The following is a 143370-nucleotide window of genomic DNA, read 5'->3' on the forward strand; positions in this document are numbered from 1 at the left end:
GTCTCATAAGTGGGGCAATAGAAAAATGCCAAAGAAAACCTTTCAACTTGTTGGGGGGCAAGCACCCGATGCTTGATGCTTTTGTAAACATCATTGCTCAATGCCTGAATTTTAATAAAAACAAACATGAATTGAAGGGGAATACCAGGGGGGTATAAAGGAGAAATTAATTACTTTAATACCCAAGGCTAATTATAGTATATTTTCTTGATATATTATGTGCAAGTCTGCTCCATTCTTCGATTTACTAGGTTTTAATTTTAAAATTATAGTCAACAAGATCATGCACCCTTGATTTTTATTTTTTATTTCACTTGGGAATTATTGATTTCGCCCTTCAAATTAATCTCAAGCTTATTTATATACAGCTAGCTCGTAGGTGCAAGTTTATACAGAACATACCTGGAATAAGTCACCAATATTAATCACTAGAGCTTCTGGATTAGGTTTAACGTTAATCCATCTTCCATTTTTCAATAGTTGCAATCCTCCAATCTGATCTTGATTTAATACAGTGAGGAAACTACTATCGGTATGAGGTATCAAGCCAAAGACCTCAGAAGAGAATGGACATGGAGGATATCTGTTCATTCGAAGATAACTAGTTTCTTCTGGACAATTCTCTTCAAAGAAAGTGGATGAAACTCCAAGATTCTCAGCCAGAATTTCTGCCACGCCTTTAGCTAATGCGTTAGCTGTTGTTGTGAAAGCTTCAATGCTTGCACTGGAAAGATGGAGTGGTGTTAAAAAGATTAGATACCAGTTCATAATGCATATGTATAACCAAGTATATGTGCATAATCAAGTTAAAGGACGATATACACTAGGAGGCTCTGCCCTCCATATCAATATACTTAAGTTTGCCTTGAAATGGAGAAATGAAAATTGACTTGAAATGGAGAAATGAAAATTGAAACACCTTTTGGTCATCAATTATTGGGCTATGTTTGCAAGATGTGTAATGGTGATTTCTGTCTCAAAAACCGCAGTATAGCCAGAGAAGAAAGGTAAAATTCTATATCTCGAGTGCTTTTCTTACAAAATATTATTTTCCAATATTCACATGGGACTCGTAATAACTAATGTGGAACCTCTAATTAATAGATATTCGATCATACGAGCTTACTAGCAAAAATAAATATAATTTTTAATTTGATAATTTTAGAGTTTGTAAGTTTCTTTCTTTCAACCATACACTATAAAAAATTATTTTTAAAAAATAAGTTTCTATTTCAGTTAACATTATGTTTTTTTTAATACACAAACACTCAATATACAAAATCTTAATTCAAATTCAAAGATAAATTAACTTGAAAATATTGAATGATAAAATTAAAAAAATATATATATCAATTAAAAAAATAGACAAAAAAAACTTGAATCAACTGCATTAATCATTCAAACTTGCAACATAGATCATGAAACTGAGATAACCATAAAAGAAGTAAATCACAATAAATTATGAAGTCCAGTCTCCAATAAACCAAGTGTTGAAAGATGAAATCAGGAGAAAAAACATAGATTTTATTTAAAAAAAACAAAAAAACACAATTCACATGACAAAATAAACAGAATAAAACTAAAATTTGGCTGAAATTTGGTTGAAAAATTCATAATAAAGTAAGATTTAGAACGAGATAAAATTTATTCTAAATTATTTTGTTTTTTAAAATGATATAAGATATCGGTTATTCTCGGCATAACATAATGGAATTAACATCCTTGCATACAACAAAAATGATTAAGATTTGAGATTTCCATCAAAGATACAATTTCGAGCCCAAAAAGAAAGTGAGATATTGAGATTTAGAGATAAGATATATAGGACTACCCTCTTTTTAGTAGCAAAACTAGAGAGAAATAACTTGGGAGAGGGACAAGGCGAAAAACCTGAAAGGTCAAAATGAAAATAAAGAAAGGAGATAAGTTCACAATTATAATAAGTGAACTTTTTATAGGGACTTAATTGGGAAAATAATAAACACAAGGATGAGATCAAATAAATAAAACACCACGAAAACATATAAAGGGATACAGAGAAAAGAAGACAAACGTGTATAGAAGCTGCATTTAAGCTGAAAAATTAACACAGCAACAAATCAAAATTGAGGAAGAAAAATAACACAGGCCAAGTAAAAAGCACAGCTTGTCCACAATAGAAAACAGCAGGAGCATACAAGAAATGATTGAACAAATGGGGCAAGCAAATGTTTGGCAGTTAGGTGGTAAGGAAACATCGACCATGCATGGATAAAAACATACGAGCTTGACATGACCTAGATAAGCTTTGGAAAGGAAATCTATGGTTAGTTATGTCTCTATTTGTCTTAATTATGTAGAATCTCCAACATATGAGACCCTTGTGGACAATCTCTTTTTGTAACATTCGAAGGCCTTGTAAGATTGACACCAAGCTGCCGGGACCCCTGATTTTCTTATGTTAAACCAGTTCTTTCAGAACTATATAAGTACTAGATGTACATGGTCATTATAGTAGGCAATTGGATAGTTCATTTTCACTTAATCACACTAGCTGAGGTAATTAGCAAACTATTGGATGAACCTTGAATTTGTGAGTGCATTCAAAAAACCTCAAGATTGAAGAATTAATTGATTTTAATTAGGTCAGGCCTCCTTAATTAACTATATTTTAGCTGTATATAGCTTGTTGTTCCCTTCCACACACACACAGAGACGCATATATTTTGATAAGTCAATAGACTAAAAAAACACCAATTTTGGAGACCAAATTGGAGGAAATAGAGAAACAAGAGTAAAGCTGCCAAAAATTAATGGCAGCGAGTGAAAAAAGAGCAAACAACAAAACAGACTAACCGAAGAGAACTAACCTTGGAACAAAACATGAGGTTCATGACAGAGCTCATGAGGGGTGCAGAAGCAATGATTAATAAGAGCTCTATATATTTATTTCTTTAATTTCATAAAGCAACATGCATGTACTTTGCAAATCTCTAGCTAGAACATTAACTTGTAGACACATGAGATTCATTTGATAAACTGAACTTCTTTAAATTGCATATAGGATTTCATAGTTGAGAATTTGATGTAAAAAGAAAAGTGTTCTACTGTCCTATCCCAGAAGCATTTGATCATTGTTTATTTCACAGAATGTTCATAATTAGTTTTTAATTAGCCTACATATATCATTTAGCTACAATAGGAAATTTGACAGTTACCTGAGACTCTTGTATGCATCACCGATTCTTGAAATATCAGTGAGAGGTACGTGGAAGGCTTCTGACCATGCGAGCTGCCTCAAACAAGTGGCTCTAGGGTTTCCCCATCTGTAACTATTTGCAGACAAATTCAGAATGTTGTCTTCAGCCTTTTTTCTGAACGGATGTTCGAAAGCCTTCCTTTGCTCGTATTGAAGGCTCTTCAACATCTCTTGTGGAATCCCATGATTGACAACTTGAAGGAATCCCCATTCACTTGCAGCCTGCTTTATCTCCTTTACACATTGCTCTCTCTCCGAGTATTCAAGTGTCAAACGATGAAGATCTATGAGAGGCAGCTCACACTCATCATTAGCATTCATTAGACTATCATCCTTGTCTTTTGATACTATGGTATAATCGTTGAAGAGGGATCTGTATTTCTCTTGAAATGGAGGATCCATTTTTATGAAGGGAGAGATGGGACGGATGAGGTAAAGGATAGAATGTGATCCTTGTCAAAATTGAAGATATAAGATGTGTAATCCATCAGTATAAATAGAGCAAGAAAACTTGGGAGTGCAGTATATATAGTACAAACTTGGTAATGGCATGCAACCGCATATGGCAACCTGCGGTGTTTGCACACATTGGCTGTACCCTGTTGTGCAACCAGACCTATTCATAGTCTAGAATCGATGCCCTTTGATATTTAGACCGATCAATTAAGATGTTTTAGGAAATAATACATCTGTTTTTTGGGAAGAAATATAAATCATTTCGAAAAGAAAGGAAACTGTTTCGGATATGGAAGGTGCATTGTAGAAAAATCTTTTCATCCAGCAATATATATTTGTGAATATATACCACAATCCAATCTGGATTCAAGTCTCAGTATTTATTTTGAATTCAACTGTGTAAAATAGATAAAAGAAAAAAAAATAAAGTGTTTATATCTTTGTGTTTTTCTCATGTGTTAAATAAAACAATCATTTCCATTTATTTTGAATTTTATAGTTTAATTTTAATAAATATAATAAAAAATATTATGAGAGAATCTCAATCATATCTCTTTGAATGTTCTTCACCTCTCTTTCCTTGTTACTTATTGATGAGAATTATACATATGGATCATGGATCAGATTCACTTTTCTACACCCACTACATACCTGTATATGTACAAGACCGTAAGATCATTCATCTGTTTCTATTTTAAAAGAAAGAAAATCCATCTAAAAGGAGAAATTAATACAATTCATTTTGTCATCCAGTTCTGAAATTTATTCCACCCTTATCCCGAAATAGCGAGAGACCTAATCACTTGGTCAATTGTTATTAAATTCATATTAAATATTTTGATTTAATTAAAAATCATTAATTAGCAGTGTTAGAGATTAAATATTTAAAAATATTTTGATTAAATATTTTGATTTAATTAAAAATCATTAATCATTAATTATACAATATTTTTTTGTATAATTATAACCTTTAAACTATTAGGTTAATTAAATATAATTAAATTATTTCATTGTACTTTCACATTAATTAGCCATTACTTGTTGCTGGAAAACCTTTTCGACAATTTTAGCAATGAAATACTATCTTCTTTTTTTTTTATCTCCCTTGGTTTAATTTGCTATAGCTCTTCATTTCGTGACTGTTGTTATAATTTGGTATGGATTTCTTTTCTTCTTTTCTTTTTTTTTTTTTTGGGCAGTAATGTGGAAGACTATTTTCAATATATATTATTTTATACAGTGTCATAGAAATGAACAGATAGTTAAAATAATGTGAGAGATTTTGTATACTAATCTTTATTTGTTGGCATCCACTATTTTGTGCCTTTTAAATTTTTTTTATGATTGTGATTAAATTTATAAAATGTAGAATGTTTCATTTATTATTTATATAGAAAATATATATTGTTTTAAGTTTATCACATTTTTTTTCAAATCTTATCATAATCCATTTTTTCCCTTTTTCCCTCGCTAACAATTTTTTTTAATTATCAATTTTCTTTCTTGCACTACCACGATTTTAAGATTTATCGATAAAATTTTTTGTTGATATTTATACTCACAGTTAATTGGCAAGAAATTTGCCGACATAATCACGGACTAAAATAATCCGTCAGAAAAACTTTGTCGGTGATTTGTGGTCTGTTGATGAGTCCGTCAGCAATAATTTTACAGATGGATATACTGACGGACAAAGCACGCCAAAAAAAATCTTTACTCTCTTCATTCTGTCGGTACTTCCATCGTTGAATATAACATATCACCGATAGAAAAATCATATGTCATTCCATCAGAGATTTTTTTTTGTCCTTTGATATGTCCAACGGTGAATTTGAAATGTAACCGTCAAATAGAACGTTTGTTATTCCGTCGATGAGTAAACAGTGATAATGACATTTGCAATAATTGTTTTCCAACTCTCTAGAATATATCGACGGACTATCTTCATCGGTAACACCATCAGTAATAATTTAAAAATCTATTTTAAAAAAAAATCTATTAAACATAAACAGAAAATAATTTTAAAAATAAATTAATATAAAATTTAAATATTTATTGCAAATTTAAACATTTATAAGTTTAAATACAATTAATCTATAATATAGGCGCTGAAGAAGGAGGAGGAGGAGGGTCTTTGCCTGGACCGTGGAGCGAATATGAGGGAGCACAACACCACTCATTTGTGATGTCATCTCCAATACCAATCGGCGGAGTTTGGTCGTCTCAGCACTAAGTCATTCATAATCAGCAGCAAGATGAGTCATCTGATCTTTAACTCGTTGGTCTAAAATCGCCTCAAACTCTAGAGTTTCAGTACTTGGAATTGATTGCAAGCATTCAATTGTAGAAGCATTATTGGTCGTTTGCAAGTTCTCGATCGTAGTGTTAGAGAGTTCGTACACCTGATTTCTATTAGGCCCAATTAAACGATCATGCCTTCAACTACAAATCCGGATCGATATCTAAATAGGTTAAAGGATCATTCTCGTATCTCTCCTTCAATCGGCTATTTCTCTGTCAGCGGTATCATACCAATAGCATTTGAATAAAAAGATTATATTCTGCTCGCTATGATATTGCAATTCAATAACCTCTTTTAACTTCTCATAGTAGTCAACTTCAAACTCATTAGAAGTCAATCTCTTAATACAAACCTCACTATTATATGTCTTTCTACTCTGACCATACTTTTCAGTGTGAAACACATGTTCATTGATAAAAATACTTGTTATAGTACTTCACCTTTCTTTCAGGACTCGGACTTAGTAAATTCAATGTAACACTAGCATTCCTACTCAATTGAGAAACCTGGTATGTGAATTACATCTCTATCATAATTAATGAGAAATGTATAATGAAATTAAGTATGCTAAAAGATAAGAATAATTAAAGAATCCTTACATGTGTTTTAAATCATGTGGAAAATTATTCAACTTGTAATCGAAAGATTTGAGATTCAGTCAGTTGTGAATTTTAAGACAATAAAAATTAACAATCTTGCCTATGAGGAATTCAACAATCTATCAATTTATGATAGTATAAAAGATAAATTGTTTGAAAGTAACAACATATGGAGTATTATACTTACTGAATAAAAGGTCTCAGTTCATCGCAGTTAAATAGCATATAATTATATGCTTATCTAAATTCTATTTCTGTCAAATATCTTCTCCTCACAATATTTTTTGGTACGGGTCGTCAGGATGGGAGAATAGTGGAAGGTTCTCACTTGAAGGCACTTCTTCACCGTTGTCATGCCCTTTCACATCCATAATCATTTTAAAAATATTTTTTAAACACGTTCTTTTCAATATGCATGACATAAAGATTAAAGCGGGGGATATTGGTCTTCCAACAAGAAAGCTCCTAGAAAATACTTTGTTTTACCCAATTATGGGTCAAACCAAAACCAGAAAACTTCTACTTACCAGATTAAAAATAAAACACAATGTCATCGTAATCTAACACCACGTCCTACAATTGTTCACCCGACAGTAATAGTGGTGCAACATTCCTTTCAACTCTACCAACAAAGAAGTCATTTCTATTCTTATTGCACTTGTGATCTATTGACAAGAACTACATATGAAAATAAATAAAAAAGAATAAGGAACGTCATTTGTTAATGTGAAGGCCTTGTTATTTTATATACAATATGGGCATGCTAGTTTTTCATGTGTGCTCCAACCAGAAACCATTTCATATGTAGGATAATCATTGATTGTCCACATCAAAATTGTCTTCATCAAGAAATTTTGTTTCCTCAATACATCATATGTTAAAGTCCCGGATGACCACAACTGCTTCAACTTATCAATCAACGGACAAAGACAAACATCTATATTCTGTCTAGGACTATTAGGATCGAGTATGACTGTAAATAAAAATATGAACTTCGACCTCATACACATCTATTGTGGCAAGTTGTAAACCGAAAGTATCACCGGCCAATAAGAATAAGAAACATCAAATGACTTGAATGAATTGAATTTGTTTTTACATAACCTAAGATGCATGCTCCTAAATTCCACTGAGGATGCACCATATTAAAATATTTTTCCCTTCAGGTAAAATGTTTTTCGCTCATTCAATAATTTTGTGGTAACTGACCTCAATTAACCCATTATCTGACTTAATGGTGAACACCTGTGCAACGGCTGATAATTTAATGTGATTTATGCACTCATCCCATAATGATTCGTCAAAATCTTTCAAAATATTAAAAAAAACATGGTCGTGTCTGTATTAGGTTCTTCATCTATTATTGAACATTGATCGGCATAACCCTGATCATTCTCATTGCATCCATAATCATATTCATATTGTCATCTACAACTTCATGCATATTGCTAGAACTAGAAGTTGACTCAATCATCATTTCTGCTATAGTCTCATGAGTGACATGTGGTTCTCCGTGTCACATTGTATTTTTTTGTTTTATTTGAGACTTAATATTATCGGTTAATATTCAAGTTCGCTACAAACAAGGCTATTTTAACATGTCATAATTAACCGTATCTCTTTCTTTCTTTTTTTTGAAATGCAACAATTTTACTATTGCATATTAATTGATTGATTTGTCTTTGTGTGAAATGCAAGAATTTTGTTATTGTGAATTGATTGATAAATAAGAATAGGTTCAAATTAGCTCCAGACACCTAGCCTACTGGGGAGCTATTAATGTATCTAAAGTTTTGTTCTCATCGAATCCATTATTACACATTATATACAGAGATACACACATAGAAAAACTATATATAAACAATTTCGCACATGCTTTTGTACAGTATTAACCATTTCTTCTATAATAATAATTTATCTTTGTCTTTATAAATCGTATATCAATATTGTTACATTTTTTAGCATTTGGTAAGATTAATTAACCGGGTAAAGAAAGAAAATGGCATCATTTAAAGAAAGAAAAAGGTAAAAAAAATGTAATGAATCTATTTTTTTTTTATTAACATGGGTGTTCGGGTCAGCTTGTGCATATCTCGACTAATCTTACGGGCCCTAAAGTTAACAACTATGTAAGCCTCCAGTGGCCCCGAGGTTTGTGGGATTTGAACTAGTGACCTCTAGGAAGCAAATCTAGAGTCTGACCAGTTGAATTACACCCCTTAGTATTGTAATGAATCTAATTGTAGTTACACTAGTAATAAATTCATTTATAGTGCAGATGATATTAAGATATAAATAAATACACATCACTAATTTGATTGCTCTATTCTATCATGTTTTTTTATGTTTTCTCTTATTTTATTTATAAGATAATTATTTTATTTTAAACAATCTTTTAACTTTTAACTTTTCAGGTGTTATTTCTAAATAATTATCTTTTGTTTAATACACTTAATTATTATTATTATTATTATTATTATTATTATTATTATATAGACACACATGCACACACTATGTGTTTTCCTAATGAATTTTCTCAAGCTAATGAACTTATAAGTTAACAAGAGTGTTTCGGTCAACCAGTGTCAATCCTTTGGTACAAGCTAGATAGATCTTAATTTGTAGTGTTGGTTATCTTTACACTTAATATGGTTAGTGTCTTGCCATTGCGCTTCGTATATGTATTATTAAATTATATATTTAATATTAAAAATATAAAAATCATGTATATTTCTTATAATAATTTTTAAAAAATAATCATTGAAAAGATTTATATAATTTTAAAACAATATCCCTCATATCATGTTGTTATAAGAAGTTTTTAATGTCATTTTCTTTTAAAAAATAAAATATATATATATATATATATATAAAAAAAAAAGAGAGATCTTCAACTTTTCTTGCAACTCACTTAAATAATTGTTTCAATTGGAAAAAAAAATTCTATCATGTCCTTTTTATTTAAAAGTGAAGTTAGTTTGATTTTATCATCATATAATCAAATATAAAAGTTAAAATATGGTAAATCATAACCTAAAATCTTCATTTTTAATATTTTTATTTTGATTTCTCTTATATTATGTAATGTTTATAATTAAAAACTCTCAAAGAATCGAAAGAAAATATAAAATTTTTTATTTAAAATCCAATAACTTTTAACACTACAATGTTAGCATTATAACCTTTACATATCCTTTTATTTTTTTTAAAAAAAAATCAATTGATTTTTTATTACCTCTGTCATCTCATATGCATTGAAAGTCTATTCATGTCTCCTGGGACTCTGGAAGACTACAGATGGTTCCAGGATAGGTGTCAAGAAATTAATTGTTGATGTATTTAGGAGGGTATATGTCAAATTATGGCATGGAGTTCTTGATGTTCGTTAATTTTAAGTGACGATAGATTTTAATTTCGTACGATTGTTTTCTGTTGCTCTTTTGGCTGCAGCAACGACTAGAGTAGGTGCATTATCTTTGTCAAGCCTAATCCTCGATTGGTAGGAGGTAGAGACGTCGGAGTACCATACACGTGTTTGCCCACCTGACATTCAAGTGGGGTTGTCTGCCGCCGGCATGGCTAGCAGCTGGTGGCTATGGAGGACAAAAATATGAACCAACTTCAAGGGTCACCACTGTCTCTAGGCCATCACCTAAACGTGTACCTCTTCCTATCCTAAACGTGCACCTCCTCCTATCCTAAACAAGCTTTTGATTTGATACCACGTAGGAAAATGATACCATGAGTTACGTAGAGTAGTCTCCCTCTGATTCTTCCAGACCTGGTTTAATTGATCCCTTTCAAATCCAATCGTAGAGTACTGGTTGGTCATGGCTGTATGCACGCATTTGGTTTTCATTGTGAATTTGAAATTTTATTAGAGATTATTTTTTAAATTGTTTTTTTTATTGGAAATATATTAAATTAATATTTATTTTATTTATTAATATTTATTTTTAATATTATTACATTAAAACTATCCAAAAATATAAAAAAAATATTGATTTAAAGCTAAGTAAATTTAAAAATTCTCAAAAAAAGCATTCTAATTTCTAACATACCGCAAAACATAAACACTTCCTAAGTTCCAAACTCCTGCAGTTTCAAGGGTCATGGTGTCCACGCACTACTATTTGTTAATTTCTTACTGATTTAAAGTATTTTCCTTTCAAGTTATTTTTATTAGGGGAAGAACAAATTGAGTAAAGTAAAAAAGGATGTGAAGTGAAGTGGTGGATATTGATTTATCATCCATTTAGGGAAAAAGATTGAAGATTAAAAAGATGGAAGGATAAGAGTCCATCTAAGTATATATATATATATATATATATACGTATAGCCGTAAGAAGAAAAAATTATTGTGAGTTAAAAAACAAATTCCTGAGTAAAAAACATTATAAAGGGATGGAAAAAAAAACCCAGCTAATGTTATAAAAAAATTAATGTTACAAAATTTCATAAAAAAATATCAAAAAGTATTTAATTAAACACCGGAGAAAAAAAACATAATGATCCAATAAAATTTAAAAACAATAATCATGAAAGGTTGTATAAAAAAAGCATTCACTACTATATTAAAAAAGCTAAGATTTCATAAGAAAAGAAATTGGTATTCAATAAAAAAAATTCAAATCATTTTGCTGTTAATCTACTTGAATGAACCAAAGTGTTAATTAAAAAAATAAAATAAACAGGAAAATAAAACAGGTCAAATACATGTTTGGGCTTGTGTGTCTAGCCAACACATGCGTCTTTTTATTTTTTTTATATATATTAAAGGATGGACAACATGTTATCCACCATTTAAAAAAACATTAACAACGCGTTATTTATTGCCTCCAGAATTTGATAACCGGAGGTCGTCGAAAAATTATGGGAGGGGTATATCTTATGATCAAAGTTTTATTTTTCACTCTATTTTTTCCCAAAATATCTAGAAAAAAAATCTAAAGATCTTGATAAACCTATTTATAGCCTCAAATAACCCTAAAATCCATTCGAAAATAAAAAATCAACTTGAATAAAAAAAAAATTAAGGCTTGATATGTCATATTATACGATGAGAATGCTCAAGAACACTACAGTAGAATTCTCATCATTAAATGGAACTCTTTAACACCAGATCAACCTATATTATAACTAAGACTGATCTCTCTTTTCAATCCAATGACTCTCTCTCCTCTCTCTCAACTAGAAAAAAAAAAATTTGAACCAAAGTTAACTTTATAAAATATGGAAGAGTAGAAATTTTATCATTTAAAAAGTAGTAGGATCAAAGTAAACTTTGCACACCAGATTTGAAACTATCATCTATTTTTTTTTTGTCTTTTTTCACCATAGTCTTCGGTTTTTAAATCTTGACTTTCGTAATAAAATTACTTAAATTACCATCAATTTAGTACTACAAGGATGAAATTAAAAAGGTTTAGAAAAAAATAAAAAAAGAAGCATAGCATTGTTGCAATCCACAACTCTCTATACCTGGTATTACAAAGCGTTATACTATACTAAAAAAGCACCATCCCTTTTAATTTTTGTTAACTGGGACGTCTGCTGAGGCTCTGAATTACATAAAAATTCAAGCCATTTATTGGGACCAAGTGAGAGCGATATTGTACTCGTGTGTATTTATATAAAACAAAACCACACACGAACAGAAGTAGGTGCACCTTCTAGCGACGTTGCCACCGGGATTAATACACAACATGTGGATGAACAGCAACATGTTCCCTTTTTAACCTGAGGAGACCACCAATATTAACCTGTCTTCAAGATACCTGTACTTGAAATGTTTTAATCCTGGACTTAATAACCAGCATGGAAACATGGTTGTACATTTTTCACAAGAGAAACCTGGACAGCCCAATTTTGTCTCCAGTAGCTCGAACATCCTTCTGGATTTGCTGCCTATACTCTCTGAAACTGAACTTTCTATACCTACCTGGCTTGATTCTGCTCTCTATTACAGCATCATAAGAGGGACAGTAGAAATATGCAATGAAAATCTTTCAACCTCTTGAGGAGCCGCCGCTCTGTGTTCAATGCTTCTGGAAATATCATTGCTAAATGCATGCATTTCATTGTCTCATGAACATGAGAATTAACAATATATATTTTGATTTTTCTTAGATATTTAATTTCCATTTACACTATTTAGATTAAGCATCATCGTCTGGAACAAGTCACCACTGCTGATTGGATAGCTTGATGTATACTGGTATATATGGATTTAATGCGATGTTCGGATGAGAAAAAAAAAATTGGTCTAATCCCTTATGTGTTAGGCTTGCTGGCAGCCGGGTGAAGCCTTGGACAGGTTCTCTAAAATTGATCCTCTTTGGGGAAACCTGGTCGGGCAGTTATTGGAGGGGTTTTGAGAGATTCCAACGAGCTCTTCAAGTGTGTTTTCTCTTACCCAATTGGTATTGTGGAAGGAAAGCTTTGGAAGTAAGTGCCTCCTCTCCGGCGACTCAGGTGGATCGGATTACGTGACTGAACCTAATTTGCGCTATTTCATTAAACTGTCCCCGCATTCTTCATGGCTTAGCAGTGTCCAAACCCATCCAAGGAACTACATTTTCTTAACTCAGGTTCGCTCACATTACAATCAGCAAAAGACAAGGGAAGGCAATGTCGTTGCTGATTCATTAGCAAAAGACAGCCTGAAAAGATCAGATGACTTAGTTGCTTAGTTCCGATGCAAGTTAGGTTTTAATCTTTGTTGTTTTTAGGCTTTCTTTGTCCTAACTTTTGTGTAATTTGCCACTCTTTTGATGGCTTTCTTGTTTCCATAATGCAATGTAATCGATTTTTATCAAAAATAAAATAAAATATATTATTCATGAAGCAAACATCGAAACATCAGTAGGGTTTCGATGTAGGGCTGTATTGACAAGACAGAAATTGATGGTGCTATTAAATCATCAGGATAACGCCAAAGATCTCTAATTATGTTCATTGCAATGACTTTAAAGTTCATGGTTCAAGGCTAGCAGCTAGAGATTTCAAAGATATATAGGAAGTACCTGAGATTCTTGTATTATCTCATCTTAGAAACATCAGTTTGAGATATGTGAAAGGCTTCTGACCAGCACAACTGACTCAAACAAGTAGCTTTAGGGTTCCTCCACCGGTAACTATTATTGGAAATTTAAAAAAAAAATGGTTAATAGGTATAATTGAGTTTAATTTAAAAGTAGAGTAAATTAAGATTTTGCTGAAAATTATTCTCTAATAAAAATATTATAACATAAAAAATTAACTTGTATAAAATAAATTGTAGATAAATAAAAAATTAATTTCAAAAAACTATTAGTTAAAATATTTTGCAAACCTAAAAAACCTCAATCGCATGTTAAAAGACTATAAAAGTTTATTATAATTTATATAGGTAAAAGTTGAAGAGTTAGCACCAAAGTTTTTATAAAAAAATACCCTAGGTTAAGTGTATTTTGAACTTAAGCTATATGGGCACGCGCACTCTACTCGATATAATATCACTGTTATTAAACCCGGCCTGGCCCGGCGGGTCGACCCGGGACCCGGTCGACCTGGTGGCTGGACAGGTCCGGGTTTAATAAAAGACCGGTTGTGTAAACAGCACGGCCAAACCCGGGCGACCCAGGCAAACCCGAACGAGACCCAGTTTTTTTTTTTTTCAAATGTGGGATTTGAAATCCATTAGTATATATACTATATGTTCCCAAGAAAAAAGTCATGTTTTTTCAATGTGGGATAAAAAAACCTTTTGGTTTAAATACTTCAACTTAAAATGATAACATAATATCTTTTCAATGTGGGATTTGAAGCCCTTTCATATATATACTATATGTTCCCATGAAAAAAACCATGTTTTTTCAATGTGGGATTTAAAACCCATTAGTATATATACTCTATGTTCCCAAAAAAAACATCATGTTTTGTCAATGTGGGATAAAAAAACCTTTTTATTTAAATATTTCAACTTAAAAAGATAACATATTATCTTTTCAATATGGGATTTGAAACCCTTTCATATATATACTCTATGTTCTCATGAAAAAAGTTATGTTTTCTCAATGTGGGATTTGAAACCCATTAGTATATATACTATATGTTTCCAAGGAAAAAGTTATGTTTTTTCAATGTGGGATAAAAAACTTTTTTAGTTTAAATACTTTAACTTAAAGGCTTAACATAATATCTTTTTAATGTGGGATAAAAAAAATTTTAAAATATTCTTTTAAACTTCATAATATGTATAATCTATATTTACATGGATTTTTTCATATGAATTATTAAAATTTTAATTTTTTTTAATTTTTCCGGGTTAATTCGGGTTGACCCATGAAACCCGGGACCCGGCCCCTTGGCCGGGTCAACCCCCGGGCTGGGTTTAATAACTATGCATAATATCTTCCCTCCTGCTCTTTTTTTTTTTTTTAGTTTCCTTTACCTCTTGTTTTGCTTAGTTTTTGCTCTATTGTTTTTTATGTTCTGCAGCTTAGGTTGTAGTACTTTGTAGAGAGATGTTAAGTATAATTTTTTATCAGGTTGTGGACATTGATTAAGAGTGGAATTAATTAAGGTAATATTATTGGAATCCTAGAAGGTTATTACATTAGTTCTATTTGCACCAAGAGATGAATATTAAATTTATAAAAATAAATGATATAATTATTCACAACAACATGATCTGCATCTTTTATACAATTTAAGTGCTAACATGTTTAAGAAATTTTATATGCATTCCCTTGTCCATGCTTTATCTATAATGCTCTAGTTTTAATTTTTAAATTTATAAAGTTATTACGTCACTTTATGTTTATGCTAAAATATATTTAGGTAACTTGGTCAAACCGCTTTATATTGAACTAATCTTTATAAACTTAAATCAACTATTAGTAATTTATCTATAATGTGTTGAGTATTATGCTAAGTTTACATAACTAATTAATACAATCAAAGTTATTTAATTTTTATATTCATGCAAAATTACATCTAGTTAAACTAAACATTAATATACAAAAATAACAACTATTTTCCAATACATTCAAGAAATTATGGTCAACCATCTTGTTAATGGGCTTATGAAACACCTCCATTTGCTCAAATTTCAAGCTCTCCAAAACCTCACTTGGAACCCCATGATTCAACAACTTGAAAAAAACCCTATTGGGATGCAACTTCAGCCACATATTTTATGAAATTATCTCTCTTAAAATATCCAAAATTTAAGTGATTGATATTGATAAGAGGCAACTCATATTTTTCCTCCACATTGAAAAGTTGCTTCTAATCTCTTACTTCTACTCAAGTGTGTTTAAAAACGATTTTGTAAGTCTTTTGAAATGGTGTTGGGAAATTTGTTTAAAACATGATTAATAGACACATTTAAGGTCAAATTAAAAATAGAATCCATCTATTTTTTGGGTTAAAACTTTATTAGAATTTAATATCTAACATAAACATTTTAACATGGAACATTAACATGATTTAAAAAAATAATGAGTTAATAAGAAATTGATCTCAAAAAAACCTTGGTTATCATGTTTTGAACAAACCCTTAACCCTCTAAAAGCTTAATCCCACAAAGAAAATAAACAATCTTTTCCATGTGGTTTATTTAGTGGGAATGTGAAAAGTTAAAATTAGATCCAAAAAGAACCCAAGTTTTTAGAGGGGAGAGGACCTAAGCAAAGTAGATTTTAGGCTTAAACCCCCGTGCACGGCCTGGCCCCACTCATGCTCGAGCTTCGGGTCGGGCCTAGGCCTGGGTTTACTGTAAAATAATTTTTTAGGTTACAAAAGATTAGTTTTTGCCAACTTAACTTTGGGCTTGGGTCTGGTGCAAGAGAAATTATTTTCTTCAACTCATTATCTTATCTAACCCATGGATTAAGTTTGATCAGCTTCTTCATTTTTTTTCAAAATTGACTATGCATAACCTAGACATTTTTTACAGATTCTTAAAACAAAAAATTGATAGGTTTAATTCTAATTTTATAGAGGGTAATCAAAGCTGATAATAGAGGGATTTCTATTAGGTTTGGTTATTAAAATTTTCTATAAAAGGGGTGGAAGAAGAGTATTTCTGGTTCATTTTCTACACAAATTATACATATTGTTTTACACTCTCTTTCACTTAAGTTTTCATTTAGCTCCTTTCTTTTTAACCTATAACTTTTCTCTTTATTTACCTCTCAATCTAAAGAATAGATTCAGTTCTTGTAAAGCGATTTCTAAGTTTTATTTTCTTGGTTTGTTAAACCTTGTTTAGGTGTGCAACTAAATAAGAAGTTATTGGTATTTTGTGATATTTATTGAAGTTAGTTCTTTTACACTTAGTAAAAAGCAATAAAATCTTAAGGATAAAGGATTGATCCTTAACAACAAGAAGACTTTAGCTTGATCAAATTCTAAAAGCTTCATCAAGTGCCTTACATGCCTTTACTTTAAGTATATGTTTTAGTATGCATGCTAGGAATTAGTTTCAATCTTTTATGCATGATTTAATATTTTACTAGTCTTATGTGATAATTTCAAGTTACAATAATTCTATATTTTATCATGCTTATAAACTAACAATTTTATACTCGCTAATAATTTTGGATAATAAATGGAACACAATTATGTCCATTGTTAATTAGTCAAACTGATTCACATTGTAGCTACATTGAGGCGCAAGAAAACCGACTATGATCTACACTTAACCAATATTAATTTGTGACCCCAGACTCACAAGTAAGTACTCATATATAGTTCATGCTTAGAACCTACAACTTTTATTGGAGTTTTTTTAATTTCTTTATGCACTGAAATCTCCTTCATGGTCAGGTAATCTTCCAATCGCAACTGATCTCTTTCTAATTAATTGATATAAAACTAATGAAATTAGTCTTCAACTAGTTTACTTCTTGTGATATGTTACAAAAAATCTTTGAATGTAAAAAAAAAAAAGAATATTCAATCATTTTCTCTTTTTCGCCATTTTCTAGCAACTTTATCTTTCCTCTCTCTAACTCGGGAACTAAAAAATAAACTTTTTGACTAAAATAAAAATTTTCACAAATTTAGAGTGAGTCATGTATTTTTTTTTTCGTGTAAATAGAATGAATGACCTATTTAACTTCTTCTTTCTAAATCTCAGGTATCTATCTTTTAACCTCTTTTTTTTCTTGGACTCAAAATCCATATGCACAAACATAAAAGTGGATCCTTTGCAGTTTGGTTTATTTCCTTAACTAGGAGTCTAGTTGAAGTTAAAACACATTAAATTAAGGCTAGGGTTTAAGAAATTAGTAAATTTATTTAGCATTTTTTCATTTCAATTTAAATTATCATATTTTAACTTAAGAGAGACTTCAAGAATTTATTATACAGAGTTGAAAAGGTAACCATGAAAATTTAGGGTCATATTGCAAAAGGTTTAAAAATGGTGTTGAGAAAATGATAGAGTTGATGGAGTCCAATATATTAGAATGAGTTACAATCCACTATGTCCTAGATTAGATAAGACTATTTGGCTCCACTAATATAAAATTAGAAAAAGCAATGAAAACACCGACACAAAATATTACGTCGCAGTTTACCGATGGAAAATTTCCAACGGGGATTTTAAGAGGAATTAAAACTCGACAGTTTTCTCTTTTCTCCATTTCATCTTTTTCTTTCAATTCAAATTACAGCAACCCTATCTCTCCTTTAAAAATTCTAATAGCCCCCTTTCTACAAATTCAGTCACCATATACAACCTATTAGCGCCAACACAACATCTCTTCAAAAGCCTAAGTTTCCCTCTCTTAGTTCTATTTTTTGTCAAGTTTCACTTTACTAAGTAAGAAAACCCACTCATTTATGTTTTAAGTTTATTTATTAAAATTTGTTTGTAGTATTTGTGATTTACTTGTATATTTAAGTGTTTTACTTATTTTATAATGATAGTTTTATAGTATTAATGTATGATTTGTAGTTTAAGATTTGTTTGGGATTTGAGGGAAAATTATTTGATTTGCCACTTGATGAAACTGGGTATGATTTTGTAATTTAGATGTGTTAAAATTGAAGAAATGATGGGTGATTTAATGGGTATTAATTATTTTGTGTCAATTTTATGGTTTAGTTGAAAATTTAGGAAAAATTGAATTTGTGTGGAATTGATATCAATTAGGGTTGAAGTATGTTTCAACTTGTGAGGTATATGATAGTTATTGGATTATGAATTATATTTTTCTAAATAGGAGGAATTGAGTTAATTTGGAATTAAAGAAATAATGGGTTATTAAGTTATTAGTTGGTTAATTGTGTAGCTTAATTGTGATTCAAATTTAATAAATAATTGAATTTGTGTTTAATTGTATGTTTAAATTTTAAAATTGTGTTTATTGTTTGATAATATGTTTCAATTTGAAGCAAATGGATAGAAAAATGAAAGAAAAGGAAGCTTCCTATTTTGTAAAGTCGTGTATAATAAGAAAGAGTGCAAGGTATTTTAAATCTCTATAAATTTATGTTTTCTTTAAATGTGTACCCTGGTTGTAATCAGAGAAGTCATACATGTCTAATTTAGTTTTTACATCTTTCAAGATTAGACTAGATATCTACTCTAAAATCTTGATCGATCTTATTTGCCTGGATTATGTCAGTTGCTTCATTTAAATACTCAGAAATTTGAATTTTATTTCTATGATGTCCCTATGTGTTTGTCTAATAAGAAACTAATACAAATATATCTAATGTTGAATTTTGGAAGCTTGACAACACAAAGTTAAAGAATCAACAAAAAGAAAAGGAAAATGATGATTGTGGTTTATACTTAACTACTACCATCTATGAATGAGGATAAGATGGAGACAAAAAATATATAAGCTAGTGGTGGTGAGATCATATGATTAATAAGGTGAAGAAAATGAATTGCATAGATTTATTGTTTGTGGGAGCAAATAAATTTTCTCATGTGGAGCTCTGTTGAGGATGTTTTATTTATCATGTAATGTGGTTATTATTGTAAATAAGACATTTTGATTCATTAGAAGGAGTTTCTTTAATAACTTGTGAGTTATTGTTAGATTATTACTTTCGTTAACCATTATAATCATATTCCATATGCTAAGTTTTATTATTACAAAACATTTTTTGCTTGAGCATAATATGAAGTTTAATTGGAGAATTGTTGTAGGAAATTATATTGGATGTCCAAAGAATATTAGTGACGATCAAATTAGATGTACAAAGAATTTTTATTGGTTTTTTAATTTTAAAAGTTTTTTTTTTTGTGATTATAAGTTTAATGCGAGTAATTATTGGCTTAAACAACAACAAAAAAAAATTGAAAACAATGATGGAAATGTCAGCGGAATATTCTTTCCAATGCAAACAAAATATTTTATCAATCATTCTATCAGTATTAAAAATTATCCGCAGAATAAAAACTTCAATGAGCAAGTTTTCAACAACAATATTCCGTAGTAATTTCTAATTCCAACATAATTTTCCCCAAATACTGACAGCATATTCCGTCAACAATGTTGAATTTTCTAGTGTAAAGTCCCATTATGATGCTAATGCCTTGACAAATCTCTTATAGCCCAATGATACTGAAGGATTAGAAACTATAAAAGAAGGTAAATGGATTCATTGCAAAGGAACTTTACTTTCTTTCTTTTTTTTCTTTTCTCAGTATAGTACAGTCTACAAGATTTTTAATAAAGGGTTTCTAACTTCTACACCTGCAATCTTTATTCTTATAAAAAAAAAAATCATTTTTCATTTTTTATGTATAATGAAAATAGAATTTTAATAAAAACTCACAAGGATGTATACAACATTTTTGAAAGTGATGAATGCATACCTTAAAATTCAATTAAGAGCCAGGCAAAATATTTCCATGAGTGCCTATGGCGGTCCTTCCATCATATTCTTCTGCCTTGGCAATTCACATCAGTCTCAAAATATTTCAAGGATATTTGGCGCGACTAGCCCACTGTTATATATAAACTGAAGGTGATAACTGAAGCTATGGTTCCATCAAGGCTGGTTGTCTGATATATATACTCACTCCCAAAACATAAACAAAATCAACCAAACACAACAACCAATCAAGTATTCCGGTGGTTACGTCTAATCGTACTCGCTGAAAGAATACAAATACTAAAATAAGTGCATTTAACGTTCATGTAAATGAGTATTAGTAGAAGACAATATGTTGAAAAATCTATGTTCTTCATAAGATAAAGACGAGAAATAAAGAGCATAAACTGTATAAAGAGCACACCAAAAGCCCAATTATGTTACTCATCATCCTTGTATGGGTACTCTTCTGGAACTTGCTTTAGAAGTTTCACCTGCAACTCGAATGCATCATCACCTCGAAGCATATCACGAACCCATGTCACTTCAGTCTTCATTGACACCTGAAATTAAAGATGAGACAGATCAGTTCAACGACAAATAAGAAAAGCTTGATCCAGGCTCAGCTTTCATGCCCTCAAAATACAGGCTTGATGTTTAAAGAAATTTCAGAGCAACAGGCACATTATCTAGCATTTCTTTTCACCTGATAAGATCACTAAAACATACAGTCTGCGGAATATAAAAGGCTGCAAGGAAGCTCATGACAATCATTTATATGAAGACCGGTGATGATGCTCATAGGTAAAAAATAAAGGGAAACTACCGTCATCTCTGCCATACCACTGGGGAAATTATGTTTTTCAATGATTGAACTTCCTAAGAGCTGGTCCTCTCAGCCTTAAGTGTTGCTATCAAAACTTTAACTTTAAATGGGAAGTGATTACTGTACTAACTAAATGTCACCTTCATAATTTACTTGGCAAAAAATCAACGAATGCAAGGGAGCACAAAACTAAGTTTCCACTATTCTATAGCCATTTTTTTGTAACAAGGACAAAAACCAAAATTAGGAAAAACCCACATGCATTTGAGTAAAAGGACAATGATAATTATGTGTAATAGAAGAGGACAGCACTCACCATCTCTAGTGCCCCTCTTACGACTCCACTTAAGATGTTGCAATAGTATAGACCTTGACATGTGTCTGGAAGTTCAACAAAGTCTACCAGGGGATTGTCTTCCAAAACAATGCTGCAACATGTCCCATCAGCATCCCAGTTGGTAACAGAGGCACCTACCCCTAGGAACATTTTGAATCCAACCTGTATAAGAGCTCTGTTAGTCTATTAATATGATCTATTATTTACTTGCTTATGACAAAATTGAGATGTTATTTGGAATTGCAGCTACACGAACATGTCATGAAAAATGATATACCAAAGAGTGACACAACTTAAAGAAAGCCAAAAAATATGAGTGCATTCCAGAACAATCTCAGCTTAAACTAAGACTGCCAAATAGCCGACGAAAACTGAAACAATCACCACTTCACCAGGCAGTGGGGAATAGTTTGAAAGCTCCTTTCCCAACCAAAGACATTGTACATGCTTTTGGAAGCGAATTCAACTACAGATATTAGATTGGATTAGTCAAGATAGGTTGGACAGATTGCCTTTTCTTCAAGGCTATGACTAGGCACACAGTGACAGTGTATCATACATGCTGGAAACAAGGTTTAATTAGTGATCAAATTCAACGTTGATCATCATTTTTGGCTCAATGCTAGAGACGAGATCAGCTTAACTATCTTCATCTACAGATTCAACTCTTTATTATCATTCACATTATCAACTTGCTCAATATACACAAGAAAACAGTGGAAAGATAACAGAGACAGTAGCACATTGACTGGCTGGAGAAATAAGCAATAGATTATTTTGGTTCACACTTCATGCATCATAAACAAGAAGCCAAAATAACCGTGTCTAACAACTCGCCTCAAAACAATCATGAGGAAAATTTGGGCCAACTAATTTTTTGTGTGATGAATCAAATAATGTAAGCAGACCTTTGCGATTACATCAGCTGTCTCCTTGAAGTCCACACATCTGGAAACATTGGATTTTGCTAGAAACTCATCAATCAGTCGAACTCCAATATTATAACCCCTGCAACAATAATCAACTAATCATATGATCGATTCAGAGTTTGACACAGACGATCATATCACCAAGTTAAATCAACAAACAAGATGTAAAGTTGCTTCTCAAATTCCAAACATTTTTTTTTATTGGTAAATATCTAATTTTAGTACCATCGTTATTTCACTAGTTTTCCACATTGAATCCATATATCTTCATACTTAAAGGTAAAAAAAGCCACACACACACACACAATAAAAATCAATACTTTAATTTTTAAATCATAATTAAGCAATTAAAATGACTACTACAGCATAATTAAAATTTGAACAGAGAGGTTACACATAACACATACATCTGATCAAGCTGTTTATTAACTTCCTCAACTTCTTCAAGATCCGTAAGCAACTGACGCACAATTGCTCCATAAGTCAACGTAAATAACTCCGCATTCTACATCAAAATTCACTAACAAACATAAATTACGCATCTAAAAACCACTATCATCACAAGAATTTCCTGATTTTCTAGTAAAATTGGAGGAAACTAAAATTAAATCGGATTGAATTCTAGGTTTTCACGAGTTCGTGTTTGGTTAATGAGAAAATGAAGAGAAAGTTTAGGGCATACCACGTGCTCAACGCTAGCGAAGATTGCGTCGCCGGATCGAGGAGCAACAGGAGCCATTGTGTTAACCGATAGGAGAAAGAGATCTGAAGTGTGTGATTTTTATGGTGATGTCTTTCTTTGCTTCTTTCAGTAGGAAGACGAAGAACTCATTAACTGCGCTATTTTTATTTGTTTTTTTTTTTTTTTTGTTGTTGTCGAATTGAGAATGGCATGGGCTGAGATGTGGAGCTTTGGGTTTTTTTTTTTAATTGCAATTGGTATTGGGCTTCAAATTAAGGCCCTAAATTTTAGCTCCTTGAATTTTTTTTAATTTTTTTTTTTTTTTTAATGAGAAACATAAAAATACAAATACTCTTGCCATGTCCATACTCTCTCATACAAGAAGTCAAGATTATTTTTTTATTATTTAAATTATATATGAGATGAATATTCAAATATATGTTTATATTGTTTAGCTAATATCTCCATTTGATGTATTTTATAATATTCAACAAAATATCGAGGCATGTTTATTATATCTATTAACATTATTCTTTTTTATTTTTATTGTTGTTTCAATTAAAGTTATTCTTGTATAATAATAATATCATGTCTTATTTTATATTTTTGTCTTTTCATAATTGGCCTTTCCTTTTTCTTCCTCTAAAGCATATGATTTTAAAAAAAAAATCCATTTTCTTATATTTTATTTTCATTTTATGTTCTTTGTAATCCTCTAAGATTGATTCAACATGAGAACTTGTGCTAGCTTTGTTTTTTCAGCTTGTTTTTTTTGTTATCTTTTTACTTATCAATCTCTCTATATTGTTGTTGTCGCCAAGTACAACATTATCTTCTTCTAGGTTGATTGAACTTTGAATAAGAGGAGAATAAGTTGTGGGAATTGTATTTCTAATATTCTTAGAGTTGTTCTTTGAATTTGCAATCATTCGTTTAAGTTAGTTATTTAATTTCTCCGAGCAATGTTGAAATAAGAAGGTTATCTTAAAAATTTCTTGATATGTGTTATTCGCTTTTTTGACCTAATAGTAAAGCAATTTGGAATGCATTAATTAAAAAGTTGATAATTTAAATGAATTTAAATATATGAGTTTTATATAAACAATATCTTATATTTGTAGGTGAAACCACTCTCGTTCTATTTTTGTTTTGAGCATGGTACAAACAAAACTTATTAACTGCTAGTTTAATGGTTAACTAATGATGCATTAGAGAACTTGATGTACGCTCAAATATAAACTTCTTGTTTTCATTGTAATTTTTGTGATTTTTTTTCCAATACGCCTTACTTTTTTTCATTTTCCGGATTCATGCTACTGTTAATCCATGCCTCTACAAGGAAAATATATTCTTCATCCCTAAAGTTGCTTGTTCACTCTATCTTTTTAGTCGTAGGTGGGTTTTTATATGGATCTTGACTTTCACATAGATCTTGAGATGGCGCAATGGATTGATTAGATGATGAAAGATAAAATCACATCAGAATTTCATCAAAAGGTATAAGAATATTTTTACCTAAGCTCATGAATATTTTTTAGAGTAATCTAAAATTTCTTTAAAAAATAAATCTAAAGATTTTTTTAAAAAAAATAAAAACTAAAAAAAAACATAGTTATGAGAATCTAAGTTTTTTATAAACAAATAAAAAATCCTAAAATCACATGAAATTATCAATTTATAAACTTATCTTTTTAATACAAAAATGTAAAAGATAAAATAAAAAAGGACAATAGATGGGTTGAAGAGAGAGAGAGAGAAAGGAAAATGATTTTGGTTAAATGGAGAAAAAAGAAGAATTGTTTCTCTCTCTCTCTCTCTCTCTCTCTATATATATATATATATATATATATATAGCGTTTCATTAATGCTTCAAGAAATCTTCATTAATTAATGCTTTATTAATGTTTAATGGAAGTTTATGTGCACACTTTGAACCTTTATATATGATATATTTCTCGTCATGTTTTACTAACTTAAGCATAAAAGGATCCCTTATACACAAAAGGACTTATTTTGTAGAAAAGTGTGCATCAAATCCAGGGCCTAAATTATATTTTCAAGCCCATTCATCACTTAGGGAAAGCCCAAATCTAACTAAGGTTTTTTCCTAACCTTTCAGTGGTGTTGTCAGTAGGAACCTGGAAAAAAAAATTGGTTAATTTTCAATTTTGTTCTTATCAAAATACTTTTCATGACTGATGAAACTCTAATATAGGAGAGAGTAATCAATATTCCTACCACAATAACTCCCGCCCTACTAAATCTCCAACAACTCACTCACCACATGCAAGTGTTTGATAATGTTGTTTTAGCCTTATATAAAAAGCTTTGCACCATATGTATATAGATATCTAGCTTCATTACATGTACCATATGTATATAGATAACCTCAATTCCATGAAGGAATTAGACAAAACAAGTAAAGGTGGTGTAACTAGATAAGGCCTCCCTCGTTTTCATATAACAATCTTCTACTAGGGTAACTAAAAGGAACACTAAAGGGCATATTCATGATCATATGATATTTCTAGAGTTCTTAACCATACATCTCACCACCACACTAACAGAATAATAAAAGAGAATTTCTGAAATGTTTTGCTGAGTTTTTTCACTAAGAGAATTACAATACATATACATCAAGAATGATCAAATCCCTTAATTCTAGGGTCTAATAAAGTAAACATAATCAGATCCCTTAATCTTAGGCCTATTATAGGAAGGATTACAACAAGAATATATAGAATAATAATGAAAATCTTAGAGAGATAATTAAGGGATATACAGTTATGAAAGAAACTAAATAAGAAAAGAAGAATATATTGACATCCCCCCTCAAATTGATGCGAGTAAGTCTAGCAGCATCAATTTGCTACTGAGAAACTTGTGTTGTTGGCGTGTCAAAGCTTTCATAAAGACATCAGTTATTTGAAGATCAGTAATAAGATGAGGAAGAGTGATAACACCTCGAGTAAAGGCCTCTTTAATGTAATGACAGTCCACCTCAATGTGCTTTGTGCGTTCATGATATACTGAATTCGCAGCTATTTGAATGACACTAGTATTATCACCATGAAGTGGAGTAGGATCAGTTGGAGGAAATCCAAGTTCAGAAATAAGACTACGTAACCATACAATTTTAGAACAAGTTGCAGACATAGCTTTATACTCAACCTCCATAGAAGATCTAGAGACACAGTCCTACTTCTTACACTTTCAAGAAATCAACCTATACAAAGAGCGTCTCAGCTTGCAAACTTTGTCAGAAGCCGTTATGGACATACCAAGTGGAGGTTTCATATAAATCTCTTCTTTAAGATCCCCATTCAAGAAGGCATTTTTTACATCTATTTGATGTAAAGGCCAAGCTTTAGAGGTTGTAATAGCAAGAATTGTTCTCACCGTGGTTATCTTAGCAACTGGTACAAATGTTTCTTTATAGTCGAGGCTATATTCTTGTTTATTGCCAAGATCCAATCAAACTTTGTATCTATTTAAAGAGCCATCAGACATGAGTTTCACAGTATAGACCCACTTACTACCAATGGGCTTAACATGTGGAGGATAAGAAACAATGTGCCAAGTATGATTTGCCTCAAGTGGTTGAAGTTCTGCTTCCATTGCTTGTTGCCAACACTCATGTTCTATAGCCTGATTATAACAAGTAGGAATGGAAATAGAAGACAAAGTAATAGACATAACCACAGGGGTTGAAAGACCATACCTTTTAGGAGGTTTGTGAGGTCTAGAGCTTCTATGAAGAGGAGGTGGATCATATGAAATGGGTAGAACAAGATCAGATGTCGCAGGAAGATGTGGAGGAACCTTAGTGAGACCTGTAGAAGGATCATATGCAGAAGGAGTGCGTCTACAATAACATAACCAGGTGTAAACCTTTGTACTGGTGTTGGCGACTCAGGAAAATGTGGTAAAATAGATAGAGAAGGAAATTTTAAAGTCTGTTATGTGAAAAAAAGGGCTGATTTAAAAAAAATAACATTCCTAGAGACACGAGTTCAACGGGCATATGGATCATAGCAAAGAAATCCTTTTTGGGTTCCAGCATATCCTAAGAAAGCACACTTGACAGATTGGATAGTAAGTTTATTTCTCTCATGTGCAAAAAGGTGAACAAAACAAACATATCCAAAAATATGAAGATTGGAAAATTTGGTGCATGTTCAAACAAATAAAAGTAGAGAGAATCATTGTTCAAGTTGGGAGATGGTAATCTATTAATCAAATAAATAATAGTAGACAAAGCTTCACACCAAAAATAAGAAAGAACACATGACTCAATTAGAAGAGTTTGAACAACATCAAGAAGATGACGATTCTTTCTTTCATCCATACTGTTTTGTTGTGTGGTGAAAGGACAAGAACATTGTGATATAATCCCATGACTTTGAAGAAAAAATTGAAATTCATTTGACATATATTCACCATCTGAATCAGATTGAAAAATTATGATTTTGGCAGAAAATTGTGTTTCAACTAAGCTAAGAAGAGCTTTAAACACAGAGAAGACCTCACTTTTAGACCGAAAAAAATATACCTAAGTAAAGCGAGTGAAATCATCAATAAATATAACAAAGTATTTGTAATGTTCATGAGAAATTACAGGTGCAATACCTCATACATCAGTATGGACGACTTCAAAAGGTTTGGTGGTGCGGGTTTTATGCAATGGAAAATGAAGCATTTTGCTTTTACCAAGTTTGCAAGATGCACAATCAACAATATCATTATTAAAAGAAGTCAAATTTTTATTTCCAAGTAAACCAAATTTAAGCAAGACTTGAAGTGCATAAGAATTAGGGTGTCCTAAACGTCTATGCCACACCTGATTATCACATTGAACAACATTACAAGCAATATAATTTGAAATAGGAGAAGGATATAGAAGCAAAGGAAATAGACGTCCCACTTTAGGTCCCTTCGCGATCATCTTCCCGAACACTTGCTCCTGCACAAGACAACCAAAATTTGAAAACTGATCATAATTGTTGTTGTCAAGCCAACAGATATAAGATTAGTGGACAGCTTAGGAGACACAAAAACAGTATTCAAAAGGGCTGAAATATCACCAACAGCTGTGATAGGCAAGGGATTACCATCGACAGTACGAATATGAAGATCTCTTTTATATTTTTGAATATTATTTAAAGGTAAGGCAGTGTTGGTCATGTGATTGGAAGCAGCAGAATTAAAATACCAAGGCTTAGGAATAGAATTTATGTTACTTGAAAGGCCTAAAGTAGAAAGGGCAGAAATTATCATTTGTTGGACCATTTCAGGAGTAATAAAAGACTGACCAGGATTAGGAGCATTTGAGGGACCAACCGAGACACTATAAGCAGTTTCAGATTTCTTTGAAGGCCGGCTAGAACAACCTTTGATGATATGCCCTGTTTTCTTACAATAATTGCAGAATTGTTTTAGTACAATTAGTGGCAATATGCCCAAATCCTTTGAAACTATATCACTGAACATTAGTCATATCTTTGCCTCCTTTAGACCTCCCTTGAACAGCGTAGGCAACATGAATTGGAGTAGAATTTTGAGCTTTCTGCTCAAAGACAACCTGTTTAACGATCTGTTGTTCTTCCCTGAGAAGCACTCTTACACAAATATCCAATAAAGGATCTGGTTCTCTATTCATCAGGTTGGACCTGATTGCTTCAAAATCCCCCCTTAACTTCATTAAAAACTGGTCACGCTTGCTAGTCTCATGCACACTTTGGATAGCAATGAGTCCTTTAGGAGGTACACTTGCAAACATAATATCGGTGTACTTAACCTAAAGATTTGCAAAAGAAGAATAAAACTCTTGTATTGACATACTGCCTTGACTGAGTTGACCCAACTCGAGTTCCAATTGGAACCTTCATGTTGTATTGCTTTGGTTGTAAATGTTCTTCAAGTAATCCCACATTTCTCTAGAGGAATTATAAGGCTTGAGATTGAGAAGCATGGAGGGTTCCATACTTCCAAGGACCCAAGACATAATATGAGCATCCTTCACCTCCCATTTCACATATTTCTCCTTCTCCTTCTCACTGTTAGGTGCAGGATCTGTCCCAACAATATGACCCCATAATTCCTTTCTCTTAACAAAAATATGAAATTGGAATACCTAGGCAGAATAGTTCTTGCCATTAAATCGAACAAGAAAATGTTTAGATCGTTCCAGGGACATGATTTAACCAGAAACAAGAACTAAGAGATCATGTCCAAGAAAACTGAATAGAAGAACACGAGAGAAAAAAAAGGAACAAAACATTAAGATCTTGGAGCTAGATAAGGAACCAGAAACAAGACGAAATGATTTCAAAGTTTTGGCTCTAATACCATGACAGAATAATAAAAGAGAATTTCTGAAATGTTTTACTGAGTTCTTTCACTAAAAGTGTGTGTGTGTGTGTATTCATCAAGAATGATCAAATCCCTTAATTTTAGGGTCTAATATAGTAAACATAACCAGATCCCTTAATCCTAAGCCTATTATAGGAAGGATTACAGCAAGAATATATAAAACAATAATGAAAATCTTATAGAGATAATCAAGGGATATATAGTTATGAAAGAAACTAAATAAAGAAAGAAGAATATATTGACACGCACATGTTGAGGTATTGACCATCATAAAAAAAAATAGACTACATGTAATACTCACCTCCAATAAAAAATGGTTCAAACACAAAGAACCCTAATAAGTTATGTTTATTTCACTATAATCATAGGCACGACACTAAAAAATGACATGCCCTACAAAATGAGATAGAAACATTGATTACTAAAGGGTACCTCCAAAAATTTATGAAGAAGAAGAAGATGCAACCTCAAAAAAAAAAAAAGGAACAATCCCTATGATGCATAACTTGAGATTAGATAATATTTATGAATTGTATCTCCATATCTTGAACTTTTCAATAAAGTAGTGTTTCTCTAGGTCTTTATGACCATTTGTTTTCAAAAGGATCATAAATCCTTTGCTAGGTCTCTGTTATCGTTTATCTACAAAAGAATCATAAATCCTTCAACAGGTTTTCATGATCACACATCTCCAGCAGTATCCAAAACATTTATCCATCAAAATACATTCTTAAATGCATACACATACCATATTACTTTCCTTTACATTTATCTTATTTTATTATTCTTTGACTGAATCTCCATGTCAAATAAACAATAAAATAATTTTGTTAAACAAGTCATAACGAATACTTTGATTGCCCTAACCAAGGAGGTAAACATCCTAAAGAGGACATCAACATCATTTTTAATGTTCATCCCTAGATTGTGGTCCTTTCTCAACTTGGTAAGAAAAAATATTTTTAAAAAAACTGAATGCAATTTTAAAAACCAGGGGCAAATGATGATACAAAAAAAAACACAATTAAGTGCATTTAGTGCTCCATTAAAGCTTGATGAAAGCTCCATTAATGCTTGATGAAAGCTCCATCAATTAATGCTCCATTTGTTTAATAAAAGTTTATGTGCATATTGCTTATAAATAGGTAATTTGTAGAGTAACAAAGGAAAAAAAAAGACATATTACAGCATTTATTCTCTTCATTTACTCTTACCTTTACCTTTTTTTAGTGTCCTTACAATATTTTATACAACTTTTTTCATATATATATATATATATATATAATAATAATAATAATAATAATAATAATAATAATTTTATCTTTTTATGCACACATTAATAGATGATGACACTTGTCCTCTTCGTTCACTCCTCTTTTCTAGGTGATATTTTTACAAACTATATATCACATACACATGTAATACCTAAACATCAGAGGGCCTCCTATAACAAGGGGACTTGTTTTGCAGGAGAGCGTGATAAAGTCCAAGGCCAAAATTATATTTCTAAGCCCACTTGTCAGTCAAGAAAAGCCCAAATCCAAATGAGGTTTTTTCCTGACCTTGTCGTTGTTCTAGGATTAAGAAAATTATAACATTTAAAGGGGGTTAATTAAGTGTTTTACTAATATTAATAAACAATACAAATCAATTCAAATAAACACAATAACTAACAATATAAATAAAGTACTTAAAATATATAGATAAGGGAGAGAATTTGCAAACTCATTTTAATACATCCACACCTTAAGTACCAAACTATACTTGAATATTGTATTCATTCACTAGTCCAAGTTTATGAGTATAATAGCCACTTGATGAATCCACACCAAAATTTTTACACCACTTGAAGATATTTTATTTTTAAGATTTTTCACCAATTGATAAATCCACATTAAGATTTTTCCCACTTGAAGATATGTCATCTTCAAGATTTTTTCTTGGTGAAGTTACCTCATTAATACCAAGAGTTTATACCTAACTTTTAGTGATTGTTGTTATCACAAATGTGAAAACCCGATAAATTATAATCTAAATAAAATAAATAAAATACCGAATAGATTAAATAAAAGGATTTCAGGTATTGTAAATGGATACAATAGAATAAAAGATAAGGTATTATACAAGGTTGTTAAAATCATGATTTTGACACGGCATGGAAAATGTAAAACAAACTCAGATCGTAAAATCATAAAATCGTAAGGAATTTTAAAATAAATTAAAAAAATTCATGCTTCAAATAAAAACTCAAGAATCAATTCAAATTAGCCCTGTAATCAATCCAAACATTTATGATTGTAATTAAATTTTTGTTAAAAAAGAAATAACATAATACATAACAGCCCATCTTCTATATTATTATCCAATCAGAAAATAATAGACAGAATCCATTCATCCAAATTACAAATAATAGACAGAATCCATTCATCATAAGTTACAACCCAGATGACTTGCAGCACTCTAAATTACAAATAATAGACCGTAAAGATTACAATTTACAAACATGGTAAGAAACGGACAGGGTAAGAAACTAAGAATCTTACCTCTGTTCTGAGCAGTGAGCACTGAGCAGATCAATATTGCAGTCAAACTTGGAGCCTCGGAATCCAATCAAAGTAATATTAGCATTAGAGTAAGAAACGGACAGGGAAACATGATACAACATGTTCCCTCACTGCCCCCTTTTTTTTTTTCTCATTTACGATCTGCTGGCCCTCTTAGCAACTTTACTATCCCTAACTAATCTCAAAACAAATACGGTCAAATGAAAAGGGAAAAATCATCCAGTCCAATCTGTCAGTTATCTTTTCTGCATGATCAGAATTCTCATATATTGACGACCTGACATTTCATTTCAATATCCTCATTTCAGCACCCTTAATTCCCTCAATTGACTTCCAACAATCTCATTGTCAGCTATAATTGACGATGGTTGGCCTTATAACTATACTACAAAATACTCTGCTCTACTTCAGCAAGTTCCACAAACTGGAAAAGTTATTCTTAACTTTATCAAGCCCCTCCAATCCCATCGACAATCTCCTCTTCACATACTATCTGACAACACCACCCAGCACTACCAGGGAAAGGAAAGCCACTTTTATGCGTCTTTTTTCCTTGACATCCCATTATTCTCCTGTTCCAATGAAGTCACGATGTCTTCTCCATTCTACTCCTCTCCTGATTATTCAAAAACTTACAGAACCCTTAAACCAGACCTATAAGTTCGGATTTACAAGACATGCATATAGGAAAAACCTTAAAAGCCACCATCAAACCACAATACCTTAAATTCCCAGAGCTATAATAAACAAAAGCCTCAAAATTAAAAACCCATATACACAAAGCTATAAACATGTAAAACAAAGAAAGAAAAGAAAAATCAAGAAAGAAACCTGAAGGCGTATAACAAAGTCTTCTTCTTTATCAACATAGAAATCATTGAACTTGTCAAGCTGAGAGAAAGATGAGGGTTGTTGTGGAGTACCGGTGGACGGTGGTCGATTGTTGGACCGTGGAATCGTGGACGGCTGAGAGAAAGAGATTGAGAGACTGAGGAATCCAAAGTGAGGATTTAGAATTTAGAGATTTCAATTTAGGGATTTTTTCTGTTCTGAACATGAATGGTGAAATCAGAAATGTGAAGAGAAGACTGCATAGTGCATCCTCGGTGAATTTGCAATTGTCAATTTGTCACTTTTGCTCGGTTAAAGCCAATAGGCGGTTGACACCTGTCTTCAACATTGCTTTTTTATCTCCTACAGGCAAACTCGTTGAATCGGCAGTGAAATCGTGATTTTAAGTGATTTCACCCGATTTTAACGATTTTGACCTGATTTTACCCATTTCCGAGTTCTGTGAACGATTTAGCACGTAAAGCCTATATTGACTCGTAAAAACATATGATTTTACGAGTTGAATCGCGATTTTAACAACCTTGGTATTATGGTGTAAATTAAATAAAAAGAAGAATTGAGTGACAAAATAGAAATAAGAAGTAATTAGGGCCAACGTGTAAATATATAAAAGCTAGACTATAAATGCTCCATCTTTTTCTCTCTTAGCCGAGAGTTTGAAACAAAGAGAAATGGAGAAATTGTGTGATTTTTCTACTTAAGTTTTTGTTGATTTCACCAATTAAAGTGAGTAATTAGAGTAATTAACTTAATTAAACCTCAAGAAAGGGTGATTTTAAGGTGGTGAGTGCTTTGGAAGAAGAAGTTCAAGCTAGGGTTTGAAGATGGAGGAGAAGAAAACTTGATTTTTCTTGCATTCTTCTCTTAAATCCTTATCAAAGTGAGGTAAATAACATGCTTCAAATGATTAATTCCTCTAATTTTATGTTTGATAAAGGATTATGTAAAATTATGATTATGTGAAATTGTGGGTTTATGTTATAAAGTATAAGAATACTGCAAATTATGATTGAACCATGTTAGAAAGCATGAATTATGATTGGGTAAGTGTTTAATTTTAAATAAAAGAAACAAAATTATTTTCCCTCTTTTTGATTGAACTTTCGGCTAAAAGAAAAAAAATTAAGGGATTTAAGATTTTAATATAATTGTTTGGAAAATATGGGAAGATATAGGTTTATAAGTTTTATTATATGAAAGGAGTAAGAATTTTTCAAAAAGAAAAGAAAAATCTTCACTTTCTTCCTTAGGTTAATTTCAACTAAAAGAAGAAGAAAATTAAGTTTTGATAATATTATTGAGAAATCTTGCCAAATTGAAGATAATTGATGTTGATAGGTTAAATTGAATAATGACTTTTGTAAAAAAAAAAATCAAAAAGGGGATTTTATCCTCCTCGAATTAAAAGTTTATTTAAGCTTAATTAAGGGTATTGGATTTATCAATAAATATGTAATTAGTATTAGAATTTTACCGGCTCAAATGAATGAACAACGTCGTAGTAAATTATGTTAGTACAGAGGAGGCCGCGGGACCTAATCAGCAACAAGGGACCTCTTCACGCACACAGACACGAGGTAAGTGTTCGACACCTTAAAGTAATTAAATAGCTTATTTTAAATGATTGTAGAAGAAATTTTCATAGATTATAATTTTAGTATAAAGTTAAAAAAAAAAAAAAGACAAAATAATACCCTATTGAATGGGCGAGTCGAGAAGATTATTTTCTGGTTACTAAAAATAATGCCCTGTTGAATGGGCAGGTCAAGAGGAATATTTCCTGGTTATTGAAAATAATGCCTTGTTAAATGGGCAAGTAGAGAGGATTATTTCTTGGTTATTGGAAATAATGTCATGTTGAATGTGTGAGTCGAGAAGATTATTTCATAGTTATTGGAAATAATGTTCTGATGAATGGACATATTAAAAGAATTAACTTTTAGGTTAATGGGATAATTATTCAGTGTAATAGATAAATTGTAAAATTTAATCGATTTATATTGAAGATAAATATGTGGGTTTGTTGGAGACACTCTTGGTATTTGTTTTTGTAAACTTTATCTTTTTATCTGAAAAAGAATTTATGAAATTATTAAATTACTAAGGATAAGATAATTCATGCAATGATGCGAGAATTACTTCAATGTACATGAATAGTTATTCATTAATAAATTATTTATCAAAATGTGCAATTTTAATCATGTTTAATGTGATCATGTTTTTAGGTATTTCGCACCCTCAAACCGGAAAGTAGATGCATGGATAAATAATTTTGTTAAGTGATTGATGTAATTGAAAGAACTAATATTTTGTTGTAATATACTTATATGTTTAAGAATTGTAATGTTTAACTTATTAACTTATGTATGTTGTAATTTATGATGTTATTATTAGGTTGAATTATGGTTGGTTGTTTACATATTTTGAGCACAATTATTTTTAAAAAAACAAACGATGCATGCTATGAATTAATTAGCTTTAAATAATTGTTCTATAGAAAATAAAAATGAGATATTGATGTATGCTTGAGCTTTGAAAGTCCAAATGATAGGACAAAAATTGTGATTGATATTACAAGTTGAGAAATAATTGAGTCGATAACTTGGTATCAAAATAATACAGAGAAAACTCTATCAAAATTATATATATATATATATATATATATATATATATATATATATATATATATATAAATTGGTAACTACGAATATATATCATATAATTTGAGTTTATATAATTGGGGTTGTTACAACAAATAACTCTCTCTATATAGTGGATAGTACAATTGAAAGTTCTAATATCTCTATATCTTTTAAGATAATACTTGAAGGATTTGAAAGTATTTAGATGTAATAGGAATGAAATTAAATATTTTTGTACTAGAATTTGAAGGTTTAATAGCACCAATTAGAGTATAATCAAGAATTGATGAATCTGTAGTGTTTTTGCACTTAGAATAGCTTGTATATCATATAGGTTTAGACTTTCTTTTTAATTTTACAATTAGGCAAGCTATATATATGTTTTTAGCAAAAAAAGTTTATAGCTGTTATAGCCATATTAACGGATGAAGCCGTCAACCACTTCAAATTGGTCAAGTCGATCAATCGATTGATTCCCGTAGAATTATCAGGTGTTCATAACAAATAAACAAATGGTCGACCGATTCATTCAATTAAGCTAAATGATCGATCGGTTCATACATAATTCCATATTCATTAATTTTAATTAACCTAGGTGAATTCTTAGAATCGTCTATCAAGTTTTTATCAATCTTTTATATGTATGTTTAGTGTGCATTCATTTTAATTTGTGCTATCAAGATGAGATATACATATTTATATATAAACACTAAAATGAACATTTAGTTCTAAGTCTTTAATATGCTTCATTCTTGGACTTCTTCTTGATTTCTTCATGAAATCCTCTATGCTTATTTATATAATGTTTATATAAACCTGTTTAAAATTTATTCTTAACCAACTATATTATTAGTCCAAATTTCTTATTATTTTTATCATCAAAATACATATAAAAACATAAATGTGTTATCTAAAGGTCAATACTTGTAAAGATTTTAAATAATTTTCAGTAGCAAGAAGGTGATTTCAAGTTGCAACCAGCAAAACTTCAAAACTACAATTAAGTCAATGAAATATGAGAAATGCAATAGCCTTGCGTATAGACTTTGCCTTACATGAAATCAATCAATGTTGAAGAAGGTGATAGTTTCATGGAATTTGGGCATCGGGTAGATTAGTCTAAATGGCCTTGTAATGAGCATTTAATGCATTTGCTGTTTTTTCTTTCTTTTTTTTCTTAACTTAGAAAATTTTCATGAAGAAAATGGTAAAATATTGCATGTGAAAGCATACAGAAAAAAAATGAAGCTTCAAAGAACTATTTGGAGAAATTTCACCTATTTTTCTCTTTGTGTAATCAATGTAATCGTTGTGGGCATATGGTAGGGATATAATTACATTTCTCAGAAAGAATAAGGACGATCTTAAAACTTGGTATTGCGTCCCCGCATTATCTTCTTACAATTATTTTATTTGTTTTTTTAGCTTTTTATCAACAAGTCCACTACACCCTAACACCGTTTGCAACTTGTGATCTATTCTATTGGCGAAAGCAACGGCTACCTACCGTTTACTCATTCCAACACGGCAAGACGCCGGAAAAGAAAGATCTAAACTAATAATCGTTCATACTGCGTGCACGACACTCCCTCAATTATTTAATTCTTGTTTTTTTTCATAGTTTTTAAATTCAGCCCGGTAATTAACCCGGTTTAATATCTGAGTTTCAAGTTTTGACCGGGTTAATTCTGATTTTTTGAAAAAATTAAAACATCATCGTTTTAATAAAAAATAAAAGTCAATGGGTTACAACTGAATTTTTGATCGAGTTTTGCTGGGTCCACCGGGTCAACCCTCCGGGTCAGCCGGGTCACCCTGACATTGACTTCCTCTATATTTTATAAAACCCGGCGTTGTTTCAGCCCCTGGTTGACCCAGAAAAAACCATGCTTTATATTAAAAAAATATAAACAAATAGTAAGTTTCTTTCACATAAAATTTTAGATAAATAGTTTGTACTTAATAAAAAATATTATGAAAGTATTGTTTTTCATATTTAATTAAAACTCAGAATTATATAAATAAATAATTTTTTTTGTTTTTTTTATTCAAGTGTTTAATTTAATAATTGTAAATCAAGTAATAAACTGGTAAGAAAAATAGAAAATCAGAATAAAATGGAGAGCTAAATAGAAAATGTGAGCAAAAAAAATAGATAAATGCAGGAGTTCTTACTTCAATAACTTGTCGGATACAGAAGGAATTGATTTTAGCAATGAATAAATTGGCCATAAAATAATTTGTTTTTAAAAAAGTTCATTACTTGTGATTCTCCACTTTACATATATGATAGTAGCGCGTAAGCACGCGTGCTGGAAGAGCGTGGTACTTTCACCTCGGCTTCCTTAACAATATCCGGCTCCACTAGAACCACCTAGAAATGAGAATTGATGAAAAAAAGGAAAAACATAAACCTGAGTCTTCGGCAAAAATTATCCAAATACGTGGCGTGTTTCAATTGGGTATTCTGATAGGGCATTCCGGTAATTTCATCACCGAGTTTCTAGTATATATGAAGACGGTCTGCTAGCCTTCTTCACCTCACATTTGTGATAATATCTTTCTTCCCTAACAAAGCATTCAACTCTTTCAAGGTATGCCTCTTCGTCTCCATTTCTTGTTTTTCATATGTTTGTGTGTCTATATATGTATATATATTAATTTATTGATGCTTAATTCTTAAGATCTGTTAGTTTTTTATGGATTAATCCTGAAAAGTTGATTGATTAATAACTAGAGATCTGTTTGATGTTTTGATGTTTTATTGATTTTGTTGTTCAGATCTTGATTGGTCCTCGTTTGCTAGGGCCTTATAAGATTTGATTAATTAATATAAATCATGTTTTTTTTCGTTTAATTTTGATGTTAATTTGTTTAAAGGAAAGGAATTTTCTTATGATTTTTTCAGCTTTGATCCATTGACTTTTAATTTCTTAGCTTATTTTTAGATGATTTGTAGATATAATATTGTAAAATCTTTTTTTTTATACTACCGATCAGGCAAAATTTTTTTTTTTTCATATTGAATTGGTTGGTTGAAACTTTTTTCATATATTTTGTTGAATTTCTGTCTGATTTGTGGGTTACAAACATAAATCATACGATGTATCTGATCTGGTTTTTTTTTTTTTTTTTTGTGTTCAGATGCAAATCTTCGTCAAGACTCTCACTGGCAAGACCATCACCCTTGAGGTGGAAAGCTCTGACACTATTGATAATGTAAAGGCCAAGATCCAGGACAAGGAGGGGATCCCACCAGACCAGCAGAGGCTTATTTTTGCTGGCAAGCAGCTTGAGGATGGCCGTACCCTTGCCGACTACAACATTCAGAAGGAGTCTACCCTTCATTTGGTGCTCCGATTGAGAGGTGGCATGCAGATCTTTGTTAAGACCCTTACTGGCAAGACAATCACCTTGGAGGTGGAGAGTTCTGACACCATCGACAATGTGAAGGCCAAGATCCAGGACAAGGAGGGCATTCCCCCGGACCAGCAGAGGCTGATATTTGCCGGCAAGCAGCTTGAGGATGGACGCACCCTTGCTGACTACAACATCCAGAAGGAATCCACACTCCACTTGGTGCTCCGTTTGAGGGGAGGCATGCAGATCTTTGTGAAGACCCTCACTGGCAAGACCATTACCCTTGAGGTTGAGAGTTCTGACACCATTGATAATGTGAAAGCTAAGATCCAAGACAAGGAGGGTATCCCACCAGACCAGCAGAGACTCATCTTTGCCGGCAAGCAGCTTGAGGATGGCCGTACCCTTGCAGATTACAACATCCAGAAGGAGTCCACCCTCCATTTGGTCCTTCGTCTTCGTGGTGGTATGCAGATCTTTGTGAAGACCCTCACAGGAAAGACCATCACCTTGGAGGTGGAGAGCTCTGATACCATTGACAATGTGAAAGCCAAGATCCAAGACAAGGAAGGCATCCCCCCAGACCAGCAGAGGTTGATTTTTGCTGGGAAGCAGCTTGAAGATGGGAGGACTCTTGCTGACTACAACATTCAGAAGGAGTCAACCCTTCACTTGGTGCTGCGTCTCCGTGGAGGAATGCAGATTTTTGTCAAGACTTTGACCGGAAAGACCATCACTCTGGAGGTCGAGAGCTCAGACACCATTGACAACGTGAAGGCCAAGATCCAGGACAAGGAAGGTATCCCCCCAGACCAACAAAGGTTGATCTTTGCTGGAAAGCAGTTGGAAGATGGGCGCACCCTGGCAGACTACAATATCCAGAAGGAGTCCACACTTCACCTTGTCCTTCGTCTCCGTGGTGGTTTTTAAGATGTGCTGTTCATGTTGTCCAAGATAATGTCTTGGTTTATATGCTATTACTTTGGATTATGGTTCTTGTGTGTGTTCAGTAGCAGTCTTTGAATGGTTGCTTTTAATAATTTGTTGAACTCGTTTAAATTATCTGTTCTTGTTCACCTAGTACTGTTTGGAGTGGCTGTTAAGGGCCATTCCATTGCAAGCCTTAATATCTATGCAAATAAGATTTTTTATGCAATATATGCTCCTTTTGTTGTGCATGATTTCTGTAGTTTCAGCAGTGGATTTTTTGCTGTGTTGTGTTTTGACATGGGTTTGGTGACCTGGTTGATACTTGCACGCGATATTAGCATATGCATATTCTGCCAAGAAATATGCTTCGTCGTTTGGTTTTGGACTTGGTCTGATCCACAGGGCTGTTCGTTTGTAGAGGGTGTTTGGGAGTGTGGTAGTGGTTGCTTTTCAAATAGCTTTTCGTGCCGAAATACATGTCAATGATGTTTTTTTATTTTTTAAAAATTATTTTTGATATCAGCACATCAAAACGATCCAAAAGGTACAAACCGCACTTAATTTTAGCAAAAAAAAAAAAAAAAAAATTTGAAATTCGCCGAAAAGCAGGTTGAACAGCATTGTAACCTTGGATGTCTAGCCGCAGCGTTTGTGCTTCCCCATAAAAAAAGCAGATGCATCGACGGTTGGTTGTGCCTTGATGTGTATTTTATTGGATATCTTTTCCTCTCTTGTTTAGAGAATCGAGAACTAATTTTTTTTTGATTAAATTATCAAAACTATATTACATGATTAAGATTAAAGCTAACCTAATAATTTCTTTAGAGAAATAGAGAAGCAGAGGATGAGTTCAGGAACTGTTAAGTGTTGCTTTCTGGATGTTCTTTGCAAGCTTATTGCCACTCTACACTGGAGTTTCTTGGCTACAAGTTATGTGCATTTGGGGTGAGACAATAAGTGCCATTCTCAGATATATAGAAATCCTGAATCTGTAATGATCCTCTGATATATGCTACTCATGTAGTGGCTAAAGATTTGCGGTCTTAATTTCACAGTTTCTACCGCTTCCTTGCAAGCAGCATGTAATGGTTGGAGGATTAGTTTGGAATGATTTGTCTGCAGACTATACAACAAGTACATGTTTACTACATGTGATGTGTGTTTTGTTTGGTGATGGGATACTCTTCGACTGTGATTAAATTCAATTATCATGTAATTGCTCACTTTTTAGATGTTCTGTCTTCTTTAAAGGCATGCATCTACGGATCTTAATTTTCAGACCAAGAAATTCAACTTCTACATTTGTGATGATTAAAATGTTGGAAATTTTGGTTAAGAATATGGTTAATGGGGGATGTTTGAGAGGCTCCATTTATTTTCAGGGGGGAGACTTTGCTGGAGTTTAATATTTGACATAAGCTTTTAGCATAGACTATTAACGTGTTTTAAATAAAATACGGGCGAATAAAAAATTAATTTTAAAAACTCTTGATTTGTATATTTTGATGGAACTCAAAACTCTATAAAAAAACTCTATCTTACATAAAAAAAAAATAAGATTTTCTTGATATTTATAAAGTGTAAAGTTGAGAAGTTAAAATTATACACAAAAGAGACCCAAGCCTTTAAAGGATAGGGGTCTTTAAACAGAGTGAATTGTGGGCTTAAACCAAAGCTCTAGGATATCTGATGGATTAGTATTGAAAAAATACTTGATAAAATTTTTAAAGGTGACAATAAAAAACAAGGGAAAAAACCAATTGAAATATTCTCCAATAATTGAGAGCTTCATGTATATTATAACTTATTTGATTAGCAAACTGAATAGATTTACCAATAGTTCAAGGGTGGATAATTGAAAAGCAATACGAATAAGTAATCAAATATTTGAGGTACACCGTAGACTATATTATATTGGTTACCCAACAATACTTGAAGAGTATAATGATGTCAATTGAATATTTGACACTAAGGAATTGAAATCCACTAGTGAATATGTCTTCACACTTGGTGGAGCCGTTATGTCATGGAAATTCTCTAAACAAACATGTGTTGCAAGATCCATGATAGAATCAAAGTTTATTGATCTTGGTAAAGCTTGAGGGAAAGCTGAATGACTTTAGAATTTGTTAGAGGACATTCAATGTTAGCTAAATCAATGCTAGATATTTGTGTCCATTGCGATAGTTTGTCACACAATAAAAAAGGAATGGTAAATTTAGACATATACATCTTAGATATAATATCATTAAACACTTTGCTTTTGAATGAAATTATTTTAATTGATTGTAAAATCAAAAAGAAAATATTGCAGATCCACTACCAAAGTTTTATTGAGAGAACTCGTGTATAATTCCTTTAGGGGAATGAGTTTAAAATCTTTAAAAATAAAATAATATAATAATAATAACTATACCTAGTTGGTTGAAGATACTAAGGTTCAAATAAAAAACTAAATCATATAATTTTCTTGAAATGACTATTATTTTCTTCACAATGTTTTTTTTAATATAATCATATTGATGGAAGGGCAACTTAGTAATTTTAAAAATATAATATTATTTAAAAATAAAGTTGTTGACACATATTGTGCACATGTCAACGCGTCGGCTGCTCTTACGCCTTTAAGGTAGCTCATGAAGAGCCTTCATGAGGCTAAACGGTGGCTTCCAAGGCCACGTTGGAATCATCTTGGCACCTTCCATCCCTAGTTGACGTGTGAGGAAGACGGAGCCCTGATTTGAAGTTGATTAACTTTTTTTTTCCTTTTTGAATTTCATGTTTGTCTTTGTAAATTTTCAAAATAGTTCTTCAATTTATTTTTTCTTCAGATTTGGTCCATGTTTTTATAATTACTATCTGTTTTAATTGAAGTAGTTTTTCTTCAGATTTGTATATTAGATTTGGTTCCTATTTTTTTAATTTGAATTAATTTTTATAATTGGGTTTTTTTTTTAATGATTTCATTCTATTTTTATTTTTTTCTTTATCAAATTTGATCTTTATTATTTTAATTTTTTTACTTTAATAATCTTTTAAAATTAATATTTTTTTTAATTTTATCATTTAATATTAAATCAATTACTCCATCAAATGATGAATTGTTTAACTATGGGCTTTCCATGATTTGCAGGAGACTAGGCTTGTGCTAGGAATCCAAAAACATGTGACTTTTAATAATCTATATACACACAGGGTTAAAATCCGTCAGGGTGTAGGCTGACGAAAAGCATTGCTGGATAGTAGCTACGGGGTGGTAGCTCGTGTGACAGTAGCGAAAATTAGCAGAGTGTGTGCGCGACAACACACAACAGCTAGCGCAACAGTATGCTGACGAGAGTTGAGACTTGGGGCGAGGATTGTCCAAGGCTTGACGAAATAGTGCTAGGATGACACAATGGGACAGTGGGGAATTCGGCAGCACTGATGAGATCGACAGTGTCGATGGAATTCGGCAGTTGGGGCTGACGATAACTTGGACAGCGGATGGTCCAAGGCATGTGAGGCAGTTACGCTGGCAGCATGTGTGCTGGCAGTGGGCAGTTGGCTTGTGGGAGAACATGCCAATGAAGTTGCAGCAGTTTTGGGAACAATTATCGGGAGTTGCAGCAGTTTCTTTTATGGGGAAGAAAGTGGCCAGAACATGGGATAATGGGTGCTCCAGCTGTGCAGGAAGTTAGGGCTAGTTTCTACTTGTAATTTCCATTATCTTGTAAATAGATAAGCTGTAAAATGTGTAGCATGCAGAACGGAAATGGGCATAGCACACAAGATGGACTTTGTGTAATCCTTTAGTTGAGTTAATGAAAAGGTTGGGACTTGTTCCTGTAATCTGCTGTGTTGTTTATTCTGTTCCCATTCATTAGTGTTATTCCTCTTGCTTGTGACATTGAAAGAGTGTGGGGATCTCTTGGGTTTGTGGGACAAATGAGTCGTAGGTAAAACACGAGTGAATCGGTGAGGGAAAGGCTAAGTCTAACGGGACTAGACTGCCGCACGAGGTCTGTTTTTGTGTTACAAAATTGACACCGTGCCAAGTGGTATCAGAGCGCGGTTACGTTTTTGACTGGACGACAAGACTATTTTGTGGCCAAATCGGCAGAAAAATTTGGGAGGGCTACCTTTTCTGCCAATGGATAGGCAGACTTCAGCGCAATGATCAGCAACGAGAATGCTGATGCTTCTCTGGACGAATCGAAGGACTAATTTAAGAGAACCATCGATGCTGCCGATGGACTGGCAGACTTTACAGCAGAGCGCGGTTAACGTTCGTAACGAAACGATGGACAGTTTCGTAACACAGACGATGGATAGTTCTGTGGGGCAGATCGAAGGACAGGTATGTTCGAAGCCATTTTGGGAAAAACTTGCCAGCGTTCTTGGACAGAGTTGGTGTTCAAAGGCTACGAGTTTGGTGGCTTAACTACTCTAAGGGCGACGCAAAGTAATGATGAAAGGATCAGATCAAAAGATGGGTGCTAATTCAGCCATCGAAACTGTCGATGAAAGGGCAGAGAAGGGAGTAGATGCCAGTGTTGGGATGTTGGTGACTTGTCCATGTCTTTTGCAGAAGAAGGGACGAGAAAGAAAAATCTTGGTGGGGTTAAATCCAAGTATGTTGCTGACGAAGGATGGTCAGACAAGAAGGCAGAAGGTGAGGGATTCAAGGCTAAGTTTGGATTGCTACTCTTGCGATGGGAATTACTTTGGGAGGGATTGTTGCTGAAAGAGGGAAATCTTGACGCTGTAAGTGTGGAAGATGGTGTTGGGGTAATCTGCATGAGTAGACTTCATGCGTGTGCACAACAACTAAGTCGGGTTCTTGGTTGTGTAGCTAGACGAATCGAGGAGGATGTTGCTTGGCTAGACTGCCTAGTATAAGATAGAATTGATGTCTTCGGTGGAAACCTTGACAAGAGACAGTGCAGGGAAAAGAAGACAGAATAGTGGCTAAGATGGAGTTTAGTCACGTTGGAACCAGCCTTGGGTGGAAGAGGTGGCTGAGCCAAACTGCTTTAGGTGGGGTAGATTGGGGGCTGTTTTGTGCACTTCAGCAATTGACAGTGCAAGTGACGGGAGCAAAACAGTATGCTGGATGTCTTGGCTGGTGGACAAACTAGGGGACAACGTGGTTTGAGAGTCTGGATGTCTTGACGATGGGCTGATCAGGATGACAGATTCGGCAGCCAATATAGTGAGTTTGGTTGAGGAGCCAAAATCATCGACGAGGATGGTTTGGTGTATTGCTTTGGTGGGGAGGCAGTAGGGGCATTTCTGTGCATCTTGACAATGGACAAATCAGGGTGACGAAGACAGATTGCTTAGCCGTTGTTGGAAAAACATTGTTTTGATTTTTGGTGGATGAAACATGTGACATGGGCTGAAACAGTGTGGTGCTGTTGCGTCAATGAAATTTTATGGGGCTGATGAAGTGTCTTGGGTATGACAGTAGCCTATGGAAAGCAGGTCAGACGAGATTTTGATGCTGGTTGCTACGTGTTGCATGCTTGAGCAGGTTCAGTTGGGAACTTGACGAAAGAACTTCGATGCAAAACTTTGTTGATCACCGAATGTGTTGTCTTATTTAATTCTTGCAGGTTTTGCATATTGAACAGTTGAAGGATTGTATGTTCGTATGGGAGTTCATATGATGCTTTGAAGTGGTTTCGTATGGTGATGTTAGTCAGGAGGAAAGGGATAGAAGCCTTGGATGCTAGAGGAAGCGTCTAAACTTCATGAAAACAAGCTTGCGGGTGGACGAATTGGCATGTGGAATTGCTAACGAATGAGGACAGCTTGTGTGTGACTTGGGGAAGTTGCATATGAATTCTGGAGGAGCATGGCAGAATGTGACATTGGGGTGTTACAGCTTTGTTGGTGTCCAGACGAGATTAAGGACATTGATCTCGTAAGCTTTGGGTAGGACTCGAAGTTTGGTTTAACCTATGGGATACAAACTGGAACCGAGAGAAGACTTGATCACAACTTGGGTTTTGGCAGGAGTTGGCGAAGAGAATGTCAGCTTGGCATCACAGAATCGGTGGACGGCATTCTGGATGAAAATATGGGCAAAGCCGAGAGGTTGTGTGTGGACAATCTTGAACTGTGAAAATTGGTGTAGACTTGGGGCAGAGGTGCTTTAGACTTGGTTCGACGAGGACGTCGACTTCTTTTTGGTGGGGGAGGTTTGTCACAGGGTTAAAGTCTGTCAGGGTGTAGGCTGACGGAAAGCATTGCTGGATAGTAGCTACAGGGTGGCAGCTCGCGTGACAATAGCGAAAATCGGCAGAGTGTGTGTGCGGCAGCACACAACAGCTAGCGCAGCAGTATGCTGACGAGAGTTGAGACTTGGGCGAGGATTGTCCAAGGCTTGAGGAAACAGTGCTAGGATGACACAATAGGATAGTGGGGAATTCGGCAGCATTGATGAGATCGGCAGTGTCGATGGAATTCAGCAGCGTCGACAAAATCGGCAGCTGGGGTTGACGATAACTTGGACAGCGGATGGTCCAAGGCATGCGAGGCAGTTACGCTGGCAGCATGTGTGCTGGTAGTGGGCAGTTGGCTTGTGGGAGAACATGCCAATGCAGTTGCAGCAGTTTTGGGAACAGTTATCGGGAGTTGCGACAATTTCTTATGTGGGGAAGAAAGTGGCCAGAACATGGGATAATGGGTGCTCCAGCTGTGCAGGAAGTTAGGGCTAGTTTCTACTTGTAATTTCCATTATCTTGTAAATAGATAGGCTGTAAAATGTGTAGCATGCAAAACAGAAATGGGCATAACACACAAGATGGACTTTGTGCAATCCTTTAGTTGAGTTAATGAAAAGGTTAGGACTTGTTCCTGTAATTTGCTGTGTTGTTTATTCTGTTCCCATTCATTAGTGTTATTTCGCTTGCTTGTGACATTGAAAGAGTGTGGGGATCTCTTGGGTTTGTGGGACAAATGAGTCGTAGGCAAAACACGAGTGAATCGGTGAGGGAAAGGCTGAGTCTAGCAAGACTAGATTGCACCGCGAGGTCTTTTTTTGTGTCGAAAAATTGACCCCGTGTCATACGGGATGATGAATGATTTGCAAGAAATTTGATTTCATTTGCCTTTGACTGATTTATGGATGGAAATAGAATAACAAAATTCACTATAACCGTACAACTTGCTAATTTTAGGACATGTTTTTTTTTTTTTAATTGAAACTATGATAATTTTTATTTTTTAAAAAATCTTGATTGTAGTAAAAAAGAAATGTTTTTGTGAAATATATGAATATAAAAAGAATTTTTTTACTGAAAAATACATTTTTCATTTGAGATATAAATTAATAAAATTATTATTAATATTTTTCTTGGTTATTATAAAATTAAATAGAAATAGTTTTAAAACATATTGACACTTCAAAAAAATAAATTAATGAGTGTTTAGTAATGCAATAAAAAATGTTTTTATAAATTATTAAAATAATAATTTTTTATTTTTAAGGTATTAAAACTTAAAATAATACTTAAAAAAATTAATTTAATATTTTTAATAGTAAAAGCCAATGGAACAAATAAGTGCTACTAAACTTTTAGGGCCTGTTTGAGTATAGTTGCGGTTGTTTTTTAAAGTGTTTTTTATTTAAAAATATATCAAAATAATATTTATTTTATTTTTTTAAAATTATTTTTGATATAGCACATCAAAATAATCTAAAAATATAAAAAAATATTAATTTAAAATAAAAAATTTAAAAAAATTTAAAAATTTTCAAAACGATAAAACAAACTTGACTAATTCATCAACGGTGTCGGTAAGAACAAACGCTTTTCTATCAAATTTCTTCACTCACGCCCTCCAACTACCAAATCTTCTTTACTCGCGTGATCCACCCGCCATGTGTTCATTCTATTAAAATCATACGATGGAAAATACCAATCACAACGCGTGTCCAGGCACTCACCACTCTTGAGAGTAGAACTTATATTAACCGACCCAACCCTAAAAATGTAAATTCGAAAACCAACACCCTCTCGCTTGTTCTCGCTATATAGTTTCTAGAGCTCTGCTTTCTTTGCAACCAAACAGCCTGTTATCTTGACATCGCTTCGCTTCGCTTCGCTTCGCTTCAAATCAATCAACCAATCTCTCACATCGAAACCCTAGTCACCGGATCAAGTAATATCTCTTTGTTCTAATTAGTTGATTTCATCTTCTTTTTATTTTAATTTTTAGCTTACTTATTAATTGTCCGCGTTAATTCTGTGAATCTTGTTTAAAAAGATCAGATCTTTGTGAGTTGATTGCAAGCTATAATCTTTGTCTTGATAGATCGCCTTTTTTTGGTGTCTTAATTGATGGGTTCTTCTTTTCTTCATTTTTTGAAGTTAGGTATTTTGTGTCTGTTGTCTGATTAGCTTATTGGCTTGTGGGAGTGATCATATCTATATGTTCAATTAGGCAGTTAAGACCTGTATTTTTGTTGAATAAAGCAAGCTCTGTTTTACATCAAATGGGTATTTGTGTTTTTGTTTGTTTGTTGATGAGTTTGTGTTTAGAATATGGATGCGATTAGTAATACGTTATGACATGTTCTAGTTAGAGTTTTGTAGCTTGTATTGTTCTGTTTGGTGACAAGCAACTTATTAATCTAGGATCTTGATTTTTGATGTGGTTGACAACTTTGTTATGTGAGTTTTCTCTATCATGATTGATTAGTTCATAAACGGCCTTACCTGCTTGCCCCAGTGTGAGCAGGGAGTAATTTATTGTTTCCATTTATTTCTTGTTTATTTAGGTGATTTCCTTTTTTTATGGTGACAATAGAGCGACTTGTTTTTGTCTCCTAAGAAATATGCTGTGATTTTGGAAAGGATAAAAAAAAATAATTTATTTTCCTAGTAAAGTTAGTCTTATCCTTTTGAGTTTTTAATAGTGTTTCAGTCCCTGTTAATATGGAGTTATTTCTATTCAGGTTTGAGCTTTTAGGTTGTTGGGCTTCCTTGAACAGTTAAGGTTTTATGTCTGATCTCGACGTCCAAACTCCCACTGCTTTTGGTAAGCTAGCTTTTTTACTCATCTTAATTTTTGTTGCTAGTATGCTCACGAATTGTATTGTACTGATACTCGTATTGTTCTGAGATGTGACAAAACCTTCTACTCTATCTACACCTAGATGTCTGACAATTATGTGGTTTGCCATGGTAGATCCTTTTGCTGATGCAAATGCTGAGGACTCCGGTGCTGGGGCAAAAGAGTACGTGCACATTCGTACACAGCAACGCAATGGTAGAAAAAGCTTGACAACTGTGCAAGGTTTGAAAAAAGAATTCAGCTATAACAAGATACTCAAGGACCTCAAGAAAGAATTCTGCTGTAATGGTACAGTGGTGCAGGACCTTGAATTAGGCCAGGTATGTGTGTTTCAGCTTAGCATTTAAAATAGCCTTTGAATGTTTAGTCTCTCGTTGCTTATGTGATTGTTCCATACAGGTTATTCAACTTCAAGGTGACCAGCGCAAGAATGTCTCTACCTTTCTTGTTCAGGTAATTTCATTCCTTGTGCGAGCTGATGAGTTTAACAATCAGTTTTTCTCATTTGGGTTGTCTCCAAATACTGATATTTAGGTGGATCCAAATTTTTAATTTTGTTTTGTTTGGTCAGGCTGGCATTGTGAAGAAGGAGAATATTAAAATTCATGGTTTCTAAGCTGTTGCAGTAAATTTAAAACTCCACACCGTGCTCTCCCTGCTCTTATCAAGAACTTTAGAGATATTAAATCTATTATTATTATTATCTTGCCTATGTTTGGTTGTATGACATATGCATCATTTGTTTCTGGTGTTGTCCAGATATCTGGTCTCTATATTGTGGGATGATAATGGAATTCTACACAGTTTGTATTTGTGTATTAAATAGCTATTGCTCTCTCGAGTCTAACAATAAATTATCGATGAAGTGTTGGGGTGTTCCTGGTTAATGCTCTTTTAACTGCTGTCGGCGCCATATGTTTTTTAAAAATATATTTTTATTAAAAAAAACATCAAAATATTTTTTTTTCAGATTTTTTTTCTAGTATTAGCACAGAAAAAAAAAATCAAGGCAAATCGATTTTTGAAACTCACCCAGTTGGTAATTTAATACCAAACTGGCACAAAATGACAGGAAATTCAGCGGGTGGCCTATAGCCATCCTCACAACAGAGAGCAGAGACAATGGGTCTGCTGCCTCGTTTCTTTTGCAGGTAAACGCTACTTGTTTTTCCCTCTTTTTTTTTTTTTTTTTTTTTTCCTGAACAGTGTCTTCAGCGAACAAGCTCTCTATAGCGATCCCAAGCAGAAGGGATTTTTTTCGACATTTTAGATTTTCACCTGTTGGATGTTGGTGAGTGCCAAAGGTCCAACTAGACGATTTATCTGCTATCTAAGCACGCCAGGAAAGAAGGATCATATTCATTTTTAACGGGTGCTCTTCTATTGTTTTTCCTATTTAGTTAAAGCACCTCTTGAATTTAATGAACAAAGGTTAAACAGGCTTCCATTGTGCTGTTGCAAGGAGCTGAGAGCCATGTTATGCCAAATGAATTCGTCTCTGTATGATCTAACTTCGGGGATTCTTCTCAAATGTTGAACAGTTTGTCTGGATCCCAACGTTGTTGGTGTGATCACCTGTTCTTTATACAACATAAAACCTGACGATTTCGTTTTTTCAGGAACTCCATCGATCTTAGTTAAAACTGTGATTTTAACAACCTCAAACCAAAACGCCATTGATGCTGCTCTTAATAAAAATTTATAACTTGCAGCATTTTTTTTTATATGTCACTGTATATACATTTTGAAACCACGCTTTATAGATATTGCTACCTGCTGGAGAATCAACCCAAAAAAGAAAAAGAGGTTGACAAATAGCCATCTAAGATATGGCTTCGTTCAATTAAAATCTTGAACCAGATCCCAAGAAATATAACAAAAGCTCCTCCGAAATATCATGCTTTTAGCTATTCAGGTCATGCCCAAATGATAATTTTTTTTAACCATTTGGGTTAGGCCCAAATAGCCAAATGCATCCCTTTCATTTGAAAAATGCATGGGATACATTTGAGTTAACACCTCCTAAATGATCAGGAGGCTTAAATGATTAGAATTTTTTTTTATGTATCATTATAAAAAAAGTTAAGGAGGCTATGGATTATTATACTATATTGATTTTTTTGCCCTCTACAATACAAGCCAAGGGAATGTGAGTTAGGGAGGGGGGCAAAATTGTCTTTTAATGTAATTCAATTGGCATTAACAAATTTGAATTTGGGTAAATTAGTCTTTTTACTTTTTTGTTGCACAATGAAATTATTAACTTATCATTGAAATCAATTCGAATTAGGAGCAAATCAGTCTTTTAACAAATAAAAATATTATGAAAAATAAAAAGTTCATGGCATGTGCGTTGCATGTGCTAGAGAGTAGACGTTGTTCGCATTCTTCAGACGACCCATCTAGCTACCAAAAATGACCACATATTGTGTTGCCCAAAATGTCTCATGGTGGCGCAACTAATAAGGCAACGAGTGTGATGGTAGTCACAGTGGAGTGGTTTGAGAGCGGTAGAACATTTTTTCCTCCCTCTTTTTCTTTGTCTTGATATTGAAATTCACGCCTACCCTTTTAAAATTCAATTGTGTCCCTCAGTTTATGTTTATTTTAATTTTAATCCTCATTAATTTAACTGCTATTTATGTTGATTTTAATGTTTTATGAATTTTTTTTAATTTCATCAATGAGTATTTTTTTCATTTAATTTTTGTATCCAATTTGATCCTTATTTTTTTATTATTGTTTTTTTTTTTATCATTTTCTTGATATTTGTTTTTCATTTTGTCCTTCAATATTTTATTTCATTTAATTTTTATCTAATTTTATCCCTCATTCTTTTGATTATTTTTTTTATTTTCTTAATTTATTTTGTTTTTCAATTTAGTCTATAATTATATTGTATCCAATTTTGGCCTTCATTATTTTGATTACTCTTTCATTTAATTTATATACCAAATTTGATCTTTGTTGTTTTGATTGCTATTTTTTATTTGTTTTGTTTTAATTTTTTATTATTGGGAAATTTGCTTTGTTATTTTTTTATATTTGCCTTCTATAAGGTAATCTCAGTCTCATGATCTGAGTCACTGGTTTCAAATATTAGCCTAGTTTAAGTTTGATCTTTTTTAGGTTATTTTTTTATTAAATGATTTTTTTTAATTTTATCATTCGACATTGAGTTTTTGGCTTTTGAGTTTCATGATTTGTTCTATTTTTCTTTTCATAGGGTTATCTCGATCTCATATTCTGGGTATGGTAGCATGTTATTCGAGTTAATTCAAGTTGACTCAGTTTTTTTTCTCAATATTTTTTGTATGAAATTGATTTTTTTTCACTTTCATCATTTTGTATTAAATTATTGACCCTTGAGCTTTGTGATTTTTCCACTTTCTTTTCTATGAGGTTATCCTAGTTGCTGTTTAGTCAAGTTAACCTGGATTGACTAGGGTTTTTTTCAACATTTGTTTATAGATTTAATTTTGATTTTTTCAATTTAATTTTTTTATCTCATACCTTAGAAGATCAACCAAGTAATTTTTAACCTGCATAATTTTTTATGTTAGGATAAATTTGACCTAGTTCACTGTGTAGTGTGAGCCATCTAAATAGTCAGTATCTATATGAGGTTATGTTTTTTGGATTTTCAAAATTAATCAACCACATTTGAATTGGTTGTGTCAAGTTATTTCATTTTAAGTTGACAGTTAAAAAAATTTATAGTTAAAAAACATATTAATAATTATTAGATATTTTTTATATTTTAAAAACATAATAAAATATTTTTTTTATGTTTTAAAAGTTTCTATAGTGTCAAGGGAAATGACAAAAAGGTACATGATGGACATGATAACTTATGCAGATACACTGATGTTGTTATTGTTGGTGTTGGCTCTGTTAGGTTGTCTTGTGCTTATGAGTTTAGCAAGAACCCTTCTGTCAAAATTATAATTATTGAACAATCTGTTAGCCCTGGTGGTGGCACTTGGCTTGGTGGCCAACTCTTCTCTGCCATGGTAATTGAAATTCTTCCCTTCTGCATGCAATTAATGTTATTTATTGTTTTATTAATTAGTGTATGCTAACAAAAAAATGATAACATGGATATCCCTTATAGCTAGTTACTATCTAACATATTATATTTGTCAACGCATCACATATAATACCACTGCCACAATCATAAAATCATCACAAATGCTAATATCCCAAGCTTGCTCAATATACATAACAATCAACAAGTTTTGAACAATTTAGATATTTGCTACAATTCTGAGCATGTTGGATAAAGACAAAAAAAAAAAAAATAACATTTTCAAAACATGAAATTTAAGAAAGGTACACAGGTCAAGATCATTTACCATGCTACATTAATTGGACCATTGCTGAAGTCAAATGCAACACATACCCACGATCATATAGAGGCACATAATTACCATATAGAAGAATTAAATCATTGTCTTGTTGTTTCCTTGCTTGGTTCTCAATCTAGAAAGACTACAAATAAGAAGTGACCAATCAAATGAAAAACTAGATGAAAAACAAAGACGTGAAATCCTAAATTTTAACCTTTTTTTAGTGAAGCTAAATGCAAATAAGAAAGGAATATCATTATACTATGATGGTTAGAGCCTTAACATCTGTGTTACAATAAATAAAGTAGACAGTCAAGAATGCAAATTTTCTAGTCAAATAGGATGAGAAAGGTAAAAAATTAATGATGAATATTTTCACTCTTTTTGCCCTATTATGTTTAACACTACTAAACAAGAACAATTTCACTGGAGAGAGGTTGATGATGAAGAAGATGAGTGAAAATGATGTAGTATGCAAAAAATTGTTAACCAACCAAACAACTTTCACAACACGCGAGTAAAATCCAAGATCTAACTTTTATTTACAAATCTGTCACATGTTACCTATATTTCTCCTCTAAAAAACCACACACACACACCTAGGAAAACAGAAAAAACCAATACCCCGGAAAAAGCTTCACTACCTAACCAAGCAACAATGGAATCATCACATAACCACATATATAAAGAACATTGCATTAAGAATTAGAAACATTAGCATGTGACGACAACCATATTTAACAAATAATTTACAATAAATTGACAAAATTATTATTCTCATCAAAGAAATTAGTTAATAAAACAATATATATTCTCTCTAAATTATAAACACGGTCTCTCAAATATGAGTTTCTAATTATACCTGCAATCTTTGTTGCACCATATTTATTTCTTGCAAGATGAAATCCTTGGGAGCACAAATTCACTGGAGAAAAAGTTAAGAAAGTGACAGATGATGTTTTGGGAAAAGGACACCTTGGGAGCACATATTAATGGAGAAGAATTTAAGAAAGTGATAGAGATGAGGTTTTTGGAGAAGGAATAAAAAGCCACATATAGGGTAGGGTTCTTTTGGAGAATGAAAGGTTTTTCTCTTGAGATTGATATTTGTCTGTGTGAGGTTTTTTTTTGTTGCAAGCTATACATGTACCAATTAATTATAAGCACGCCATTATTGTTTATTTATTTTTTGTATAAAATTCAAAATCTAATCTTTTCTTTTTATCAGCAATAGACTTTCCATTGTAAATTTTGTGCAACCATATTTGCAATAAAAAATCCGTTGCTGATTCTTAATATATTAATTTATTTTTTAGTAGCCGATTTTGCATTGTTAAATCTGTTGCTAATATTAAAAAATTAACATATATATAATTCGTTACTAATCTGTTGCTAAATTTACATCTGGATTATTTTATTGTTAATATCCTATGTAACCTTTTTTTTAGTAGTGACACTTATGTTGTTTTGTTAATTTTTTTAATGAGATTTCTTTTGATTTGTTTTGTCCTGGTTTTATTTTAATTAATTTTGGGCATGATTGATGGTTGCAACATGATGATAAGGATTGATTAAAGTACCCTTTTTTAATCTATGAGCCATATTCTTTTAGTGATTTTTTTAGCTCCTGTACGTGTGTGTATGTATATGCTGGAGTTTGTTTTCTAGTGTGCAATTAATCTACGAGCCATAGAGACGAGAGCATTGCCATGGTGTGGATCCCCTGAGAGATGTTCCTGAGCAACCATGAGCAAATGTCAAGTTTTTCAATGCTGTGGTTGCAGAGGACTTGATAGCGAAGGAAGGAAGAGTATGTGGAGTGGTCACTAATTGGGCTCGTGTCAATGAATCATGACACACAATCTTGTATGGACCCTAATGTGATGGAGGCCAAGGTGGTTGTGAGTTCCTGTGGCCATGATGGACCATTTGGTGCTACTGGGGTCAAGAGGCTTAAAAGCATTGGCATGATTGTTAGTGTGCCAGGAATGAATGCCCTTGACATGAATGCAGCTGAAGATGCCATTGAGAGGCTTCCTAGGGAGATTGTGCCTGGAATGATTGTCACTGGCATGGAAGTTGCTGAGATTGATGGCTCTCCATGAACGGTAACCTTTAATTTCCCTTTATTTCAAATGTTGTCGGGATTTTAATGATCAACTGAGATTGCCCTCGTTTACTCTTTAACTTATGAGCTACATAATCAATATCTGCAACTAAAATTGTTAACAGACTTGCATCATGCTCAACCTTCATCTTTATTGTTTATTGCCAAAAAAGCTCAATTTCTGTCTCTATGAATTATTGTTTATTTTACTTAAAGCTGGTTGAACCATCACTTTCTGAAGCTGTGTAACTGAGAATTCAGGTGACCTTCACTAATGTAGGTTGTGCAGCCATATCTGTATTTTGCACTTTCTTTATACTGCAGTAATCAGGACTTCTTTGTCACGGGCCACATTTCCAGTCCATTCTATGATCTTGAAGTGTGGCCTTCGATTATATACATCCATTAGTGGATAGATAGATTGGACTTTTCATAATGGTCCTCTCAAATCATAGAGGATGGGTACTGAAATATCTTGTCTTGAGGGACCACCGTGTTATTTTCCTGATATAATTTCTGGGACCATGAAATGAGAAAGTGAAAAAGGTCATGGCTACAAGTTTTGGCTAGAGCATTTGACAAAATAGCAATGTTTTGAGATATTTACGGTTGATGTGGTGCATGCATGGAGGGTTTTGCTAATAATCTTGGTGTCTTGGTGCTGTTGTTCAAGCCTGGTTGGAATTGACACAATAGGTCAATCACGATGGAAAAAAATGATCTAGGATTTGATTTCAAGAACGAGAACTTCTCTGGCAGTTGTTGCTAGTCTTTCAGCCTCTGATACTGGTATTGTTCAGCCATTAAAGAGGTTTCCCATCATGGATCTTTTGCAGGGACCGGAAACAATTGGAAAGTTCAGTAGGCAATGTTGAGGCCGAAGTGGTAGAGGTATAGATGGAAGTGGGACTATACCACAGTTCAAGAAGCTGTGAGCTCGGCTCCAGATAAAAGTAAAAGACGGTTTGTGATATATGTGAAAAGCTGGAATTATGAGGAGAAAGTGGAAGTTGCAAAGAAGAACAAAAATGTTATGATTGCTGGTGAAGGTAGGGATTTCACCATCGTAACTGGTAGCCTCGGTGTCTTGGATGGATCTCCAACCTTTAGATCTGCTAGCTTGGTAACAACCCTCTGTTTTCCTACTATTTTTGTTGTTGTTTAAGCATTTGTTTATGCGGCAGTATTGTTAGGCATTGCAAATATTCCAAAATTAACTCTTTAATTAAGCATTTATTTTGGTCTAAGCTAGACAATATTTGAAAATTTTGTTCCAAAATATAGGACCAGAAAAGCACCAAGCTGTGGCTCTCATTGCAAGGAAGCCTATGGCAAACCAAAAGAACATGGTCACTGCACAAGGTAGGATTGATCCAAATCAAAATACTGGGATCTCAATCCAGAACTGTATCATTATTCCAAACCCTGATCTTGAATTAGGGCAGAAAAAGTTCCTACGTACTGTAGTTATGCAATCTTATACTGGGGGACATATTAATCGTACTGTTTGGGCAGAATGGAGCAAGGATTTTGCATTAAAAACATTGTATTATGGCTAGTCTTCAAATAGAGAGCCAGGTGCAGGTGTCAGCAAGAGAGTGAATCGGCCTGGATATCATGTCATTACTGATCCAAATGAGGCCAGGCAATTCACTGTGGCAGAGCTGATACAAGGAGAAGCCTGGCTAGAATCCACTGGAGTTTTTTTTTACTCAAGGACTGTAATATAGGAATAGCATGCACCCCCCTCATGGATTCAAGTAGCATGTGTTGTTGTGTCATGCCCTGCATTCTAGAGTACTAAGTGCGAGACATCATTTGCTCATGTTTCGACCTTTCCGTAAATAAAAGTTGAATAAATAAAACTGGTGGATCAATTAATCTGTGCTCAGACCCTATGGGAGTTGGTATCTGAAAGCTAGTTCTGGTTTGCTCCTAAAAATTTTACCTCCACCAGCTCCTTCAACAGCTTTTTGAAATCATCATCCCCGTTGCCTCTACAAGGAATGATTTGCAATTCTGAGCAGAGTGCCATAACTTTATAAGGACTCAAATGCCTGAGAATTTCAGGGTCTCTATCATAATCCTGGTAATTCAATGGAGAAAAATAATAAATACACACAAAGTAATGAGCTGTTTTCTTAAAATTCCTATTTAAATAATTTACATCTTCAATGGCCCAGGATTTTGCAGTCAATTCAGTTTTAATATGGTCTAAAATTTGCACAAGCATTCTCATCAGGAAAGAAAACTAGGTATGCTTATTTCCATTTAAAGGGAAGGTGTCCTGCCAGTGAAAGTAAATAAACTGCAAATTACATGTACCATAAATCGGACATGCATGTAAAATGAAGTCAAGTAGCATATGTACCTTTAGTGTTCCTAAATAAGCTAGGGACAAAAAGATATAGCAGTGTTGCAATCAAGCACAGCTAGCTTGGAACCACCAACCAAGAACAATAAATACCTACTCACCTTCTCTGTTATGACAACAACTGGCATGGAGCCAAACTTATCCTCCAGCTCTTTGAGTTTCATTCTGATTATCTCAATATCCTAGATTAAGTGACAAAAGGACAATAAGATTGACATATCGAATTGGTACCACAAGCAACAACAGGCGAGTAGGGATGAGATAATATGCTGGGTATATATCACGTGCTATTTCATTTTTAATTCATTCTCGCTATTATTCCCCTTCTTTTCAAACAATTACTTAGCAGTTTGGGATGAGTTGTACTGATAATATGGATACTGCCAGTAGAGGCAATCTAAATCATGATATATCTCACAAATGAATTTGCCTCCCACAAAAGTTTAATTGTGCATATGCAATCAAAGAGTCTAAGAACTAAAAAACAGATTCAGGAGATTAAATGGTCACTGAGGTTAAGTTCAAGATTAAATTTGAACTTATAAAGAACAGTCATCAGCATTTGAGTTATAAAATGTTGAAGTGCGTGTATAAAGCAGTGTAAAATTTAGACAGGAGAGTATGGGAATTGTACCGTGTCTTGGAGTGAGTGATGATCACTGAAATCAAGTCGATCAACATACAATGTTCCCATCTGCCAAGGAAACACCTCTCATTTGTAGATAAAAATACATAACAGTAGGGGGGAAAAGGGGCAAGGATTTGAGAATAATGTATCACCTGTAATCTGTCTCCCAGTATTTTTTATTGGACTCCCATAACATGTGTGAAGATTCTCCAGAAAAAATAATTAAGCAAATAATATTTAAGATCAAATGGCTAAAGGGGCAAAATACCTTCTTTATCCCCTGCACAAAAGCATTTGCAGAACCAATTGCAGAAACACATAGCACAACACCGTTGCATAAGATATCCAATGGTGTTCTGGTGTTGATATTTCCTACTTCAAAGAAGTGTGTGGGAGACATTCTAGTGAAACAAATAGGAAGAGATTTTTTAACTTCTTGCATCATTAACTTGATGTCTCTGAGATTATGCTCCGAAACCTGTGCAAAACTTTTATTTCAACATATTTGAATCAATTTCCTGCTCATATATATATATATATATATATATATATATATATATATATATTTTTTCATCTTAAACATGAGTGGTAAGAGAATTATGTTCTTTAGAGCATCAAGAAAAGCAGAATTTTAAATGAAACATAATTTAAAAAACACCGACAAACTACGAAAAAATCAGTGGTAGGTACCAGGTTTGCATGATGAATTACAGCAACATCTGCTCTTCCGAGGGCTTTCAAAGGTTCCCTTAAAGGTCCAAGAGGAAGTATTTGATGATTTCCCCATGGTGTTAGTCCATTAACCATGACAATCTCTATGTCACGCTGCAGGCTCCAGTGCTATCTTCCATGTAAATAAACACTATCATTACCAGCATATGTATAAGCCACGTATTTCTTTCTTCATGATTAGAGGACTATTAACAATCAATTGGCTGAACATGACAGGCATTTCCCATAGATAGATAAAGAACAATACTTGGGTTAGAAAAATCAAAGCACGGGTTAAAAAATAAGCAAGTACAGCCTGAAGCTGCACAGAGTTATGTAATACAAACACATGCACACGAATTACTGAACATAAGCATGTATATGCAAGCAAACACGGAGAGAGTGAAGGCAAAATGACACAAATAATAGGAAAAACATAAAGGAAACAATACCTGCATTCCATCATCCAAAACCACAACACCAACTTTTCTTGAGTTAATCCGACTTCCCTCTTTCTGTTCATGCCATTTGCCCTCAACTAAATAATCACGAGGATCTACATAACCATGTCGCTTAAAGAAGCAAGCAGCAGTAGCAGCTCGATTTGCACCAACACCAATCTTTACAGCTCTCCCACGAAGATGCCTAGTAAGCATCCTAGCTTCATCTCCACCAGCATAACCCTGCCAACAAGAGAAGAAAACATTAATCTCTCAACTAAGCCAATGGCTCCATACAACTACACAAACACTAAGCAAATCTGCACTTGTCATTACAATGCAATCTGGTTCGTGCATGCCAATGTGCGAACCCACACGCTGAGACTAGATTGCATAGTCGCGCTAGCAATCATCATATCATTAACCAGTAGGAAATGTAATCATTCACTAGGTAAAATGAAACCAAAAAAGAGAAAAAGGTTAAAATACCCTAGTAAGAATGAGAGGTGAAATTCCAGAATCAGCTAACCATGAAGAAATGAACTCAACCATTGGAGTCTTCCCATTTCCTCCCCATGTTAAGTTGCCGACACTTATCACCGGCACTGGCAACCTTCAAAAATAAACAGATTACAGCAAAAACCAATAGAAAAATATACTTTCCTAGCCTAAGCTACGCTCTTGTTAGTCACGCACAATGGCAAAGGCAAACAAAAATTCAAAAAAAGATAGGAACTTAATAGAAACCACGAAAAACCCACATGCCACAATAATAAAAAATCAAAGCTTTCTTTCAGTTTCTCTTCTTTCTTTGTACTTTATCAGAGACCAAACAGTAAGTAGGGTCATGTATACCTGTGCTTAGAGAAGAAGCCAAAGTGGTAGAGATAGTGGCGGATAGAGAGAACAACTCTGTAAAGTGAGGAAGCTAATGAGAGGATAGGAATTAAAGATTGGTGCAGTGTAGAGAGCTTAGTGTAGTCTTGCACGTAGGCTATCTCCTTCACTACTCTCCTCAGTTTCTCCATTGAAGAAGAGAAGCAGCCTCGAAAAAGAGAGTACCGGTGGAACCAGCAAGAAATAAAAATAATGAAGCCGGAACGGGACGACACGTCATCCAATACATTAAAATATTCTATGTACATGTCGTTCTTTTTACTTTGTCATGAAATTGACACGTCGTCTGAGCAGTAACAGACTAACAGTTCCTTTTAATCTCTCTTCCCTCAGTTTTTTTCTAAAAAAAATAATTCTCGCGTTAGAATTAAAATTTTGAAAAGGTCTGTTTGGTTGTTGAGAAAAATTTTAATCTTGAGAAAAAAAAATTTGAATCGTAATTTGATAAAAGAATGGAAGAATTATTTGTTTTGATTCTCTCAATGCTTCTTGTCGTCGGTTTAATACCGTTATATCTATGGAAACGCCGTCAAGATCGATCGCAAGACGAACCGCAACAACAAGAAGAACCGCAGGTCAGTCAGTGGTTACAATTTGTTAGGAATTTTTAAAGGTTAAGAAATTTCTAGGTATTTATGGTTTAAAGAATCGAGTAATGAATTTTTTGGGGTTTTTCAGGTTCCGAGAGGAGAGACAGTGGTGCGTGCAACTGGTACGCGTAGAATGCGTAGAAGACCAGCAGCTGGAGCGAGTTCATCAAGAAATGTTGAAGCAACTGTTGAAGGTTTAGTGTTTTTTTTTGTGAAGATTCTGCATTTCTAGTTGAATGTAAATTTGTTGGAGTCCAGGCGTGTGTTTGTTTGTGTGCGTTTTTTTTAATTGGTTTCGATTGGCATGCCCTATCCTGTCCTGTGTGTTTGTTCTTAGTTACAAAGAGATGTAAAAGTGTATTATGATGTGTGAATACGTTAGTTTTTTTGTGCTTTCCATGTTGAATGATTGGCTGCGGGATTTGGAAATTGGTGTTTGTGTTGAGTGTATGGAATTGTGGAGTGTGCAGATGCTGGTGCTGAAAGTGATGATGAAGTTGTTGGTGGTGCTTATCATGAGGATAAGGCATCGAAGAAGGAGAAGAAACGGCAGGAGAGGGAAGCACAAAGACAGGTGCGCTTTTACTTCCTTAAGATTTTTTCAAGAAAAGTAGCAGTTTTTTTCCTTGTCTGAACTTTAGTGAAGTTGCCTACAAGGTGTAAGAATCTAGAGTAGCTTTAAGAGCAGGTGAGGCATAGAGGAAAAGTGTGACAAAGGAAACCGAAAGTCATTTTTCTTAGTTGTTGTGGCTCTTTTGTTGGTCCTGATTTTTTGTGTTTTTCTTTTTTTCCCCTCTCTATTAGAGTGTCGGTATTTGACTTGACAAAGCTACTTATTGTTGTGAAGGCTGAGGAAGCGTCACGTGATTCAAGGCTGACCAAACAAGACCGTTATGCAGAAATAAGGAGGAGGAAGGAAGAAGAACGTGAGGCAAAAGAGCGCATGCTAGTGGGTTGCTTACCTTTCCTTTTGTGGTATTTAGGATATCAATTGTTGGATTCCTAGTAAGGAAATTTGTCGTGATTCTTTTAGGAAGAAGAAGCCAAGGCTCGACAGGCCAAGGAGGAGGAAACTGCTGCGTTGGAGTTTGATAAATGGAAAGGAGAGTTTTCAGTGGATGCTGAAGGATCAACAGGAAATGATTTGCAAGATGGAAATCAGGATTTGTTGTCTGATTTTGTGGAATACATAAAGGTACTCTAAGTCCTGCACTTAGTGAGCTCTCTCTTTAAGTTATTTGTCCTTTAATTCATAATGAACTCTCTCTTTAAGTTATTTGTCCTTTAATTCATGATAAATATGTGATTTTTTCTTGCTGGTAAGTTTAGTTGTTAATTTCTCCCTGTAATGTGAGCAAATGAATTTCTCCATCAAATGTGAAGTGTTAGAAGTTCAGCAAACATTTAAAAATTATCTTACTTTTATCTGCTATCATGCACTGTGATCCGCTGTTGGTAAAAAGGAAACTTCATTGGTGATTATAAGCTTTCAAAAATCAAAGTCAAAGTTGTTATGTTACTCATTCTTTTGCTTTGTTTTCTTTAATGTGATCTTGCAGAAACATAAATGTCTTCCTTTGGAAGATCTTGCTGCAGAATTTAAGCTCCGGACTCAGGTACTCTCTCTAAATCACTCCCCATTATTCCCATTTCATCCTTCTGGACACAGCAGTATATAAGGATCTAATTTGACAGTAGCAATGCATATGCTAAATTATGGTAGTTCTTGAACAATGATAGATCTGAGCTTAATTTGTTCTCAATCCTCATTCACTGGTTGTTTCATTATATGCATCTGGTTGTCCAAGTAAGTAGGAGTTAAATCATGTAAATATGACATCATTGCCTCTTCTTATGCTAATATGGGTGCCTAATACCTTTGGTTAATTCAGGAATGTATCAATCGGATCACCTCCTTGGAAAGTATGGGTATGTGTTCTTGCATCTCTTTTATTCATTGCATAAATGTTTTAAGCAATCTTTAGTGCCCTGTGCAACCTTTCATGGTTTAATTTGCTTTAATTACTTCTCTGCTCTTTTATTTTCCTTCCACTTTGGGTTCTGGAACTTTATTATCAAATTTTCAAACTCAACCTTCTTCATGCAATACCCTCACAAGTATAAATATCTTTATCGAATTTGTCCTTTTTCTCTGTCTAGTTTTATCCACTCTTTATCTTCTCTAATGTAAGGTTGGTTCTGTAATTTTTGCTCTTATACTGTAGAATCTTCTCTAAAGGTTGACTGTGGCATGTTGGTCTATATCCTTTAACATTCCACCATCTAGCTATAATTTATAATGAAAAACAACTCTTAAATCATCTTTTCCGATTAAAACTGTGGTAAAGTCTAGTTGGTTTTTCTTTGAAAGAAAAAGAAATGCCACAAAGAAGAAGATGTAATCACCCATTGCCACTGGAATGCTAGTGTTTTCTGTCGTGGTTTAGTTCGCAACAAAATATGAAATTGATATGCCTAGTCATTGATTGATGCATAGTAAATATATTCTTTCTTCATTAAATAGTTTCTGATGCAAAGTAAATATCTAAGATGGTTCGGTACCCTTGATTAGAAACTTAATGTTAGATTTATTTTTGTATCAGGGCGACTTTCTGGTGTCATGGATGATAGAGGAAAATACATATACATCTCACAAGAAGAGATGAGAGCTGTTGCTGACTATATTAAGCGTCAAGGGAGGGTTAGCATCTCGCATCTGGCAAGCAAGTCCAACCAATTCATTGATTTGGAGCCAAAAGCACAGTTTGTTGAGGAAATCAGCAATGCGGAAGAACTCACTGTTGCTTGAGTTGGTGTATTTCCTGACTTAGCGTCATATAGATAGAAGAAAATCATGCAGCAGAAAATATTATAACTTTTTCATTTTTTTGTGATGTATAAAAGCGAAAAGAAAATGACCATGAAGCAGTCAATGCGCAGGCAGAATGCTGTAGGTTTTACGTGGGAAAAACTCAGGAAATGTTTCCGAGCTTAATTAGATCTGCCCAATCCTATTCGTTTTGTGTAAACCCTTCATAGAGAATCAGATACGCGAAATCGTTCTTGAAGAATGCATTGATTGCTGATGGTTGAGCTGTGTTTTTTCGAGTCCTGTCCCGTTTCTCGGACCGAAACTTGTTTTGGTTCTACAGAAACCGAATCTCCTGATATTGTAAAACAGGTTTCAGGTTTCCTGGTTGACCAAAATTTACCAGTTATATTTCTCTGGCAGGGGTTCATGCCGATAAGAAAAGAGATTTGATGGAAACTCCATCAAATCGAAAAACATGTTTGCTTTACAAAAGAAAACCATCTAAGTCGGCTGTTTATCATCTGCTGTTATCCATGAAATCTGGTTCTATCCATCTCTTGTTAATCAAGAAAGCTATGGTTGATAGAAACATGGAGCTTTAGAATAGAAAGAGAGAGGGAGATGACGAATAATCGATCTCCCTCGCAACTGATATCGCGCTGGCTGTTGCTGCATTTTGGTCAGTTAATAGAGACTTAGAGCCAACTGGACACAAGCCACACAAGCCTGCTTGACCATGCAAGCAGAAAGACCGTAAACTCAAAAATCACTTGGCAGAAGGGTAACAGAATCCATTCTTTGTGAGCTGGTTCAGGTTAGTTTTTGGTCCCTTGGAATCATTTTGACAATGCAATTTTTGTTTTATATATATATATATATATATATAAAATAAAGAAATATTTATATTGCAGTTAAATTCAGCTATTACCCTCTAAAAATAGTAAGAACCCTGCTGACATCCTCCACCTCCGAACCAACCGTGAAAACTAGAGGAAGAGAATTGGTATAAGACTCGGTCTTGGCTATCTCTATTCCAATTTATAAGCTTCTCATCTCACTCTAACTTGGGTTTCCCTTCTCAGTGACTCCCCATTTCTCATTCATAGCCGCGTTCTCGAACGCGGCAAATTCACCACCAGCTAACCCATAACCGCACTTTTTGTTTTTTCCCTCTCCATATTTTTTTATTGAAAAAGTAATTTCATTCTTGCCCTGCAAGAAACTAGAAAATGAAAGCAAATTTAGGAGTGGAGGTTCCATGGCAACTGGTAATGCTAATTCTCATTGCCTTACCATCTGTGCTTTTTCATGTTTGCCATGGCCAAACCGATGATTATGAAAATCCTGCAGCCCCACCACCTGGCCTGGATGAATGCAATGGATTATTTCTCACCTATTCTTTCATATCCCGCGAAAAAGAATATCCAAGGGTAAAGAATGCATCCGCACAGGCATGGGCGTTCAAGTCATTGGCAACGATAACCAATACAGGCCAATATGAACTAAAGGGTTGGCAGATGTTTGTAGGCTTTCAGCACAAAGAAATTTTAGTGTCTGCTTCCGGGGCAATCGTCGTCGATGGTGATGATTTCCCTCTGGAAGTTGGCAATGGGACAACCTTCGCAGGAAATCCGATGACTGACCTGAAGACTGCAATTGACACAGCAGGAGATTTCACCCAGATTTCAGCACAGATTGAGATTACAGGCTCGGTGTTTGGAATTAAGCCACCAGGAGTGCCTATGCCAAAGAATATAAAGCTTGTTAATGCTGGGTACAAATGCCCTAAAGCAACTTTGAAAGGTAACAATCCTCACGTCTTGATGGACATGTTTTTTCGTTCAAATTAAGCATTGCACTTGGTTTATCTTTATGCTATTTAGATAGATTCTGTTCATACAGAGAGCTTGTTTCTTTTTCTTCTCTTGTTTCCCGACCAGGCCAAAAGGCAGGGACTTGAATCTGAGTTCTTGCCCTCTTCTCGCCACATGCCAACGATCACACTGAAGCAAAATTATTTCAGATAAATTTTCTATGTTTTTCCATATCATGCTTCATAAATGTTATCAAAAGTCTACAATCAACATTGCTACAATTTTCAGCTGTCATATATATATATATATATATATAAACCCATCTTTGATATCATGTCACAAATTGCAACAGAAGTTTCCTTAAAATCAATATTCATAGTTTATTTTCTTTTCCTTCTAGGAAAAACCTATATGCAAGTTTGTTGTAAGAAGGATCCCAAAGCCAAGAAGGTTGACAAGAAAGTGCTCAAATTCTTGCCTCGTCGATACGGGGATCTCTCTCTCACTTACGATGTACTTCAAGCCTACGGTAGCAACTACCAGGCCCAAGTTACTATTGATAATATCAATCCATTAGGCCGGCTTGATCACTGGAACCTAACCTGGGAATGGATGAATGGAGAGTTCATTTCCAAGATGAGAGGAGCCTACACTCACAAAAGAGACTTTTCCGAATGCGTTTACGGTCCTGCTGGAAAATATTACAAAGATCTCGACTTCTCCACTGTTATGAACTGTGAAAAAAAGCCAGTCATCGCAGATCTTCCTCCGGAAAGGAAAAATGATTCACAAGTTGGGAAGTTGCCATACTGTTGTAGAAATGGTACCCTTTTGCCAGCTATAATGGATGAGAGCAAGGCAAGGTCCATATTCCAATTGGAAGTCTTCAAAATGCCTCCTTTCTTGAACAGAACTGCTCTTGTACCACCCGAGAAATGGAAGATTGATGGAGTTGTCAATCCTCAATACAAGTGTGGCCCTCCAATCAGAGTAGATCCAACTGAATTTCCTGATTCAAGTGGACTTGATTCTAAAACTTATGCTATTGCAAGTTGGCAAGTGACTTGCAACATAACGCGTCCGAAGGAGAAGCTTTCACGATGCTGTGTTTCTTTCTCTGCTTATTACAATAGATCTGCCATTCCCTGCAATACTTGTGCCTGTGGTTGTGACAATAATATAGGTTGCAGCAAGACTGCAAGAGCAATGCTTCTCCCAGCAGAGAGTCTTCTTGTGCCTTTTGATAACAGGACAAACAAGGCATTAGCATGGGCTGATCTCAATAAATTCAAAGTTCCAAACCCAAGACCTTGTCCTGATAATTGTCCAGTTAGCCTCAATTGGCATATTGACTCTGATTACAAGACTGGATGGACTGCTAGTGTCACTCTTTTCAACTGGGGTGATTCTCCTTTCGAGGATTGGTTTTCTGCAATCCAAATAAACAAAGCCTATAAGGGCCTTGAAGGTGTGTATTCCTTCAACGGAACCACGTTTGACAACCTCAACAAAACTATCTTCCTTCAAGGCCTACCAGGTTTGAATTTCTTGGTGGGAGAGGTAAATGGAACTAAACCAGGAGATCCAAGGATTCCTGGAAAGCAACAAACTAAGATATCATTTACCAAAAAACATACCCCGGGCATAAATATAGCACGGGGTGATGGGTTTCCTACAAGAATACTCTTCAATGGAGAAGAGTGTGCTCTGCCTAAGCAAATCCCCCTGTCGAGTGCAGAGCAAAAATCTCCTTTTAAGTTCCTCACAGTCATAATCATGGCAATCATGACTTTCATTACGATGACAGATCACCTTCATTGATCGTCTTTCAAGGTTAAAATTCTGTTTTTTTTTTTTTTTTTTTGTATGGAATTCGCTTGGGTGAGCATTTGTCTTGCCTGTATCTATTTCAATGAAAGCTTTTTAGCACTTTTGTAAAGACTAGACAGTAACCACTTTCTTTCTCATGACACAACTTCTCTGCCTCAGCAGCGGAGCAGGAAGAAGTCTGTGACAAGAAATGGAGCATGATGCAACAATGAGTCCAGGGCCTGTATCTTCTGAAGTTGAATATCAAACGGAAGATGAGAAAGGTTGTAACCAAGTTCAAAACTGAAAAAAAATATCATAATTTTTACAAAACTCCAACTACTACCAGCAGTTAATTATATGCAAAACAGTGATGAATTGCCCTCTGTATACCGATTCCATACCTGTCTTTTTGTTTATCTAGCATGCCTTGATGAGGTTTTAATGGTAATAGAATAACTTTCAGTCCATTTGATCCGTAGGGTTCTTGATTTTCGCATCAAATGATGAGACCATACAGTTTAATTTTGCAATTCTATCCTGAAATAAGATTTCTGCAGCCTGCAAGGTTTGTCTTAGCTTTATGAATCTCAACAACTCATGTTTCTTAAAACTAAGAAATATTTCTGCTTATTCAGTTCAGACAATGTTGTTTCACAGAAACTAAGAATGCCATATTCTTGTCCTAAGATAGGAACATAATGAAGGGCTTTCGGTAGTTTATTCCATCAAAAGGAAAATAATTAAAGTTGCAGTGACTAAGAAATGGAGAAAATGTTTTCAATTGTTATTTAACGTGGCAAACCTTTTAAGACCACCTGCTGGGGGCTCCAATTTGTACCTGTCTAATATCAATTGAAACAGATTATACTCAACAAGATCAGCTTATTATCTGGGGCTTTTTTTTTTTTTAAAAAAAAAAAAAAAAACTTGATATTCCAGTGCAAGTGTTGATTCTTTGCCAAGTTAACTAATATATGCTGATCTGCATTTTTTCAAGCAGCTGAGTTAATGGAACCACAGTTTTGCCCATTCTTTATGAACCCAGCACGTCTGGCAAGTCAACCTGGTCTAAGATAGGTTTTAAAAAATTTATTTGAAAATTTACCCGTTATGATCCGGTTAAAAACTCTGGTTAACCTGCATCATGATCGATCCGGTCAAAGCCTATTAATTTTTTTTATAATTTATTTTTTCAAAAAAACATTATTTTCACTTTTATTTAATTATTTTCAATTCATCTTGGTTAACCCATATGATCTATGATGGCCTTGCGCCAAGTCAATCACGAGCCGAATTTAATAATTTTGATTTTACTTGGTCACCAAAATTATGAAGTTTAGTCGAGGAAATAGATTTTGACTAGGTTACTTCTCATGGAATGCTGTGGATCAAACCATAATATTTTTTAACGTGAAAAAGAATCTCCAAGCCAGGGAGAAAGTTTTGGCATTATCATTAAACCAAGTCTAGTGGATGAAACTTAAAACTCCCAACAAATTAAATTTTATAGGAGTTCTCTTGATATGGTGACATGGTATAATTAACTTAATAGGTTCAAATGTAAAAAAATAAATAAAAATAAAAATAAATCAAAGAAAACAAAAATCAAACCAAATGACCAACACAAAAAAAAACAGCACAGGTGCTCAGGTCTTAAGGTAACCAAGATAACCGGTAAAAACATGGTTACAAATTTTTTTAAAAGAATTCAAGATGAAATTTTTTTAAATATTGAGATAACGATATATTAAATCATTCCGGATCAACTCATTAAAACCATGATTCTAATCTACTAGATTCAATATATTTTTTTTTAATTGCGTGAGCATGTTAGTTTTTTTTAATGAATAATATGTTTTTTTAAGAAAAACATGCAACTTGTCGCCAACTGAAATCTAGAATTTAAACATCTTTGTGGTTGAAGAATCGAGGGGTGGAGACCTAATAATCCATAAAAGAACTAAAAAAGAAAAATTTTCTCTCTCGACCACTTTTTCTTTCTTATTTCAAATTCAAAAACTAAAAAATAAATAAAATGAATATTTATTCCAAAATAAAATTATAATTTGAGTTATTTTTTTTGGAAAATACCAAACTTAGAGCTTTCAAATAAAAAAAGATTGCATGAAATCGCCGAACTTCACTCTCATATGTGTTTTATTATTGGATAATAATTTATTCATAAAAGATTTAAAATTTTTAAAGTCAATAAACTTAGTTCAAAAACACTAGTAGTGTTCATCCACAAATATTCAAATTCCATCAATTCATGATGAATCATATTCCCTTGAAAGATTCTATAATTGGATTTGATACCATTAAATATCATACTATAATTTAAAAAGGTTATATTTATAGTTGTCGGATCAATCAAGAACTTGAGTTATTAGAGAGTCATGTATTTTCTTTGCATTTTACTTATTATTTTTTATTTTTAAATTTAATTTTTTTTATAATTTCAAGATTAATTTTCACTAATCTATAGAAAGATTAAGTTGAAAGGAAAAAAAGTTTGAAAAAATAAAGAAAACAAAATGCAGTAGCTTCACTGTTAAAATTAGGTGAGTTCCCCAATTGGAATCCTCCACCATGGCCCAATTTTTTTGTCAAGCTATGTGATATCAGCATCTTCCTGCCTTCTGGGTTCTAGCACTTTTTAAGAGTCCACCGTGGAGAAAATTCAAGTAGGTTCAAGAATTTAATTACGATTATTCTTTAGCTATGCCGGGATATATATGTTTAATTTTATTTTTCACATTATCATTTCAGATTTGAAATTAAAAGACAATTGTAAGAAAAACAATTATCAATGAAGACATTAGTCATACTTGGATGATTTTTACAAGGTATGGATAACTCATCCCTGTCCCAGAGGGATTTTGCATGGGAGACTACAAGAAACTTTTCAATCTAAGGAACTTATGCCTTACAATCTTCATCCGCTAGTCCATTTTTGACAAGGAAAAACATTAAAACAAGAACATTAACAGAGAATTAGAGATCAAGTCCCATACACGCAAATGATTTTCTTTGTATTTCATTGATGATTAAGTTAAAATGTATATGTTAACACAAAATGGATGGATACATGGTTGTATTTGTACATGGATTCTTATGTTGAAGAGGCTGGTTTACAGATAACAATTTACTTTCTGCAAGACCATTTTGCAGGTTGGAGCAATAGTAAAGTTTTGGTATCTCCAAGCCAAAATTTGTGTGGGAGTATACCGCATCGATTGAAAGTTTAAAATACAAAATGAAAGCTTCCCAATATTTATCAGCTGGGGAAAAAATCACGTGTTTCATTGTAGGCTATGGCTTCTTCGCCTGCAAGAGCATGAATGACTGTAAGTTCAAGAAATAACCAAAAGAACTTAGCTAATAAACAAGCAGCTGAGAATCCCCAGGAAAAAACATGTATATAAACTGCCTTGGCAATAAAAAAGAATCATCAGCAAGCAATTGGAAGCAGGACATTGTGCTGTTATAACCCTTTTGATGTAGCTAGGTTTTCGTTTTTCTTTTTCTCAATTTCCTTCAGAATAAAAAAGCTCTCAACATAAGTGTAATGAAAAAGGTATTTACTCCCTGCCCTTTGAATATTTATTTGATATAGAAACAAAATGCTAAGAAAAACTAAAGATAAAAAAGGCTTGATACAAAGTTTTGACTCTAAACTTTCTTTTTCTGGATTTTTTTTTCCAACTGTTTGCTCTCTCTAATTCTAATTGAACATTTCAAACGCAACATCAGGAATTATAGTAGCACTCCAAGGTAAGAAAAGCACCTTTTTTAAATATTTCTTGTGAAGTTTCATAGCACTGCTGCATGCTTTCTTGGCATCTAAATTTCCAGTCATGTCATTCAATATCTGAAAGCATTGCAAAAGAAAATGAATGAGAAAATAATCAGGTTAAAATCATATTGATTCACAGCACAGGAGCTAGCTCGTGGAATATTATCGAGGTAGTACATGCACTAATATTTACCAAAAAATAAGAAAATAAAAACGTTTCGCAAGTTTTATGTTGTCTTTCTTGCTACAAATCTACACTAGATGCAGGCATAAATGAACGCTAGAAACCTACAAGCACGGTCAGTGTTGATCTGTTGGTTAAGTGGATGTGTTGAATAACTTGGGGAGGACTCATTCAACTATCCCCATGTTACCAGACAAACTTTGGCCACATTTTCAGTTTCTGACTCCACCTAACAATGTCATGCTTGGGATTCGAGACTGATCCTCAACAGACAACTATAGCAACTAGAGCGAGAAATGGGGGTTGCTTTGAATCTTTCTTGAGACGCATGCTTGCAGAAAGGGTGATGCTCAAGCTGCAGCGACCACCCGTCACCCCCTGCATGCAAACTTATAGGGTTCGGGGACCATCTTCACTACTAAACACTTCCACTTTTATTTACTTTCTCCTACATGCTTCTGCTTGGTGGTACATTGCCCTTCCTAAACTAAATGGTATTTTATAGGTGTCTAAAGGATAGGGCACAAATCAACTCATCAAGCTTACCTTGACAACGTCATCCAGGCCCCGAGCCTCCTGCAAAAGCGTAGAGCTCTTATCTTTTAATACACTGGCAACAAGGAAAATAGAGATGGGAAGGGGGCTTTCAGAATTCACTGCCCCATTTTTCATATTTTCCCTTTCGAACTTCCCATAGTGCCGTATTGACTTGGTTCTTCCCTTAGACCCCTCAGCTTTCTCACCATTCAATTCCGGCTCTTCATATACAGAGAACAAATCAGGGTCGTATTCAAGGGCCCACATCATCTGTAGAGATTAAAGAAAAGAATGCGCATATAAGAAGGTGTGGATTTTATGTTCTGCAAGCAGAGAGGTAAGTAACTAAGATAACGTAGTTTACGAAGAAAAAAAAACCTTTATGCCTACATCTCTATTCAAAGATACATATACATGACAGAAAGCAAACAAAAGATAAAAGAAAAGAAAATGACATCGTGCTCACATATATTAAAGAAACTAAAAGAAAAACACCATTTAGGTACCAATGACTTGTTACAACATTCTGCAGCTACAGAGTGGAGGCTTATCGGATTATTTCTTTTCATCTACAATCCTTTTCTACCCACCCAAGAAAATAAATGTACGTCTAACCACATACATACAATAAAGGTAAAGGGCTTTTTTTGTTTTGGTGATTGAGTAGCAATTGGTCTCACATATGGGAATGGACGATCTAGGAATCAAGCTGGGGAAATTGGGTTGGGCTTGTCTATTGATAGGTCTGGAGTCCTCTGAGCTGGCTCAGCAGATTTTTTGAAGGATCTAAGATTTGTCCTTGACTGTCATTTGTTCTGAAATTGTAAATAAACTCCGCAGCTTAGTGATGAACTACAGGATAGGGTGAGGAAATGATCACTGGAATATGCATACACATTATCAGTTTATAACGAGTTTTCCGAACTTTTGACAGGACCAATTCTGTAGATAAACAGTTCTACCCATAGCTTTAAATTAAAAGGAAAAAAATAGAATTTTACATTGCCTTCATTACAGGCAATCTGAAAACCACTTGAATATACATACTCTTTTCAATAAACCAAACTAAAATAATATAGCGAACTTGAACCATACCTCCCAAAGGTAGAGTGAATCACAAAATGAAAATTCTCGGCGGAACAAAACCATGAGCATACGGAAAGCAAATAAATAGTCGCCTCCACCAAGTGCATCTGTGTTCAAAGATCAAAACACATCTTTACTTTCTTTTTTCAGCATAAATGAAGAAAGTTGGGAAAAGTTGAAAACTATCACAAGAATCACAGCATAACATTGTTATTATTGCTAAAGAATCACAGCTGAAAACTGCAATCTGAAAGGCAGATCATAACATAAGTTGGTTTCCATATCATGGCTGATACCACACTAAGGCAAACACTCATGTACACATAGGATCAAGCTTTCTTAATCCTGTAACCTTGTTCCCGTGGAACATCTAGATATTAAAAAATGGTATTTAAAGGGTTATAAAGCAAATACTTATTTTGTTTTTTCCTGAAGAACTTGTTCCAATTTTATAGGAACTCAAGTTCAAGGGGACCAAAGCTACTATGAAATGAACGGTATGAATGAATGCTAACTAAAATGTAAGGGATATAGTTGATTATAATTATTCTTTTTCTTTTTTGGTTGGGACAGGGACATCAATCATGATACTTCCACCCTAAATTTTAGGGCTATTTTAAAATTGACAAAACTTTGGCGGTTCCACAGTCCTCCAAAGGTATGCGTAGGTCCACTGACGCAAACATGCCACCTTACAGGAGCAAAAACATAGAGAAACACTTTCATCACAGACAAGTCAATTAAAAAATTCTCCAGGTGCTGTCCCTTTTCTTTATGCAACAAGGCAACAAACAGTGACATTAAGGCATTCGTCCATTGGTTATACTCAAGATTCCAAAGTAAAAAAAATTTCTTTATCTATTTCTTTCTCAATAACCTGTATCTTCTTTTGGTAAGTGCTAATAAAAAGAAAAAAGAAAAAGTAAATAGTAATAAACTATTAAACTGAATGGGATTTATGAATTAACAATCAGTATATTGAATAACATTGAGGCTGGCTTAAAACACATAATGGGGAAAGCATAAATTTAAGGCAATACCTAAATGCTGATGAAGTTTTGGATCGACAACCTGAGTAATTTCGGCCAAATTACTAAGTTGTGTCTCCACTCCAACAGAGCTCTCAGTGCATCTGAAATTTCCTCGCTACAAAATTTCAAATAACATAAATTCATGAGAATGTGGAAATCAAAAGGAAAAAAAATAATAATGAAGCAAGAGCTGTGAAAACCTCCAAAAGTGATTGATCATATAAGTTATTTCAATAAGAATCCTGTACAAGAACAGTAAGAAAAACCTATGTGCTTTATCCAAGAGCACCATCACACTGTAAAGTATTTTGCGCACAAAATTGAGAGACAAAGAAAATGAAGTGAAAGTACCAATCTGCGCATCAATCGTTCAAAACACCAAAATGCATCAGCTTCATCTTCAAGCAGCATTATCATGGGTGAGCAAAGATCACTCATTCCTGTCCGCCATTCGTGCATTTGAGATTTTAGAATTTACACTTCATTTCATCAATGTAGACACAGGTAGACGCATCGTTATAAAGGTAGCATAATCATTATGACCTTCAGCAACCAAACATAGTTATTCAAAAGAGAAAAAGAAGACATATTTGTGGAGTAACTTCTTTACAGCTCAATCTATTATAACCCAATGCATCATGTCCAGATCTTTTCAATTCTCATGTAATATTAAGGTTATATTGTGTAGATGACTGTGTGCATGCATATCAATATTAATTTTCAGGTCAACAGAATTTCAAACAGAAGAAGAAAAAAGTATTTTGGTTTTGTAACTATCATTGATTAGTCTATTATAAATTAAGTGCCAGAATTGATGGTTATTTATTGAATGAGAAGAGGTATCTGGCTATCCAGGTTACAAGGGGAATGGGGATAATAACAAAGAGAATGGTCTTTTATTCTACCAGTTTACAGAACGATCTAAAAATGTCAGGCACATATATATTTCAAGCATTAGCACTTGTCTATAATTAGGTTTTGAAACTGTGTTTGAATCATATGTGCCTGTTATGTAGATCAGGTCAATAAAATGACAACAGTGCACATGCCAAGAACCTATACTGACAGTGACGTGACTTGAGACTCTCTCTCTCTCTCTCTCTCTCTCTCTCTCTCTCTCTCTCTATATATATATATATATATATATATATTAAATTCACAAATATGACAATCATTTTATCATCTACCTTGACAATAGCCGACATCTGTATCAATCCTGGCATAAACAGCTAGAATGTCCCAAAGTTTTGACAAGTTCTCTTGCTTCTCATAAAACACCAATGTCCTGTCAGTGCGATGCACATCGAGACCTACCACCCATAATAGTTCAATCAGAAAGAGTCATAATAGTTCAATCAGAAAGAGTCATTTGATAGAAAAAAAAAATAAAAAAAATCCAGGATTACAATAATGCAGTTATGACTAATTAAATCTTGAGGTTCAAATTAACAGAGTGCAACATGCATATCTTTTCTATATGCAGGGGCAGAACTACTTGGAGGGTTGGAGGGGCCATGGCACCCTAGACTTTTTGAAATATTTTACACATTTCATTCTTAAAATTCTTAATTATACCCTTCAATTTAAGGTCATAGGACTTGAAAATTATGCACCCCCAAATATTATTAACTCTGTCTTTCCCTATGTTGTTTCATTTTCAATGTTACCTAATTCCCTATCCCCACCTTCCTTCTCATAAAATTGCCGCTCCGCCCCATCTCTAAGGAACGACTTCAATACCCATAAAAGAAAACATAAACAAGAACCAGAGCATTAGAGGAACAGTTTAACTCAAACTCTGCAATCCTGCATGAGAGAGAGAGATTTATGGTAAAACAGTGATTATAAATATTAAAGCCAGAGTCTAAAAGTAACATGTGTGCATTAATGAGAGAACATCAATTAATCATTAACTATTGCATAACAAGAAAATTGGCTTTGCAAAAGCTTTAAATTTCCATTAATACCTAGCAAAGCATTGACAGGAGAACAAGAACTAATTTTGCACCAATGAAGAGAGAAATCTGCGCGTTAATATATGAACATAACCAACCTATTTGATGCAAGGTGAGCAGCCATTGGATCACTTTCTGGTCCAAAGGACCATGGCTAGTAAGATCTCTCACCATTTCTGAACAGGAAGCATTTATTCTTGATTGATTTGTGCCATTGCCATCTGCATTGCCAGTTTCAGCAGAGGGGCCTCTGTCTTGATTTGTTTCTAATATTACTAACGGTTCTTGAATGGGCTGACCATCTTCAGTGATTACAGGCGCTGTAATAAATCTGCCACTTCCAACAACAGGAAATATTTGGCGGCACTCTTCTTTCCACCTAATATATTGTATCCTGAAGGTGCAACATAAGAACAACTTTTACATGTCTTCTAAAGTAGGAATAAGGCATCACCAAACTTCAAAGGTTTATGCACAAAAAGTAAGGGTAATTACAGTACTTAACTCAAAATTAATATACCTACATTTCTAAAGGGGAGATTCTGACTCAACTAGATTATATTTATATCCATGCAAGTAGATGAAGTCCCCATTATAGTATTATGTAAGAGATCTCCAGAGTCAGATTAAAAAACCTAATGAGAGCATAATCTTTTGTTGAGTACGTTCACCTACATGGTCCATAAATTATCAAACTTGCCTAGCCCAAAGAGAAAGCCTGGTTCTAGATGGTGACAAGAACCAAATATTGAAATTATCAAGTTGTCTCACATTACTGTAATTCCTATTGGCACAATAAAAGAAAAGCAATTAATAAGTCAATGTCTGGTCATTAACTTTGATTGAACTAAATAAGTAGATCCTGATCCTCTTCTGTGGTTTGTTGCCCATATGTTACACTTGTGAAGAGCAGAAAACAGACTACCTTCTGCGCTGCCGTATCTCATCTCGTTCATCAAATGTACTCTTAGGGTCATAACAGCCAAGTAAAAATTCCCAAACTTCTCCTCTAATTGATGGATGGATCCCCTAGAAAAAGGGAAAAGAAAAATCATGAGCATTAAATCTCACAGCTGATTGTAAGATCTCTTAAAAGAACACTTGCCCCACGGTAGATTCGACTAAGGGTCTTGCTTATATCCAGGTATCCTTCTGGTGTAAATGCAGCCTGCCATTTCCTTGGACTTAGAGTTTTACCTGCCTGCAAAAGTGGATCCAAAGTAAGCTGCAGTTATTTCCATTACAAGCAATGTGTTTTAAGTTCAGTTGGCAACACCAATCAATATGAACTATTGGAGCTGAACAGTTTGACCTTATTGTTTATCTATTTCACGACAAGCTAGCTTAAGTGTACATATAGACTTGCCAGTTTAACAAGCTAGCTTATGTTACATTGGTGATTATTGCTGGAAAAATCCTTTCTCACTAAACAATTGAAATTAGATTAAACAAATCAAGTAAACAATCCAATTGACTATTCAGCCCGGCTTTAAAATAAACCAGAAAAAAGGAGCCTTTCTTAATGCATTAATCATGCAACCATTTCATCTCTGGTCCAAAGTCAACAACTTTCCTCGAACTCAACCATATGTAATGATCATAATAGCATTATTTTCATATTGTAAGCTATATTTTCCGTTTTCTGCGAGACATTGATCCATATCATCATAACAAATACCATTTCACTCCAAACTAACCAGACGATGAGAGCCCGACAAATATCAACATAAAGCCACAATGAACCGAATTCCAAAGCATTGATCCATATTATTCAAATGGATATCCGGAAAATATAAAAGAAAGCTACAAAGAACCAAATCTCAAAACTATGAACCAAATCAACCAAATGGGCACGTCACAAACATCAAAACAAAGCCAAAAGAGACCAAGATTGCAAAACTTTGATCTAAATGAACCAAATGGGCACTTCACGAATATCAAAAAGCAGTCCAGAAAGAAAAGGAAAAAGAAAAAACCAAATCTTTAACGCAAACCTTGATTTTGAATCTGGTTTTTGGAACATCCGTGCATTCAGGCCGGACCTGATAATATGAATCAGCAGGCTGTCCAGGATCTCTCCACATTTATAATAGCCAAGAAAAAGAACTCACAAAGCAGAAATCAGGAGCTTGACCGCCTTAAAATTATGAGATTTACAAGAAGATGAAGGGTTCAAAGAGGGGGAAAGCTCCTTAACAATAACAACAACAAAGACAAGTTCAAAACAATAAAATATGAGAAGACAAAAACGGAAGTGTTGTTTTTTTTTTTTTTAATGTTTCTGTTTTTAGTTGTTGATTTGTTTTTGTGTTTTTAATAATAAATTAAAGAGTAATAATTATAATTAGAGGTAGGGTGTTGTGGGGTTATTTTCATGGTCATGCTCATGCTGTTTTACTCTGTCAAAGTTCTATTTCCATCTCGCATCACCAAAATTCCTTTTTTCTTTTTCTTTCTGTTTTTTTTTAAGAAAATTGTTTTTTTCTTAACCTTTTTTAGAGTGAAAAATACCTATTCTTATTTTATTTAATTATTTACTAATGTAACTAAATTATTTTTAACATTATAATTTTATCAAAATATTAATCCGACAATATTTTTATAAAAATCTTATACGTTGGATGTTGGATGAAAGAATGAGAATAAATTTTGTAAATCCAATAATTATGATTTTTTAGTATTAATTTTGATTAAATTAGTATATTATTTAATTTTTTTTTAAACCACTCAATTTTATAATATAAAAACACTAATAATTTTAATATTTATTTATATGAAGTTTTTTAAGTAAATTAAATTTCCAATTTCCAATTGATTTTGTTGTTATTGGCTGGACTGATTACCTTGCACTCTTTCCCCCTTTCCTTTTGGGTTTAGGTAGTTTACTTGATTTCTATTGGGTGATCAGAGAAGCTTAGAAAGAGCGAGACGAGCGCGTGATCATACGACTTGGTCAGGTGGTCTACCCAAAGTCCACTTGCCATTTTTGGCGGGTAATGAGAGGACATTACTCCCTGGATTTTGTGGAGTTAGGAGTTGTCCCACGGGAACCTTGTGGAGGGTGAAGCAAACGCGCCGTGCTTGTTGGAGGAGGAGTGGTGGTGCCCATGTTGATTGACGTGTGGTGTAAGTGGGCCCAAGAGAAAAGGAGAGGGAAAAAACGGTTACTGGTTGACTTTGACCTGTTGAGTGACCGATGTTTGGACTTTGGATTGGTACCAAGTTGAATGGTCGTGTGCCAATTGTTGGATTAAATCATTCCTAAAATTATAATTTCACCGTAAAGTTATTAAACTCGAGTTTATATCTTGCTTAAGATTTAATTTATGGATTAGACTAGGGAGACTTTATTTGATGTTATGGTAGTAATTATTTTTTAAAATATTTTTTTGTTTGAAAATACTTTGAAATAATATTTTTTTATTTTATTTTTAACTTCAGCACATTAAAACGATTTGAAAATATAAAAAATAATTTGAAAAAAAAATAAAAATAAATAATTTTTTTCAAAAATATTTTTAAAATATAAAAATAAATAAGCTCTTAATTTGAGTTGATTCAACTTAAAATAATATTATTTTATTTAAAAAAAAACATGTTAGAACAAAGATCATTTTGTATTTTTTTTTAATCAAATCTGGTGAATTCTAAATTGATATATATATATATATATATATATATATATATATATATATATATATTTTCTTATTTATATTTTAATTTAGCAAGAACTAATTGAGGAGGAGAAATCAATACTCCCCTCCTCACACTTTATTGTTTATTGAAACCATAACATGTTGTTTTTTATATTTATTTTAATATTAAGTTTATTAAAAATTAAATTTTGTTATTTATTTTGGTTTTCTTTATACAGGGATTATCATGATCTCAGAAAAATATTGTAGCATTGAATTGATGATTAGTTTTATAATCATCTATTTTTTTATCATATTATTAAATAAAAAATATGATCTATCATATTATCAAATAAAAATAGTTTTTAAAAAACCATAATTATTATTAATTGGACTTCATGATTTATTTTGATTTTTTGTGGGGTCCTCATGTCTCATAAAAAATCTCGGTATTGAGTTAGTACTCGGTTTTGAAAATATCTATTTTTTATCAAATAATTATATAAAAATAGTTTTTTTAAAAATAAAGTTATTAAATCCAATGAAGTTTATGACTTAGGTTGCAGGTTTGATAGGTTAATTTAGGTTAACCGAGGTTGATTCGATGTGTCACCATCTCTATAAACCCTTGAAAATTTAAAAATAGAAAAATAAATAACAAATAAAATAAAATAAAAACATTGGAGAAAATCCTAGTTGAAAAATGGTAATATTATTGCGAAATGGCAATAATTCCGTAAAAGAACATAACAAAAAAAAAAAAAGGTAAAATAAGTGTTTGGAATAAATAAATGGTCACAAGGTTTTAGTGAAATAAGTGATTAAATCCATGGAAGGATAACACAAGAAAATTTGGATTTTTGATGTAAAATCATTTATCAACTATTTTTATGTTATCAAGCCTAACTCTCAATTCAAATGTCAGATCGAGCTAAAATTTTATGAGAAGACTCTTGACATTTTTTTTTTATCTTAGATTAAAATTTTAGAGTAATTAGAGTTTAGAAAGATTGTATAATAATAGCAACAACCAAACAAAAAAATAACTTGAAGACATATTAATGGCATTTTCATAAATAAGTGGAATAAATTTGAAATTTAGTTCTTCCTCTCCTTATAACAGAGAATTCGGCTAGAAAAAAAAAAGAAACAAAAAAGGATTCTTTTGTTTTTTTGTTTTTATTTTCTACTTAGAGAACATAAAAAGAGATTATAAGTTAGAGCTTGGTAGATGAGATGATACGTATCTAAACACATCAAACACAAATTAAGAAGAGATCAAGTGAGAAAAGGAGGAGCTAGAGAGAGGGGCGTCACGATAATTTTCAAGCAATAAGAGAAAATAGTGGAAAAGCTTTGATTGACTAACATTAGAAACTCATTTGATTGTTAGGTAAGGAGTTCTAAACATATATATACAAGTTTGAGTCATGATAAATAGGTTATTGGTATGGAATTCTCAATTTATGAATTAGGGTTCATTATTGAAATTAGAGGAATTTGCAAAATTAGGTGTAGTTGGGATCAATTGATGTAATTATTAGGAGATTTGTTTGAAATTGGATTATGCTATATGTTTAGTAGATTAATAAGGTGTGAATTTTGCAAAAGAAAAGGAGAAACTAAAAATTGTATGTAATATCTGATGTACTGCACAAACCAGTCAACCACTTAAAAAAATCTTATGAACGAATCGACCGATTGAAAGGAGAAAAAAATGAAATTAGCTACTGTCTAATTCAATTGATTGAACTGGTTGACCATTAGGGACATCAATAAAATTTAAGTAACATCTAGTCAACTGGTTGGTTCTAACTGTTCTAAGAGGTTCATATTGTAATGATGATTAAGTTAAAATAAATAAATTTAGATTATAGTATTTTGAAATCACCATTGAATGAAAAATAATATGGTATACCTGTTGATATAGGAGAGGTCGCAGGAGTTGTACAATAGTAAAGAGATGCATTAAGAGCACAAGCAGCAGGTAGGTGCTTAAAACCTTGATACTTTTATGTTGATTCAATAATAGTGCCTTAATAAACATGGTAGGTTTCTTCCCTAGCATTGATGTAAGTGGAACTAACTATTTAATAATGGAGCTAGTGCTTGATAATTGGCACTGAAACTAGTTATCCTGTATTGGATCTAGTGCCCGGTAATGAATAGTGAAACTACTAATATCTTGTATTAGATCTAGTGCCCGGTAATAGGTAGTGGGACTAGCTATCCAGTAATAGAACTAGTGCCTGGTAATAGATCGTTCAACTAGCTATCCGGTAATGGATTCAGTGTCCAATGATTAGTAGTAGAACTAGTTAACTAATGATGGAGTTAATGTCCAGTAAATGAGTGGTGAAATTAGTTAACTAGCAATGAAATATTAGCCTCGATGCTAGCGATTCATTGTGGTGCCAAACTTTTTGTTGTGCAGAAAATGATGTTTAAGTGCCGCAATCATTTTTTTTAAAAAAAATGTGCAACTTGGGTTGAATAAATTGACTTTATTTGAATTAGATAAAAAAAAATAGAAAACAATAGTAGATTGGTCAATTTTTTTTAAAAAAGGGATTAGGCTAACCTGGGTAATTTTTTTTTTTTTAAATGGAACAAACGATATATCTCAATTCACAGCCCATTAAATATATAAGAATGAAATCGGGGTAACAAAGGACATAAAAAACCAATCCTGGTCAACCTGAGTTAATATGACAAACCTGTAACCTTGGTAATCAAGGTCGAGCAAACCCGAGATATCTAGCAAACTCACAGCATAGATCATTAGATTAGAATAAACATATAAAGAAAATAAAGATAATTATAAAGCCTTTTTTACAAAAAAAAAAACTCGTGTTAACTTTTTAAACCCATGACCCAAGTTATTAAACTCGAAGCACCCTATTTGAAAAAAATCATGAAATCCAATTCTCAACCAATTAAATATTAAAGAATAACATTGAAAAAAAATTTAATTACACAAAAGGATCCAAAAAATAGCAATTAAAATAATGAGAATTAAAACTGAAAAACAAAATAAATTTTATATTTGATTGAAGGGTAAAAATTGAAAAGAGAATTCAATTTAGCAAAAGGACCCAAAAAAATCAAATGAATGAGGATCAAAATTGACATAAGAAATAAAAACAAATTGTTGATTGAAGGGTGAAATAAAAAAAAATTTACAAAAGGACCAAGAAAAAAATTAGAAATAAAAAAATAGAACCAAATAAAAAAACATAATACCATCAAATTGGATTTAAGGATGAAATTAAAAACCAATAAAAACTTTACAAAAGGGCTAAGAAAAAAAATTAAAAATCAAAATAATAAAGACAAAATTGAAAAACAAATAATATATGGTAAATTAGGATTGAAGAATGAAATTGAAAACAAATAAGATTTCTAGAAAAGGGACAAGAGCAAAAATTAAAAAATTAAAAATTAAAAGAATAAGAACTGAAGTTGAAATACCAAAAAAAAAATCAAGCTGTAATTTTTTAGGAGAAAGAGAGGAAAGAAGAGGGAAAAAAATACTCATCAACAACAAGTCGGACCATCACCAGCTACACGCGCTACTCCACCAGAAAAAGAACATGACGGCACTTCCAATAATACAGTAGAAGGGTATTTTTAAACATGGAGAGCACAACATGTGCCGCCTAAAGGGCACACATGCTTTTTTTTGGAGTTGTCTTTTCTTTTTTTTTTCTTTTCCCTTTTTTTTTATAGGGCTTTCATGAATTAGAGCTTAGGTTTTGATTTTGGAGGCTCTAACCATCTCTCTCTCTCTCTCTCTCTCTCTCTCTCTCTCTCTCTCTCTCTCTCTCTCTCTTTGTCTCTCTCTGTACGTGTGTGTGTGTGTGTGTGAAATTTCACGATCCATTCCATTTGATGAAGGAGTTTACCTGCAGAATGCTTTACTGCAGATTTTCTGTTAGAGTCTGCTAGAATAATGTTGATCTACAGGGAAAGTCCTAGTCTATAGGGATATCTACTTGTATTTGATTTATTCAATATTTATGTTATCTCTTTAGCTTTATTTATGCTAAAATGCTACTTTTTTGTTTATGTTAAGATTGTGTATTGAATGGCTATTTAAAGCCAAAGTCATTGATAATAAAGTATTCATTCATCCCAGTTTTGTGTTCCAGCTCTTAGCTTCTTTGTTCAAAGTTCCTAACAATCTGGTATTAAAGCTCCCACTAGGCCTGACAAATCAAAGCAGCAGTCTTTGAAATCCTTGCAGCAACACAAAAATGACAACAGAAGGAAGTTTTATACAGCCAATTATCCCTCGATTTAATGGTCATTATGATCATTGGAGCATGTTGATGGAAAATTTCCTTCGATCTAAGGAATTTTAGGAACTAGTGGAGTCTGGCTATATTGAGCCAGCAAGTGAATCAATGCAAATAGATGTCCAACGAAAGAAGAATGATGAGATAAAGCTAAAGGATCTGAAAGTAAAGAACTATCTCTTTTAGGCAATTGATCGAACAGTCCTTGACACCATTCTTAAGAAAGATACTGCTAAAGATATATGGGATGCAATGAAAAAGAAATTTGAAGGAAACGCAAGGGTCAAAAGATCTCATCTTCAAGCTCTCCGCAGAGAATTTAAAAGTCTTGAGATGAGGTCTGGTGAAGGAGTGATAGAGTACTTCTCTAGGGTCATGACAGTGGCCAACAAGATGCGAATTTATGGAGAAACTATGCAGGATGTTAAAGTAGTGGAGAAAATTCTACGCTCTTTAACTAAGAAGTTCAACTATGTTGTATGTTCTATTGAGAAGTCAAAGGACATTGATGCTTTTACTATTGATGAGTTACAAAGCTCATTAATAGTGCATGAACAGAAGTTTCAGAGATGTAAAGGTGAGGTACAGGCTTTGAAAGAGACATATGAAAGAGGAAGAGGTTGTGGTCGTGTTTCCTATAGAGGTAGAAGAAGAGGGAGAGGACGAACAGACTTCAACAAGGCAACTGTGGAGTGTTACCAATGTCATCAACTTGGACATTTTCTATATAAATGTCCTTCTGGGAACAAAGAAGCACATTATGCAGAGTTTGATGAGGAGGAAGAAATGCTTTTGATGTCTTGTATGGAGTTGTACAAAGCCAGAAGAGAAGACGCATGGTTTCTTGATTCAGGATGTTCTAATCACATGTGTGGTGATCGAACTATATTTAGTGAACTCGATGAAAAATTTTGCATTCAGTAAAATTGGGAAACAATACTAAGATGGATGTGATGGGAAAAGGAAGTGTGAAGCTACTACTGAATGGAGTCAATCATGTTATTACTAAAGTATACTATATACCAGATTTGAGAAATAATCTCTTGAGCATAGGGCAGTTGTAAGAAAGAGGTTTGGCTATTTTATTTAAAGAAGGGATATGTAAGATATTTCATCCAGAAAAGGGTTTGATAATTCAAACCAACATGAGCACCAATCAGATGTTTATCTTGCTGCCTCAGTCCCAAGTTTCCTCTCAAGAACAATCTGATTAGTGCTTTCACACAAGAACTCAAAACTTGTGTCATCTTTGGCATCGGAGGTATGGGCATCTGAGCTACAAAGGTTTGAAAACCTTATTGTATAAGAATATGGTACGTGGACTTCCTTAACTCTCTGTCTCAAGTGTGACATGCATTGATTGCATCAACGGGAAGCAACATCGTGTCCTATTCCAAAGAAGAGTACTTGGAGAGCAACTCAAAAGTTGGAACTTATTCATACAGATATTTGTGGACCGATCACTCCTACATCTAATAGAAATAAAAGGTATATTTTGTTATTCATTGATGATTACAATAGAAAAACATGGGTGTATTTCCTGGTAGAGAAGTCAAAGGCTTTTAATTTCTTTAAATGCTTTAAGTTTATGGCTGAAAAGGAAACATGGTTATTTGTTAAGTGTCTTCGTACTGATAGAGGAGGAGAATTCATTTCAAATAAGTTCAATGATTTTTGCAAACACAGTAGGATCAAGAGGCAGTTGACAACTATTTATACTCCACAACAGAACGGTGTAGCTAAAAGGAAAAATAGAACCGTGATGAACATGGTTCGTTCCATGTTATTGACAAGAACATTCCTAAGACTTTTTAGCCGGAGGCAGCGAACTGGACTATTTATGTCCTAAACAGGTGTCCTCCATTGGCAGTAAAAAATGTTACACCAGAGGAAGCGTGGAGTGAAGTAAAACCCTTAGTAAATCACTTTTGGGTTTTTTGTTGCATAGCACACGTTCATGTTCTAGAAGAAAGGAGGACTAAACTTGATAATATAAGCATTATTTAAGTGCTATTGGGAGTTAGTGAGGAATCAAGAGGTTACATATTATTTGATCATGTTGCTAAGAGAATTGTTGTGAGTGGAGATGTAATTTTTAAAGAATAAAAGCAATGGAAATGGGATGTGAGTTATGAAAAATAATCAATAGTAGACTTAATATAGGGTGATGGTGATGGTGAGAATGAAGAAAGGGTGAGTGAAAATAAAAATGGAGAAGATACTGATAGAGCTGATGGAGTTGATGAAGAGATTTGTGATACGGGAGTTAGAGAAGAGGAAGATAATTCTAATAAGGGTGAAGAGAGAGTGAGGGAGATACGAAAATCACGTGAGAGGCAACCTCCTACATGGATAGGAGATTATGTTAGTGGTGAAGGACTATATGAGGATGAAGTTCATATGGCATTAGTAGTGTCAACATATCCTTTATTTTTTTAGGAAGCTATGAAGAGTACAAATTGGAGATTGGCCATGGATAGCGAAATTGAATCTATTAAAAAGAACAAAACATGGACACTCACTGAGCTACCAGCTGAAGCAAAAAGAATAGGAGTGAAGTGGGTTTACAAAACTAAATACACTGAGCATGGAAAGATTGATAAGTACAAGGCTCGTTTGATGGCTAAAGGGTATTCTCAGAAGTATGGAGTAGACTATACAGAAGTTTTTGCACCAGTGGCAATGATGGATACAGTACGGATGATTATTGCTCTAGCTGCACATAAGAATTGGATTATTTCTCAAATGGATGTCAAGTCGGCTTTTTTTCATGGTGAGCTAAGTGAATATGTTTATATGGAGTAGCCAAGAGGATATGAAAAGAAGGGTAGTGAGCATCTAGTTTACAAGTTACACAAAGCACTGTATGGATTAAAACAAGCTCCACGAGCTTGGTTTAGTCGAATCGAAGCACATTTCATTAGTGAAGGATTTTAGAGGTGCGATAGTGAGCAGACATTGTTTACAAAGAGAAGCAGAGAAGGAAGAATTATCATTGTAAGTGTTTACGTTGATGATTTAATTTTTACTGGTAATGATGAAGTTATGATGTCTGAATTTAAAAGTTTTATGTTAAGAGAGTTTGATATGTCTGACTTGGGAAAAATAAGGTTTTTTCTTGGAATAAAGGTACTATAAAATTCTGATGGCATTTATATATGTCAAAGGAAGTATGCATTGGAGGTTTTGAAAGTGTTTGGTATGATGGAAAGTAATTCAGTAAGAAGTCCAATAGTTCCAGGTTTCAAAATAAGCAGAGATGGAAATGGAAACTCTGTTGATGAAACGTATTACAAGCAGCTGGTGGGTAGCTTAATGTATCTTACTGCGATAAGACCCGACAAGATATTTGTTACTTGTCTCATAAGTAGATATATGACAAAACCAATGGAGATTCATCTACAGGTAGCTAAGAGAGCACTTCAATACTTAAAAGGGACTATGAACTATGGAATTCATTATAAGAAAGGAGGAGATAGAGAGCTATTGGCATTCACGGATAGCGATTATGCTGGAGACATGGAAGACAAGAAGAGTACATCTGGTTACGCTTTTTTAATGGGTTCAAGTGTTGTTTCATGGTGTTCAAAAAAACAGTCTATTGTGACTCTATTAACCACAGAAGCTGAGTTTGTGGCAGTTGCAGTCTGTGCTTGTCAAGGAGTCTGGATGAAGAGAATTTTAAAGGAGCTGAGACATTCTTATAAAGGTTGTACAACCATAATGTGTGACAATAGTTCAACTATTAAATTGTCTAAAAATCCAGTTATGCATGGCCGCAATAAATATATTGATGTGAGGTTTCATTTCTTAAGAAATCTTACCAAGGTGGGTACAATTGAATTAGTTCATTGTGGAAGCCAAGATCAAATTACAGATATAATGACCAAACCATTGAAGCTTGAAGTTTTTCAGAAGCTTCGAAAACTGATGGGAGTATGTGAAATTTCTGTTATCGTATAAACTAATGCTTCATAGCATTTAGTTTAAGGGAGGGAATAAAGGAGTTTACCTATAGAATACTTCACTGTAGATTTTTTGTTAGAGTCTGTTAGAATAATGTTGATCTATAGGGAAAGTCCTAGTCTATAGGGATATCTACTTGTATTTGATTTATTCAATATTTCCGTTATCTCCTTAGCTTTATTTATACTAAAATGCTACTTTTTCGTTTATGTTAAGATTGTGTATTAAATGGCTATTTAAAGCCAAAGTCATTGATAATAAAGTATTCATTCATCCCAGTTTTGTGTTCCAGTTCTTAACTTCTTTGTTCAAAGTTCCTAACATTTGATTCAAGAAAACCACCCTCGAAGAATAAAGGTAATAGATTTAATTGTTATTTGATTTATGATAAAGCAATTCTCACTATCTTTTGGTGTTTTTTATTTTATTTTAATAATAATACTTGTTTGGTTGTTAAATTATGATTAATGATAATTGATATTTCCTCCATATTTAATTTTGATGGTTTATCTTGTAGTTGCATTATTGTTCATCTTAAATAGCAAACAGAGCTCCAATCTGATCTAACAACTCTACACTCATTGGAATCATAGAGAATTCATGAATGTCCCTAGTAAAAATAAGAAATTAATTAGTTGGTCTATATATATATATATATATATATGAGCAAATGATAAAGAGTTCATTATAAGTTAAAATATTAAAGATTAAAAATACTATAAATATAAGAAGACTCTAAAAATAATTAATTTTATTTCTTTATGTCTCTATTTTTCAAAAAACTCAGAAAACCCTAATAATACTAAATAGAAAAGATAACTAGAAAACAAATTCTATTCAAATATAAAAAATATGAAAACATCATAATAAAAAAATACAAATAAAAAGAAACAAATTTAACTAATAATTTTTTTCTAAGAAATCACATGCATTAACTGACTGGTGATGTCTTATTTGATACTGTAGTTGTTTTAATTTGAACTCGGTGTGATAGTGTTAAGATGACTGTATATGTCTTGAACTCTTTAGGAAGGTAGTCCAATGGATATTTGAAGAAAAAAAAACTTTTTTTTCCGTTTAACTGGCATATTGACCCACGCCCTGTAACGGGTCAATACTAATTTTTTAAAAAATATAAAAATAATATGAAGAGTATAAAGAATATTTTAACTGTCTCAGGTGTGACGGCAATGCCAGATCTAATAATATTGGGTCTGGCGGCCAAGCCAGACCCAAAATAGCCTTGGATCGGGCTGTAAAGACGGACCCAATAGAATTAGGTTTGGTGGCCAAGCTAGACCCAAGAGCATTCTGGTGGCCAAGCCATACCCAATAACCTTGGGTCTAGCGACAAAGCCAGATCCAAGAGTGTTGGGTGTGACAACAATTCTAGATCCAATAGCATTGAGTCTAGTTGTCAAGCCATACCCAAAATAGCATTGGGTCTAACGGCCAAGAAGCTATTAGGTCTGGCTGGGCAACCAGACCCAAGTTTTCTTCCAAAAGCTGTTGGGTCTGGCTGGGCAATTGAACCTAGCGCAATTAGGTCCTATTGGGTAGTCGGACCCAAGTTTTCTTCCAAAAGTTGTTGGGTTTGGCTAAGTAACCGAACTCATGTTATTAGGCCGGGCTCGGTAACAAGACCCAAAGCTATTGGGGGGATTGGATTGCCATCCTCAGGCTTCGCCACCACTTGGCCATAGTGTTATTTTTAGGTGTTCTGAGTTGCAGAATTTAGGGTTTAAGGTGCGGATGGGGTGTTGGAGCTTTAAAAGTTGAGTGTATTTCGGGCTGCTGTTTGTTTTTATGTTTTAAAAATATTTTAGAAAAACATTTAAAAATTTATTTTATTTTTGCTTTAAATTAAAACAATTTGGTATTTTCAAATCATTTTGATATGTCGATATCAAAAATATTTTTTTTAAATAAAAAAAAATATTATTTTGATGCATTTCAAAACGAAAAACATTTTGAAAAACTACCGCTACCACACTCTCAAACAACACATCCTTTATATGCCCCTGCAGATGGAGATGTGAGTTGGTTTTCTAAATATATTTTTATTAATTTTATGTTATCAAGGATATCTTGTAAGGAAAAAAAAAGCAGTAATGTTTGAAATTATGATAGTGGTTGCTTTTAAAAATGTTTTTTTTCTTGGAAATACATTAAAGTAATATTTTTTAAAAAAATTTATTTTTGACATCAATACATATCTAAAATCATTAAAAAAATATTAATTTAAAAAAATTAAAAATTTTCAAAATATTTTTTAAACACAAAAACAAAGATAATCTAAGTATATTATCAATGGTGGTTTCAGGTTGGGATAGGTCTATTATTATGGATATCAAGCATGTTGTTGGAGGGTGGTTTTGGGTTGGGATATGTCTATTATTATAGATATTAATGGTGTTAAAGGTTGTTGTTGGAGGGTGGTTTTTAGCGGGTTGTCGATGACTTGGGTGTTTTGGTTATTGTTCAGGATGGTTTTGATTGGTTTGCTGAGTGAGTTGTTATGGATCTGTTTTGGTGGTTGTCGGTTGATGTTTTGGATATTATGGGTCTGCTCAATAGCTTTGGGTTTGACTGCTCAGCAAAACCCAATAGTGTTGGATCCGGCTACCCAACCAGACCCAACAACTTTTAGAAGAAAACTTGGGTCCAACAGCCCAGCAAAACCCAATAGCATTGGGTCCGGCTACCCAACCAGATTCAATAGCTTATGGAAGAAAACTTATGTATGTTTGCAGAGCCACACCCAATATTCTTGGGTAGGGCTGCCCAACTAGACCCAATATTCGTGGGTCTGGTTACGGAGCCAAGCCTAATAGCATTAGGTGGTGGCCAAGTCAAACCTAACAACACTTTTTAACTAAAAAACAGCAAAAACAATGCCCCTTGATGTTGTAGTGTCTTCACAGTGCAAACAGTATATGTCTACAGTGTAGTTCACAGTGCAAACACTCTATGTATACAGTACATGCACAGTGTTTTTCCTTGGATCTAGATGCGGAGCCAGACCCAACAATATTTTTTGACTAAAAAACAAAAAAGACAACACCCCCATGACGCTATAGTGTCATCTACAGTACAAATACTCTATCTATACTGTGGTCCAAAGTATAATGAGTTTATGTCTATAATTAATATTTATATAGTATTTTTCTCACACCTTTTAAAGCATAGTATAATAGGGATCCGGTAAAAGAATTAAGAACACTTCCAATTCTTTTCTTTGTAGATAAAAACAATTATCTTCTTCTGTGTCTTTTTGAATATGTAAATTGACACTTCCTACGTGTGCTTGATGCACATAACAGCTGCTATAACTTTTACCTGATGTTTTATAGAAATACTAGCTCTCAAATCACCACAGATGATAGTGCTACCACTTCAAACATGCATAATTCAACTATTTAGTTATAGCATTCAAAATACTATTAGCTAACTTGTAGTATAACACGAGCATATTACTAGTTAAATCTAAATATATTGGGTTGATTTAAAAAAAAATCTTGTATATTTACATTCAGTTAGTATCATTCATGAAAATCTTCTAAACTTTGATTTATCCGGGTTGTTTCGAGTCGTTTTTCTTGGTTTTTTTTAAAATTTATTTTTTTTATTTGTTTCGATTTGTTTTCTATTCGGTTATCATAATCTCATCATCCAAATCAAGAATTTTACAGGTTAGTCAAAATTCACTTGGATGTATATAATATATTATTGTTTTAATATTATTTTTTAAAATATATCATCTAATATATCACTAACTTAATATCTAAAAAATATAGTGTCTAATATGAATTCATGTTTTTACTGCTAAAAATAACATCAATAATACCTTTTTATTTTTTTATATTAAAAAAAATAGTCTAAACCACTGCATAGCGCTAACATGGTTTTCTCTTATAGATGTGTAATCGGCCTATCTAACTCACCCATTTTGTCTTCAGAACCCCCCCCCATCCCCCCCCCCCCCCCCCCCCCCCCCCCAACGACACGGAAATTACCTCTAGCTTGGCACTATCCCACCAACGTCGATTTCTGTCATTCTTATTATAATTACAAGTTTCTTCATAGCTTCTTCTAACCAAATCTTCCCGTTTGCTATTTCCCGTGGACTATTTTTGCATGTTCTATTTGGCTACTGCATTAACAAACTAGCTCGATCCCTTTCATACTAATTTTTTTGCCTTGAAGAGCTCTGTACAAGGCAGATTCTTCTGTTCTAGCAACAGGCCAGAAGATCAAGCATGTGATTCGAACATGATGAAGTGCTCTTTTAAAATCATGTTCTTCTGTTATGAGCTTGTTTCCTAATGCTGGAGGTGCCAAAGAGGAAGATCTTCGTTTCAGTAATGACACCTCAGCTTATAGGCTGTTGTATAAATTGAAGATATAATAAACAAAAACAAACTAAAACCTGAGGCATTTGTAAACATTATCTTTAAGAATATTTTCTCAACATAAAGTTATATTCCAGCATCCAACATATTCCTCCTCTAAAGAGTTACAGTAATCTTTTTAATTTTTTTTAATTGTAAGAGTGCAAGGTATATATATACTGCTAAAATATAACAGCTACTAGAAAATAAATTAAAAATTAAAAATTTATTATAATAGTTAAAAAATAAAAAAAAGTTGTTGAAGAATTGAAAAGTTGTAACTATTTAAAAAAAAGTTGTTAGAATTTCATGGTTGTTGAAAAATTAATTTCAAAAAAAATGTTTTGGACCTGGTATCATTTCCAAATCCATGTCAAATCCAAACCTAAACTTACTTGACCGATGTTTTCTTGGATTAGATAAATTATCAAATTCAAGTATTTTAAATTAATATATTTATCTAACTCATGTTTTCTTAGATATAATATGATTATCAAATCTAAAAATCTTGTATTTACCAAGATTGCTATACCTATATTAAAGCTCATTTATATAAATACTAATAAAAATCTGTTAAAATAATCAAACCAGTCATATTTTGAGTCTGGACACTGCAAAACCCCAGGCTTCTGACCAAAGAAAAGTTCATACCTCGAAATTGTCAACCAGAACCATGAATGGCCCCCTTTTTCCTGTAGTCCATCCTGATAAACATGTGAAAGCATGCATGTTTAAATTCATCAGGAGTTTTATCTATCATTTGAAAAAGACACTAGTTACTAACATCATCTATCATGTTAATATTCGAAAGAAAAAATTGGCAGACAACTGCATGACATTACTTTGGTTGTCTTCCATTGATGAAGGAGACAAGTAGAAACTTCTAACTCAGCTCAAATGCAACCTGTATGATATTCCATTTCTGAAACATAAACAGAGAGAACTTTATATTTCCAAGTGGAATCAAGCCATCCAGAGCTCTTCTGTGCCTGAGAAGAAGAAAAGAAACTAGCATATCAGAGTAGCTTAATCAAGCAAGTTAATGGTTCAAGATGAACTCATGAAAGTATTATATCTTATAGTGGTAACAGACATGTTAATAGTGTATTAGATGTCATTAGCTTTACCCAATGCAGAAGTCATGAATATTCTTGATAACAGTCAAAGTAAAGTATTATGCTAAACACTGCTTAAAAGAGTGAAATATATGCTTTGCATTGGCATCGAAGAAATCCCAAGAAATGAGAATATGAAAAAGTAGAAAAAAGCTTCTCTGCCACAGCTTGTAAAGTTCATGCAACTTGGCCTACAAAAACCCCGAACATAACACCATCCTTGTCACAGCTCAACTTCATCTAAGACTGAGATTTTAGATTTTGGGTGAAAGACACTTCACTTGCTCTACATCTCATTTATTGTTTTTCAATGGCCAACATCAGTTACCAAAACAAAGTCTTTCATGTTTTGGGGCTCTTGTGTTTCTTGCTCTTGATACAGAAGAACAATGCATTTCAATATCAAGTCGGAGGAGGTTCGAAAGGTTGGACCGTGCCCGATAATACCAGTTCCAGTTCGAAGAGCTACTACAACGATTGGGCTGAACGTACCCGATTTCGGATCGGAGACTCCCTCTGTAAGTTGACCTTTTGTCCCAAGATTTCATCTTCCGACAGAACATGTACAAAATCTTAGTATTTTGTTAACATATCTCTAACGATAACTGAAGTTGTTTCTTCTCGGTTGTTGCAGTGTTTGCTTATGATCCTAGCCAAGACTCGGTGCTTCAAGTAAGCAAGGGGGACTATGAAAATTGCACCACAAAGAATCCTATTGCAGCATTCAGTGACCCTAAGACTGTCTTCACATTCAACCATTCCGGACATCACTACTTCATCAGTGGAAACAAAGATAACTGTCTCAAGAATGAGAAGCTGGTGGTGGTCGTTTTAGCAGACAGATCAAGCAATCATTCTGCTAACACAAACCAAACCACCGCAGCTCCTTCTCCATCTCTGGGTTACTCCGACATGGTCCCAGCTCCTACACCTAGCGGTGTTGAGACTCCTCCCGCTCCCGCAGGAATAGCCGACATAAACCCAACTCCAGCTCCCGCCGGTGTGTCACCAAACTCAGCTTCTTCATTGTTCGTGAGTTTCATTGGTTCCATGGGAGCATTCTTTGCTTCATCTCTTATCTTATCGTTTTAGGAGGAAAATTATCCGAACAAGTATTTGATTTCCATTTTTATTTTTTTTGACCCTGTTCCATTTTTTTTTCCCTTTTTATCCCCCTGGCTTTCTCTATGATTTTCTTGCCTTGAGCTCAGTGATTTCAACTGGGTATTTCAAAGGTGTAATTGGTGTTTGAACATTCATTTGTTCCGGATGATAAAGTTTATGGTGTGCTCATTACTTCATGTCACATTATTGTATAGAACGAAATAAATAAAATTTCACTGTGGATGAAAGAAATTTGGAAAATTTTGATCTTTTCTCCCATCACATACCAGTGGTAAACAGAGCACTTCCAGCCTGGAGCAATTGCAATATCCCAGTTCCCGCACTGGAAAACAAAACTTCTTCCTTGTAAAAGCCGCATGATTCCCATTTTCAACGAGGCGGTGAGGAAAGAGGAGGAGGGTTGCAGGGCCAATATCCATTGTGCTTGATCATGGACACATGCAATTGAAACAGACTCTTGTTTCAAAGGGCATCTATTCCTCAACTAGAAGGGGGGAAAAAATGAACAAGCAGTCAAACAGCCTAGGTTGGAGTTGCAGAGAGCCATGGAAAATTTCTTGTATTAGCAATTAGAATAGCTTATAACAATTCAAAACCAGGTAAATACAGTAATTGTTCTAATCAAATCCTTGCTAAATAAAAAGGAGTATGAGAACAGAATTTATACATCAAATTTCATCTTCCTATCAAAAATTTTTGCCGAGTTCTACTTTTTTCATCATTCTAAATGTGTTGTGCAAAATTGAATCCAATATACCAGCCACCTGAAATGGAAAGAGAAAAACTATCAGAAACTGCATCTACTTGTGGCTGGAGATAAAAGACTAAAGAAACGCAAATTTAAATACGAACCGTGAAGACACCTCCGATTATGGCACAGACATTAGTGATAAAATGCGAAAAAGACTTGGGATTTTCAGTGATCAAAACCTGATATCAGAAGTACAACAAAAAAGTGTCAGAAACAAATGAGAGATCAAAAGCAGAGAAAACACAACGAATAATCTTCCAGTCCAATAATAATAAAAAAGAAAGACGAATCAATTTTTTTTAATTTATTACTGAACCTGCATGGGAGAGAGCTCAAAATGGAATTTTGCAGTTGGCATGTAGACAGTCTGTGCCAAACTGCTATGAGCTGTATATTCATACTCCTCAATTAATTTGTGCTCAGCTGAAGATCTTCTTGTAACCACCTCAGTTTTAACAACTTGGAGATAATGCTCTATCTGCAATTACCATGTTATAGAAATTGAATGTTAAGATATCCTTAAATTGCAAGGTTATCACATTGTCTAGAATTATATCCATTCATCAGCCCACAGGACATGGGTGGTTCAAGATTTTATGATCAGGAACAAGAATGAATTTATCTCAAACATAAAGAATCAATGTCCTATTTTAAACATATATTGATAGCAACAACCATGATTAACATTACAAAGAACAAGCACGTTTAATCCATCAACCATCACTGGCTCACCCCAACAAAACTCCTGCTTAGGACCTGCATTCTCTTCACCATTTGTACATTTAAAATGGTTGTGGTCCAAGACAAAATCCTAAATGAATAATTTCATATTGTGGGTCCATTGTATATTCATGCACATTCATGCATCCATATGAAGAAAAATTAGGAATCTACATTCTATGCCCATCCTGTCCCCATGCATGTAAATGTTGTTGGTGTAGTTGAGATGTCAAACTAAGGCACATTGAAATGCTGATTGATTATGGCCAAGCATGCAGTAAGCATTACAGAAATAAATAAAATAATGAATCTAGAGGACCACTTGCAAGAGACAACTTACAGTGACATTAGCCCCTACATCACGATGATTAATAAATGATCGGCCATTCAACTTGTCATGACTTCGACCAATGTGAGGTATCAAACGCTTCACGTCACTCATTACCCTGGGCAAAACCTTCATACCAAACGAGAAATGGGATATGACATGTGACAAGTTCATTTGAGCAGAATCAAAGGAATGGGCTCCTGAGCGAGCTGAGATCACGAGGTTGCCTGGAACCTGCAGAGCACATTACAGCTCAACTTTAAAACCCACTGAACTTACCAAAAGTAATGCCAAATATTTCCTATTAGGATCAATTTAGAGACCCACAAAATGACCACAATATTGTGAGAATCTGAGGATGGCTGAATGACTATTGATCTGTCATTTTGTTTACTAATTTTGATCATGTCCATCATCAACTAATATGCAGCATATCTACAAGCAACCATAGGGTCTATCTCATTGATTTCCATGCAGAATGGGAGGTTTACCTTCTTTACACGCACATATCCTTCAATTCTACATCCTCCGGCTGAAGGAGCTGGTCTTTTAACATGCTCTGTTGCATTTTCAGGTTTATGCTCCAAAGCATGCCTTTGAGATTCCATTGCAATAGGTGCAACCAAACCTTCCATTGTCTGCAAGGGATAATAGAAAGCATGCCAGGTTTGCATCAATTATCATGAACAGCCCAAGTTTGCACATTAAAATAGGAAAAAGAGAAGTGTTCATACCTTAACCAGGCTGTCTGTATCTCGATCTCCATAATAAGATTCATGGTCATGGTGTCCATGGTCATCCCTGTGACAGTTGAAAATGCCCGATACCAAAGTTGGCCAACAAAGCAGTAATACAAAGCCAGATATTAAAGAAGGGAAAAGGATAGGACACAAAAACGTTGTATTCAGCAATAAATCAAAGCAGAAGTTGACATCTATTGCTGTAAGTAGCCTTTTCTTAGGTGTTAAAAAATGCTGTGAAGATTGAGAATGTTAGGGGGACCTGAAACTACAAAAAGGAGTATATTCCTTCCACCCTCCATTTTTGTTCTGATATTTTGTTTCTTAGCTTATATATGACAATCTTTATAGTGTTGCATTTTGGACATAGCAGAACTTGATTAGGAAATTTCAACTTGACTGATTTAAAGAAGAAGGTTAAATTTTACGAAGGAATTGGTGTTGGCCACCAAGTATATGAAATTGAGGGAAGACTTCAAAACAGGGTATCAAAAACTATGTCAAGGATAGTAGATAATTAAATTTACATGTACAGATGTTGTACCCAACAAAACAAAAAAAGTTAATTCGAATGCAATACACACCACTTCGAGGCTCAGTCTACCTAATTATTTCCGCCTCACATTCACTTTTGAAAACCAAGGAAGACCAAACAAATTAGACAATCTTCAAATGATTACAAGTCAATCTCATATCTAAGACTGTATCAAAGCATCTCAAAATCTCAAGATATCTATATGCTTGCTAAAGAGATAGGTCATCATCATTTCTTGTCTTGTGCACCTTTCGATTTTTTATTCATATTTCTTTCCAGGGTTTTGTCAATTTTAATGATTTTAGTTTGTTTAGCTTCTTGCATATACTCATGTCCATAAAGAAGCCAGCCCTTGTTTCCACATTTTAAATCCATTTTTCCTTACAAAAAAGAAAGAAAGAAAGAAAGTCTCCTAAATAAACAGAAGAGAGTACGGAAGTTTACAAAAATAGATTTACCTCAAATGGTAAATTTAAAGAGCAAATATGCATTCCAATTGCCTTAAAAATAAAAATGCACCAAGAAAACATCCAACATAAGTGAAAGATAATCATCAACAGCATACAAAGAGTATAGATGAAAATATATTACCGAAGATCACTTCCTTTACGGAAAATACGAATTGATGGATACCCTTGTATGTGATTCCTGAAAATTCATGGAAAAATACTTACATTAAGAAACAATCAACTTAGGAAACTAAACCCTACAACAAGGGTAAAAGAGAAAGGAGAAACAACCCCATGAACTACAGGGAAGCTAAACAGACAGTAATTAATATTGAGTTGGAAGAAATCTTTCAACACATTACAACAATGCAGCGTTTTTCGTACACACTAAACTAGAAGTGCATCATGAATTTCAAAATCTATTAGCTACATTATCAGAATAGAAATGCTATCCCCAAATGCTAAACCCATTACCACTTTGTCTCACCAACGGAAATCAAATTACAAGTCAGGAAACATTGATCTAGAAAATACCTCCTACACAGATCACCTTCTTCAGTGCAGTCAACCTTAGCCAACAGAATCCGCCCATCTATTTCTGGATCATACCTGATAAAATGTATGTACATTGTGGGAATTAAATAACATGATGCCAAATCAAGGAACAATTTACTTCAAATGAAGGCTCTGTCTATATTTTCAGGGAGAAAAAAAATGTAAAAGTAGGAAAGAAAAACACCTTTCTCTTATTATTTTAGCTGCCTTTTCCCATGAAGGTTTCTGAAACAAGAGAAAATAGTCAGCAAAGAAGAAAGCAAAACACTGAGCCCACCAGTCATCATTGTATTTATGCAGGATGGGTTCAATTTGATTTTGCCAAGTATAACTGAGTAGTTATTCAACAACAAACAATAAGACAAAAAATTTGAAACCCTTAGATGATTTTATCAAGACATTTAAAGTCACAAAACGCCCAGAGTATGAGCTTATTATCATGAATCTATAAGTTCCTATCTCTCAGTAACATCAAAGAGCAGTCTCCTGACACTAAGATCACATGACATTGCTCATTGGACAATTTCAAATACACCTAGACCTAAATATGCAGTGTATTGCTTGTAAAAATTAGGTTCAGAAGCTGTATCATTGCAAAAATCATAAAAGATGTGCAATCTATTAATCTGACACCCTAAATGGTCTTCTATCCCAATATTCAAACTAAACTTTAAGCAATAAATGGACATTGTAAAATTACCAGGCGATTACTCCAGTAGCACCAAGGAGCATAAAAATTGACAACTAAAATTGGATACCTGAGAAGAAAGTACTCCATATAAGTCAAACAAAGGTATCGCTAAAATCACTACAAGAAAATCTTCCAAATTCAGAACCTAACAAACATCTGTAAATTGAAATTCAGCAACTTACTGATGCGTGTATTGATCAAAATTATGAGCTTTGAGTGATACAGAACCTTCACTGCCTTCTTCATGAACTTCATCTCCATGATTGATGTGATGCAAAACTGGTCCAGAGTGAAACTCAGATCCAGTGGGCTTCAAATCATGATCAATTGAGAATTTGCGGATTGTTTTTGTTATATTCAACCTGTTCTGGAAAAAAGAATAAAAACTTTTAGTCCAGAATAATGTGTTCAGAAAATAAATTGGCAGCAGGGATCATGAACCACAAGGGCGCACACCAAGCTCAATAATTTCAAGGATATTTCACCATATTGTACAATGCAAGCATGCAGTGAACATCAAACTTAAAAAAATATGGGAAAATTGTCGAGAAGAAAATTGCACCTGCACCCTAAATAGAAGAAAAAAAAGATAAGGCAAAGCAAAAATGGCATTCTAATTTATCTTGCAGTACAAGAGGAATAACAATTATTATCTCTAGAAATTTCCATGATTCCACTCACATGTGAGGATAGCTTTGTGGACATCTTGGTCAATTTATTTTACTTTTCAATGAAATCCTACTAAACCAAAGGCACCTACTTCTGTTTTTTTTTTTTTTTTATTTCCAGCTTATCACCAATCTAAAAACTTAGAGAACCATAATTTCTCAAGTCTTGGGCAGCTATCACCTGTCAACACCCAAGTCACTTTCACAAAATGAAAAATAATTTATAAAAAAGCCTTTTAAAAAACATAAATAATCATTTTCATAAAACTGAATTGAAGAAACACAACAATAGATAGAAAAAACTTACAGTTCCTAACACATCACTCACGTCAACCGATGCAAATTCACATGAGAGTGAAGGAAAGCTACAATTAAAAAGAAAATTTATCTGTCAGCTAGTTTAATACAAGATTAACAGTTACTTATGTAAAGCCAAGAACTTTACATAGGAAAAGCATTACAGCATCATTAGAGGTTTGAAGCTTTGACGAGGAAACAAAAGCATTACAGCGAAAAAAATCAGCCACAAACCTAAAAGCTTTGAAGAGGAAACAAAAACAGATTGACAGTCGAAACTAGGTTCACACCTATAGGTCAAGTTCAAAGTTAAGCACATGAGGGGCAATATAAAACCAGACCTCTTAGATGAAACTGAAACAAAAGAAGTTGAAAAAAAAATTGCCACTTGAACAACAACTGCAGCCTAACATCACAAATCCTGACAAAATCCCAAAAGCTAAACACTACATTAACTAGGTATCACCATGTCCGGACACTGCAATCAGCTATGTACATAATACCAACTCCCCTCTACTTATCGAAAAACAAAAAACATCTTCACCATAGGTCAAAGAAATGATACTCATCCTGTTTATCTACTGTGCACCAAATGCAGCGACGCAACTCCTGGTATGCATTTGTACGAGGGTAAATCCCAAAATAATAATACTCTTCTAGACCTCAGCTTAAAATGAAACAATCATATGCTCAATCCAAACAACTTTAATTCAATGGAAAGAATTCCTATGCAGAGAGTGAAACATGGGCAAGATTTAAATAATGAAAAATAAAAAACATAAAATTACCTAAGATTGAAATCAATACGTAAGAACTCTCCATCAGAACTATTGTCAACAATCACAGATGTAGAGGTGTTGACAGTTAAATAATTATTAAGTTCCTGCAAATCAAAATAATCATTAAAACGCAGCAGCAATCTGCGTATTTAGTACTGAAAAAGTGGTAGAGAAGAAGCTAAATACCATTCCAAACAAAAACACCATAGCTAGGGCAGCTACTATCGATAATCCTGCACCTGATAACGATGCCTCTGTCAAATCTCTAGGAATTTTCCTGAAAAATCAACACATACACATACTTTATTTACTACATTAACAAACCTCATTCATGAGCTAAATAAAAAATAGATATAGATATTTAACGCTTCCAGATTCATAATATAAAGCGAAATCTTTGAAGAAATGGAGATCGATCGGACCTGTAAAAATCGACGGATTTGAGCTTGTTCGTTGAAACCATGACTGCTGATTTCAATCACTCGCAGACAAATCCAGAAGATCAGGGAAAATATAATATAAGCACTCAAATCACAAGAAATGAGCGCTAAGATCTGTTTTTTTTTTTTAAGAAAAAACAAATTGGTTTAGGTGTGTTTTTCGTTTTTTTGAGAGGGGTTACTGTTACAGTGTTACCGTAACTAGGTATACTCTGTAGGGCTGAGTACGCGTGAAGTCCTCCAAGTTTAAGTGGTTAGTTAGATTACTCCCTATACTAAAACAATGTACAAACAAACCCTACTTTTGGTGGCTTTTCGGGGTTAGGGACATAGTTATTAAACCCGGTCTGGGGGTTGACCTGGCCAAGGGGTCGGGTCCCCGGTTTCATGGGTCAACTCGAGTCAACCCGAAAAAATTAAAAAAAAAATTTAAAGTTTTAATATTTTATATGAAAAAATTAAGAAAAAATCCATGTAAATATAGGCTATACATATTGTAAATAATGAAGTTTAAAAAAATAATTAATTTTTTTATCCCATATTAAAAAGATATTATGATAAGCTTTTAAGTTAAAGTATTTAAACCAAAAAAGTATTTTATCCCACATTGAAAAAACATAGTTTTTTTCTTGTGAACATAGAGTATATATACTAATGGGTTTCAAATCCCACATTGAAAAAAGATAATTTTTTTCTTGGGAACATAGAGTATATATACTAATGGGTTTCAAATCCCACATTGAAAAAATATAGTTTTTTTTTTAAACATAGAGTATATATACTAATGAGTTTCCAATCCCACATTGAAAAAAAATATAACTTTTTTCTTGGGAACATAGAGTATATATACTAATAGGTTGATATTATGTTATCCTTTCAATTTGAAGTATTTAAACCAAAAAGTTTTTTATCCCACATTGAAAAGACATAATTTTTTTCTTGGAAACATAGAGTATATATACTAATGGATTTCAAATCCCACATTTGAAAAAAAAACACACCGGGTCTCGCCCGGGTCAAGGGTTGACCCGCCGGGTCGACCGAGTTTGACCGAATCGTTGCACTGATCAGTCTTTTGACAAACCCAGACCGGTCCAGTACCCGGGTCAGTCGAGTTCCGGATCGGCCCACCGGGCCAGTCCGGATTTAATAACTATGGTTAGGGATGGCTTTAGGCCAATCTCCTTCTCTTTGTATCTTTTTAATTGAAAGAAAGAGGCTTTGTGTTTTATATTTCATAGGTTTGAAATCTTTTTAATAACAAAAATTCAATATTAATTATATAATTAATATTTTTCACACGTTCATGAACAACCAAATTTCATAAAATTATAGTTTACAATATATGTCATACATTTGAAAAACAAAAAATCAGTGCTATGAAAACATTCATTGTTTAGGGGAAAGAAACATTACAAACTGAATTCCTTGTAATGAAAAGTTATAATTTTTTAATAAAAAATAATTGATTTTTATTTCTCTTCTAATATATTTATTTACCCATTCTATTAGGTTTAAAATCTTGAAAAATAATTACTTTTCAAACTTTTCCATGTTTGGTTACCATTAGAAAAATTACTCGATAAAAAATAATTTTAAATCAAAGAAAAATTTATATTGGTTTATGGAAAATGTTTTTCTTTTATTCTAGAGGAATATACTTTCTAAAAGTTGTAAAAAAACTCAAAAGTGTCTTATTATTTGTTGATTATATCAAATTTGGTCCTCAATCTTTTTATTTCCATATTTTTTTGAATTTTTTTTTGATTTTTTTTAAATTTTGTCTCTTAGAATTTAATTTAATTTGATTTTTATATTAACTTGAGTCTTTATCTTTTTAATAGTTATTTGTTTTTCTCTTATTTTTTTTAATTAATTTTTTTTTATCTATTAGATTTGGTTTCCATTCTTTTTATTGTTATTCATGTTATTTGAAATAATTTATGAAATTAGATTTTTTTAAATTTTTTTTTTAATAAGCATAAGTACCCAATATTGAAAAATATTTTCTAACCTATTTTTTATGACACTGCCAAATATAAAAAAATAATCTAATTTCTAGAAATCCACTTTTCATACAAGAATAATCCAATTAAAAAAATATAAAAAAATCATTTTAATATATTTTAAGTAAAAAAATACTTTTGAAAAGTATACTCCACCGCAATACCAAACATATATTTAGTCTGATTTATAATTATGTGCATGGTCCCTCTAGTTTCAAAAGTTAATCATATAGGACTATGTTATAACAATGTGCGTTTTAAAAGCGTTTTTGAAAAAAATTGAATTTTTTTTTATTTACTTCAAATTAATATGTTTTTAGTGTTTTCAAATCATTTTGAGCGCTGATGTCAAAAATAATTTTTAAAAAATAAAAAAACATCATTTTGATGCATTTTGGCACGAAAAATTATTTAAAAAGCAACCACAACCATACTCCCAAATAGTCTGGCGTGATTGATGATCTAGCATGGAATGTAGATGGACCGTGGACTAAAATAGAAAGTAACTGTTTTTTAATTTTTTTTAAGGCAACCCCTACCTTTCATTTTAATATTGCAAGGATTATATATAAAAAAAACTTACAAACTATTTTTTTTTTAAGGAAAGATAAACTATGTGATAAATGTGCATGTAAATTCAAAATATCATCTGAAAGATTAGAAAAAACATAATATTTTTTTCTATCATCATGTAAAAGATTTCTTTTTTTTTTTCCGGTTTTATAGAATCTTTAATTTTAAACCAGCAAAAATTGTTATGCCTTTGATGACATTTTATTTTTTAGGCTATGTTTGTTTCCCGGAAAGTGATTTTTGAAAAACCACTTTCCAAACTTTCCTGTATTTGTTTGTCATTAGAAAAGTTGGTCAACGGAAAACACTTTCCAATCAAAGAAAAATTTGGCTTGGTTTTCAGGAAAGTGTTTTCCTGAAACATTTGGGCGAAAAACACTTTCCGGATGTTGTGAAAAATTTAGAAATGTCATATTATTTGCTGATTATATCAAATTTGGTCCTCAAACTTTTGATTGCTATATATATATTTTGTTTTGAATATTTATTTTTTAACTTCATCTCTTAAAATTTAATTTTTATATTAACTTTGGTCCTCATTTTATAATTGTTATTTGCTTTTTCCTTATTATTTTTTTATTAAATTTTTTTATCTATCAAATTTGATCCTCATTCTTTTGAATGTTACTTATTTTATTTGAAATAATTTATGAAATGTTAATTATTATTATTTTAATTTCTTCATCTTTTATTTTTTTTAGATTTAATCTCTATTATTTTGATTATTATTTATTTTATTTGAGATAATTTATGAAATTATATTTTTTTTCAATTTTATTCTCATTCAACTTTTTAATTTATAAAATTTGTTCCTCATTATTTTAATAAACTTGAGAAAAATAAAACATTAATAAGTTATTTTCTATGACATAACCAAACACTGGAAAATATTTTCTAACTTATTTTCCATTACATTACTAAACATAAGAAAATAATTCACTTTCCTGAAATTTACTTTCCCGGAATTCACTTTCCAAAAAAAAAATTATTTTCCAGCAAACAAACAAACCTTACACTAAACTGAAGCTTTTATTTTTGATGTAGAGTACTTTAAATTGTTGTTATTAGATATTTACAGTACGGGAGATAAATAGACACAAAAATGAGAAAGTATTAATTAAAAAACATTAATTGAATAGAGAATTTTTATTATTTTTTATGCTGATATATATTCACTCTTATTTTTTTATTTCTTGTCCACATTAAAATATTTTCATGAGCATTTTTTTTATTAACGTGGGTGTTCGGGCCAGCTTTCTCACACCTCGACTAATCTTACGGGCCTTGAAGTTAACGACCATGTAAGTCTCTAAACTCCAGTGACCCTGAGGTTTGTGAGACTTGAACTGATGACATTTAGGGATAAAACTAGGGTCTGAACACTAAGCTATACCTCTCAGGGTTAGTGCTTTTTATTCTTTATAATTTGTGTTATTAGAAAGTAATTTGAAAGTGCAGTGATGATTATTTTTTAAAATTATATAAAATTATAAAAAAATATATATTAATTTTAAAAGTATTAATTTTGTTTTAAATATTTTTAAAATACAAAAACAAAATGTAATCACTCGCTGTTGATACGGGATCTGTTCCGAATGATCTTCAGCTAATGTTTTCAGATCTGCACCATCTTTTACCTGTTCTTGGGATCCCACATGTGCTTGACCTTGAAAGGAAGAGCTTTAGCTCTTTTTTTTTCCTCTTAAAACAAAGCTTGCCACTTCAAAAGCAAGACACCGACACTGAATTTAAAAACTTATTTTGCATAGATTTCTTGTAGATTGATTTTGTTTGATACTTGTGCTCTTTTGTTTTATTTATTAAAAATATTTTTTTTTCAGTTTAATTTATATATAATTTTTTTTATTTTAAATTATTGTGGTAATTTCATACCGTATCAATAAAATTATATTCCTTTCTTCTTTTATTTTTTTTATTTTGTAAATTATTTAATATAATATTAAAATATATTTTTATAAAATAAAATTTAATCTTAAACATAGCTTTCACTTAAGCGGATAAATTAAGCATGTTTGGAACTGTGGTTGTGGTTGCTTTTCAAAGTGTTTTTCACTAAAAAATATATAAAAATAATATATTATTTATTTTAAAAAAATTATTTTTGATATCAGTATATCAAAATAATAATAAAATATTAATTTAAAATAAAAAAATATTTTAAAACACAAAAACATACCGTACAAAAATAAAAACACTAGGGAGTGGGGACATTCATGTACATGTCCATTAAAATGGCTAGAGTGAAAAAACTGCAGAGCTGTATTTGGGCCTAAGCCTTCTTTCTTTATTGTTTTCTTTAAATCTAAATTGCCGTATTTGACCCTCTTGATTTTTGGGCCTTACATTTTTTATTTTTTATTTTGCACGTAAATATCATTATGCTTGGTTCAGGAAAAAGAAGCAGTCATTAACATGATAATTACGGGTTTAAGAAGTTCCGAGTTCGGATTACCTCTTTGAGACAAGCAAGTAGCCAATCTGATGACCTTTAATCTCAATGTTTATTTAATGTGCATTAAAAATTATATAGAATCTATTTACTTTACATAGATTTGATTTTGATGTAGAATCTATTTCTATAAATATAAAATTAGGTATAAAGTATTTTTCAAAAGTGATTTTTAATGAAAAATACATCAAAATAATATATATATATTGACATAAGTAGATCAAAATTATAAAAAAAACTTTTAAAAACTTTGAATTAGATATTTTTTTAAATAAAAATTATTTTGAAAAACAAAACTGCCACAATATTAAAATTATAATTAAGAAATCATTTTTGTTTGTGTTAATTAGAAGTTTAGTTTCACTCGTACAAAGTTGGTTTTTCTTTTCAAAAAAACTAGTAAGGTTAGGTTTTACACAGGAAGGTTCTTCTAGGAAGGTATAATTTACTGATATTTTAATAGCAGTAGTTTTTTAAAATATTTTTTATTTAAAAATATATTAAAATATTTTTTTATTTTTAAAATTTATTTTTAATATCAACATATTAAAATAATTTTAAATTAAAAAAAATAATTTTAAAAAAAATAAACCAAAAACAAATAAATACACTCATATAGGTGTGCAAAAGGACGCACCCATTCCTTGATTTAAGGCCTATTTATTTTTAGGTTTTAAAAATATTTTTAAAAAAAATTAATTTTTTTTTCAAATTAATATTTTTTAATATTTTCAAATATTTTTATGAGTTGATATTAATAATATATTTTTTTAAAAATATTATTATAATACATTTTAAACAAAAACACATTTTGAAAAACATTATCTACCGCACCATCAAACACCCAACAACCAACCAGAAAACAAAAGGTTGCATTCCTGCATAGCATGATTGGTCAGCAGTCTTGTCGCCCCTGCCATTAAAGGATAACACCAACGCCATGGCCCACGTTGTTTGTTTTGTTTTCATTCCATCATGCGAAGGAAAGAAGATCAAAGTGAGTTTCTGTGGTGGGGTAAAATCGAAGAGCAAAATTCACATGCCAACTCTTTTCTCGTGCATGTTTTAACAGCCGAAAGCACCCTAGTCAAAGCTCTTGTCTTCCACCTTGAAAATATATATTTCTGTAATAATTTTCAATATGTTGACGTCGTGGTATCATAGTACACCCTCCCACGATGCCGACGAGATAAAAATATCTTCACATTATATCATATTTAGTGTTGCTATTTTTGCATGTTTTTTTAAGATATATTTGGATTGAAAATTAAGATATATTTTGTTGTTTTTTTTATGGTATGATATCTTTGATTTATTACATCTTTAAATAAAAAATGACTTGAAAAAAAAAAACACTTTCGACCACCACCGTTGTTGTTTTTTATGGTATGATATTTTTTTTAATACATATTATATAAATAAAAAATAATATAAAAACACTAAAAAATATAATACATGCTAAATCTATTATTTAGAATCATTCCTAGTTGCCAAGAAAGATGCAAACAAGAACAAAGGTAGAAAAAGTATAAATGCAAGGACGATTAAGATATTATTACATGAAATAATATTGGGATATGTTTATTTTTGTGTTTTAAAAAAATTATTTTTTTAATTTTTAATTAATAATTTTTTAGTATTTTTATATTATTTTAATGTGCTGGTATTAAAAATAATTTTTTTAAAATAAAAAAATTATTATTTTTTTATATCTTTAAATAAAAAATACTTTTAAAAAAATAATAACCTTCCTCACGGACACCTTTAAATGAAGTGGGGGCTAATGTCATTTGGTACCTTCATCAGGAGGGATAATGGAAATGACTTTGATTGTACTATTTTTGTTCTGGTAGCCACTCGAGCATTGCAGTACTTATATATATATATATATATATATATATATATATATATATATATATATATATATATATATATATATATGTTTTATTAATGAATGGAAGCATAGTGGAGTGGAATATCACGTGCGTCCCATACCATCACCATGTGCTTCATGTCTTGAATACATTTCATATTCGTAGAAATATTGCCTTTTGAAACTTAATAAAGGTAAGGATAAGTATTTGTTTGATGATCAGAAGGCATATGGGGACTTGGAGATTTGAGGGAGATTTTTCTGATTCCGAAATTAAGGCTCCTGCTATATGTTCAAAAGAAGACCCTGTGGTTTTGTTTGCTGCCTCCAAGTTTCCACACATGAATATGAAGTGTTCTTTACTCTTCTTTTTTTTGTTTCTTTGTGTGGATTCATTGAATAGCATATTGGAATTTGGGAATTGAGTTAGGGAATAAAGAGTAGCCGGCGGATATACGAAGGAGGAGAAAATGAACAGGGCTCAATTGGGCCAAACAAAAATAAAAAAAGAAAAAAGAAAAGAAAAAAGAAAAAGAAGAGGAAAAGAAGAGGAAAAAATAAACCGATTAATTAATAACATCTTATGTTAATTTGTTATTTGCGACGATTGCTTTCTTTCTTTCTTTGTTATTTTATACTTTTGATAGGGGTTAAGGAAGACAATTTCATATATGTTGTTGTCTATGAAAAAATTGAGAGGAAGTAATGGTGGTAGCTGGTATTGATGAAAATATAGAGTGACATATCTTAAATTTATTCTTGATTGCCTGTTTTAATTCGGGGTCAATTATATTTTGTTTTATTGAAAATGCAACCAAACCAGTATATCAATCCTCTTTTAGTTCTCAAAGATGACCAAATTCTAATGGTTGTATGATCAGATTAATGTTAGAATAAGTATGAGGCAATACTTATTATTAATTCACATGTATGGAAACTACAAAATTGCTAGACATTGAATGTGAGCTTCCCTTACACTCTCTTATGAGGTTCTAACTTGAGTTTTTTTTTTTTTAATGTAGATGGATTCAAATTTTCCAAACTCCTTTACCGACCTTCTTTTAAGCGAGTTAGAAGATATTCTCTCTAAACCAAGTGATTCTAATTAATTAATTGATGACTTAACATACTCGAATTTAAATGTCCATACAATAAAAAAAAACACATAGAAGTAAAAACTTCTCACCGGAGGAAGATTGTTGACTTGTGTCTACATGGTTAAATACAAGCAAAGATTGAACAACAAACAAAACAATTTTGGGCTCAAGTACATGCTTACTTTGTAGAGAATGAAGGAAACTTGAATAATCATTTCCAAATAAGCATCTCAAGTAGATGACAAGAAATAAATAGATAAATTGATAAATTTGTTAGATTTGTTACTCAAATTGAAAATCGTAAGCAAAGTGGAATGACCGAAGAATCAAAGGTAATTTTAATATTCATTTCCATGTTAAATTGTTTAACACATATTTTAACATTGTTGAATTTCTCTAATTTTTAACCATATTAATGATGCTCGGAAAATGTATGCTTCCTGTGTTGCCAAACGATTTCAACTAGAATATTGTTGGGTTATCTTAAAAAAAGAACTCAAATGGCAATTTAAGCGTGCAAGTCAACATCAAAGGTCAAACAAGAAATAAAAAAAGTCATGCCAATACAAGTCCGGCATCATCAGCTTCATCTACCCCTGATTTTGTTAGTTTAGGAGAAGATAGTGGACCGTTAATCTATCAAGATAGACCAATTGGTCAGAAGGCTGCGATGGAACGACTTAAACGTAGATAAGAAAAAGATAAAGTTGGGGAGATAACTATAACAAATCTCTTACAACAATTCAAGGATACTCTAGTTGAAATTGAGGATAAAAAAACGAGACAAGAAAATTATGTTAGAGCAACAAGCTATGATGCTTCAACAAAGTCAAGAGAAACAAGAATTGGACAGGATTAAAAAGAAGAACAAATTATGAAAATGGATATTTCTAATTTGGATCCAATTTCTGTAGTGTATTTGCAAAAAAGAAAGTTAGAAATTATGCAAAAGAGGGGTTTTAATTTTTAATTAACTTGATTGATTTATTGTTTAATGTAATGTATTTTTAGTTAAATATGTAGAAATTTCTTAGTTATTTTAAATATATTGTTATAAAATTGATATCAATTCATAATACTTTTTTCAAGTTCTTCTAACACTCAACAACAATAAGAAGTAAGATTAATTAACTTAAAAGATAACAACCATAATGAAAAAAAAACATAAAATACTTGAAAATTATGATAACATAAGAAGCTCAAATCTAATGATTCTACTCGTTACCATATTGTTCTCACAAATATTCAAATCTTCTTGAAGTTGAGAGCTAGTTGCTCTATTGCTGATTCGATAATGAGTTTGAAGAAAATCATGTAGTTCTGGTATTTCACCATATGACACTGATATAAAAGAATTGACTTCACGTTCACAGTCAAATCCAATGTTCATTGCTTCTTCATCCTTAATAATCATATTATGCATTATTATGCAAGCTTTCATAATATTTGCAAGCGTTTCTTCATCCTAGTATCGCACAAGTCCATGTACAATTTCAAAACGAGATTGTTGCACCCCAAATGCCCACTCCACATCCTTTCTTGCAGACTCTTACTTACTTGCAAAATATTTTCTCTTTGCCTTTAATGGCATTGGGATTGTCTTAACAAAGGTTGGCCACTTAGGATAAATCTCATCTGCTAAATAATATCTCATTGTATATTCATGCCTATTGATTGTATAATTGACAGGAGTAGTACGACCTTCAGCAAGTGCAGCGAAGATGGATGATCGATCAAGAACATTAATATCATTTAGTGATTCAGGCATTCCAAAAAAGTCATGCCATATCCAAAGATCTTGTGAAGCCACCGCCTCTAGAGTTATAGTTGGTTCACGACAATGACCAATATACATTCCATGACATGCAGTTGGACATTTCTCCCATTTATAATACATACAGTCATGCTCCCTAACATCTCTAGAGATCCACGCTGCTCTCTAGTTGATAATAATCGAGCAATATCGGTCTCGTTCGGTGCCCTTAGATACTAATTACCAAAAACTTTTACAATTGCTTTGACAAAAACCAAATCTCTAAGAATTTTTATCATAGTGCTTTCCCTGATTCAAAAATATTCATTAGTAAGATCTGTAGGAATACCATATACAAGTATCTTGTGAGTTGCAGTTACATTTTGAAGGCAAGATAAATAAAAAACACCAAGAGTATTTGTTCTTTGTTTGAAATATGGATTGTGAGCTTCCACCGCATTTGTGATCCGAAGAAAAAGACGACTCATCCTAAATCTTTTTCAAAATTGACTTTCAGTGAATTTCGCAAAATAATCATTATATAGCCTTAACTCACATTCCTTTCTATTATGATTGACAATATTGTTACTAAGAATAGAGCCATGATACTCTGTTCTCCGCCCTTGATTATTCGATTCTTTTTCAGCAACCACTGCGGTAGCAACTTGAAAGGCGAACATGAGAATGTCATCATCAAAATCAAAAGCATCATAAAAATTAAAATTAGAATGATTCATGATGAATTTTAATAAAATAAAATAAATATTAGAGAGAAGAAAATGATGAGAAAAAAGTGTAGGTATATGAGAATATTTATAGATGGATTTTTTTTCTAAATTTTGAAATCTTAGAATGTTGACGGTTATTTTTTCAAAATTTGAAATGTTGGCGGTCATTTTTTCAAAATTCAAAATCTTAAAATTTGAAATGTTGATGGTTATTTTTTTTTCAAAATTTGAATATTGGTGGTTATTTTTTCAAAGTTTGATTTTTTTTTAAATCTGAAAATAAAAATTTATAATGTTTACGGTTTTTTTCAAAGTTTGAATTTTGAATTTACTTTTCAAAAATCAAAATTTTAACAGTAATATATAAAACTGAAAATTAAAAATATTCATATAAATAAATTTTAAATTTAAAAGTTCTAAATTTGAACTTAAAATTATATCTTTTAACTTTCATATTAGTTTATTAATTTTAAATTTAATTTTATAAATTATTCATATTAATTATATAATTAATAACATCATGATTATATTATAGATAATATAAAATTAGTTTAATATAAAATATATTAAAATATAATTGGCTCTTCTAAATAGCTTTTTACCATTGGAATACACATAAACAAAAAAACTATATTTACATTATTCAAAAAGCCATTTTATCAATTTGGCTTTTTACTATAGCATCTCCTATTGGAGATGCTCTAATACCCCATTCCTAACCAAGTCAAACAACTCAATGGATATGGAAAAAAAAAAAAAAAAGAAGGAATGCAATGAGAAGCAAACATTGTATAGAAACAGAGGAGAAAAGAGATAAAAATAGAGGAAAAAGAAAAGAAAAGAAGAACAAGTCATCACAACACCACCAAGCTTCATCAACAATATGAGTCACACTAGAAGGAAGGCCCCGCTGAAACAAATTCAACAACAACAAGGAAGACCATCATCAAAGCCACAACACCACATTAAGGAGCTAGTCTTGTTCATATGCTAGCACGTGTAATACACGCACTAGGAAAAATCTCTCCCATTTCTCTATTTCAATAATTGATTCTTCAATAACTCTCTAATTCAGTCTGTGTTTTGGCCAAACCAAGCTCAATAAGAGAGAGGAAAAGAAAATGAAAGGAAAGAAAGAGAAAAAAATGGCCTAAGGCCCACACACTTGACCCAATTAAGCTTGAGGGGAAGAAAAGGAAGAGAATGAGATAAGGGAATAGGAAAGATGAAAGATTGAAGGAGAAGGAAAGGCCTAACCAGGCCCATGTACTCGGCCCAACCGAGCCCAAATAAAGAAAGGGGAAAATAAAGAAAGGAGAAGAAAGGGCTCGACCAGGCCCACACATTTGACCCAACCAATCCCTAGAGGAAGAAAAATAGATAAGAAAAGGAAATAAAGGAAAAAAGAAAAAGAATGAGGAAGCCCATCTAGCCCTAAACCCTCGACTTAATTAAGCTTAAGGGAGAAGAAATAAGGAAGAAGGAAGGAGAAATAAAGATGGTTGTTCGGTGAATCTCCTTGCATGATACACTAATTTAGGTATACTCTTGCACAAACCACCACCTAAATGACTCGCTTGGTAATTTATTAGTGTGAGCACCTACCTCTATATATTGCTTTACAAAATAGACAATGTGGCACATATATAAATAGTTAATTTTATAGATTACCTATGCGGTGAAGGTAATTATTTTCTATGATTACTTTCGCTTTGTATGTTTGCTACTCTAATTTAGCTGTAAGGATGAATCATGTTAGAATCAACCACACATGACACCTGTGCCTAGTGCTAAATATACAATAAATATAATCATATCACTTTATCATGTTCTTTTTGCTTTCTAGGTGTTGGTTTTTTTTTTTTCATATAGGAAACTCTTCAGCCTCTTTAATTCTAAATCGTTCACCTTTGACCAATGCTACTCCGGCTAGTCACTCATTTTCAAATCATAGCCAATCATAACATCTTAATGTCGGGGCAACATATCATGTCACACCAAATATCATATGACTCATTTATATGGAATCCTACACTGACTTCAAACAACGTGAAGTAAGTGATTGCAAGAAACTTAATATCTTGTATCTTGGTTATACTTTAATTCATACACCTTAGTGTTTCCTAAAACTATCTACCATTTTACATGTTCTTGATATCATAAAATCTCTGGTTTTTTATGACAATTTGCTTTAGATAATGATTTTTTTAAAAAAAATTAACAATCATTTTTGTCTTGTCAAGGATTGAGTTTCCAAAGTCAATTTTTTTTTATCCAGTTTAGTTAAAGATAGTTTAAACTAGCTTCAGTACCAATCCTTTGCATCGAGTCCTCTAAATAGCGTTTGGTTACTATTCCAGGACATAAGACAATGAAGATAGGGGAGACAAGATAGAAAATGAGACAAATACAGAATTGTGTTTAGTAATGATGTACAAGATAAAATAACTGTTTTTATATCATGTTTGGTTATAGTGGACAAAACATAATAAAATATGAAAAAATCTATTTTTATTCTTATTATGTATTATTGTCAAACTTACATATTTAAAAAATAATTAGATATTTTTTACTTTAGTTTATAATGAATGTTGAAATTAATAATATTATAATAACCTTAGTTATAAAGCTAGAACTGATTAGAGTGTTGAAATTAATATTATTATAATAACCTTAGTTAAAAAACTAGGACTGATTAGATGGGTTAACCTGGAGCTTGGACTGGTCTGATTTAAAACAAAAATAGAGAAATGATTAAATTGACCTAATCCAGTAAAAAACCCAAGTCAATCCGGGATAAAATATGGGTCAAAAACCCATTGATTTTTTTTTTGAATTTTTTTGGTTAAAATAAGGTTGTTTTGATTATTTTTTTTTAAAAAAAAACTAGGTCTCCCTACCCGTGACTTGAACCTTGCCTCGGGTCAACTCCTGAGTCAAGTTTTAAAACTATGATTATAATCACTTTTACCCATACGTTGACTCAGGTCAACCCATGTTGACCCTCTCGACCTATGACCTAGGCCTTGCCCTGGTGGACCCCCAAGTCGAGTATTAAAATTATGATAATAACAACTTTTATCTTTATATTGACTCGGGTCAACTCAGGTTAATCTTCTTAATCCGTGTCCCGGACCTTGCTCTAGGTTTACCCCCAAATAAAGTTTTAAAACTATGATAATAATATTTTTATTTTATGTTGACCTGGGTCAACCCGAGTTGACCATCCTAACACGTGACCTAGGCTTCACACCAAGTTGATCCCCCAAGTTGGATTTTAAAACTATGATAATAATTATTTTTGTCATTACATTGACTTAGGTCAACAATCAACCCCACTCGTGACTCGGGCTTTGCCCGGGTCGACTCTTGAACTAGGGTTTAAAACTATAATAATAACCATTTGTATTTTTACACTGACCCGGGTCAACCCTACCCGTGCCCGTGCCTCAATTAGTGACTCTGGCTTTAACCTGGATCAACCCTCGAGCTTGGTTTTAAAAATACAATGATTAATATTTTTATCCTTATGTGTCTTAATTAAATAATTTTGAAATTAAGAATTTTTTACAAGGATGTTTAGGAATAAAAAATAAAAATATCATCTCTAGAGACATGTCCCCTCTATACCTTCTATTTTAGAAGTACAAAAATTCACTTTAAAATTATCTTAGAGACAGAAACCAAACTACCCTAGTGTTTTATCATAAAAATTATTTGTCTCTGTCTCTTCAACCAAATATATTTTTGTTTCCACTGTCTTCGTCCCTTCTATTTTAGGATAATAATAAAACACTACCTTAGTGTTTTATCACAAAAAACTACATCTGAAGTCTGGAATCAACATCTTGGTCATTCACATTCTTGCTTCTTATATCAAATTCATCTTGATCATTCACACTCTCGCTTCTTGCATCAAATTCTCTTTAATAAAGTTATTCTAGTTTCATCCTTAACCAATTATCATTTTAATTATATAACTTACCATTAAAGGCAATTTCAGTTGATCTCATTAGATTCATCAAAGCATGTTAGTTTGGCTCCCTTAGACCTAGTTTTTATTATGTTCAGGGTCCCTTATCAATTTTTGTAGTGAATGAATTTTTTGTTGATTATTTTTCTAAATATACTTGATTTTTTCTTTTAAAAAATAAATCCAAGATTTATGATGCTTTTTTTTCAATTTTAAAAGTTAATTGAAAATCAATTTGGAATCATATAAAACAATTTTACAGTAATTAGGAAAGTGACTTTTGAAAACTAAATTCTTATTTTATAGGTATTGATCACTCTACCTTCAAGACTGCTATTCTTATCATCAACTGAATATACACACCACCTCTTCAACATCAATCTTTTTTACTAAAACTTTTTAAACGATAACCTAACTACGCATTTTTAAATATTTTTGGTTACTCATGCCTTTTTGTTTCTACGTCTATATAACAAACATAATCTTGATTTTTACTCTGCCTCATCTTTCTTTCTTGGTTATAGTCTAGTCATTGAGGATATTGTTGTATAGATATCTTTACTTGACATGTTTATATTGTTTATCATTAAACATTCCATGAGTCCTCATATTTTATGTCAAGTCCACTTTATTAGTTTTCTCTATGTCATCATAATACTTGTGTTCCTATTATTTTTTTACTGTCAATCCTTCATGGATTAGCATTCCTATATCTATGTTGTTACCTCATCTTTTTATTTCATCCTCTACCTTACATCCTTTCGTTTTGTCTCCTAGTTATGGGACTCCTTATGATGCTCCATCATTGGTCCCCTTTTCAATCTTTTTATCTAGTTTTCATTCCTTAACTCCAATATGGTCTCTTATTATCTCTTATCATTCATCTATCTATAAGACTCTACCTACTACTTCTGAACTCACTATTGTCAAGGACAATAGTTCCTCTAGTTACTTTTCTTCTTTAAATCTCCCATCATATATTCATATCCATATTCACTTCATAACCCTTTGTCCATATTAACATAAACACTATCCTATCTTTCATTTTTCCTTAAACAAGGTTACTTCACACTTTTATTAGAACCTACTTGTTTACATTAAGGCCAAACAAAATTCTAAATAGAATCTAATAATGACTACAAAAATTGATACATTGGTTCATAATCACACCTGGTCTTTTATTCATCTTAATCCCTCTATAAGCATTGTTGGCTGCAAGTAAGTGTACAAGATTAAATAGAAAGTTGATGGGTCCATTAAACTCTATAAGGCTCGACTAATATCCAAATGGTATCATCAACAATAAGGTATTGAATTTGATAAGACCTTTAGTCTAATTGATAAGCTAGCTACAGTTCACACTATTTTTGTTATTGTTATTTCTCAAGGTTGGTATGTTCGTTAGTTAGATGTTCATAGTGTCTTTTTTAATGTTTTTCTTGACATTGATGTTTACATGCAACAACCTTTTGACTTTGTTGATCTTAACCTTTCTTTTCATGCATGAAAACTTCACAAATCTCTCTATTGACTTAAATAGACATCATGTGCATTGTTCGATTGGCTTTGCCAATTCTTCTTAGGTTATATACTTTATAGGTGTCAAACTGACATTTCGTTTTTTATAAACAAATCCTTAATTACCCTAATCTATATTCTAGTTTATGCTGATGATATCCTTGTCACATGTAATGATCTTTCTTCTATAACTTAATTGATTGCTCATTTTAATGTAAAATTCTCTATTTGAGACTTGGGTTGTCTAAGTTACTTTTTTGGAATTGAGATGAAATATACTTTTTATTAGATATTCTTCTCCCAACCTGGCTATGCCTCTTACATTATGCACACAATTGGCATGTCTCGATGTCAACTAGTTTTCACATTGATGGCTATTAGTTCTTGTCTTTTTGCCACCTCTAAAAGTGGTTTTGCTTATTCTGACTCTGTTTTATATTGTTTGGTGATTGTTCCTCTTCAATATCTTACTTTTACATGATCAAATATTTCTTTTATTGTTAATAAGGTTTGTTAGTTCAATCATGCTCTGTCTAAGGACCATTAACTTGGAGTACTTTTTTTTTTTTTATCAAAATGTAAGTATATAAAAAGATAAAAAATAAACAAGGCTGGAGAACCAACAAGTTCATATACAAGGATAAACAAAAGGGAACAAGCTCCCTGTTAAAACATTTACATCAAGCCCATCATAAAAAAGAGAGAACAAAACAAAAAAGAGGAGCTGACATTGGTTAAATAGGGAACCAAATCCATGATGAGGTGCCAAACCTAACCAAAAAGCAAAAGGCAAAGCAGTATAGCATTGCTGAATATCAACCAAACACAAGACGTGCACAGAGAAAGATAGGACAAAACCAGCACATGCCAGCAACCGATGCAGCATAGCAGACGATGAGCCACCTGAAACTTGATCAGCACAACAAAGGACAAATAGCCAGCAGAGAACAAAACAATAGAAGGCACCTATCTGAAATGAATTTCAGCCAAAGAAACAATTTCTAGGAGAGCAAAGAAACAACAACAACAACAACATCTAACCACCGAAGCATAACCGCCCTTGAGCTCCTTAGCCAAAAACAACAACAATACCGCAATAAGACTCAACACCACAAGAAGACACAGCACCCTAAGAAGATACAACAACAAGACATTGCATCAACCAACCAGGAGCAGAAAATGATTGTCTTCATGAAAATACAGGACCATATAGAAGAGAACGAAAAACAACATCAATATTAGGCTTGCATTTGTCTTCAAACAATTGACTTGTAGTACTTAAATGTATCTTATGATGTGTACATGCAAAATCTTTTTTTTACTTATCTTTTACTGTCTCTTCTAATCTCTTACTGCATGGCTTTAATGGCTATGATTGGGTTGATAATGTCGATAATTTAAAGTCTACGAGTACTTATACTATCTATCTTAATCGTAACTATATCTCTTGAAAGTTTAGTAAGTAGAAAATAGTTGCACGATCTTGTACAAAAACTGAATATAAGGCTATTGTTAATGTTATATAGTTATGATGACTCTCTTTTTTATTATTTAAACTTGATTATTTATCATTTTCTCCTCGTGTCTTATGGTGTGACAATCTTGGAGTAATTTATTTCATAGCTAATCTGGGTTTTCATTCGTGCATGAAATATATTGAAATTAATTTTTATTTTATTTGACATGATTGTGAAAATGAAATTACAAGTTCAATTTGTTGCCATTGATGATCGGATAACAAGTATTCTTACCATATAATTGAGTTGTTCTCGTGTAATCTTTTTCTAATCTAAGCTTGCTATGTGCTTCTATCCAGAATCAACTTGCGGGGCGTATCAGAGAGCCCTCATTGGATTTTTTAACCATACAAGGAGACATACATTTCTTGTTCAAAATTTTCATATTCTAATTTGAGAAATACTTTTTTTTGTTATGTATTTTTCTATTTGTATTAGGATTAACACGCAAATATACACACATTTGTCATCTATCAAAAACACACTCGATCTAATACAGAAACTCATAGCAAAGGGCATGATTTTTTTTTGTCGCATTCTCCTTCTCTTTCTCTTCTTCTTTCTGTCCTCTACTTTTATATTAATAAATGTCTTTTCGGTTAAACATGTCTCAGTCCAAAAATCCTATGTGTTTTGACTTTGTTTTTCCCTCAAAAATTGTTAGAATGCGAAGGAGATATTTGGAATTCAAATGAGACGATGATCATTATGATATGTCGGCAGTCGGCATATATCTATGGTGCTTGAATTATTACTTTGGTGATCATGAAACAGCAAATCAGCTAAATTTGTTCCAACTTAGCGGCACAGTGGCACATTTTAAATTGGTTTTTAATGGATTATGTATTCATTTTCATCTTCAAGTTAGATTATGGAGGAATCAACCTAGATTTATTCCTCTCTAATTAATTCAACCATGAAACAATTTCTTTTTGAAAAGTATTAATTTATACATTGGAGATTCAAGTAAACCTTAGAAATAAAGGAGCCTTCTCTCTTATCTTTTTGGAACAGAATTAATTATGGATTTATAGGGGGATTAGTGGGGTTGTTAGGTGTTGTTGAAAAGTACTTAATACATATCACTATCTATCAAGAAAAGAAGAGGCAAAACCCAAATAAATACTCAAGATAAGGAACCGAAAGATTTGAAGTTGGTGGTACTAATTAGTAGAATATATGCAAGAAAAATTAACTAGAAGATCAGTTAGAATATTGCTGTAAGCGCTTTCCTTACGTTGCACGCTAGCTAGCTTCAAGAGAAATTTTGGAACGGGAGGATAAATCATCGAGTGTGTGTTCTGTGGAGCGGTTGCGGGAACTTTTTACATGGGATACAATAGAAAACGCAGCAAAAACATGAACATGAGGAGAAACTTCTTCTGCTTTAAAACCCTTCAAATTTCGCTAATATCCCTGACGTTACAGAGATGTTTCCTCATACCCCTTCGCATACACAATGAGAGAAGGTTTGGCATGAACTTAATACCAATATTTATATATATATATTATCAAATGCCACAAAGATGATGATGGGTCTTAATCCCATCACATCCTTTTTGTTCATGCAATGCCATACAACAGGGTACTAGCTAGAGTGGTCCAGAGAGAGAGAGAGAGAGGGGGGGGAGAGAGAGAGAGAGAGAGAGAGAGAGAGAGAGAGAGAGAGATGCCGAGAAAAGGTGGATTTAACCAAGATAATTTACTACCATGGACAGAGGAACTAAGCAAAGACCCCTTTTCTTCAGTGCTGTGTTGTCACTTCCCCCTCCAATAAAACCAAAATCACTTCTCTTATCTACCTGCCTTGAAGCACTTCCTTCGTCCTATATTACAATAAATCCACAAGAACCTGCTGTTAGGTAAGATAACATGAAAACCTGCCAAAAAGACCATGCATGAAAATAAATTATTAAAACTTCAGAAATGGATGCTCTTACCTGTGAAATTTCCTTGTTATCTTTCTGTTTTGTGTTCCTTTTGTATTGGTTTATCATCATATCATCATAAACCTACTCACATAAGAGTTCAAGAAAAGATGTTGACTTAACAACATGCTTGATAAAAAATATAAGATAGTTGACATATACAAAAACAAATTGAAGAAAACAAAATCCCAGTATATACCTAACTATGGATTGCGAAAGAAGAGGAAAAATAAAGGGGGAGAAGAAGAAGAAGGGATTAACATTTCTAACCTTGGGACTATTAACAGGAGAACTAGCAGTATCCTCCAAAGCATCATCAACCAAAGCTCCTTTGGTTCTTTTTTTCTTGAAACTTAAACTGTATTTGAAACTTCTGTTATTATTAATAGGTAGCCCAACAACTTGTTCACCAAGATGATCACCAGCAGACTTCTTCACAACCAAAGAAGCAGCATCAGAGACTAGTGAAGAACTCCTATCATGATCATACGAGAAAGAACCATGTTCATATCGATCATGATTATGATCCTCTTCATTGTTTTGGGCAAAGAAATCCTCAAAGTACATGGTCCAACCACTCTCTTCAAAGCTATCATGATCAGTTGTTTTCTCATTAGAAGAAGAAGAGATTATTGGCTTGCAGCTCATTGAGTTTTCCATTTCTGAAAAAGAAGTTTGTGGGCTAGCTCGACAGAGGCACTATATATGGTATGTATTTATAGATAGAGCAGATCGAAAACAATGGGGGGGAAAAAGAGAGAGATGAGGATTAATGATCATATACTTGGAATCTTGGTATAATATACGTGGCCCCATGGGAGGTGGAGAATTAAATTTTAGAGGGTTTGACATTAGTATTGGTTGCAGCTCATTATATATATAATTAATAGATATACGCAACAACAGAGATTATACTTCCACTAATTAGATGCATTGAACAATTCACAAATGGAGAGTTAGAGTTAGACCTGGTACCTTTTGTTTATCTCACGAGAAACTGTTCAAATACCTCCTCTCATTCCTAAAAAATAATTGTTCCTTTTTTTTTTTTTTAGTTGACGTGGGAATCCATACTTTTTAGTAAAGGGCTAGACTAATCCCGTTTGGAGTTTCTGATTGCTCCTCCTAATAAGTATGCTTTTCAAGGATCGAACTTGTGTTCTTATCCTTGCAATAATGTAACGGTGTTTTAACCGTCAGAGCAACACTTCGTTAGTAAAAAAAAAAAAACTTGTTATGCATTGAGAATTTAAATTCTTACCAATATTTATTGTTTCACACATTTAATTTGATAAAATTAGTAGAAGAATCGGTTTTATACATATGGATCTTAATATTGTAACTGGTATGATTATTATAAAGATTAGGTTCGTGCTCAAGTTCTTTTTTTGTATAAATAAATTAGTGTAAAAAATTATGATTGAATTAATCAACATTCATTTTATTTGATAATTAACTAATTAATTAAGTGTATGTTTCGTATTATGATGTATGATGTTTTCTGCTTAAAAAAACATTAAAATAACTTTTTAGTTTTTTTATATTTACATCAACACATTCAAATCATAAAAAAACAAAAAAAAACATTAATATAATATTTTTTTACAACAGATACATTTTTAAAAAACATCTATAAACAGAAATTTTTATAATTTTAAACGGGTAAATTAATATGATAGTGTGCCTACCACTAATTAATGTTAACCTTAATTATCATTTAATTACCCTAAAGGTTAATGTTTAAGGCCAATACACTGCATGGTGGTTGTTTTTCTTGCTATAGTACATGTACAGACGCCATGGTTTGTTCAAGGTAAAGAACAGTATCATGTGGCTGGAGTTTGATCCTACGTGCTTGATATATCGCGAGAAGGAAAGGAAGAATATTGATGTGATTAATTTTATTACTAATCATGTGGATTTAGAACTTCGATCACCTTCTTTTCTTGAAGTCATCCGTTGAAACGCAACATTCACAGGCACTCATCATTGGGTGGAATGATGTGTGCAAACTGTTGACTCGATGGAGAAAAAAGCATTAAAAATGGGTTTCAGCAAACATTATTTTCTGAAACCCAAATGATCTCTGACGAGTCCATTCAATATTTGTTGGATTTGCTGTTTACCAAATTTTTTATAGCTTTGTTCGGCATAGGCTGACGTCCGTCCAATATTTTATTTACATTTAAAATTGGTTTCAGCATTTGCAAACATTCGTCATACAGGAGTGCAGCATGATTGATGCCTTTTCTTAATTTTTCTTCCTCTTATCCACCAACTTTGCACCATATAATTAGATGCTTCATTAATTAATTTATAGTATAATGAACTTCTATTCCCAAGATTATATGATGGGAAAGGGATACCTTTCTCGTAGAGATCAAAAAAATATTTCTCACAAGAGAACCCTCTCCACAATGTCATGATATTTTAAACGACTGCCCCCAGCAGATTTGTACAAGTAAAATATAGTGTAATCATTTTTTTTCGTAGGAATATTCTTGTTATATATATATAACTTGGGATGTTTGGGCCAGTTTACACGCATTACGACTAATTCCCGGATCCACTGAATACCTTGTAAACCCAGTAGGCATGTAAGACACCACGGGAGTGACAGACGTGCACACAAAGATTCGAACCCAGGGTGTATAGACATGGAATTCCCTGTCAGGACCGCTAGGCCACGAACCTTCTTGTTATAATTTTAGTTAATCCTCTAGGGTAGCCTTTCTTAATTGATTATCATAGTTTATATAATTTGTCCGGATAATTAATTACCTTTACTACTTGGATGGCAATTATTAAAATTTGAATGTTGAGCTATCGTTTTCCTAACCCAAATTTAGCATAAGCTCAATTCAGTGAAGATATATAAAGGAAGGCAGCCTTTCCCGTGCTTAATTCTCTTGCTTAGTTAAATTATTAGCATAATGTAAGGCTATCGTTTTCCTTACTTAATATGGCAAAGAACGTGATTGAGTTAAGAATAAAAAGTGGTGGCAAATTTATTACCTTTTCTATGGTCAATGAACCCTAAAATTAACACTTCTTAACGTTATGTTTTAGTGTACAAACCGGTCCCCAAATCAAATTAATTATTCAAGAGTAATTAATATATGATTAAAAGGAATTGTACATATCATCACCTTATCGTTAGTGCCAACATTTTCTTTTACATGTAAAAAGGGTGCCGTTATATCAAGGACATCGATCTTTAAATCCATTTTCATGAATGAGATAAAACATAATGTGTGGATGTAATTTCTCTTTCCTTAAATGGTCATCAAAAAGTTAAATTGTACAATGATTTGATATTTTTATTGATAGAATGATTAACAGAGTTATTGATAAAATAATGATGTCGATAATATTATTTGTGATATTTAATTTATGACCTAGCAATTAAATTTCTCCTCCTTTATTTTTTTTTTTTATGCATTTTTTTTTGCAACAAACAGTCACCTCCTCCTTCCAATCTTAACACAATTCAACTTTCCATAACAAATTCGGCCACTACAACACTTAGTTTTTCAGCATTCGTATCCTGATTCAAATTTTATTGAAGATTCTTCAATTTAAATAAGAAAATCTACCATTTTTTTTATTTGAACTCAATTTTAAAATGTTGATTTTTTTTGCAGTATATGTATTTTGTTTGAGTGTTTACTTGTTTTATAGTTTTTTCTCATACAAATTTGTTGTATGAATTTATGATTTGTACATGTTAGGGTTTGTTTTAGATTTTGTAAAATTATATTTGTTTGTAAATTGATGAAAGTTATGTTGAATTTTTAACTTAGGTGTTTTATGATGAAATAAGTAATGACTTATCTAACGGCCCGTTTTATATTTTATCAATTTTATTGTCGAGTTGAAATTTTCGGTAAATGTGTAGAAATTTGAATTTATGTAGATAATTGATAATGAATTAAGAGTATTATTAAAATAGATTAAATAAATTTGAGCTAAATCAATATTTTTACAAATTATTTAGTTAACATAGTTAATTAATACATGTTGTCATCATTATTTTATATAAGTTTGATATAAGTAATGGATGATCGTTCATAGATATATAAGATTCACCCCAAAGGTTGCAAATAATGAATTATTGTTATGAGGTTTAAAGTCTTATTAATTACGTACTATCTAATATGAGAAATATTAGTGGAGGTGGTATTACATAAAAGAGGTGTAAAAATAAAAAGTTTCTTGATTCAGATGTTGTAACGATGCATCTTCTACAAAAAGGGTTCATGAAAAAATATTTGTGTTGGTATGCACACGGAGAACTATATGTTCTTCACGGTACCATGGTAGAAAGGATGATTGAGTCAATTTCTAGTTCTATCAACATGCATGGAGTTGTAGATAATAGTAATTCTTATAAGAATATTGTTATGGATGCAATGAGAATAAATCAGGGTTATACTAATCAATGTCCAATCATAGATGAAGAACCTAATGCAAACATTACCGAGTTTTTTTTTTTTTTTTTATCTTTTGAAAGATCCTGACGAACCATTATTAGATGGTTGCACAAATCACAATAAATTATCGGTCGTTGCACAAGTGTCCAACATCAAGTCAAATCATGGGTTGAGTGAGACCAGTTATGACAGAATTACCGAATGGAAGAGAAGTATTTTACTTGAAGGGAAAGGCTGAAAGAGAACTTCTATATTGCTAAGTTCATGATACAACCTCTTGGTTTAGGATAACAGAAAATCGATATATGTCCAAACTTCTACATGTTGTACTACCTTGAATATACAGAGTTGACCGAGTGCAGAACATGTAATGCTATAAACTATAATGTAATATTTATTGATGAAATTCACTTCAATGTAATGACAATGATGTTAATTTATTGGTGAATGAAAAAGAAATTGTTTATTTTATTCTTGTGATGTGAACTAGTGTTATTGTGTTGTGTGCAGTTATAAATTTAAGTATTTGCAGGATGGGTAGATAGAGAATACATATACAATTTGGCATTAAACACTATTTTACAACGATAAAAAATACTGACAAACCGTATATTACATATAGATATACTGATAAAATGTATATGTTGGTATATTTCAGATAAGTTATTTTTTATAGTTAATTATTGTTATTTTTTGTTAGATTTATTTATTATTGTTGTATTTTTTAACATATTATTAAATTAATTGAATTTATTAATTCTAATTAAGTCATTTATTTAAATCTTAGATTTTTTTATTTTTTAAAAAACACTACTATTTGAGCATCATTCTATATGTATGAGAAAATTCTGATTCAGCCGACGAGCCATCAATCTAGTCGTCTCTAATGGGGGAGCCCTTTGCATAGGACAATCAGTGACTTGTCATGTCTAGCAATTCGGTGTCCTTCCTTATCCAATATACTAGCTTGTTTTTTTTGTTTTATTTTTAACCTAGCTTTTCATGTCAAATGAGCCCTTCAAACCAACATAAATAAGCATATCTAGAACCCTATTTTTATATTACATAAGTCACTAATCAATGATTATTGACTTTGCATCTATCTTATGACATTCTTAATATTGAAGATTTTGTAAGATCTCACTTTGATCAAACAAATTGTCAAGTTCCAAATTAAAAACTATAAACACTTTGGATCGATAATCAAGAGAAATATTGTTCTTTATAACGATTAATTTCTGCCAAAGGCTAGAGTAATATCCAAAAGCTCTTAGAAAGTGCAAACAGAGAATTGTCACTACTCAATTATTGAAATTAGGTACTTAAAAACAATTATAATGTTTTTTTTTTCATTTTCTTGTTTTTGTTTTTACATTTTAGCCATAATTAATTAAATTATTTCCCTAACTAAATGTATAGGATCCTAGAGTATAGATGATATAGAAAAACAATTGATAATTATAAAGTAAATGCCAAAATACTTCCATTGCAATTAGGAAACAAGTCAAATACAAACAAGGAATAAAGAAAATGTAGGAAAAACCCAAAAAAATCTAAACAACCTATCCAGTCCTCCTTGTCAAGGCTGTTTAAATCACGAGTTGACTTGTAAAATTATATAATTTTATGAGTCAATATATACTTCATGCAAAAATAAAAAATCATGCAACATCATGTAAAATAAAAAATAATAAAATCGAACTAAAATCGTGTGAAATCTGTAAAATCAGGTAAAATCATTATTTTACTATTGATTTTAAGATTTTAAAATAATTTTAAATTTTCAATTCTTATCTTTCTCACTACTATTATTAATTTCAACACTCAATATGAACTAAAATATAAAAAAATAACCTCTAATTATTATTATTATTATTTTTTAAATATGTAAGTTTGATAGTAATATATATTAAGGGTAAAATAATTTTTTTTATAATTTTTTTTCTCTTATTTACCATTAACCAAATATGTCTTCATTGTTTTTATTTTTTCTATCTCGAAATAATAACTCAAACGCTACCTTACAAAATATGTAAGAATATGTTTTTATTTTTATATTTTATGATAGTGGGCTACTCTCTTGTCTTGTAACAAAACAGATAAAGATAATAAAGACAAGAATGATATGATCCTCTATACTTTTTATTTCAAAAATACAAGAATTTATTTTAAAATTATCACATAAATATATTTATTTTATATTTATATTGGTTTTTATCACGGGACATTAATGAAACACAACGTGAGTCGCTAAATTAGCTGTATCCATTCGCTTTTAACTTAAAGTTATGTTGACCTTGTACTTATTCGGAATTTATCACTTGAAGAATATGGTTTTTTTAAAAAAGGAAAAAAATACTGGTAATATATATACTTAACATGTATGGTAATTAACATGTGACAGACTAACATGTTTGAGACAATGAAATTCCATGCCTAATTAGCATATGGTAAAACAATGAAATTAAAGTGGGTGGGGAGGGTGACGAACGTATCCCATATTCCATACAAACTGTAGAGTTTGTGGTCTCCCTCTTTTGGAGGAATAATCACCTCAATTTTCTCACGGAGAATCGAAATTGGACCCCACTAAAAATTGAGATCACTCCTTTAGTGGGGTCCAATTTCCAAAGATAAAAAAAATGTTCCTAAATTTAGGTCAAATAATTTGTATTTTTGCATAATAACGGTCTAATGTATTGATGGTTTTGGTGCACAGTTAGGGGAATGGATCTTTCAATGATTCAAGGTTAGGTTTGAAAAAACAATTGAATGGTACTAGTCCCTTTGCCTGCACGTGGCCAAGGCTGTGCATTGTCGTTCGATGTTTTAGAGGATGATTTAATTGTTTTTTAAAGTTTTTTTATTTGAAATTATTAAAATAATATTTTTTTTTTAAATTATTTTTAACATTAACACATCAAAATATCTAAAAACACAAAAATAATATTAATTTAAAATAAAAAAATAAAAAAAATTTAAACTTTTTTTAAAAAAACTTTTCAAACGTAAAAATAAATGGGATACGTATATTTTTCTCGGAAGACGAGGTTTTCCTTTTACACCAAAATTAATAATTAAATATTTTTTTTATAAAAAAATTCATTCAAGTAAGAGTATTTATTTTTGCATTACAACATATTTTTTATATGATTGTTCACATTGAAAACAAAAAAGTATAAATAATTTAAAAATTATAAGATGATTAAATTAGAAAGATAATAATACATTAAGATTTTAATGTCTAAAGGAAAACAACTTTCAAGATCCTGTGTTATGAGGGAATATTCATCAACTAACAAACAAAGTAACAATATTTTTGATAAAACTAATTAAAGTTGATAATAAAAAAAAAATTATGTATTTTTTTTAATGAGCTTCGTGATTTAAACTTTATCTTTGTATATAATTTTTAGTGTGATATGCATTCTATTATTTTTTTAATGATTTTTGTATTTATAATTTTAAATACAAATGATGGCATCGCTTAAACCATTTAATTAAAATCAGAAGATTTTATTTTATTAAATTATTTGTAAAAGGTTATTCTTGATATCAATTTTCAATAGTTTAAACACTAAGAAAAGTTTTTATTAGTTGATTGGATATTTAAATTTTGGGGGCATTAATACATTTGAAACATCAAGACAAGAAAATGATTTTTTTTTTTTATAATAGCGAGGTGATATATTATGTAATAGAGCTAGTGCCAGAATAAGACAAGCTAGCAAGAGAGTACGTGGGGCCCCCATATATATATATATATATATATATATATATATAACAGAGAAACTAGAAAGAAGTTAGCAAAATATTCGCAACAGATGAAATAAAAAGAAAAGTATAGAGTTGGTGATGTAGGATTAAAAGTTTCAAATTAAAGAATTTGTTTTCTCTGGCTTGAAGTTTTGAACTCTATGGTTGCTAATATAATGGTCACTGAAGATTTATAAGGTCGTTAACTTTAGAACTCGTAAAATTAGTCGAGGTATTACGGACATCAATATTTCGGTTAATAAAGAAGAAATTAAGACTAGTCATTCAGCTCTCTCATCACATGCACGAGAGGACAGATAACACACGTTTTGTACATTCTTCTTTTTCTGTTACTTGTATATTTAGCCTCCAGAATTAGTTGGAAGATGCTCTTTAAAGTTTTTCACATTTCTCTTTCCAGTTAGTTAGATAATACAAAAACAGAATAGTCTGTGTATATATAAAGGCTCTCTCTGTAAAGGAAATACTAAGTGAAGAATTTCAACAAACAGATACGGGGTCTTCACCCATCTCTTCCATGAGTTGATTGTTTTCTTTTTCAAGGTTTTGATAAATCTTACATGGTATCAGAGCTTCGGCTAATTATTCTCCCTTTTCCAATCAAACCATGGAAGAACAATCCCCATCTTCATAATCTACAAATACTCAAAACCCCAAACACGTTTCTCCTTATTTCAACTTCACAGATCCAAATAATCCATATCGTATAGAGAATGGTGACCACACATCCTTGGTTCTCGTCACTGAGCTACTCACTACTGAAAACTACATTACCTGGTCACGATTAATGCGTCGAGCACTTAGGGCGAGGAACAAACCTGGCTTCATTTCTGGGAACATTGTTAGGCCGACGAATGAGGAGGATCCTCTGTTTGAAATGTGGGAAAGGTGCAATGACATGGTGGTTTCTTGGATATAAAATGCAGTCAGCACAGATATCAAACATACTTTAGCTTTTGTGGATGATGCTCAAATGGTGTGGACAGAACTCAAGGATCGTTTCACTCAACAGAATGGTCCTCGCATCTTCCAGCTCAGAAGAGATTTGGCTACCCTTCGACAGGACAGAGACTCTGTGAGTGCATATTTTGGTAATCTCAAAACTCTTTGGGATGAAATGATTGTGTATAATCCAATGCCATTATGCACATGTGGGTTAATAGAAAGTGTTGAATGAAAGGTATCAAAGAGATTATGTTATACAGTTTCTTATGGGTTTGAACGACCAATATACCAATGCTAGAGATCAAATCATGCTGATTGAGCCCCTTCCCAGCATTAAAAAGGTGTTTTCCTTGATTCAACAACAAGAACAACACCACCAATTTACCAATAACACTATTTCTTGTGAATCTATGGCATTGGCTAGTAAGTTTGTTAATACTCCTTTCAAGACAATTAACAGAAATTTTACAAGCCACAGAAAGGAAAGACCATATTGTTAACATTGTCGCACACAAGGACACACACTTGAAAATTGCTATAAGGCTGGAAATGCTGAGCCTCCAGTGTGTTCTCACTGCAATGTAAGTGGTCACACAGTTGAGAAATGTTACAAGCTTCATGGGTATCCCCCGGGCCACAAGCTGTATAAGGGAAGAGTCGCAAGTTCATTTGCCAATCAAGCTGTTCTGTCCACAAGTCCTAATAAAGAGGAGGTGAGTGAAGAGAAGATGGTTTTCACCAAGGAGCAATATCATCATCTCATGAGTCTTATCCAACCCAAAATTTGCTAACTACAACCCCCACGGCAAATCTAACTTCATTCAATTCCAAAAACAGTGCCACACCTTCAAAGATGTCTGGTAAAATTATATTTTATAATGACATTTCTGCTGATTTTTTAAAGCCAAATAGTGTTCCCTGGATCATTGACTCAGGGGCTACAGACCATATGGTGTGTAGTCATTCCTTTTTTACTTCTGACATTAAAAAGGTATCATATAGGGTAAGTTTGCCTAATGATACTTTCGTATCAACCACACATCTTAGCAACATTCAACTTACTGATAAGATTGTCCTTCCTGATGTTTTATGCATTCCTTCATTCTCTTTCAATTTGATCTTTGTTAAAAGACTTACTGAAAATTTAACTTGTTGTTTGGTTTTCATAAATGATACATGTTTTATACAGGACCTTTCCACCTGGACCACGATTGGAATTGCTGAAGTGAGAAATGGCTTGTATCATCTCCTTCCTAAAGCAGTCCCTCCTTCATCATTGACCGATCCTATCATGTTTGTCTCCAAATTTTCCTTCAGTTGCTATTTCTGTTAAAAGTAGTATGGATGTGAATGGTCTTTGGCATTGTCGCCTCGGTCATATGTCTGATTCACGAATGAAATTGATTAACGATCCTGTTGTAAGAGACAACTTGCTTATAAATAAAACTTCTCCTTGTTGCATTTGTCCTCTTGCCAAACAACATAGACTTCCTTTTCCCAACAGCTCACACAAGTCTTCTAGTAATTTTGAATTAGTACACTGTGATATTTGGGGGCCATGTTCCACCAATGCTTATGATGGGTCCAGATACTTTTTGACCTTAGTAGATGATTTATCTAGAACAACTTGGGTTTATTTACTTCAAACCAAATCTGAAACAAGAAAGTGTATTGAATCTTTCTACCACATTGTAGAGACACAATTCAACTGTAAAATAAAAAACATACGTAGTGATAATGGTATTGAGTTCAAGATGAGTGATTTTTACAATGAGAAAGGGATTATTCACCAACGAACCTGTGTCGAGACACCCCAACAAAATAGGATAGTTGAGAGAAAACACCAACACTTATTAAATGTCGTTTGTGCACTGTTTTTCCAATCTAATCTTCCCCTATCCTTTTGGAATGATTGTATCTTGATTGCAGTCTACCTTATCAACAGAACACCTACCCCTATACTTAACAATCGAACTCCCTATGAAGTCCTTTTTAATGTTAAACCATATTATTCTCATTTAAAATTTTTTGGATGTCTTTGTTTTGCTACAACCATATCAAATGGGAGAAGGAAATTTGATCCGAGAGGTAGAAAGTGTGTTTTTCTAGGTTACCCTTTTGGAGTCAAGGGATATAAACTAATGGATTTGAGTAGTAAGGTAGTTTTTCATTCTAGGGATGTCCTCTTTCATGAAACATATTTTCCTTTCAAATCATCCCCTTCCACCAGTGAAGAACATTCACCTTTCCATTCGACACCAGCCATACAATATTTTCCTTGTCCCAGTCCCCCATCTGACTTTAATTGTTCTCCACCAAATGTAGACAACCCCTCTACTTCACCAAACATTCCATCTTCCTCTCGCAGTCCTGTTACCACTCCTCATGATGTCAGTCTTGAAAACTCATATGTCTCCCATGATCTTATTGACTACGATACTCCTCCTTCTCATAACATAACTCTTCAAAAATCCATTAGGACAGGACTGCCCCTGCCTACTTGCAAGATTTTCACTATCAACAAGCTGCACTCACTTCAGATTTCCAATCCATGGCACATGTATCTTTTCCTTCTTCTAATTGTTCTTTTCCTTTGTCCAATTATCTTTCCTATGATCGTTTTTCACCACAGTTCCAAGCCTTTTCTTCTATTATTTCTATCATGGTTGAGCCAACCTCGTATTTACAGCAGTTAAGGATCTAGGTTGGTGTAAGGCAATGGATGCCAAATTGCAAGCCTTGGAAGAGAATCAGACTTGGATTCTCACTGATCTACCTCCTTGAAAAGACGCTGTGGCCTGTAAGTATGTCTACAAAATCAAGAGAAATTCAGATGGCAGTGTGGAAAGATTGAAGGCTAGATTGGTCGCAAAGGGGTATACTCAACAAGAAGGCATCGATTATCACGAGACTTTCTCTCCTGTAGCAAAGATGGTCACTGTGCGATGCCTTCTATCAGTTGCTGTTGTTCGCGGTTGGCATTTGTATCAATTTGATGTAAACAATGCCTTCCTGCATGGAGACTTAGAAGAAGAGATTTATATGAGAAAACCACCAGGGTACAATAAAGGAACAATTGGACAGGTGTGTAAGCTCCTCAAAAGCCTTTATGGTTTGAAGCAGGCTAGCAGAATGGTATGCCAAACTCACTTCGTGCTTGATCGACTTTGGTTTCACTCAATCGAAGGCTGATTACAGCTTGTTCACCATGTCCACTAGCACTTCTTTCACAGCCCTCCTTGTATATGTCGATGACATAATTCTTGCTAACAGTTCCATGACCAACATTGTTGCAGTCAAGGATTGTTTGCATGACAAGTTTAAGATTAAGGACTTAGGTCTCTTGCGATTTTTCCTTGACATAGAAGTGGCCAGATCACCCATGGGCATACACATCTGCCAACAAAAATATGCCCTTGATATTCTAGTTGATTCAGAGATTCTAGGCTGCAAACCAGTAAAGATTCCTATGTAACATAATTCAAGACTAAGCAAGGATGCAGGCGACTATTTGGTTGATCCCTCCACATATCGACGACTCATTGGCAGATTACTTTATCTAACCATTATAAGACCTGACATTAGTTATCCCGTGCAGGTTCTGAGTCAGTTTATGGATAAACCTTCACAGTCTCATTTGACAGCTGCTCACAAAGTTTTGCGGTACATCAAGTCTGCGTCTGGCTAAGGATTATTGCTATCCGCTTCTTCCAATTTAGAGTTAATTGTTTATTGTGATTCTAATTGGGCTTCATGCCCTGATACTCGCCACTCATTTACAGGGTACTATGTTCTATTGGGACAGTCTCTTATTTCATGGAAATCATAGAAGCAAAGCATAGTATCTCGGTCTTCTACAGAGGCAGAATACCGGGCCATGGCTGCCACAGTCTCTGAGCTCACTTGGCTTAGGTTTCTACTTACTGATCTGCATGTTGAGCACCCTTAGGCAGCCACCCTTTACTGTGATAATCAGGCTGCACTCTATATTGCCTCAAACCCAGTTTTCCATGAACGTACGAAACACATTGAGCTCGATTGTCATCTCATCCGGGATAAAATTTTGGAAGGATTCATTGTCACCATGCACGTCCCCACTCATCTTCAACGAGCTGACCTCCTTACGAAGGCACTTCCCTCTTCTCTTCTGCAAACTCACTTACTCAAGCTGGGAATTGTCAACCTACATTCTCCATCTTGTGGGGGGTATTACGGGACATCAATATTTTGGTTAATAAAGAAGAAAATAAGACTAGTCATTCAGCTCTCTCATCACATGCACGAGAGGACAGATAACACACGTTTTATACATTCTTCTTTTTCTGTTACTTGTATATTTAGCCTCTAGAATTAGCTGGAAGATGCTCTTTAAAGTTTTTCACATTTCTCTTTCCAGTTAGTTAGACAATACAAAAACAGAATAGTCTATGTATATATAAAGGCTCTCTCTGTAAAGGAAATACTAAGTGAAGAATTTTAACAAACAGATACGGGGTCTTTACCCATTTCTTCCATGAGTTGATTGTTTTCTTTTTCAAGGTTTTGATAAATCTTACACGAGTTGCAAGTATTCAACTTTAATCATCAATAAATTGTAGTTATATTTTTTAAAGAAAACTTCTACTGTATTTTTCTTAATATACACTAGATATGTAATCAAAATAAATTTTCTAACAGAATCATATATATGAATATCTATAGATTATTCATCGAGAAGATGCATAATTTTGGTAGTGTTTCTCTACTATATATATATTAACATTTGAGTTTCTTAATTTGAGATATCAATTAAGCTAATGACCTGTAATATTGGAAGAGTGATACGGATAAAAAATGGTTAAAAACTCAAACAAATATTAGAAAAATAAAAATAATTGCCAACTTTTTATTTATTTATTTTAAAAATAAAAACACAAAGGGAAAGCGTAGAAAACTTTGTTAATATTTTATTAGTTTATGTTGGGTTTTTCTATGATGTTTTAGTATATTTTATTTTTATGGTAGAGACTTAATTTTATTTTCAATAGTAGAAAAGAATTGATAGGTAAAAACTCGAGCTATGTATGCTAAAAAAGCATGTTTGAGGCTTCGATCATCTGAACCAGAAAGAATGTGGTATCGTCAGCATATTTTTTTGAAATGTTTTTCAAGATCAGATCTCAAATATGAATAACACTTCATTTTGAAGTACTCATATCGTGCTATTTCCTTGTCATTTAAAGCTTCACCAAGAAATTTATAATGAAGTTAGCCCAAAGCTTCAGAAAGAGACACACGATTTGGTATCAGAACTTTCATTCTGGTTTGTTTGTGACCATGACATCTTCACCCTTCCTCTTTTCATCTTTACCATTCCCCTTCCACTCCTCTAACTTCTTCTTCCTCTTTTCATCTTCACCCTTCCCCTTCCATTCACAAGTCTACATTTACTAAACTTGATTATCTCTATGAGGTTAGCTTTGTAGATGATAACAAAAAAATCTCTGAAACAGATCTTTCTCTTGTAAATTCTTATCATGCTTTTATAAAAAAATCTCCGTAAAAACAAAAAATCTCAAACATAAATCAAAACCTTTCTGAAAACTTAAATTAGAAAATCATGCCTATGAAAAACAAATTGAATCAAGTATGTTTCATCAATAAATCAATAGTTATATCCTTTAATAATGATGACATAAAAAAACAAAAACTTCTTTAAAATATAGTAAAAAAATTAAAAACAAAAAATCATTTTTCTATGGTAAATAAATGAACAGTTAGCTAAAAAAACTAAACATAATAAAAAAGATAGAAAATCTAGCATAAATTAATAAAAAAAATATTTTCTTATTTTTTCTTTTATTAAAAATCCAAAAATCAAGAAATGTAAATTTTAACACTCCAAAGTGTTATTTGTCATCTTGGACATGCTTGTAGTCTTTAATATTACGTCCATGATTGATTGTATGGTGCAAAATGTTTTTTAAAAGTATTGTTTATTTGAAAATATATTAAAATAGTTTTTTTAATATTTTTTTACATCAGCACATCAAAACTATAAAACAATACTAAAAAATATATTAATTTAATGTATTTCAAGAAAAAACACACTTTAAAATATATCCGAACACCACCGTTGAAAACACAACACCTAACTATCACTCCATATTATTAGCTTAACTGATCTATATATATAGATATATAATAGAGAGATCTTGTTAAATACACAAGTAAGGGGGTGTTTGACTTGGGTGTAATCATTGTTTCACTAAATTTTGATTTTTTTTAAAAAATTATATATATTTATTTTATATTTTTGAATCGTTTTGATATTCTGATTATATTAAAAATAATTTTTAAAAAATATATTTTTTAATATATTTTTAAATAAAAAAACTTCAAAAATACAACAATTATTATAATTAATATATTTTCAAATAAAAAAAACTTTAAAAGTACAACAACAATCACTTTCAAAAAAGAATGTTCGGTTTGGAGGTAACTTTGACATTTTTTTTGGTGAGATTCATATAAAAAAACATAAAAAACATGTATTTTTAATTTTAAAAATATTATTTATATTTTAAAATAATTATAATTTTTAAAAAAAAACCATCACGTCTCCTAAAACACCAACAGGAATACAACAGGAATACAACTAGTTCAAACCCAAAAGTCAAGCACGCCGGGCACAATTAACTTGAATTCTGCCACACTTTGCTGGAACTTTTCATCTTGCAAGCACATTGTACTGTCTAATCAGAACGGAAACATAAAGAACATAAAATGTTCTCTCATAAAAATTAATGACCTCCAATTTAATTTCATAGCTAACAATTAATACTACAATAAAATGATAAATTAGTATTTATAAGCTGGAATCCTGGAAGACACGGCTCATGACGAAAGTTATATGCTGCACAACTAGCTTCCCCGAGAAAGCAACACAGCCTTAAATGCTGGCAAAGATTGGTCACTTTCTTCGCTGCTTTCATGCTAGAAATATCTTGATACACGTAACACGCTGACCATTTTTATGGAGGTAGAAATCGACCTAACAAAAAACAAAAAAACAAAAAAATTCCAAAGTTAAATAAAAAATAATTAAATTAAAAATTATAAGCCTCTTTTTTTTTGTCAGGTTGTGTGCTTAACATACCTAGGCTTCTTTATGATATTTGCTTTATATCTCTCTAGTACATGAAAGCAGAGGTCGAGTTACGAAGCTATGATAACTTTTAGGTGACCACAACTGAATAATTTTCCAGAGAGAACAAAACTAAAAAAATCCTCTTCTTACAGAAGCCATATAAAGCATAAAAGCATCCACCCTACGTTCCGCATCACTGTGCAAGCAATTTGGCCGAGATAGTACCAGTACAATACATAAAAAAGAACGGCAGCTATTTTTCAGAATCAGATGCATACCATTACCATCCTCACTCTCTCATGAACTAACAAGAAATGATGCGCACTGTTGATTTATAGTGAATTTGGACCAATCCATCGTGTGTTCTCTCAACAAAGTGTGCATGCTTTCACCTTCTATTCTAGTGAATGATCCATGGAAAAGCAAGTGCTAGATCAGGATGAATCGATCTTTATTATTATGCAGAACACGTAGTATCATACATTGCAGGTTTTTGGAACAGACAAAAGCTTACATGTACAAACCTGGGGTCATTACTTAGTATGCTTGGGAATTGAATGCACACAAAGTGGTCCAGGTTCTCTCTGTTCTTACACGACAGAAACTGCAAGTGGTCCTGTAAGTTCTTACTGTTAACTTTTGCCATGATATTCATGCACCTCATGGTGTAATATATACATGAGGGACATTTCTTAATTTCAATAACCTGGTAGCTGGTCATAAAACTTGTTCCCACCCAACATCTTGCTATGGCATCCTTCCATAACTTTCATTTTCTCACATATCCTTCTTCCCTGAGGGTTTTAGGTGCTTTCAACCGACAGTGATGGAGCAGGAAAAGACAGTAATGTCTGCAGGCATATTATGATTATGATAGTACTGATGTCAGGAAAATTACTGGACCATTTGCATGGCTAGGGTTTTTTCTTGATTAGTCTGTTGTATATGATACATCCATCAAATCAGCTCCCCTGTAGTCAATGGTCACATAATATCTTGAAAGATGGTAGCTTAAGGGGAGGCAATTATGGCATTCTATTTTATTTGATGGAATACTTTGCTCTAATCATCCTTAAAAAAAAAGGGAAAAAAGAAGAAGATAAGTTTCATTGAAGCTGTAATCGAATGCATTATTTTGAGTTAACACAAAAGTCTCAGAAGGAGCATTTAACAAACATCTCATCGATTGAATTTCACACAAGTTTCTGTCTTGTATCTCTGATAATAATAATAATAATAGCAGAAGCCATAACAATGACATTAAACAAGATGCTTAAATGTCATCCAACAGTCATGCCATGCACAAATAATCTTCTGAACAGTCCTTCCAAGTAGGGCTTTGAAGAAATCACAAGAACTTCAAAGAAGCCTGCTTAACCAGTGACTGGAAAGCTCAGAACTGTCCACTGGCAGAGAAAAAATGCCATGAATTGGAGATAGAATCGATATAGAGTCAAAACAATAACCCTTTAAAGCTCATATTATATAATGTAGATAACAAAATATTAAGCCCGTCAAGGTATTTATATGATGAGGAGCTAACCACAATCCCCTGATTATGAAGCAATATGCTCTACACTCCCAAATCAAGCTCTCAGTAACTCTTTAATATCATTCCTGATATTTCTTGGGATAAATCAGTTGCAGGTGTAGAATAGAGGGAAAAAAGTTAACTACATTAATGTGACTGCATGAAATCATCTCGCACAATTCAATGAGCTGTTCAAATCAGTTTTGAGAACAATCCAGGAAGAAGCATTTCACCTGTCGACAGCATAAATGTTTCAACAACCAAATCTGTTGTTGTCTTGTACTTATTAACTCAAATGTCCTAGCTAGCCTTCCTATACTGATCAGAATTACATGTATTCTAATGCTTCAACAAGGATTAATCATCATCAAAATTCAAAACCTTCAGCATTGATTAATTCTTCTGAGTCACTGCTTGTGCCCCAGGTTGGGGCCATATATAGTACCTATAGAATCCGCAGTTTTGTAGCAGGAACTTGTCCTGAACTGCATGCTGAGACGATGCTTCCATGTTCCAATTCATCTCACCAAAGGCTGGATTCTTCGTTCACATGCTTACATTGATAATTGATATCAGGATTATCAGCTTGGAGAGACAAAGTTAAAATGCACTAGAATTTACAATTACATGTAGCTTATAAAGTTGCTCCAAATTAAACCATAAAATATTCAGCCTTACTGCCTTAGTACAGAAATCTTGATTACTTCCGAAAGCTACTTCTGTACTGAAGAGTAAATATTTCACTTTTCAGTACAGTACAGTACAGTATCATTTCAAATCCAGAGAGGACCTTGATCATAAGAGTGGTGGTGAGGGGACAGGGAGGGGGGTGGTCCAAAACGACGAATAGATAGCTTACGGTGTGTGTCTTCTGGTGTTAAATACTCGTTCTACGTACAGTGACTGAGTGGAAAATCTTAGACAATCTTTACAATTTATTAGCGGAAAGTGTGGAAAATGCTGTAAAAAAGCTTGAAAGAGTTCTCAGATGAGATTGACAGATCAACAGGACCATCATAGAAACATCTTAAATCATGGCATTTGGGGAAAACTTATCAGGCATTCCTATCATGTGACAAAACTCAAGAAAAACTTCATTGAAATACTCTCTCTTTGATAGCCTCCAACTCTAGGGGTCATCACCAGCTTAGGCTCCGCTCAAATGAGGAAATGAAACCATGAAGGGAAAGTAATAATGCAAGCTCTAATTTAAACATCACTATCAAGATCATCTAGGGTTATTTCTTAAGCTTCAGGCCATTAACAACTAGATGAAACGAAGATTAACCCATCATAACATGGCACCACTTTTTGCTATTTCATGTTCTTACACCATAATCCTCAATGAACTTTGAATGATGCAACATATTTTATGAACAAAATAATGCACTCTAATTCTTTCACAACCAACAATTATAAAGAGGAGTGCATGTTAGTGATTTTAAACAAGAATTTTGAGAACTCAAAATACCAAGGACTGTAGCTGAATGATCCTATGTTATTTTCTCATCGAAAGAATGAATTATCCTTTATAATCATAAAAAAAAAACAATCATATAAATAAAATCAAATAAAAATATTATAACTATAATTGTCAGATCTGGTTCCGATCTGACTTGATGTAAAACTTTGATCATTCGGTTGTAATGTCAACATGGATTCATCATTTTTATCTATGTTGTTTTAGTTTTTTTTTCTTTTAATTTCTTGATTTTAACTCAACTGAGTTTAAAATATATTTGGTTAGGTTACAAGTCATATCAATATAAAAAATAATTTTAACTAAAACTCGACCAAGTCAGGCTATATATAGATATTAGATCCACCTCTGAGATGGAGCTCGATTTAACTAATATGATTATAACATGGGGAAATTCAACCACCAACGAAACCTTTTTTATTTAATTTTTCAATTACTAAAATCCAGCCCAGCACTTTAAATGGAGTTATATGCTTTGTACATCTAACTATGATAAACAAAAACTCCATTGTCAAAGAAAAATGATATGAATTCACATGATTTCAAGGATCAAGAAAACTCACCAGAAACCACTGGCAGCTATTAGCTATGAATCGACAAATACAGGGAAAAAAAAGCCACAATGAATGGTCACCAAATCGGCAATTAATCGACGTAAAATGGAGAATCAATTGCAAGAAAACAAATAATCGCCAAAAGATCGCCAAATCCTGTGATCTGAACGTTCAAAATGGCAATTAGTCAACCGAGGCGGTAATTGGTTGGTGAAAGATGGAATGATCGGCATCCGTACCAGTAACTAAGAGTCCGCCATTAATCGTGAAAACATCGGAAATGCTCCCAAAGCTACTGCAATTAATCGGGAAAAGATAGGAAAATAATCCACGATTGATCAGCAAAACAGCGTCATCAAATTAATCAACGGCTCTTAAATGATCGTCAACAAATAAGAATTAACTAGTTATTTGACAAATGTGTCGTTCTTGGTTGGATAAATATTTTTAGTAAATATAGATATATATACACACACAAAAATTTCAAATGTATTTTTTTTATTTTAATTATAAATTAAAAATCATATGCATACATTAAATTAAATACATCGAGAACCTTCTATGTTAATAAATACAAAAAATAAAATGTTAACGCATCTATTTAACTCGTCTTACTGCCACCTAAAAATAACTAAAATCAACTAGGGTGAACTTTGAAACTCATGTCCATGGTCAGAATTGACCACATAGAAGGCAACAAAAAAAAAAAAAAACCAATTTTTTAATTTAATGGTCGGTCTTTATATTTTTATTCTTTTTATGCTTTAGTTTTTCGTTGTTTTTTTTGTTTATCATATCATCAACATGCGTTCTTTTTATGCTTTAATTTTTTTATATATATTGCACATGCATTTGTATATTAGATATGTATTAGTGCCCCATGCATCACTAGCTCTTATTTTTTAAAGCACACGCAATGCTCTAATTAGATATGGATTAACGATCTACCCTATGACTATTGGTTAGGATTCAAAGGCGTGAAACACCCAACTTATATCTGAGTGTCTGTTTGATAATGGTAGGCATACATGCCTTAAACATTCCTTGCAACGCTCTTATACTATCTTTAGAAGACCATCATTGGGCATATCTGAGACTCTTTGAGACTAGGTAGAAAACTTACTTACACTCACTTAATGAATACAACATATCATTAGGCTATATGTGCTACTTGTAATTTGCATCAAGGTAAGCCTGACTATGCTAATCCTATATTACAAGATTCTAAACTAAAATCATGACTTTCATAAAATATCCATCTTTTCAAGAGTTTGGGATGCTCCAAGACTAAAGCAAGGATCCTAAAGCGAGACTATTTATTAAGAAAGAAATTATATCCAAATAAAGCCCATGAGATGACCTCACAAAAGAAAAGAGGCTAAATAAAAGTGATCCTAAGTATTTAAACATTTATTTTAGGTTTGAAAAACATTTATTGCTTTCATAGCCTATAGTTAACTCTACAATCAGTAAAGGAATTGACCTCGTAATCAAAATGTTTTGGATTTAGAAAGAACAATTAAGACGTCTTTTGAAAAGTTCTAGTTAAAGGGGATTGCTGAGACTCAAGATTTCATATCAACTAAGCTAAAAAAGAAGATAGTTATGCAGAAGATTAGCTGTGAGAAAACAGTTCTCCTAATAGACAGATTTTGGTTATGGTTAAAGGGAATTGCCAGATTCAGATTTCAAGTTAACTGAGTTGTAAATAGAGATTTTGGTTCTGATTAAAGGGAATCTCTAGATTAGGATTGCATGCTAACCAAGCCGTAGACAAAGATTTTGGTTCTAGTTAAAGTGAATTGTCGATTGGGATTTAAGGTTAACCAAGTTATAGACAAAGATTTAGGTTTTAGTTAAAGAAAATTATCAGATTGGGATTTCAGGTTAACTGAGCTGTAGATAGAGATTTTGGTTCTGGTTAAAGGGAATCATCGGATTAGAATTTCAAGTTAACTAAGCTGTAGACAAATATTTTGGTTTTGGTTAAATGGAATCACTAGATTAAGATTTCAGATTAACTGAGTTGTGGACAAAGATTTTGGTTTTGGATTAAGGAGGATCGCCAAATTTAGAGTTTCAGGTCAACCAAACTAAAAGCTTTGAGAATATTAGGTTTGAAGAACAATACATTTGTCTTTACAAACTTACTACACAAATCACTTGACAAGTTTTTACTTTGTAAGTATTGTAAAGAGAGGACAATTGTTTTTACCCATTTGGAGCCTCGTATAAATATATAAAAAAATAAAAATATATATCAGAATGCCTAGGAAATTATCAAGACTGGTTTAGGAAGATTAAAATATACAAGAATAGAAAAATTAACAGCTCACTTTTGATTGATGAAGGCCCTATTGGTAAGGAAAATTCAATTTAAGAAGAAAAAATTAAAATTGGATGTTTAAGGACTCAATTGTAATTTCTTAGGGTTAAATTGAATTTATAAAGGGCTGCATTGCAAGGAAAATTTATTTTTGAAGTCAATTTGAGCTTT

The 143370-nt window shown here is 32.7% G+C and overlaps 12 protein-coding genes, 1 long non-coding RNA gene and 1 pseudogene across 24 annotated transcripts in view; 7 read left to right on the top strand and 7 right to left on the bottom strand.

Annotated features, from left to right (window-relative positions):
- Positions 1-3878, bottom strand: part of LOC18095907 (gibberellin 2-beta-dioxygenase 8) — a 4160-nt gene extending 282 nt beyond the window's left edge. Inside the window, exons 1-3 of the mRNA XM_006370566.3 lie at positions 3198-3878; positions 403-724; positions 1-104 (exon numbers count right to left, since the gene is read on the bottom strand). The exon at positions 1-104 is cut by the window's left edge and continues 282 nt beyond it. Coding sequence (XP_006370628.3) covers positions 1-104; positions 403-724; positions 3198-3640 — 869 coding nt within the window. The 5' untranslated portion in view covers positions 3641-3878. The remainder of the gene's footprint in view (positions 105-402; positions 725-3197) is intronic.
- A 16716-nt stretch (positions 3879-20594) lies between these two features.
- Positions 20595-23395, bottom strand: LOC18095911 (uncharacterized). The gene is made up of 5 exons (XM_006370570.3): positions 23197-23395; positions 22922-23019; positions 22494-22593; positions 21565-21747; positions 20595-20985 (listed from the first exon to the last, which is right to left on the bottom strand). Exons 1-5 carry the CDS (start codon positions 23251-23253, stop codon positions 20863-20865), a joined length of 561 nt encoding a protein of 186 aa, XP_006370632.1. The 5' UTR covers positions 23254-23395; the 3' UTR covers positions 20595-20862.
- Positions 23396-38071: 14676 nt separating this feature from the next.
- On the top strand, positions 38072-40144 carry LOC18095912 (polyubiquitin). The gene is made up of 2 exons (XM_006370571.3): positions 38072-38220; positions 38771-40144. Exon 2 carries the CDS (start codon positions 38771-38773, stop codon positions 39914-39916), a length of 1146 nt encoding a protein of 381 aa, XP_006370633.1. The 5' UTR covers positions 38072-38220; the 3' UTR covers positions 39917-40144.
- A 7752-nt stretch (positions 40145-47896) lies between these two features.
- Positions 47897-49869, top strand: LOC18095913 (protein translation factor SUI1 homolog 2). 2 transcript variants are annotated; one of them, XM_006370577.3, is made up of 5 exons: positions 47898-48067; positions 48864-48946; positions 49097-49302; positions 49382-49435; positions 49554-49869. In XM_006370577.3, the coding sequence occupies exons 2-5, from the start codon at positions 48910-48912 to the stop codon at positions 49596-49598; spliced, it is 342 nt and encodes a 113-aa protein (XP_006370639.1). In that variant the 5' UTR covers positions 47898-48067; positions 48864-48909; the 3' UTR covers positions 49599-49869. The 2 variants fall into 2 exon arrangements, with proteins under 2 accessions (XP_006370638.1, XP_006370639.1); XM_006370576.3 differs by having other exon boundaries at positions 47897-48067; positions 49382-49869.
- A 2932-nt stretch (positions 49870-52801) lies between these two features.
- Positions 52802-56655, top strand: LOC112326097 (thiamine thiazole synthase 2, chloroplastic-like; annotated as a pseudogene).
- Positions 56064-56997, top strand: LOC18095914 (pectinesterase 3-like). The gene is made up of 4 exons (XM_052448323.1): positions 56064-56115; positions 56198-56249; positions 56336-56487; positions 56723-56997. Exons 1-4 carry the CDS (start codon positions 56064-56066, stop codon positions 56995-56997), a joined length of 531 nt encoding a protein of 176 aa, XP_052304283.1.
- LOC18095915 (probable tetraacyldisaccharide 4'-kinase, mitochondrial) lies at positions 56807-60691 on the bottom strand. Of its 8 annotated transcripts, none has more exons than XM_024586962.2 (9): positions 60447-60690; positions 60121-60204; positions 59604-59834; positions 59131-59280; positions 58709-58918; positions 58447-58506; positions 57914-57994; positions 57387-57524; positions 56807-57230 (listed from the first exon to the last, which is right to left on the bottom strand). In XM_024586962.2, the coding sequence occupies exons 2-9, from the start codon at positions 60121-60123 to the stop codon at positions 57195-57197; spliced, it is 909 nt and encodes a 302-aa protein (XP_024442730.1). In that variant the 5' UTR covers positions 60124-60204; positions 60447-60690; the 3' UTR covers positions 56807-57194. The 8 variants fall into 8 exon arrangements, 5 of the variants coding, with proteins under 5 accessions (XP_024442730.1, XP_024442706.1, XP_024442735.1 ...); XM_024586938.2 differs by having other exon boundaries at positions 60081-60204; positions 60447-60689; XR_002978232.2 differs by having other exon boundaries at positions 57121-57230; positions 57387-57495; positions 60081-60204; positions 60447-60689.
- A 126-nt stretch (positions 60692-60817) lies between these two features.
- Positions 60818-64149, top strand: LOC18095916 (DDRGK domain-containing protein 1). The gene is made up of 8 exons (XM_006370581.3): positions 60818-61063; positions 61167-61272; positions 61549-61652; positions 61926-62027; positions 62112-62273; positions 62638-62694; positions 62971-63007; positions 63682-64149. Exons 1-8 carry the CDS (start codon positions 60941-60943, stop codon positions 63885-63887), a joined length of 897 nt encoding a protein of 298 aa, XP_006370643.1. The 5' UTR covers positions 60818-60940; the 3' UTR covers positions 63888-64149.
- A 766-nt stretch (positions 64150-64915) lies between these two features.
- On the top strand, positions 64916-67983 carry LOC18095917 (COBRA-like protein 10). Of its 2 annotated transcripts, none has more exons than XM_024586933.2 (3): positions 64916-65693; positions 66105-67537; positions 67697-67983. In XM_024586933.2, exons 1-2 carry the CDS (start codon positions 65120-65122, stop codon positions 67523-67525), a joined length of 1995 nt encoding a protein of 664 aa, XP_024442701.1. In that variant the 5' UTR covers positions 64916-65119; the 3' UTR covers positions 67526-67537; positions 67697-67983. The 2 variants fall into 2 exon arrangements, with proteins under 2 accessions (XP_024442701.1, XP_024442692.1); XM_024586924.2 differs by having other exon boundaries at positions 64917-65693; positions 67694-67983.
- Positions 67984-70527: 2544 nt separating this feature from the next.
- LOC18095918 (uncharacterized) lies at positions 70528-78454 on the bottom strand. Of its 2 annotated transcripts, XM_024605529.2 has the most exons (11): positions 78100-78454; positions 77211-77306; positions 77031-77134; positions 76204-76499; positions 75338-75460; positions 74502-74590; positions 74160-74265; positions 73129-73226; positions 72043-72303; positions 71304-71387; positions 70528-70843 (listed from the first exon to the last, which is right to left on the bottom strand). In XM_024605529.2, the coding sequence occupies exons 1-11, from the start codon at positions 78187-78189 to the stop codon at positions 70829-70831; spliced, it is 1362 nt and encodes a 453-aa protein (XP_024461297.1). In that variant the 5' UTR covers positions 78190-78454; the 3' UTR covers positions 70528-70828. The 2 variants fall into 2 exon arrangements, with proteins under 2 accessions (XP_024461297.1, XP_024461303.2); XM_024605535.2 differs by lacking the exons at positions 77211-77306; positions 78100-78454 and having other exon boundaries at positions 76943-77060.
- A 15266-nt stretch (positions 78455-93720) lies between these two features.
- Positions 93721-94811, top strand: LOC18095919 (early nodulin-like protein 3). Its single transcript, XM_006370584.3, has 2 exons — positions 93721-94028; positions 94145-94811. The coding sequence occupies exons 1-2, from the start codon at positions 93821-93823 to the stop codon at positions 94600-94602; spliced, it is 666 nt and encodes a 221-aa protein (XP_006370646.1). The 5' UTR covers positions 93721-93820; the 3' UTR covers positions 94603-94811.
- Positions 94812-95175: 364 nt separating this feature from the next.
- LOC18095920 (protein disulfide-isomerase 5-4) lies at positions 95176-101776 on the bottom strand. Of its 2 annotated transcripts, XM_006370585.3 has the most exons (15): positions 101571-101775; positions 101335-101425; positions 101158-101252; positions 100380-100437; positions 99587-99771; positions 99414-99471; positions 98898-98938; positions 98693-98767; positions 98301-98357; positions 97169-97235; positions 96926-97072; positions 96447-96668; positions 95703-95864; positions 95488-95565; positions 95176-95399 (listed from the first exon to the last, which is right to left on the bottom strand). In XM_006370585.3, exons 1-15 carry the CDS (start codon positions 101609-101611, stop codon positions 95322-95324), a joined length of 1455 nt encoding a protein of 484 aa, XP_006370647.1. In that variant the 5' UTR covers positions 101612-101775; the 3' UTR covers positions 95176-95321. The 2 variants fall into 2 exon arrangements, with proteins under 2 accessions (XP_006370647.1, XP_024446076.1); XM_024590308.2 differs by lacking the exon at positions 100380-100437 and having other exon boundaries at positions 99587-99766; positions 101571-101776.
- Positions 101777-120462: 18686 nt separating this feature from the next.
- Positions 120463-121869, bottom strand: LOC18095921 (vascular-related unknown protein 4). Its single transcript, XM_006370586.3, has 3 exons — positions 121295-121869; positions 121037-121108; positions 120463-120922 (listed from the first exon to the last, which is right to left on the bottom strand). The coding sequence occupies exons 1-3, from the start codon at positions 121682-121684 to the stop codon at positions 120785-120787; spliced, it is 600 nt and encodes a 199-aa protein (XP_006370648.1). The 5' UTR covers positions 121685-121869; the 3' UTR covers positions 120463-120784.
- Positions 121870-138963: 17094 nt separating this feature from the next.
- LOC112326651 (uncharacterized) lies at positions 138964-141293 on the bottom strand. Its single transcript, XR_002980544.2, has 2 exons — positions 140883-141293; positions 138964-139392 (listed from the first exon to the last, which is right to left on the bottom strand). It is a non-coding gene; the product is annotated as an uncharacterized LOC112326651 (long non-coding RNA).
- Between the last annotated feature and the right edge of the window lie 2077 nt (positions 141294-143370).

This window comes from Populus trichocarpa, chromosome 1 (assembly GCF_000002775.5).
Source record: "Populus trichocarpa isolate Nisqually-1 chromosome 1, P.trichocarpa_v4.1, whole genome shotgun sequence".
Lineage (NCBI taxonomy): Eukaryota > Viridiplantae > Streptophyta > Magnoliopsida > Malpighiales > Salicaceae > Populus > Populus trichocarpa.

Excerpts from the sequence above, each read along its gene's own strand:
- LOC18095911 (XM_006370570.3), bottom strand. The coding sequence starts at position 23,253 with ATGGCTCCTGTTGCTCCTCGATCCGGCGACGCAATCTTCGCTAGCGTT. Across the intron at positions 23,020-23,196 it reads TCGCTAGCGTTGAGCACGTG|AATGCGGAGTTATTTACGTT; the intron begins GTATGCCCTAAA and ends ATTTTGATGTAG. Across the intron at positions 22,594-22,921 it reads AATAAACAGCTTGATCAGAT|GGGTTATAATATTGGAGTTC; the intron begins GTATGTGTTATG and ends TTATTGTTGCAG.
- LOC18095912 (XM_006370571.3), top strand. The coding sequence starts at position 38,771 with ATGCAAATCTTCGTCAAGACTCTCACTGGCAAGACCATCACCCTTGAG.
- LOC18095913 (XM_006370576.3), top strand. The coding sequence starts at position 48,910 with ATGTCTGATCTCGACGTCCAAACTCCCACTGCTTTTG. Across the intron at positions 48,947-49,096 it reads CCAAACTCCCACTGCTTTTG|ATCCTTTTGCTGATGCAAAT; the intron begins GTAAGCTAGCTT and ends TTGCCATGGTAG. Across the intron at positions 49,303-49,381 it reads AGGACCTTGAATTAGGCCAG|GTTATTCAACTTCAAGGTGA; the intron begins GTATGTGTGTTT and ends TGTTCCATACAG.
- LOC18095914 (XM_052448323.1), top strand. The coding sequence starts at position 56,064 with ATGGAGGGTTTTGCTAATAATCTTGGTGTCTTGGTGCTGTTGTTCAAG. Across the intron at positions 56,250-56,335 it reads ATTGTTCAGCCATTAAAGAG|ATGGAAGTGGGACTATACCA; the intron begins GTTTCCCATCAT and ends GTAGAGGTATAG. Across the intron at positions 56,488-56,722 it reads TGTTATGATTGCTGGTGAAG|GACCAGAAAAGCACCAAGCT; the intron begins GTAGGGATTTCA and ends TCCAAAATATAG.
- LOC18095915 (XM_024586938.2), bottom strand. The coding sequence starts at position 60,619 with ATGGAGAAACTGAGGAGAGTAGTGAAGGAGATAGCCTACGTGCAAGAC. Across the intron at positions 60,205-60,446 it reads GGCTTCTTCTCTAAGCACAG|GTTGCCAGTGCCGGTGATAA; the intron begins GTATACATGACC and ends TTATTTTTGAAG. Across the intron at positions 57,231-57,386 it reads TGTTGAAGGAGCTGGTGGAG|AATGCAGGGCATGACACAAC; the intron begins GTAAAATTTTTA and ends TTAGTACTCTAG.
- LOC18095916 (XM_006370581.3), top strand. The coding sequence starts at position 60,941 with ATGGAAGAATTATTTGTTTTGATTCTCTCAATGCTTCTTGTCGTCGGT. Across the intron at positions 61,064-61,166 it reads AACAACAAGAAGAACCGCAG|GTTCCGAGAGGAGAGACAGT; the intron begins GTCAGTCAGTGG and ends GGGGTTTTTCAG. Across the intron at positions 62,695-62,970 it reads AATTTAAGCTCCGGACTCAG|GAATGTATCAATCGGATCAC; the intron begins GTACTCTCTCTA and ends TGGTTAATTCAG.
- LOC18095917 (XM_024586933.2), top strand. The coding sequence starts at position 65,120 with ATGAAAGCAAATTTAGGAGTGGAGGTTCCATGGCAACTGGTAATGCTA. Across the intron at positions 65,694-66,104 it reads CCCTAAAGCAACTTTGAAAG|GAAAAACCTATATGCAAGTT; the intron begins GTAACAATCCTC and ends TTTTCCTTCTAG.
- LOC18095918 (XM_024605529.2), bottom strand. The coding sequence starts at position 78,189 with ATGTGGAGAGATCCTGGACAGCCTGCTGATTCATATTATCAGGTCCGG. Across the intron at positions 74,266-74,501 it reads AACGATTGATGCGCAGATTG|CGAGGAAATTTCAGATGCAC; the intron begins GTACTTTCACTT and ends GAAATTTTGTAG. Across the intron at positions 71,388-72,042 it reads GCCTGGATGACGTTGTCAAG|ATATTGAATGACATGACTGG; the intron begins GTAAGCTTGATG and ends CAATGCTTTCAG.
- LOC18095919 (XM_006370584.3), top strand. The coding sequence starts at position 93,821 with ATGGCCAACATCAGTTACCAAAACAAAGTCTTTCATGTTTTGGGGCTC. Across the intron at positions 94,029-94,144 it reads TCGGATCGGAGACTCCCTCT|TGTTTGCTTATGATCCTAGC; the intron begins GTAAGTTGACCT and ends CGGTTGTTGCAG.
- LOC18095920 (XM_006370585.3), bottom strand. The coding sequence starts at position 101,611 with ATGGTTTCAACGAACAAGCTCAAATCCGTCGATTTTTACAG. Across the intron at positions 101,253-101,334 it reads TGGTGTTTTTGTTTGGAATG|GAACTTAATAATTATTTAAC; the intron begins GTATTTAGCTTC and ends TTTGATTTGCAG. Across the intron at positions 95,400-95,487 it reads TAATCGGAGGTGTCTTCACG|GTGGCTGGTATATTGGATTC; the intron begins GTTCGTATTTAA and ends TTTCCATTTCAG.
- LOC18095921 (XM_006370586.3), bottom strand. The coding sequence starts at position 121,684 with ATGGAAAACTCAATGAGCTGCAAGCCAATAATCTCTTCTTCTTCTAAT. Across the intron at positions 121,109-121,294 it reads CTCCTGTTAATAGTCCCAAG|GTTTATGATGATATGATGAT; the intron begins GTTAGAAATGTT and ends TTATGTGAGTAG. Across the intron at positions 120,923-121,036 it reads ATAACAAGGAAATTTCACAG|GACGAAGGAAGTGCTTCAAG; the intron begins GTAAGAGCATCC and ends ATTGTAATATAG.